Consider the following 135,164-nt stretch of genomic DNA (forward strand, 5'->3'; position numbering starts at 1 on the left):
AAGGCCGGGGCACAAGTGCGGGCTAGGCTTAAGGCCGGGGCACAATTGCGGGCTAGGCTTAAGGCCGGGGCACAAGTGCGGGCTAGGCTTAAGGCCGGGGCACAAGTGCGGGCTAGGCTTAAGGCCGGGGCACAAGTGCGGGCTAGGCTTAAGGCCGGGGCACAAGTGTGGGCTAGGCTTAAGGCCGGGGAACAAGTGAAGACTAGGCTTAAGGCTAGGCTTAAGGCCGGGGCACAAGTGCGGGCTAGGATTAAGGCCGGGGCACAAGTGCGGGCTAGGCTTAAGGCCGGGGCACAAGTGCGGGCTAGGCTTAAGGCCGGGGCACAAGTGCGGGCTAGGCTTAAGGCCGGGGAACAAGTGAAGGCTAGGCTTAAGGCTAGGCTTAAGGCCGGGGCACAAGTGCGGGCTAGGATTAAGGCCGGGGCACAAGTGCGGGCTAGGCTTAAAGCCGGGGCACAAGTGCGGGCTAGGCTTAAGGCCGGGGCACAAGTGCGGGCTAGGCTTAAGGCCGGGGCACAAGTGCGGGCTAGGCTTAAGGCCGGGGCACAAGTGCGGGCTAGGCTTAAGGCCGGGGCACAAGTGCGGGCTAGGCTTAAGGCCGGGGCACAAGTGTGGGCTAGGCTTAAGGCCGGGGAACAAGTGAAGGCTAGGCTTAAGGCTAGGCTTAAGGCCGGGGCACAAGTGCGGGCTAGGATTAAGGCCGGGGCACAAGTGCGGGCTAGGCTTAAAGCCGGGGCACAAGTGCGGGCTAGGCTTAAGGCCGGGGCACAAGTGCGGGCTAGGCTTAAGGCCTGGGCACAAGTGCGGGCTAGGCTTAAGGCCTGGGCACAAGTGCGGGCTAGGCTTAAGGCCTGGGCACAAGTGCGGGCTAGGCTTAAGGCCGGGGCACAAGTGCGGGCTAGGCTTAAGGCCTGGGCACAAGTGCGGGCTAGGCTTAAGGCCTGGGCACAAGTGCGGGCTAGGCTTAAGGCCTGGGCACAAGTGCGGGTTAGGCTTAAGGCCTGGGCACAAGTGCGGGTTAGGCTTAAGGCCTGGGCACAAGTGCGGGCTGGGCTTAAGGCCTGGGCATAAGTGCGGGCTAGGCTTAAGGCCTGGGCACGAGTGCGAGCTAGGCTTAAGGCCTGGGCACATGTGCGGGCTAGGCTTAAGGCCTGGGCACAAGTGCGGGCTAGGCTTAAGGCCTGGGCACATATGCGGGGTAGGCTTAAGGCCAGGGCAGAAGCGCGGGCTAGGCTTAAGGCCGGGGCACAAGTGGGGGCTAGGCTTAAGGCCGGGGCACAAGTGCGGGCTAGGCATAAGGCCGGGGCACAAGTGCGGGCTAGGCTTAAGGCCGGGGCACAAGTGCGGGCTAGGCTTAAGGCCGGGGCACAAGTGCAGGCTAGGCTTAAGGCCGGGGCACAAGTGCAGGCTAGGCTTAAGGCCGGGGCACAAGTGCGGGCTAGGCTTAAGGCCGGGGCACAAGTGCGGGCTAGGCTTAAGGCCGGGACACAAGTGCGGGCTAGGCTTAAGGCCGGGGCACAAGTGCGGGCTAGGCTTAAGGCCGGGGCACAAGTGCAGGCTAGGCTTAAGGCCGGGGCACAAGTGCAGGCTAGGCTTAAGGCCGGGGCACAAGTGCAGGCTAGGCTTAAGGCCGAGGCACAAGTGCGGGCTAGGCTTAAGGCCTGGGCACAAGTGCGGGCTAGGCTTAAGGCCTGGGCACAAGTGCGGGCTAGGCTTAAGTCCTGGGCACAAGTGCGGGCTAGGCTTAAGGCCTGGGCACAAGTGCGGGCTAGGCTTAAGTCCTGGGCACAAGTGCGGGCTAGGCTTAAGGCCTGGGCACAAGTGCGGGCTAGGCTTAAGGCCTGGGCACAAGTGCGGGCTAGGCTTAAGGCCTGGGCACAAGTGCGGGCTAGGCTTAAGGCCTGGGCACAAGTGCGGGCTAGGCTTAAGGCCTGAGCACAAGTGCGGGCTAGGCTTAAGGCCTGGGCACAAGTTCTGGCTAGGCTTAAGGCCTGGGCACAAGTGCGGGCTGAACTTAAGGCCTGGGCACAAGTGCGAGCTAGGCTTAAGGCCTGGGCACAAGTGCGGGCTAGGCTTAAGGCCTGGGCACAAGTGCGGGGTAGGCTTAAGGCCGGGGCAGAAGTTTGGGCTAGGCTAAAAGGCCGGGGCACAAGTGCGGGCTAGGCTTAAGGCCAGGGCACAAGTGCGGGCTAGGTTTAAGGCCTGGGCATAAGTGCGGGCTAGGCTTAAGGCCGGGGTACAAGTGCGGGCTAGGCTTAAGGCCGAGGCACAAGTGCGGGCTAGGCTTAAGGCCGAGGCACAAGTGCGGGCTAGGCTTAAGGCCTGGGCACAAGTGCGGGCTAGGCTTAAGGCCTGGGCACAAGTGCGGGCTAGGCTTAAGGCCTGGGCACAAGTGCGGGCTAGGCTTAAGGCCTGGGCACAAGTGCGGGCTAGGCTTAAGGCCTGGGCACAAGTGCGGGCTAGGCTTAAGGCCTGGGCACAAGTGCGGGCTGAGCTTAAGGCCTGGGCACAAGTGCGAGCTAGGCTTAAGGCCTGGGCACAAGTGCGGGCTAGGCTTAAGGCCTGGGCACAAGTGCGGGGTAGGCTTAAGGCCGGGGCAGAAGTTTGGGCTAGGCTTATTGCCGGTGCACAAGTGCGGGCTAGGCTTAAGGCCTGGGCACAAGTGCAGTGCGGGCTAGGCTTAAGGCCTGGGCACAAGTGCAGTGCTGGCTAGGATCAAGGCAGGGGGCACAAATGCTGGCTAGGCTTAAGGCATGGGCACAAGTGCCAGCTAGGCTTAAGGCCTGGGCACAAGTGCCAGCTAGGCTTAAGGCCTGGGCACAAGTGCATTCTAGGCTTAAGGCCTGAGCAAAAGTGCAGGCTAGGCTTAAGGCCTGGGCACAAGTGCGGGCTAGGCTTAAGGAATGGGCACAAGTGCAGTGCTGGCTAGGATCAAGGCAGGGGGCACAAGTGCTGGCTAGGCATAAGGCAGGGGCACAAGTGCTGGCTAGGCTTTAGGCAGGGGCACAAGCACAAACTAAGCATAAGGCAGAGGCACAAGTGCAAGCTAGGCATAAGGCAGGGGCACCTATGCAGGCTAGGCTTAAGGCAGGGGCACAAGTGATGGCTACACATAAGGCATACGGCTAACTCTTTGCACTCTTTGCATAAAGGGATAGGCACCCTTAGAGGTGAAGAGCTAGCTTTCACCCCTCTACTCTGTACTTTGTTGTACAGTGCGGAGCCACTCCATAACCCCCATGCTCCAAGCGACCAGGCACATCTTGTCTGTCCTCCGTAAATGGGTAATGCCTTCGTCCCCAATTACAGTCGTGCATGTGCATTCAGACGGGACAAGAGCGAAGAGCGTAAAGCCTGCCCTGTGTGCATAACCAACATGAAGCTAAAAACAAAAAAACAATAATGCAAGGGGCTCAAAATTGCTGGCTAGGCATAAGGCAGGGGCACAAGTGCTGGCTAGGCATAAGGCAGGGGCACAAGTGCTGGCTAGGCATAAGGCAGGGGCACAAGTGCTGGCTAGGCATAAGGCCGGGGAACAAGTGAAGGCTAGGCTTAAGGCCGGGGAACAAGTGAGGGCTAGGCTTAAGGCCGGGGCACAAGTGCGGGCTAGGATTAAGGCCGGGGCACAAGTGCGGGCTAGGCTTAAGGCCGGGGCACAAGTGCGGGCTAGGCTTAAGGCCGGGGCACAAGTGCGGGCTAGGCTTAAGGCCGGGGCACAATTGCGGGCTAGGCTTAAGGCCGGGGCACAAGTGCGGGCTAGGCTTAAGGCCGGGGCACAAGTGCGGGCTAGGCTTAAGGCCGGGGCACAAGTGCGGGCTAGGCTTAAGGCCGGGGCACAAGTGTGGGCTAGGCTTAAGGCCGGGGAACAAGTGAAGACTAGGCTTAAGGCTAGGATTAAGGCCGGGGCACAAGTGCGGGCTAGGATTAAGGCCGGGGCACAAGTGCGGGCTAGGCTTAAGGCCGGGGCACAAGTGCGGGCTAGGCTTAAGGCCGGGGCACAAGTGTGGGCTAGGCTTAAGGCCGGGGAACAAGTGAAGGCTAGGCTTAAGGCTAGGCTTAAGGCCGGGGCACAAGTGCGGGCTAGGATTAAGGCCGGGGCACAAGTGCGGGCTAGGCTTAAAGCCGGGGCACAAGTGCGGGCTAGGCTTAAGGCCGGGGCACAAGTGCGGGCTAGGCTTAAGGCCGGGGCACAAGTGCGGGCTAGGCTTAAGGCCGGGGCACAAGTGCGGGCTAGGCTTAAGGCCGGGGCACAAGTGTGGGCTAGGCTTAAGGCCGGGGAACAAGTGAAGGCTAGGCTTAAGGCTAGGCTTAAGGCCGGGGCACAAGTGCGGGCTAGGATTAAGGCCGGGGCACAAGTGCGGGCTAGGCTTAAAGCCGGGGCACAAGTGCGGGCTAGGCTTAAGGCCGGGGCACAAGTGCGGGCTAGGCTTAAGGCCTGGGCACAAGTGCGGGCTAGGCTTAAGGCCTGGGCACAAGTGCGGGCTAGGCTTAAGGCCTGGGCACAAGTGCGGGCTAGGCTTAAGGCCGGGGCACAAGTGCGGGCTAGGCTTAAGGCCTGGGCACAAGTGCGGGCTAGGCTTAAGGCCTGGGCACAAGTGCGGGCTAGGCTTAAGGCCTGGGCACAAGTGCGGGCTAGGTTTAAGGCCTGGGCACAAGTGCGGGCTAGGCTTAAGGCCTGGGCACAAGTGCGGGCTAGGCTTAAGGCCTGGGCACAAGTGCGGGCTAGGCTTAAGGCCTGGGCACAAGTGCGGGCTAGGCTTAAGGCCGGGGCACAAGTGCGGGCTAGGCTTAAGGCCGGGGCACAAGTGCGGGCTAGGCTTAAGGCCGGGGCACAAGTGCGGGCTAGGCTTAAGGCCGGGGCACAAGTGCGGGCTAGGCTTAAGGCCGGGGCACAAGTGCGGGCTAGGCTTAAGGCCAGGGCAGAAGTGCGGGCTAGGCTTAAGGCCGGGGCACAAGTGCGGGCTAGGCTAAAAGGCCGGGGCACAAGTGCGGGCTAGGCTTAAGGCCAGGGCACAAGTGCGGGCTAGGTTTAAGGCCTGGGCACAAGTGCGGGCTAGGCTTAAGGCCGGGGTACAAGTGCGGGCTAGGCTTAAGGCCGAGGCACAAGTGGGGGCTAGGCTTAAGGCCGAGGCACAAGTGCGGGCTAGGCTTAAGGCCTGGGCACAAGTGCGGGCTAGGCTTAAGGCCTGGGCACAAGTGCGGGCTAGGCTTAAGGCCTGGGCACAAGTGCGGGCTAGGCTTAAGGCCTGGGCACAAGTGCGGGCTAGGCTTAAGGCCTGGGCACAAGTGCGGGCTAGGCTTAAGGCCTGGGCACAAGTGCGGGCTAGGCTTAAGGCCTGGGCACAAGTGCGGGCTAGGCTTAAGGCCTGGGCACAAGTGCGGGCTAGGCTTAAGGCCTGGGCACAAGTGCGGGCTAGGCTTAAGGCCTGGGCACAAGTGCGGGCTAGGCTTAAGGCCTGGGCACAAGTGCAGGCTAGGCTTAAGGCCGGGGCACAAGTGCGGGCTAGGCTTAAGGCCGGGGCACAAGTGCGGGCTAGGCTTAAGGCCGGGGCACAAGTGCGGGCTAGGCTTAAGGCCGGGGCACAAGTGCGGGCTAGGCTTAAGGCCGGGGCACAAGTGCGGGCTAGGCTTAAGGCCGGGGCACAAGTGCGGGCTAGGCTTAAGGCCGGGGCACAAGTGCGGGCTAGGCTTAAGGCCGGGGCACAAGTGCGGGCTAGGCTTAAGGCCGGGGCACAAGTGCGGGCTAGGCTTAAGGCCGGGGCACAAGTGCGGGCTAGGCTTAAGGCCAGGGCAGAAGTGCGGGCTAGGCTTAAGGCCGGGCAAAAGTGCGGGCTAGGCTTAAGGCCGGGGCACAAGTGCGGGCTAGGCTAAAAGGCCGGGGCACAAGTGCGGGCTAGGCTTAAGGCCAGGGCACAAGTGCGGGCTAGGTTTAAGGCCTGGGCACAAGTGCGGGCTAGGCTTAAGGCCGGGGTACAAGTGTGGGCTAGGCTTAAGGCCGAGGCACAAGTGCGGGCTAGGCTTAAGGCCGAGGCACAAGTGCGGGCTAGGCTTAAGGCCTGGGCACAAGTGCGGGCTAGGCTTAAGGCCTGGGCACAAGTGCGGGCTAGGCTTAAGGCCTGGGCACAAGTGCGGGCTAGGCTTAAGGCCTGGGCACAAGTGCGGGCTAGGCTTAAGGCCTGGGCACAAGTGCGGGCTAGGCTTAAGGCCTGGGCACAAGTGCGGGCTAGGCTTAAGGCCTGGGCACAAGTGCGGGCTAGGCTTAAGGCCGGGGCACAAGTGCGGGCTAGGCTTAAGGCCTGGGCACAAGTGCGGGCTAGGCTTAAGGCCTGGGCACAAGTGCGGGCTAGGCTTAAGGCCTGGGCACAAGTGCGGGCTAGGCTTAAGGCCTGGGCACAAGTGCGGGTTAGGCTTAAGGCCTGGGCACAAGTGCGGGCTAGGCTTAAGGCCTGGGCATAAGTGCGGGCTAGGCTTAAGGCCTGGGCACAAGTGCGGGCTGAGCTTAAGGCCTGGGCACAAGTGCGAGCTAGGCTTAAGGCCTGGGCACAAGTGCGGGCTAGGCTTAAGGCCTGGGCACAAGTGCGGGCTAGGCTTAAGGCCTGGGCACAAGTGCGGGGTAGGCTTAAGGCCTGGGCACAAGTGCGGGGTAGGCTTAAGGCCGGGGCACAAGTGCGGGCTAGGCTTAAGGAATGGGCACAAGTGCAGTGCTGGCTAGGATCAAGGCAGGGGGCACAAGTGCTGGCTAGGCATAAGGCAGGGGCACAAGTGCTGGCTAGGCATAAGGCAGGGGCACAAGTGCTGGCTAGGCTTTAGGCAGGGGCACAAGCACAAACTAAGCATAAGGCAGAGGCACAAGTGCAAGCTAGGCATAAGGCAGGGGCACCTATGCAGGCTAGGCTTAAGGCAGGAGCACAAGTGATGGCTACACATAAGGCATACGGCTAACTCTTTGCACTCTTTGCATAAAGGGATAGGCACCCTTAGAGGTGAAGAGCTAGCTTTCACCCCTCTACTCTGTACTTTGTTGTACAGTGCGGAGCCACTCCATAACCCCCATGCTCCAAGCGACCAGGCACATCTTGTCTGTCCTTTCGTAAATGGGTAATGCCTTCGTCCCCAATTACAGTCGTGCATGTGCATTCAGACGGGACAAGAGCGAAGAGCGTAAAGCCTGCCCTGTGTGCATAACCAACATGAAGCTAAAAACAAAAAAAACAATAATGCAAGGGGCTCAAAATTGCTGGCTAGGCATAAGGCAGCGGCAAAAGTGCTGGCTAGGCATAAGGCAGGGGCACAAGTGCTGGCTAGGCATAAGGCAGGGGCACAAGTGCTGGCTAGGCATAAGGCAGGGGCACAAGTGCTGGCTAGGCATAAGGCAGGGGCACAAGTGCTGGCTAGGCATAGGGCAGGGGCACAAGTGCTGGCTAGGCATAAGGCAGGGGCACAAGTGCTGGCTAGGCATAAGGCAGGGGCACAAGTGCTGGCTAGGCATAAGGCAGGGGCACAAGTGCTGGCTAGGCATAAGGCCGGGGCACAAGTGCGGGCTAGGCTTAAGGCCGGGGCACAAGTGCGGGCTAGGCTTAAGGCCGGGGCACAAGTGCGGGCTAGGCTTAAGGCCGGGGCACAAGTGCGGGCTAGGCTTAAGGCCGGGGCACAAGTGCGGGCTAGGCTTAAGGCCGGGGCACAAGTGCGGGCTAGGCTTAAGGCGGGGCACAAGTGCGGGCTAGGCTTAAGGAATGGGCACAAGTGCAGTGCTGGCTAGGATCAAGGCAGGGGGCACAAGTGCTGGCTAGGCATAAGGCAGGGGCACAAGTGCTGGCTAGGCTTTAGGCAGGGGCACAAGCACAAACTAAGCATAAGGCAGAGGCACAAGTGCAAGCTAGGCATAAGGCAGGGGCACCTATGCAGGCTAGGCTTAAGGAAGGAGCACAAGTGATGGCTACACATAAGGCATACGGCTAACTCTTTGCACTCTTTGCATAAAGGGATAGGCACCCTTAGAGGTGAAGAGCTAGCTTTCACCCCTCTACTCTGTACTTTGTTGTACAGTGCGGAGCCACTCCATAACCCCCATGCTCCAAGCGACCAGGCACATCTTGTCTGTCCTTTCGTAAATGGGTAATGCCTTCGTCCCCAATTACAGTCGTGCATGTGCATTCAGACGGGACAAGAGCGAAGAGCGTAAAGCCTGCCCTGTGTGCATAACCAACATGAAGCTAAAAACAAAAAAAACAATAATGCAAGGGGCTCAAAATTGCTGGCTAGGCATAAGGCAGTGGCAAAAGTGCTGGCTAGGCATAAGGCAGGGGCACAAGTGCTGGCTAGGCATAAGGCAGGGGCACAAGTGCTGGCTAGGCATAAGGCAGGGGCACAAGTGCTGGCTAGGCATAGGGCAGGGGCACAAGTGCTGGCTAGGCATAGGGCAGGGGCACAAGTGCTGGCTAGGCATAAGGCAGGGGCACAAGTGCTGGCTAGGCATAAGGCAGGGGCACAAGTGCTGGCTAGGCATAAGGCAGGGGCACAAGTGCTGGCTAGGCATAAGGCCGGGGCACAAGTGCGGGCTAGGCTTAAGGCCGGGGCACAAGTGCGGGCTAGGCTTAAGGCCGGGGCACAAGTGCGGGCTAGGCTTAAGGCCGGGGCACAAGTGCGGGCTAGGCTTAAGGCCGGGGCACAAGTGCGGGCTAGGCTTAAGGCGGGGCACAAGTGCGGGCTAGGCTTAAGGCCGGGGCACAAGTGCGGGCTAGGCTTAAGGCCGGGGCACAAGTGCGGGCTAGGCTTAAGGCCGGGGCACAAGTGCGGGCTAGGCTTAAGGCCGGGGCACAAGTGCGGGCTAGGCTTAAGGCCGGGGCACAAGTGCGGGCTAGGCTTAAGGCCGGGGCACAAGTGCGGGCTAGGCTTAAGGCCGGGGCACAAGTGCGGGCTAGGCTTAAGGCCGGGGCACAAGTGCGGGCTAGGCTTAAGGCCGGGGCACAAGTGCGGGCTAGGCTTAAGGCCGGGGCACAAGTGCGGGCTAGGCTTAAGGCCGGGGCACAAGTGCGGGCTAGGCTTAAGGCCGGGGCACAAGTGCGGGCTAGGCTTAAGGCCGGGGCACAATTGCGGGCTAGGCTTAAGGCCGGGGCACAATTGCGGGCTAGGCTTAAGGCCGGGGCACAATTGCGGGCTAGGCTTAAGGCCGGGGCACAAGTGCGGGCTAGGCTTAAGGCCGGGGCACAAGTGCGGGCTAGGCTTAAGGCCGGGGCACAAGTGCGGGCTAGGCTTAAGGCCGGGGCACAAGTGCGGGCTAGGCTTAAGGCCGGGGCACAAGTGCGGGCTAGGCTTAAGGCCGGGGAACAAGTGAAGGCTAGGCTTAAGGCCGGGGCACAAGTGCGGGCTAGGCTTAAGGCCAGGGCACAAGTGCGGGCTAGGATTAAGGCCGGGGCACAAGTGCGGGCTAGGCTTAAGGCCGGGGCACAAGTGCGGGCTAGGCTTAAGGCCGGGGCACAAGTGCGGGCTAGGCTTAAGGCCGGGGCACAAGTGCGGGCTAGGCTTAAGGCCGGGGCACAAGTGCGGGCTAGGCTTAAGGCCGGGGCACAAGTGCGGGCTAGGCTTAAGGCCAGGGCAGAAGTGCGGGCTAGGCTTAAGGCCGGGCAAAAGTGCGGGCTAGGCTTAAGGCCGGGGCACAAGTGCGGGCTAGGCTAAAAGGCCGGGGCACAAGTGCGGGCTAGGCTTAAGGCCAGGGCACAAGTGCAGGCTAGGTTTAAGGCCTGGGCACAAGTGCGGGCTAGGCTTAAGGCCGGGGTACAAGTGCGGGCTAGGCTTAAGGCCGAGGCACAAGTGCGGGCTAGGCTTAAGGCCGAGGCACAAGTGCGGGCTAGGCTTAAGGCCTGGGCACAAGTGCGGGCTAGGCTTAAGGCCTGGGCACAAGTGCGGGCTAGGCTTAAGGCCTGGGCACAAGTGCGGGCTAGGCTTAAGGCCTGGGCACAAGTGCGGGCTAGGCTTAAGGCCTGGGCACAAGTGCGGGCTAGGCTTAAGGCCTGGGCACAAGTGCGGGCTAGGCTTAAGGCCTGGGCACAAGTGCGGGCTAGGCTTAAGGCCGGGGCACAAGTGCGGGCTAGGCTTAAGGCCTGGGCACAAGTGCGGGCTAGGCTTAAGGCCTGGGCACAAGTGCGGGCTAGGCTTAAGGCCTGGGCACAAGTGCGGGTTAGGCTTAAGGCCTGGGCACAAGTGCGGGCTAGGCTTAAGGCCTGGGCACAAGTGCGGGTTAGGCTTAAGGCCTGGGCACAAGTGCGGGCTAGGCTTAAGGCCTGGGCATAAGTGCGGGCTAGGATTAAGGCCTGGGCACAAGTGCGGGCTGAGCTTAAGGCCTGGGCACAAGTGCGAGCTAGGCTTAAGGCCTGGGCACAAGTGCGGGCTAGGCTTAAGGCCTGGGCACAAGTGCGGGCTAGGCTTAAGGCCTGGGCACAAGTGCGGGGTAGGCTTAAGGCCTGGGCACAAGTGCGGGGTAGGCTTAAGGCCGGGGCACAAGTGCGGGCTAGGCTTAAGGAATGGGCACAAGTGCAGTGCTGGCTAGGATCAAGGCAGGGGGCACAAGTGCTGGCTAGGCATAAGGCAGGGGCACAAGTGCTGGCTAGGCATAAGGCAGGGGCACAAGTGCTGGCTAGGCTTTAGGCAGGGGCACAAGCACAAACTAAGCATAAGGCAGAGGCACAAGTGCAAGCTAGGTATAAGGCAGGGGCACCTATGCAGGCTAGGCTTAAGGCAGGAGCACAAGTGATGGCTACACATAAGGCATACGGCTAACTCTTTGCACTCTTTGCATAAAGGGATAGGCACCCTTAGAGGTGAAGAGCTAGCTTTCACCCCTCTACTCTGTACTTTGTTGTACAGTGCGGAGCCACTCCATAACCCCCATGCTCCAAGCGACCAGGCACATCTTGTCTGTCCTTTCGTAAATGGGTAATGCCTTCGTCCCCAATTACAGTCGTGCATGTGCATTCAGACGGGACAAGAGCGAAGAGCGTAAAGCCTGCCCTGTGTGCATAACCAACATGAAGCTAAAAGCAAAAAAAACAATAATGCAAGGGGCTCAAAATTGCTGGCTAGGCATAAGGCAGCGGCAAAAGTGCTGGCTAGGCATAAGGCAGGGGCACAAGTGCTGGCTAGGCATAAGGCAGGGGCACAAGTGCTGGCTAGGCATAAGGCAGGGGCACAAGTGCTGGCTAGGCATAAGGCAGGGGCACAAGTGCTGGCTAGGCATAGGGCAGGGGCACAAGTGCTGGCTAGGCATAAGGCAGGGGCACAAGTGCTGGCTAGGCATAAGGCAGGGGCACAAGTGCTGGCTAGGCATAAGGCAGGGGCACAAGTGCTGGCTAGGCATAAGGCCGGGGCACAAGTGCGGGCTAGGCTTAAGGCCGGGGCACAAGTGCGGGCTAGGCTTAAGGCCGGGGCACAAGTGCGGGCTAGGCTTAAGGCCGGGGCACAAGTGCGGGCTAGGCTTAAGGCCGGGGCACAAGTGCGGGCTAGGCTTAAGGCCGAGGCACAAGTGCGGGCTAGGCTTAAGGCGGGGCACAAGTGCGGGCTAGGCTTAAGGAATGGGCACAAGTGCAGTGCTGGCTAGGATCAAGGCAGGGGGCACAAGTGCTTGCTAGGCATAAGGCAGGGGCACAAGTGCTGGCTAGGCTTTAGGCAGGGGCACAAGCACAAACTAAGCATAAGGCAGAGGCACAAGTGCAAGCTAGGCATAAGGCAGGGGCACCTATGCAGGCTAGGCTTAAGGAAGGAGCACAAGTGATGGCTACACATAAGGCATACGGCTAACTCTTTGCACTCTTTGCATAAAGGGATAGGCACCCTTAGAGGTGAAGAGCTAGCTTTCACCCCTCTACTCTGTACTTTGTTGTACAGTGCGGAGCCACTCCATAACCCCCATGCTCCAAGCGACCAGGCACATCTTGTCTGTCCTTTCGTAAATGGGTAATGCCTTCGTCCCCAATTACAGTCGTGCATGTGCATTCAGACGGGACAAGAGCGAAGAGCGTAAAGCCTGCCCTGTGTGCATAACCAACATGAAGCTAAAAACAAAAAAAACAATAATGCAAGGGGCTCAAAATTGCTGGCTAGGCATAAGGCAGCGGCAAAAGTGCTGGCTAGGCATAAGGCAGGGGCACAAGTGCTGGCTAGGCATAAGGCAGGGGCACAAGTGCTGGCTAGGCATAAGGCAGGGGCACAAGTGCTGGCTAGGCATAGGGCAGGGGCACAAGTGCTGGCTAGGCATAGGGCAGGGGCACAAGTGCTGGCTAGGCATAAGGCAGGGGCACAAGTGCTGGCTAGGCATAAGGCAGGGGCACAAGTGCTGGCTAGGCATAAGGCAGGGGCACAAGTGCTGGCTAGGCATAAGGCAGGGGCACAAGTGCTGGCTAGGCATAAGGCCGGGGCACAAGTGCGGGCTAGGCTTAAGGCCGGGGCACAAGTGCGGGCTAGGCTTAAGGCCGGGGCACAAGTGCGGGCTAGGCTTAAGGCCGGGGCACAAGTGCGGGCTAGGCTTAAGGCGGGGCACAAGTGCGGGCTAGGCTTAAGGGCGGGGCACAAGTGCGGGCTAGGCTTAAGGCCGGGGCACAAGTGCGGGCTAGGCTTAAGGCCGGGGCACAAGTGCGGGCTAGGCTTAAGGCCGGGGCACAAGTGCGGGCTAGGCTTAAGGCCGGGGCACAAGTGCGGGCTAGGCTTAAGGCCGGGGCACAATTGCGGGCTAGGCTTAAGGCCGGGGCACAAGTGCGGGCTAGGCTTAAGGCCGGGGCACAAGTGCGGGCTAGGCTTAAGGCCGGGGCACAAGTGCGGGCTAGGCTTAAGGCCGGGGCACAAGTGCGGGCTAGGCTTAAGGCCGGGGCACAAGTGCGGGCTAGGCTTAAGGCCGGGGCACAAGTGCGGGCTAGGCTTAAGGCCGGGGCACAATTGCGGGCTAGGCTTAAGGCCGGGGCACAATTGCGGGCTAGGCTTAAGGCCGGGGCACAATTGCGGGCTAGGCTTAAGGCCGGGGCACAATTGCGGGCTAGGCTTAAGGCCGGGGCACAAGTGCGGGCTAGGCTTAAGGCCGGGGCACAAGTGCGGGCTAGGCTTAAGGCCGGGGCACAAGTGCGGGCTAGGCTTAAGGCCGGGGCACAAGTGCGGGCTAGGCTTAAGGCCGGGGCACAAGTGCGGGCTAGGCTTAAGGCCGGGGAACAAGTGAAGGCTAGGCTTAAGGCCGGGGCACAAGTGCGGGCTAGGCTTAAGGCCAGGGCACAAGTGCGGGCTAGGATTAAGGCCGGGGCACAAGTGCGGGCTAGGCTTAAAGCCGGGGCACAAGTGCGGGCTAGGCTTAAGGCCGGGGCACAAGTGCGGGCTAGGCTTAAGGCCGGGGCACAAGTGCGGGCTAGGCTTAATGCCGGGGCACAAGTGCGGGCTAGGCTTAAGGCCGGGGCACAAGTGCGGGCTAGGCTTAAGGCCGGGGCACAATTGCGGGCTAGGCTTAAGGCCGGGGCACAAGTGCGGGCTAGGCTTAAGGCCGGGGCACAAGTGCGGGCTAGGCTTAAGGCCGGGGCACAAGTGCGGGCTAGGCTTAAGGCCGGGGCACAAGTGCGGGCTAGGCTTAAGGCCGGGGCACAAGTGCGGGCTAGGCTTAAGGCCTGGGCACAAGTGCGGGGTAGGCTTAAGGCCGGGGCAGAAGTTTGGGCTAGGCTTATTGCCGGGGCAAAAGTGCGGGCTAGGCTTAAGGCCGGGGCACAAGTGCGGGCTAGGCTTATTGCCGGGGCAAAAGTGCGGGCTAGGCTTAAGGCCGGGGCACAAGTGCGGGCTAGGCTTATTGCCGGGGCAAAAGTGCGGGCTAGGCTTATTGCCGGGGCAAAAGTGCGGGCTAGGCTTAAGGCCGGGGCACAAGTGCGGCCTAGGCTAAAGGCCGGGGCAAAAGTGCGGGCTAGGCTAAAGGCCGGGGCAAAAGTGCGGGCTAGGCTTAAGGCCTGGGGCAAAAGTGCGGGCTAGGCTTAAGGCCTGGGCACAAGTGCGGGCTAGGCTTAAGGCCTGGGCACAAGTGCGGGCTAGGCTTAAGGCCTGGGCACAAGTGCGGGCTAGGCTTAAGGCCTGGGCACAAGTGCGGGCTAGGCTTAAGGCCTGGGCACAAGTGCGGGCTAGGCTTAAGGCCTGGGCACAAGTGTGGGCTAGGCTTAAGGCCTGGGCACAAGTGCAGTGCGGGCTAGGCTTAAGGCCTGGGCACAAGTGCAGTGCTGGCTAGGATCAAGGCAGGGGCACAAGTGCTGGCTAGGCATAAGGCAGGGGCACAAGTGCTGGCTAGGCATAAGGCAGGGGCACAAGTGCTGGCTAGGCTTTAGGCAGGGGCACAAGCACAAACTAAGCATAAGGCAGAGGCACAAGTGCAAGCTAGGCATAAGGCAGGGGCACCTATGCAGGCTAGGCTTAAGGCAGGGGCACAAGTGATGGCTACACATAAGGCATACGGCTAACTCTTTGCACTCTTTGCATAAAGGGATAGGCACCCTTGGAGGTGAAGAGCTAGCTTTCACCCCTCTACTCTGTACTTTGTTGTACAGTGCGGAGCCACTCCATAACCCCCATGCTCCAAGCGACCAGGCACATCTTGTCTGTCCTCCGTAAATGGGTAATGCCTTCGTCCCCAATTACAGTCGTGCATGTGCATTCAGACGGGACAAGAGCGAAGAGCGTAAAGCCTGCCCTGTGTGCATAACCAACATGAAGCTAAAAACAAAAAAACAATAATGCAAGGGGCTCAAAATTGCTGGCTAGGCATAAGGCAGGGGCAAAAGTGCTGGCTAGGCATAAGGCAGGGGCACAAGTGCTGGCTAGGCATAAGGCAGGGGCACAAGTGCTGGCTAGGCATAAGGCCGGGGCACAAGTGCGGGCTAGGCTTAAGGCCGGGGCACAAGTGCGGGCTAGGCTTAAGGCCGGGGCACAAGTGCGGGCTAGGCTTAAGGCCGGGGCACAAGTGCGGGCTAGGCTTAAGGCCGGGGCACAAGTTCGGGCTAGGCTTAAGGCCGGGGAACAAGTGCGGGCTAGGCTTAAGGCCGGGGCACAAGTGCGGGCTAGGCTTAAGGCCGGGGCACAAGTGCGGGCTAGGCTTAAGGCCGGGGCACAAGTGCGGGCTAGGCTTAAGGCAGGGGCACAAGTGCGGGCTAGGCTTAAGGCAGGGGCACAAGTGCGGGCTAGGCTTAAGGCAGGGGCACAAGTGCGGGCTAGGCATAAGGCAGGGGCACAAGTGCTGGCTAGGCTTAAGGCCAGGGCACAAGTGCGGGCTAGGCTTAAGGCCGGGGCACAAGTGCGGGCTAGGCTTAAGCCCGGGGCACAAGTGCGGGCTAGGCTTAAGGCCGGGGCACAAGTGCGGGCTAGGCTTAAGGCCGGGGCACAAGTGCGGGCTAGGCTTAAGGCCGGGGCACAAGTGCGGGCTAGGCTTAAGGCCGGGGCACAAGTGAAGGCTAGGCTTAAGGCCGGGGCACAAGTGCGGGCTAGGATTAAGGCCGGGGCACAAGTGCGGGCTAGGCTTAAAGCCGGGGCACAAGTGCGGGCTAGGCTTAAGGCCTGGGCACAAGTGCGGGCTAGGCTTAAGGCCTGGGCACAAGTGCGGGCTAGGCTTAAGGCCTGGGCACAAGTGCGGGCTAGGCTTAAGGCCTGGGCACAAGTGCGGGCTAGGCTTAAGGCCTGGGCACAAGTGCGGGCTAGGCTTAAGGCCTGGGCACAAGTGCGGGCTAGGCTTAAGGCCTGGGCACAAGTGCGGGCTAGGCTTAAGGCCTGGGCACAAAAGCGGGCTAGGCTTAAGGCCTGGGCACAAGTGCGGGCTAGGCTTAAGGCCTGGGCACAAGTGCGGGCTAGGCTTAAGGCCTGGGCACAAGTGCGGGTTAGGCTTAAGGCCTGGGCACAAGTGCAGTGCGGGCTAGGCTTAAGGCCTGGGCACAAGTGCAGTGCTGGCTAGGATCAAGGCAGGGGGCACAAATGCTGGCTAGGCTTAAGGCATGGGCACAAGTGCCAGCTAGGCTTAAGGCCTGGGCACAAGTGCCAGCTAGGCTTAAGGCCTGGGCACAAGTGCATTCTAGGCTTAAGGCCTGAGCAAAAGTGCAGGCTAGGCTTAAGGCCTGGGCACAAGTGCGGGCTAGGCTTAAGGAATGGGCACAAGTGCAGTGCTGGCTAGGATCAAGGCAGGGGGCACAAGTGCTGGCTAGGCATAAGGCAGGGGCACAAGTGCTGGCTAGGCTTTAGGCAGGGGCACAAGCACAAACTAAGCATAAGGCAGAGGCACAAGTGCAAGCTAGGCATAAGGCAGGGGCACCTATGCAGGCTAGGCTTAAGGCAGGGGCACAAGTGATGGCTACACATAAGGCATACGGCTAACTCTTTGCACTCTTTGCATAAAGGGATAGGCACCCTTAGAGGTGAAGAGCTAGCTTTCACCCCTCTACTCTGTACTTTGTTGTACAGTGCGGAGCCACTCCATAACCCCCATGCTCCAAGCGACCAGGCACATCTTGTCTGTCCTCCATAAATGGGTAATGCCTTCGTCCCCAATTACAGTCGTGCATGTGCATTCAGACGGGACAAGAGCGAAGAGCGTAAAGCCTGCCCTGTGTGCATAACCAACATGAAGCTAAAAACAAAAAAACAATAATGCAAGGGGCTCAAAATTGCTGGCTAGGCATAAGGCAGGGGCAAAAGTGCTGGCTAGGCATAAGACAGGGGCACAAGTGCTGGCTAGGCATAAGGCAGGGGCACAAGTGCTGGCTAGGCATAAGGCAGGGGCACAAGTGCTGGCTAGGCATAGGGCAGGGGCACAAGTGCTGGCTAGGCATAAGGCAGGGGCACAAGTGCTGGCTAGGCATAAGGCCGGGGCACAAGTGCGGGCTAGGCTTAAGGCCGGGGCACAAGTGCGGGCTAGGCTTAAGGCCGGGGCACAAGTGCGGGCTAGGCTTAAGGCCGGGGCACAAGTGCGGGCTAGGCTTAAGGCCGGGGCACAAGTGCGGGCTAGGCTTAAGGCCGGGGCACAAGTGCGGGCTAGGCTTAAGGCCGGGGCACAAGTGCGGGCTAGGCTTAAGGCGGGGCACAAGTGCGGGCTAGGCTTAAGGCCGGGGCACAAGTGCTGGCTAGGCTTAAGGCCGGGGCACAAGTGCTGGCTAGGCTTAAGGCCGGGGCACAAGTGCGGGCTAGGCTTAAGGCCTGGGCACAAGTGCGGGCTAGGCTTAAGGCCGGGGCACAAGTGCGGGCTAGGCTTAAGGCCTGGGCACAAGTGCGGGCTAGGCTTAAGGCCTGGGCACAAGTGCGGGCTAGGCTTAAGGCCTGGACACAAGTGCGGGCTAGGCTTAAGGCCTGGGCACAAGTGCGGGCTAGGCTTAAGGCCTGGGCACAAGTGCGGGCTAGGCTTAAGGCCTGGGCACAAGTGCGGGCTAGGCTTAAGGCCTGGGCACAAGTGCGGGCTAGGCTTAAGGCCTGGGCACAAGTGCGGGCTAGGCTTAAGGCCGGGGCACAAGTGCGGGCTAGGCTTAAGGCCGGGGCACAAGTGCGGGCTAGGCTTAAGGCCGGGGCACAAGTGCGGGCTAGGCTTAAGGCCGGGGCACAAGTGCGGGCTAGGCTTAAGGCCGGGGCACAAGTGCGGGCTAGGCTTAAGGCCGGGGCACAAGTGCGGGCTAGGCTTAAGGCCGGGGCACAAGTGCGGGCTAGGCTTAAGGCCGGGGCACAAGTGCGGGCTAGGCTTAAGGCCGGGGCACAAGTGCGGGCTAGGCTTAAGGCCGGGGCACAAGTGCGGGCTAGGCTTAAGGCCGGGGCACAAGTGCGGGCTAGGCTTAAGGCCGGGGCACAAGTGCGGGCTAGGCTTAAGGCCGGGGCACAAGTGCGGGCTAGGCTTAAGGCCGGGGCAGAAGTGCGGGCTAGGCTTAAGGCCGGGCAAAAGTGCGGGCTAGGCTTAAGGCCGGGGCACAAGTGCGGGCTAGGCTAAAAGGCCGGGGCACAAGTGCGGGCTAGGCTTAAGGCCAGGGCACAAGTGCGGGCTAGGTTTAAGGCCTGGGCACAAGTGCGGGCTAGGCTTAAGGCCGAAGTACAAGTGCGGGCTAGGCTTAAGGCCGAGGCACAAGTGCGGGCTAGGCTTAAGGCCGAGGCACAAGTGCGGGCTAGGCTTAAGGCCTGGGCACAAGTGCGGGCTAGGCTTAAGGCCTGGGCACAAGTGCGGGCTAGGCTTAAGGCCTGGGCACAAGTGCGGGCTAGGCTTAAGGCCTGGGCACAAGTGCGGGCTAGGCTTAAGGCCTGGGCACAAGTGCGGGCTAGGCTTAAGGCCTGGGCACAAGTGCGGGCTAGGCTTAAGGCCGGGGCACAAGTGCGGGCTAGGCTTAAGGCCTGGGCACAAGTGCGGGCTAGGCTTAAGGCCTGGGCACAAGTGCGGGCTAGGCTTAAGGCCGAAGTACAAGTGCGGGCTAGGCTTAAGGCCGAGGCACAAGTGCGGGCTAGGCTTAAGGCCGAGGCACAAGTGCGGGCTAGGCTTAAGGCCTGGGCACAAGTGCGGGCTAGGCTTAAGGCCTGGGCACAAGTGCGGGCTAGGCTTAAGGCCTGGGCACAAGTGCGGGCTAGGCTTAAGGCCTGGGCACAAGTGCGGGCTAGGCTTAAGGCCTGGGCACAAGTGCGGGCTAGGCTTAAGGCCTGGGCACAAGTGCGGGCTAGGCTTAAGGCCGGGGCACAAGTGCGGGCTAGGCTTAAGGCCTGGGCACAAGTGCGGGCTAGGCTTAAGGCCTGGGCACAAGTGCGGGCTAGGCTTAAGGCCTGGGCACAAGTGCGGGCTAGGCTTAAGGCCTGGGCACAAGTGCGGGCTAGGCTTAAGGCCTGGGCACAAGTGCGGGCTAGGCTTAAGGCCTGGGCACAAGTGCGAGCTAGGCTTAAGGCCTGGGCACAAGTGCGGGCTGAGCTTAAGGCCTGGGCACAAGTGCGAGCTAGGCTTAAGGCCTGGGCACAAGTGCGAGCTAGGCTTAAGGCCTGGGCACAAGTGCGGGCTAGGCTTAAGGCCTGGGCACAAGTGCGGGGTAGGCTTAAGGCCGGGGCAGAAGTTTGGGCTAGGCTTATTGCCGGGGCAAAAGTGCGGGCTAGGCTTAAGGCCTGGGCACAAGTGCGGGCTAGGCTTAAGGCCTGGGCACAAGTGCGGGCTGAGCTTAAGACCTGGGCACAAGTGCGAGCTAGGCTTAAGGCCTGGGCACAAGTGCGGGCTAGGCTTAAGGCCTGGGCACAAGTGCGGGGTAGGCTTAAGGCCGGGGCAGAAGTTTGGGCTAGGCTTATTGCCGGGGCACAAGTGCGGGCTAGGCTTAAGGCCTGGGCACAAGTGCAGTGCGGGCTAGGCTTAAGGCCTGGGCACAAGTGCAGTGCTGGCTAGGATCAAGGCAGGGGGCACAAATGCTGGCTAGGCTTAAGGCATGGGCACAAGTGCCAGCTAGGCTTAAGGCCTGGGCACAAGTGCCAGCTAGGCTTAAGGCCTGGGCACAAGTGCATTCTAGGCTTAAGGCCTGAGCAAAAGTGCAGGCTAGGCTTAAGGCCTGGGCACAAGTGCGGGCTAGGCTTAAGGAATGGGCACAAGTGCAGTGCTGGCTAGGATCAAGGCAGGGGGCACAAGTGCTGGCTAGGCATAAGGCAGGGGCACAAGTGCTGGCTAGGCTTTAGGCAGGGGCACAAGCACAAACTAAGCATAAGGCAGAGGCACAAGTGCAAGCTAGGCATAAGGCCGGGGCACAAGTGCGGGCTAGGCTTAAGGCCGGGGCACAAGTGCGGGCTAGGCTTAAGGCCGGGGCACAAGTGCGGGCTAGGCTTAAGGCCTGGGCACAAGTGCGGGCTAGGCTTAAGGCCGGGGTACAAGTGCGGGCTAGGCTTAAGGCCGAGGCACAAGTGCGGGCTAGGCTTAAGGCCGAGGCACAAGTGCGGGCTAGGCTTAAGGCCGAGGCACAAGTGCGGGCTAGGCTTAAGGCCTGGGAACAAGTGCGGGCTAGGCTTAAGGCCTGGGCACAAGTGCGGGCTAGGCTTAAGGCCTGGGCACAAGTGCGGGCTAGGCTTAAGGCCTGGGCACAAGTGCGGGCTAGGCTTAAGGCCTGGGCACAAGTGCGGGCTAGGCTTAAGGCCTGGGCACAAGTGCGGGCTAGGCTTAAGGCCTGGGCACAAGTGCGGGCTAGGCTTAAGGCCTGGGCACAAGTGCGGGCTAGGCTTAAGGCCGGGGCACAAGTGCGGGCTAGGCTTAAGGCCGGGGCACAAGTGCGGGCTAGGCTTAAGGCCTGGGCACAAGTGCGGGCTAGGCTTAAGGCCTGGGCACAAGTGCGGGCTAGGCTTAAGGCCTGGGCACAAGTGCGGACTAGGATTAAGGCCTGGGCACAAGTGCGGGCTAGGCTTAAGGCCTGGGCACAAGTGCGGGCTAGGCTTAAGGCCTGGGCACAAGTGCGGGCTAGGCTTAAGGCCTGGGCACAAGTGCGGGCTAGGCTTAAGGCCTGGGCACAAGTGCGGGCTAGGCTTAAGGCCGGGGCACAAGTGCGGGCTAGGCTTAAGGCCGGGGCACAAGTGCGGGTTAGGCTTAAGGCCGGGGCACAAGTGCGGGCTAGGCTTAAGGCCGGGGCACAAGTGCGGGCTAGGCTTAAGGCCGGGGCACAAGTGCGGGCTAGGCTTAAGGCCGGGGCACAAGTGCGGGCTAGGCTTAAGGCCGGGGCACAAGTGCGGGCTAGGCTAAAAGGCCGGGGCACAAGTGCGGGCTAGGCTTAAGGCCAGGGCACAAGTGCGGGCTAGGTTTAAGGCCTGGGCACAAGTGCGGGCTAGGCTTAAGGCCGGGGTACAAGTGTGGGCTAGGCTTAAGGCCGAGGCACAAGTGCGGGCTAGGCTTAAGGCCGAGGCACAAGTGCGGGCTAGGCTTAAGGCCTGGGCACAAGTGCGGGCTAGGCTTAAGGCCTGGGCACAAGTGCGGGCTAGGCTTAAGGCCTGGGCACAAGTGCAGGCTAGGCTTAAGGCCGGGGCACAAGTGCGGGCTAGGCTTAAGGCCGGGGCACAAGTGCGGGCTAGGCTTAAGGCCGGGGCACAAGTGCGGGCTAGGCTTAAGGCCGGGGCACAAGTGCGGGCTAGGCTTAAGGCCGGGGCACAAGTGCGGGCTAGGCTTAAGGCCGGGGCACAAGTGCGGGCTAGGCTTAAGGCCGGGGCACAAGTGCGGGCTAGGCTTAAGGCCGGGGCACAAGTGCGGGCTAGGCTTAAGGCCGGGGCACAAGTGCGGGCTAGGCTTAAGGCCGGGGCACAAGTGCGGGCTAGGCTTAAGGCCAGGGCAGAAGTGCGGGCTAGGCTTAAGGCCGGGCAAAAGTGCGGGCTAGGCTTAAGGCCGGGGCACAAGTGCGGGCTAGGCTAAAAGGCCGGGGCACAAGTGCGGGCTAGGCTTAAGGCCAGGGCACAAGTGCGGGCTAGGTTTAAGGCCTGGGCACAAGTGCGGGCTAGGCTTAAGGCCGGGGTACAAGTGTGGGCTAGGCTTAAGGCCGAGGCACAAGTGCGGGCTAGGCTTAAGGCCGAGGCACAAGTGCGGGCTAGGCTTAAGGCCTGGGCACAAGTGCGGGCTAGGCTTAAGGCCTGGGCACAAGTGCGGGCTAGGCTTAAGGCCTGGGCACAAGTGCGGGCTAGGCTTAAGGCCTGGGCACAAGTGCGGGCTAGGCTTAAGGCCTGGGCACAAGTGCGGGCTAGGCTTAAGGCCTGGGCACAAGTGCGGGCTAGGCTTAAGGCCTGGGCACAAGTGCGGGCTAGGCTTAAGGCCGGGGCACAAGTGCGGGCTAGGCTTAAGGCCTGGGCACAAGTGCGGGCTAGGCTTAAGGCCTGGGCACAAGTGCGGGCTAGGCTTAAGGCCTGGGCACAAGTGCGGGCTAGGCTTAAGGCCTGGGCACAAGTGCGGGTTAGGCTTAAGGCCTGGGCACAAGTGCGGGCTAGGCTTAAGGCCTGGGCATAAGTGCGGGCTAGGCTTAAGGCCTGGGCACAAGTGCGGGCTGAGCTTAAGGCCTGGGCACAAGTGCGAGCTAGGCTTAAGGCCTGGGCACAAGTGCGGGCTAGGCTTAAGGCCTGGGCACAAGTGCGGGCTAGGCTTAAGGCCTGGGCACAAGTGCGGGGTAGGCTTAAGGCCTGGGCACAAGTGCGGGGTAGGCTTAAGGCCGGGGCACAAGTGCGGGCTAGGCTTAAGGAATGGGCACAAGTGCAGTGCTGGCTAGGATCAAGGCAGGGGGCACAAGTGCTGGCTAGGCATAAGGCAGGGGCACAAGTGCTGGCTAGGCATAAGGCAGGGGCACAAGTGCTGGCTAGGCTTTAGGCAGGGGCACAAGCACAAACTAAGCATAAGGCAGAGGCACAAGTGCAAGCTAGGCATAAGGCAGGGGCACCTATGCAGGCTAGGCTTAAGGCAGGAGCACAAGTGATGGCTACACATAAGGCATACGGCTAACTCTTTGCACTCTTTGCATAAAGGGATAGGCACCCTTAGAGGTGAAGAGCTAGCTTTCACCCCTCTACTCTGTACTTTGTTGTACAGTGCGGAGCCACTCCATAACCCCCATGCTCCAAGCGACCAGGCACATCTTGTCTGTCCTTTCGTAAATGGGTAATGCCTTCGTCCCCAATTACAGTCGTGCATGTGCATTCAGACGGGACAAGAGCGAAGAGCGTAAAGCCTGCCCTGTGTGCATAACCAACATGAAGCTAAAAACAAAAAAAACAATAATGCAAGGGGCTCAAAATTGCTGGCTAGGCATAAGGCAGCGGCAAAAGTGCTGGCTAGGCATAAGGCAGGGGCACAAGTGCTGGCTAGGCATAAGGCAGGGGCACAAGTGCTGGCTAGGCATAAGGCAGGGGCACAAGTGCTGGCTAGGCATAAGGCAGGGGCACAAGTGCTGGCTAGGCATAGGGCAGGGGCACAAGTGCTGGCTAGGCATAAGGCAGGGGCACAAGTGCTGGCTAGGCATAAGGCAGGGGCACAAGTGCTGGCTAGGCATAAGGCAGGGGCACAAGTGCTGGCTAGGCATAAGGCCGGGGCACAAGTGCGGGCTAGGCTTAAGGCCGGGGCACAAGTGCGGGCTAGGCTTAAGGCCGGGGCACAAGTGCGGGCTAGGCTTAAGGCCGGGGCACAAGTGCGGGCTAGGCTTAAGGCCGGGGCACAAGTGCGGGCTAGGCTTAAGGCCGGGGCACAAGTGCGGGCTAGGCTTAAGGCGGGGCACAAGTGCGGGCTAGGCTTAAGGAATGGGCACAAGTGCAGTGCTGGCTAGGATCAAGGCAGGGGGCACAAGTGCTGGCTAGGCATAAGGCAGGGGCACAAGTGCTGGCTAGGCTTTAGGCAGGGGCACAAGCACAAACTAAGCATAAGGCAGAGGCACAAGTGCAAGCTAGGCATAAGGCAGGGGCACCTATGCAGGCTAGGCTTAAGGAAGGAGCACAAGTGATGGCTACACATAAGGCATACGGCTAACTCTTTGCACTCTTTGCATAAAGGGATAGGCACCCTTAGAGGTGAAGAGCTAGCTTTCACCCCTCTACTCTGTACTTTGTTGTACAGTGCGGAGCCACTCCATAACCCCCATGCTCCAAGCGACCAGGCACATCTTGTCTGTCCTTTCGTAAATGGGTAATGCCTTCGTCCCCAATTACAGTCGTGCATGTGCATTCAGACGGGACAAGAGCGAAGAGCGTAAAGCCTGCCCTGTGTGCATAACCAACATGAAGCTAAAAACAAAAAAAACAATAATGCAAGGGGCTCAAAATTGCTGGCTAGGCATAAGGCAGTGGCAAAAGTGCTGGCTAGGCATAAGGCAGGGGCACAAGTGCTGGCTAGGCATAAGGCAGGGGCACAAGTGCTGGCTAGGCATAAGGCAGGGGCACAAGTGCTGGCTAGGCATAGGGCAGGGGCACAAGTGCTGGCTAGGCATAGGGCAGGGGCACAAGTGCTGGCTAGGCATAAGGCAGGGGCACAAGTGCTGGCTAGGCATAAGGCAGGGGCACAAGTGCTGGCTAGGCATAAGGCAGGGGCACAAGTGCTGGCTAGGCATAAGGCCGGGGCACAAGTGCGGGCTAGGCTTAAGGCCGGGGCACAAGTGCGGGCTAGGCTTAAGGCCGGGGCACAAGTGCGGGCTAGGCTTAAGGCCGGGGCACAAGTGCGGGCTAGGCTTAAGGCCGGGGCACAAGTGCGGGCTAGGCTTAAGGCGGGGCACAAGTGCGGGCTAGGCTTAAGGCCGGGGCACAAGTGCGGGCTAGGCTTAAGGCCGGGGCACAAGTGCGGGCTAGGCTTAAGGCCGGGGCACAAGTGCGGGCTAGGCTTAAGGCCGGGGCACAAGTGCGGGCTAGGCTTAAGGCCGGGGCACAAGTGCGGGCTAGGCTTAAGGCCGGGGCACAAGTGCGGGCTAGGCTTAAGGCCGGGGCACAAGTGCGGGCTAGGCTTAAGGCCGGGGCACAAGTGCGGGCTAGGCTTAAGGCCGGGGCACAAGTGCGGGCTAGGCTTAAGGCCGGGGCACAAGTGCGGGCTAGGCTTAAGGCCGGGGCACAAGTGCGGGCTAGGCTTAAGGCCGGGGCACAAGTGCGGGCTAGGCTTAAGGCCGGGGCACAATTGCGGGCTAGGCTTAAGGCCGGGGCACAATTGCGGGCTAGGCTTAAGGCCGGGGCACAATTGCGGGCTAGGCTTAAGGCCGGGGCACAAGTGCGGGCTAGGCTTAAGGCCGGGGCACAAGTGCGGGCTAGGCTTAAGGCCGGGGCACAAGTGCGGGCTAGGCTTAAGGCCGGGGCACAAGTGCGGGCTAGGCTTAAGGCCGGGGCACAAGTGCGGGCTAGGCTTAAGGCCGGGGAACAAGTGAAGGCTAGGCTTAAGGCCGGGGCACAAGTGCGGGCTAGGCTTAAGGCCAGGGCACAAGTGCGGGCTAGGATTAAGGCCGGGGCACAAGTGCGGGCTAGGCTTAAGGCCGGGGCACAAGTGCGGGCTAGGCTTAAGGCCGGGGCACAAGTGCGGGCTAGGCTTAAGGCCGGGGCACAAGTGCGGGCTAGGCTTAAGGCCGGGGCACAAGTGCGGGCTAGGCTTAAGGCCGGGGCACAAGTGCGGGCTAGGCTTAAGGCCAGGGCAGAAGTGCGGGCTAGGCTTAAGGCCGGGCAAAAGTGCGGGCTAGGCTTAAGGCCGGGGCACAAGTGCGGGCTAGGCTAAAAGGCCGGGGCACAAGTGCGGGCTAGGCTTAAGGCCAGGGCACAAGTGCAGGCTAGGTTTAAGGCCTGGGCACAAGTGCGGGCTAGGCTTAAGGCCGGGGTACAAGTGCGGGCTAGGCTTAAGGCCGAGGCACAAGTGCGGGCTAGGCTTAAGGCCGAGGCACAAGTGCGGGCTAGGCTTAAGGCCTGGGCACAAGTGCGGGCTAGGCTTAAGGCCTGGGCACAAGTGCGGGCTAGGCTTAAGGCCTGGGCACAAGTGCGGGCTAGGCTTAAGGCCTGGGCACAAGTGCGGGCTAGGCTTAAGGCCTGGGCACAAGTGCGGGCTAGGCTTAAGGCCTGGGCACAAGTGCGGGCTAGGCTTAAGGCCTGGGCACAAGTGCGGGCTAGGCTTAAGGCCGGGGCACAAGTGCGGGCTAGGCTTAAGGCCTGGGCACAAGTGCGGGCTAGGCTTAAGGCCTGGGCACAAGTGCGGGCTAGGCTTAAGGCCTGGGCACAAGTGCGGGTTAGGCTTAAGGCCTGGGCACAAGTGCGGGCTAGGCTTAAGGCCTGGGCACAAGTGCGGGTTAGGCTTAAGGCCTGGGCACAAGTGCGGGCTAGGCTTAAGGCCTGGGCATAAGTGCGGGCTAGGATTAAGGCCTGGGCACAAGTGCGGGCTGAGCTTAAGGCCTGGGCACAAGTGCGAGCTAGGCTTAAGGCCTGGGCACAAGTGCGGGCTAGGCTTAAGGCCTGGGCACAAGTGCGGGCTAGGCTTAAGGCCTGGGCACAAGTGCGGGGTAGGCTTAAGGCCTGGGCACAAGTGCGGGGTAGGCTTAAGGCCGGGGCACAAGTGCGGGCTAGGCTTAAGGAATGGGCACAAGTGCAGTGCTGGCTAGGATCAAGGCAGGGGGCACAAGTGCTGGCTAGGCATAAGGCAGGGGCACAAGTGCTGGCTAGGCATAAGGCAGGGGCACAAGTGCTGGCTAGGCTTTAGGCAGGGGCACAAGCACAAACTAAGCATAAGGCAGAGGCACAAGTGCAAGCTAGGTATAAGGCAGGGGCACCTATGCAGGCTAGGCTTAAGGCAGGAGCACAAGTGATGGCTACACATAAGGCATACGGCTAACTCTTTGCACTCTTTGCATAAAGGGATAGGCACCCTTAGAGGTGAAGAGCTAGCTTTCACCCCTCTACTCTGTACTTTGTTGTACAGTGCGGAGCCACTCCATAACCCCCATGCTCCAAGCGACCAGGCACATCTTGTCTGTCCTTTCGTAAATGGGTAATGCCTTCGTCCCCAATTACAGTCGTGCATGTGCATTCAGACGGGACAAGAGCGAAGAGCGTAAAGCCTGCCCTGTGTGCATAACCAACATGAAGCTAAAAGCAAAAAAAACAATAATGCAAGGGGCTCAAAATTGCTGGCTAGGCATAAGGCAGCGGCAAAAGTGCTGGCTAGGCATAAGGCAGGGGCACAAGTGCTGGCTAGGCATAAGGCAGGGGCACAAGTGCTGGCTAGGCATAAGGCAGGGGCACAAGTGCTGGCTAGGCATAAGGCAGGGGCACAAGTGCTGGCTAGGCATAGGGCAGGGGCACAAGTGCTGGCTAGGCATAAGGCAGGGGCACAAGTGCTGGCTAGGCATAAGGCAGGGGCACAAGTGCTGGCTAGGCATAAGGCAGGGGCACAAGTGCTGGCTAGGCATAAGGCCGGGGCACAAGTGCGGGCTAGGCTTAAGGCCGGGGCACAAGTGCGGGCTAGGCTTAAGGCCGGGGCACAAGTGCGGGCTAGGCTTAAGGCCGGGGCACAAGTGCGGGCTAGGCTTAAGGCCGGGGCACAAGTGCGGGCTAGGCTTAAGGCCGAGGCACAAGTGCGGGCTAGGCTTAAGGCGGGGCACAAGTGCGGGCTAGGCTTAAGGAATGGGCACAAGTGCAGTGCTGGCTAGGATCAAGGCAGGGGGCACAAGTGCTTGCTAGGCATAAGGCAGGGGCACAAGTGCTGGCTAGGCTTTAGGCAGGGGCACAAGCACAAACTAAGCATAAGGCAGAGGCACAAGTGCAAGCTAGGCATAAGGCAGGGGCACCTATGCAGGCTAGGCTTAAGGAAGGAGCACAAGTGATGGCTACACATAAGGCATACGGCTAACTCTTTGCACTCTTTGCATAAAGGGATAGGCACCCTTAGAGGTGAAGAGCTAGCTTTCACCCCTCTACTCTGTACTTTGTTGTACAGTGCGGAGCCACTCCATAACCCCCATGCTCCAAGCGACCAGGCACATCTTGTCTGTCCTTTCGTAAATGGGTAATGCCTTCGTCCCCAATTACAGTCGTGCATGTGCATTCAGACGGGACAAGAGCGAAGAGCGTAAAGCCTGCCCTGTGTGCATAACCAACATGAAGCTAAAAACAAAAAAAACAATAATGCAAGGGGCTCAAAATTGCTGGCTAGGCATAAGGCAGCGGCAAAAGTGCTGGCTAGGCATAAGGCAGGGGCACAAGTGCTGGCTAGGCATAAGGCAGGGGCACAAGTGCTGGCTAGGCATAAGGCAGGGGCACAAGTGCTGGCTAGGCATAGGGCAGGGGCACAAGTGCTGGCTAGGCATAGGGCAGGGGCACAAGTGCTGGCTAGGCATAAGGCAGGGGCACAAGTGCTGGCTAGGCATAAGGCAGGGGCACAAGTGCTGGCTAGGCATAAGGCAGGGGCACAAGTGCTGGCTAGGCATAAGGCAGGGGCACAAGTGCTGGCTAGGCATAAGGCCGGGGCACAAGTGCGGGCTAGGCTTAAGGCCGGGGCACAAGTGCGGGCTAGGCTTAAGGCCGGGGCACAAGTGCGGGCTAGGCTTAAGGCCGGGGCACAAGTGCGGGCTAGGCTTAAGGCGGGGCACAAGTGCGGGCTAGGCTTAAGGGCGGGGCACAAGTGCGGGCTAGGCTTAAGGCCGGGGCACAAGTGCGGGCTAGGCTTAAGGCCGGGGCACAAGTGCGGGCTAGGCTTAAGGCCGGGGCACAAGTGCGGGCTAGGCTTAAGGCCGGGGCACAAGTGCGGGCTAGGCTTAAGGCCGGGGCACAAGTGCGGGCTAGGCTTAAGGCCTGGGCACAAGTGCGGGGTAGGCTTAAGGCCTGGGCACAAGTGCGGGGTAGGCTTAAGGCCGGGGCACAAGTGCGGGCTAGGCTTAAGGAATGGGCACAAGTGCAGTGCTGGCTAGGATCAAGGCAGGGGGCACAAGTGCTGGCTAGGCATAAGGCAGGGGCACAAGTGCTGGCTAGGCATAAGGCAGGGGCACAAGTGCTGGCTAGGCTTTAGGCAGGGGCACAAGCACAAACTAAGCATAAGGCAGAGGCACAAGTGCAAGCTAGGTATAAGGCAGGGGCACCTATGCAGGCTAGGCTTAAGGCAGGAGCACAAGTGATGGCTACACATAAGGCATACGGCTAACTCTTTGCACTCTTTGCATAAAGGGATAGGCACCCTTAGAGGTGAAGAGCTAGCTTTCACCCCTCTACTCTGTACTTTGTTGTACAGTGCGGAGCCACTCCATAACCCCCATGCTCCAAGCGACCAGGCACATCTTGTCTGTCCTTTCGTAAATGGGTAATGCCTTCGTCCCCAATTACAGTCGTGCATGTGCATTCAGACGGGACAAGAGCGAAGAGCGTAAAGCCTGCCCTGTGTGCATAACCAACATGAAGCTAAAAGCAAAAAAAACAATAATGCAAGGGGCTCAAAATTGCTGGCTAGGCATAAGGCAGCGGCAAAAGTGCTGGCTAGGCATAAGGCAGGGGCACAAGTGCTGGCTAGGCATAAGGCAGGGGCACAAGTGCTGGCTAGGCATAAGGCAGGGGCACAAGTGCTGGCTAGGCATAAGGCAGGGGCACAAGTGCTGGCTAGGCATAGGGCAGGGGCACAAGTGCTGGCTAGGCATAAGGCAGGGGCACAAGTGCTGGCTAGGCATAAGGCAGGGGCACAAGTGCTGGCTAGGCATAAGGCAGGGGCACAAGTGCTGGCTAGGCATAAGGCCGGGGCACAAGTGCGGGCTAGGCTTAAGGCCGGGGCACAAGTGCGGGCTAGGCTTAAGGCCGGGGCACAAGTGCGGGCTAGGCTTAAGGCCGGGGCACAAGTGCGGGCTAGGCTTAAGGCCGGGGCACAAGTGCGGGCTAGGCTTAAGGCCGAGGCACAAGTGCGGGCTAGGCTTAAGGCGGGGCACAAGTGCGGGCTAGGCTTAAGGAATGGGCACAAGTGCAGTGCTGGCTAGGATCAAGGCAGGGGGCACAAGTGCTTGCTAGGCATAAGGCAGGGGCACAAGTGCTGGCTAGGCTTTAGGCAGGGGCACAAGCACAAACTAAGCATAAGGCAGAGGCACAAGTGCAAGCTAGGCATAAGGCAGGGGCACCTATGCAGGCTAGGCTTAAGGAAGGAGCACAAGTGATGGCTACACATAAGGCATACGGCTAACTCTTTGCACTCTTTGCATAAAGGGATAGGCACCCTTAGAGGTGAAGAGCTAGCTTTCACCCCTCTACTCTGTACTTTGTTGTACAGTGCGGAGCCACTCCATAACCCCCATGCTCCAAGCGACCAGGCACATCTTGTCTGTCCTTTCGTAAATGGGTAATGCCTTCGTCCCCAATTACAGTCGTGCATGTGCATTCAGACGGGACAAGAGCGAAGAGCGTAAAGCCTGCCCTGTGTGCATAACCAACATGAAGCTAAAAACAAAAAAAACAATAATGCAAGGGGCTCAAAATTGCTGGCTAGGCATAAGGCAGCGGCAAAAGTGCTGGCTAGGCATAAGGCAGGGGCACAAGTGCTGGCTAGGCATAAGGCAGGGGCACAAGTGCTGGCTAGGCATAAGGCAGGGGCACAAGTGCTGGCTAGGCATAGGGCAGGGGCACAAGTGCTGGCTAGGCATAGGGCAGGGGCACAAGTGCTGGCTAGGCATAAGGCAGGGGCACAAGTGCTGGCTAGGCATAAGGCAGGGGCACAAGTGCTGGCTAGGCATAAGGCAGGGGCACAAGTGCTGGCTAGGCATAAGGCAGGGGCACAAGTGCTGGCTAGGCATAAGGCCGGGGCACAAGTGCGGGCTAGGCTTAAGGCCGGGGCACAAGTGCGGGCTAGGCTTAAGGCCGGGGCACAAGTGCGGGCTAGGCTTAAGGCCGGGGCACAAGTGCGGGCTAGGCTTAAGGCGGGGCACAAGTGCGGGCTAGGCTTAAGGGCGGGGCACAAGTGCGGGCTAGGCTTAAGGCCGGGGCACAAGTGCGGGCTAGGCTTAAGGCCGGGGCACAAGTGCGGGCTAGGCTTAAGGCCGGGGCACAAGTGCGGGCTAGGCTTAAGGCCGGGGCACAAGTGCGGGCTAGGCTTAAGGCCGGGGCACAAGTGCGGGCTAGGCTTAAGGCCGGGGCACAATTGCGGGCTAGGCTTAAGGCCGGGGCACAAGTGCGGGCTAGGCTTAAGGCCGGGGCACAAGTGCGGGCTAGGCTTAAGGCCGGGGCACAAGTGCGGGCTAAGCTTAAGGCCGGGGCACAAGTGCGGGCTAGGCTTAAGGCCGGGGCACAAGTGCGGGCTAGGCTTAAGGCCGGGGCACAAGTGCGGGCTAGGCTTAAGGCCGGGGCACAATTGCGGGCTAGGCTTAAGGCCGGGGCACAATTGCGGGCTAGGCTTAAGGCCGGGGCACAATTGCGGGCTAGGCTTAAGGCCGGGGCACAATTGCGGGCTAGGCTTAAGGCCGGGGCACAAGTGCGGGCTAGGCTTAAGGCCGGGGCACAAGTGCGGGCTAGGCTTAAGGCCGGGGCACAAGTGCGGGCTAGGCTTAAGGCCGGGGCACAAGTGCGGGCTAGGCTTAAGGCCGGGGCACAAGTGCGGGCTAGGCTTAAGGCCGGGGAACAAGTGAAGGCTAGGCTTAAGGCCGGGGCACAAGTGCGGGCTAGGCTTAAGGCCAGGGCACAAGTGCGGGCTAGGATTAAGGCCGGGGCACAAGTGCGGGCTAGGCTTAAAGCCGGGGCACAAGTGCGGGCTAGGCTTAAGGCCGGGGCACAAGTGCGGGCTAGGCTTAAGGCCGGGGCACAAGTGCGGGCTAGGCTTAATGCCGGGGCACAAGTGCGGGCTAGGCTTAAGGCCGGGGCACAAGTGCGGGCTAGGCTTAAGGCCGGGGCACAATTGCGGGCTAGGCTTAAGGCCGGGGCACAAGTGCGGGCTAGGCTTAAGGCCGGGGCACAAGTGCGGGCTAGGCTTAAGGCCGGGGCACAAGTGCGGGCTAGGCTTAAGGCCGGGGCACAAGTGCGGGCTAGGCTTAAGGCCGGGGCACAAGTGCGGGCTAGGCTTAAGGCCGGGGCACAAGTGCGGGCTAGGCTTAAGGCCTGGGCACAAGTGCGGGGTAGGCTTAAGGCCGGGGCAGAAGTTTGGGCTAGGCTTATTGCCGGGGCAAAAGTGCGGGCTAGGCTTAAGGCCGGGGCACAAGTGCGGGCTAGGCTTATTGCCGGGGCAAAAGTGCGGGCTAGGCTTAAGGCCGGGGCACAAGTGCGGGCTAGGCTTATTGCCGGGGCAAAAGTGCGGGCTAGGCTTATTGCCGGGGCAAAAGTGCGGGCTAGGCTTAAGGCCGGGGCACAAGTGCGGCCTAGGCTAAAGGCCGGGGCAAAAGTGCGGGCTAGGCTAAAGGCCGGGGCAAAAGTGCGGGCTAGGCTTAAGGCCTGGGGCAAAAGTGCGGGCTAGGCTTAAGGCCTGGGCACAAGTGCGGGCTAGGCTTAAGGCCTGGGCACAAGTGCGGGCTAGGCTTAAGGCCTGGGCACAAGTGCGGGCTAGGCTTAAGGCCTGGGCACAAGTGCGGGCTAGGCTTAAGGCCTGGGCACAAGTGCGGGCTAGGCTTAAGGCCTGGGCACAAGTGTGGGCTAGGCTTAAGGCCTGGGCACAAGTGCAGTGCGGGCTAGGCTTAAGGCCTGGGCACAAGTGCAGTGCTGGCTAGGATCAAGGCAGGGGCACAAGTGCTGGCTAGGCATAAGGCAGGGGCACAAGTGCTGGCTAGGCATAAGGCAGGGGCACAAGTGCTGGCTAGGCTTTAGGCAGGGGCACAAGCACAAACTAAGCATAAGGCAGAGGCACAAGTGCAAGCTAGGCATAAGGCAGGGGCACCTATGCAGGCTAGGCTTAAGGCAGGGGCACAAGTGATGGCTACACATAAGGCATACGGCTAACTCTTTGCACTCTTTGCATAAAGGGATAGGCACCCTTGGAGGTGAAGAGCTAGCTTTCACCCCTCTACTCTGTACTTTGTTGTACAGTGCGGAGCCACTCCATAACCCCCATGCTCCAAGCGACCAGGCACATCTTGTCTGTCCTCCGTAAATGGGTAATGCCTTCGTCCCCAATTACAGTCGTGCATGTGCATTCAGACGGGACAAGAGCGAAGAGCGTAAAGCCTGCCCTGTGTGCATAACCAACATGAAGCTAAAAACAAAAAAACAATAATGCAAGGGGCTCAAAATTGCTGGCTAGGCATAAGGCAGGGGCAAAAGTGCTGGCTAGGCATAAGGCAGGGGCACAAGTGCTGGCTAGGCATAAGGCAGGGGCACAAGTGCTGGCTAGGCATAAGGCCGGGGCACAAGTGCGGGCTAGGCTTAAGGCCGGGGCACAAGTGCGGGCTAGGCTTAAGGCCGGGGCACAAGTGCGGGCTAGGCTTAAGGCCGGGGCACAAGTGCGGGCTAGGCTTAAGGCCGGGGCACAAGTTCGGGCTAGGCTTAAGGCCGGGGAACAAGTGCGGGCTAGGCTTAAGGCCGGGGCACAAGTGCGGGCTAGGCTTAAGGCCGGGGCACAAGTGCGGGCTAGGCTTAAGGCCGGGGCACAAGTGCGGGCTAGGCTTAAGGCAGGGGCACAAGTGCGGGCTAGGCTTAAGGCAGGGGCACAAGTGCGGGCTAGGCTTAAGGCAGGGGCACAAGTGCGGGCTAGGCATAAGGCAGGGGCACAAGTGCTGGCTAGGCTTAAGGCCAGGGCACAAGTGCGGGCTAGGCTTAAGGCCGGGGCACAAGTGCGGGCTAGGCTTAAGCCCGGGGCACAAGTGCGGGCTAGGCTTAAGGCCGGGGCACAAGTGCGGGCTAGGCTTAAGGCCGGGGCACAAGTGCGGGCTAGGCTTAAGGCCGGGGCACAAGTGCGGGCTAGGCTTAAGGCCGGGGCACAAGTGAAGGCTAGGCTTAAGGCCGGGGCACAAGTGCGGGCTAGGATTAAGGCCGGGGCACAAGTGCGGGCTAGGCTTAAAGCCGGGGCACAAGTGCGGGCTAGGCTTAAGGCCTGGGCACAAGTGCGGGCTAGGCTTAAGGCCTGGGCACAAGTGCGGGCTAGGCTTAAGGCCTGGGCACAAGTGCGGGCTAGGCTTAAGGCCTGGGCACAAGTGCGGGCTAGGCTTAAGGCCTGGGCACAAGTGCGGGCTAGGCTTAAGGCCTGGGCACAAGTGCGGGCTAGGCTTAAGGCCTGGGCACAAGTGCGGGCTAGGCTTAAGGCCTGGGCACAAAAGCGGGCTAGGCTTAAGGCCTGGGCACAAGTGCGGGCTAGGCTTAAGGCCTGGGCACAAGTGCGGGCTAGGCTTAAGGCCTGGGCACAAGTGCGGGTTAGGCTTAAGGCCTGGGCACAAGTGCAGTGCGGGCTAGGCTTAAGGCCTGGGCACAAGTGCAGTGCTGGCTAGGATCAAGGCAGGGGGCACAAATGCTGGCTAGGCTTAAGGCATGGGCACAAGTGCCAGCTAGGCTTAAGGCCTGGGCACAAGTGCCAGCTAGGCTTAAGGCCTGGGCACAAGTGCATTCTAGGCTTAAGGCCTGAGCAAAAGTGCAGGCTAGGCTTAAGGCCTGGGCACAAGTGCGGGCTAGGCTTAAGGAATGGGCACAAGTGCAGTGCTGGCTAGGATCAAGGCAGGGGGCACAAGTGCTGGCTAGGCATAAGGCAGGGGCACAAGTGCTGGCTAGGCTTTAGGCAGGGGCACAAGCACAAACTAAGCATAAGGCAGAGGCACAAGTGCAAGCTAGGCATAAGGCAGGGGCACCTATGCAGGCTAGGCTTAAGGCAGGGGCACAAGTGATGGCTACACATAAGGCATACGGCTAACTCTTTGCACTCTTTGCATAAAGGGATAGGCACCCTTAGAGGTGAAGAGCTAGCTTTCACCCCTCTACTCTGTACTTTGTTGTACAGTGCGGAGCCACTCCATAACCCCCATGCTCCAAGCGACCAGGCACATCTTGTCTGTCCTCCATAAATGGGTAATGCCTTCGTCCCCAATTACAGTCGTGCATGTGCATTCAGACGGGACAAGAGCGAAGAGCGTAAAGCCTGCCCTGTGTGCATAACCAACATGAAGCTAAAAACAAAAAAACAATAATGCAAGGGGCTCAAAATTGCTGGCTAGGCATAAGGCAGGGGCAAAAGTGCTGGCTAGGCATAAGACAGGGGCACAAGTGCTGGCTAGGCATAAGGCAGGGGCACAAGTGCTGGCTAGGCATAAGGCAGGGGCACAAGTGCTGGCTAGGCATAGGGCAGGGGCACAAGTGCTGGCTAGGCATAAGGCAGGGGCACAAGTGCTGGCTAGGCATAAGGCCGGGGCACAAGTGCGGGCTAGGCTTAAGGCCGGGGCACAAGTGCGGGCTAGGCTTAAGGCCGGGGCACAAGTGCGGGCTAGGCTTAAGGCCGGGGCACAAGTGCGGGCTAGGCTTAAGGCCGGGGCACAAGTGCGGGCTAGGCTTAAGGCCGGGGCACAAGTGCGGGCTAGGCTTAAGGCCGGGGCACAAGTGCGGGCTAGGCTTAAGGCGGGGCACAAGTGCGGGCTAGGCTTAAGGCCGGGGCACAAGTGCTGGCTAGGCTTAAGGCCGGGGCACAAGTGCTGGCTAGGCTTAAGGCCGGGGCACAAGTGCGGGCTAGGCTTAAGGCCTGGGCACAAGTGCGGGCTAGGCTTAAGGCCGGGGCACAAGTGCGGGCTAGGCTTAAGGCCTGGGCACAAGTGCGGGCTAGGCTTAAGGCCTGGGCACAAGTGCGGGCTAGGCTTAAGGCCTGGACACAAGTGCGGGCTAGGCTTAAGGCCTGGGCACAAGTGCGGGCTAGGCTTAAGGCCTGGGCACAAGTGCGGGCTAGGCTTAAGGCCTGGGCACAAGTGCGGGCTAGGCTTAAGGCCTGGGCACAAGTGCGGGCTAGGCTTAAGGCCTGGGCACAAGTGCGGGCTAGGCTTAAGGCCGGGGCACAAGTGCGGGCTAGGCTTAAGGCCAGGGCACAAGTGCGGGCTAGGCTTAAGGCCGGGGCACAAGTGCGGGCTAGGCTTAAGGCCGGGGCACAAGTGCGGGCTAGGCTTAAGGCCGGGGCACAAGTGCGGGCTAGGCTTAAGGCCGGGGCACAAGTGCGGGCTAGGCTTAAGGCCGGGGCACAAGTGCGGGCTAGGCTTAAGGCCGGGGCACAAGTGCGGGCTAGGCTTAAGGCCGGGGCACAAGTGCGGGCTAGGCTTAAGGCCGGGGCACAAGTGCGGGCTAGGCTTAAGGCCGGGGCACAAGTGCGGGCTAGGCTTAAGGCCGGGGCACAAGTGCGGGCTAGGCTTAAGGCCGGGGCACAAGTGCGGGCTAGGCTTAAGGCCGGGGCAGAAGTGCGGGCTAGGCTTAAGGCCGGGCAAAAGTGCGGGCTAGGCTTAAGGCCGGGGCACAAGTGCGGGCTAGGCTAAAAGGCCGGGGCACAAGTGCGGGCTAGGCTTAAGGCCAGGGCACAAGTGCGGGCTAGGTTTAAGGCCTGGGCACAAGTGCGGGCTAGGCTTAAGGCCGAAGTACAAGTGCGGGCTAGGCTTAAGGCCGAGGCACAAGTGCGGGCTAGGCTTAAGGCCTGGGCACAAGTGCGGGCTAGGCTTAAGGCCGGGGCACAAGTGCGGGCTAGGCTTAAGGCCTGGGCACAAGTGCGGGCTAGGCTTAAGGCCTGGGCACAAGTGCGGGCTAGGCTTAAGGCCGAAGTACAAGTGCGGGCTAGGCTTAAGGCCGAGGCACAAGTGCGGGCTAGGCTTAAGGCCGAGGCACAAGTGCGGGCTAGGCTTAAGGCCTGGGCACAAGTGCGGGCTAGGCTTAAGGCCTGGGCACAAGTGCGGGCTAGGCTTAAGGCCTGGGCACAAGTGCGGGCTAGGCTTAAGGCCTGGGCACAAGTGCGGGCTAGGCTTAAGGCCTGGGCACAAGTGCGGGCTAGGCTTAAGGCCTGGGCACAAGTGCGGGCTAGGCTTAAGGCCGGGGCACAAGTGCGGGCTAGGCTTAAGGCCTGGGCACAAGTGCGGGCTAGGCTTAAGGCCTGGGCACAAGTGCGGGCTAGGCTTAAGGCCTGGGCACAAGTGCGGGCTAGGCTTAAGGCCTGGGCACAAGTGCGGGCTAGGCTTAAGGCCTGGGCACAAGTGCGGGCTAGGCTTAAGGCCTGGGCACAAGTGCGAGCTAGGCTTAAGGCCTGGGCACAAGTGCGGGCTGAGCTTAAGGCCTGGGCACAAGTGCGAGCTAGGCTTAAGGCCTGGGCACAAGTGCGAGCTAGGCTTAAGGCCTGGGCACAAGTGCGGGCTAGGCTTAAGGCCTGGGCACAAGTGCGGGGTAGGCTTAAGGCCGGGGCAGAAGTTTGGGCTAGGCTTATTGCCGGGGCAAAAGTGCGGGCTAGGCTTAAGGCCTGGGCACAAGTGCGGGCTAGGCTTAAGGCCTGGGCACAAGTGCGGGCTGAGCTTAAGACCTGGGCACAAGTGCGAGCTAGGCTTAAGGCCTGGGCACAAGTGCGGGCTAGGCTTAAGGCCTGGGCACAAGTGCGGGGTAGGCTTAAGGCCGGGGCAGAAGTTTGGGCTAGGCTTATTGCCGGGGCACAAGTGCGGGCTAGGCTTAAGGCCTGGGCACAAGTGCAGTGCGGGCTAGGCTTAAGGCCTGGGCACAAGTGCAGTGCTGGCTAGGATCAAGGCAGGGGGCACAAATGCTGGCTAGGCTTAAGGCATGGGCACAAGTGCCAGCTAGGCTTAAGGCCTGGGCACAAGTGCCAGCTAGGCTTAAGGCCTGGGCACAAGTGCATTCTAGGCTTAAGGCCTGAGCAAAAGTGCAGGCTAGGCTTAAGGCCTGGGCACAAGTGCGGGCTAGGCTTAAGGAATGGGCACAAGTGCAGTGCTGGCTAGGATCAAGGCAGGGGGCACAAGTGCTGGCTAGGCATAAGGCAGGGGCACAAGTGCTGGCTAGGCTTTAGGCAGGGGCACAAGCACAAACTAAGCATAAGGCAGAGGCACAAGTGCAAGCTAGGCATAAGGCCGGGGCACAAGTGCGGGCTAGGCTTAAGGCCGGGGCACAAGTGCGGGCTAGGCTTAAGGCCGGGGCACAAGTGCGGGCTAGGCTTAAGGCCTGGGCACAAGTGCGGGCTAGGCTTAAGGCCGGGGTACAAGTGCGGGCTAGGCTTAAGGCCGAGGCACAAGTGCGGGCTAGGCTTAAGGCCGAGGCACAAGTGCGGGCTAGGCTTAAGGCCGAGGCACAAGTGCGGGCTAGGCTTAAGGCCTGGGAACAAGTGCGGGCTAGGCTTAAGGCCTGGGCACAAGTGCGGGCTAGGCTTAAGGCCTGGGCACAAGTGCGGGCTAGGCTTAAGGCCTGGGCACAAGTGCGGGCTAGGCTTAAGGCCTGGGCACAAGTGCGGGCTAGGCTTAAGGCCTGGGCACAAGTGCGGGCTAGGCTTAAGGCCTGGGCACAAGTGCGGGCTAGGCTTAAGGCCTGGGCACAAGTGCGGGCTAGGCTTAAGGCCTGGGCACAAGTGCGGGCTAGGCTTAAGGCCGGGGCACAAGTGCGGGCTAGGCTTAAGGCCGGGGCACAAGTGCGGGCTAGGCTTAAGGCCTGGGCACAAGTGCGGGCTAGGCTTAAGGCCTGGGCACAAGTGCGGGCTAGGCTTAAGGCCTGGGCACAAGTGCGGACTAGGATTAAGGCCTGGGCACAAGTGCGGGCTAGGCTTAAGGCCTGGGCACAAGTGCGGGCTAGGCTTAAGGCCTGGGCACAAGTGCGGGCTAGGCTTAAGGCCTGGGCACAAGTGCGGGCTAGGCTTAAGGCCTGGGCACAAGTGCGGGCTAGGCTTAAGGCCGGGGCACAAGTGCGGGCTAGGCTTAAGGCCGGGGCACAAGTGCGGGTTAGGCTTAAGGCCGGGGCACAAGTGCGGGCTAGGCTTAAGGCCGGGGCACAAGTGCGGGCTAGGCTTAAGGCCGGGGCACAAGTGCGGGCTAGGCTTAAGGCCGGGGCACAAGTGCGGGCTAGGCTTAAGGCCGGGGCACAAGTGCGGGCTAGGCTTAAGGCCGAGGCACAAGTGCGGGCTAGGCTTAAGGCCTGGGCACAAGTGCGGGCTAGGCTTAAGGCCTGGGCACAAGTGCGGGCTAGGCTTAAGGCCTGGGCACAAGTGCGGGCTAGGCTTAAGGCCTGGGCACAAGTGCGGGCTAGGCTTAAGGCCTGGGCACAAGTGCGGGCTAGGCTTAAGGCCTGGGCACAAGTGCGGGCTAGGCTTAAGGCCTGGGCACAAGTGCGGGCTAGGCTTAAGGCCTGGGCACAAGTGCGGGCTAGGCTTAAGGCCTGGGCACAAGTGCGGGCTAGGCTTAAGGCCTGGGCACAAGTGCGGGCTAGGCTTAAGGCCTGGGCACAAGTGCGGGCTGAGCTTAAGGCCTGGGCACAAGTGCGAGCTAGGCTTAAGGCCTGGGCACAAGTGCGGGCTAGGCTTAAGGCCTGGGCACAAGTGCGGGGTAGGCTTAAGGCCGGGGCACAAGTGCGGGCTAGGCTTAAGGCCTGGACACAAGTGCGGGCTAGGCTTAAGGCCGGGGCACAAGTGCGGGCTAGGCTTAAGGCCAGGGCACAAGTGCGGGCTAGGCTTAAGGCCTGGACACAAGTGCGGGCTAGGCTTAAGGCCGGGGCACAAGTGCGGGCTAGGCTTAAGGCCTGGGCACAAGTGCGGGCTAGGCTTAAGGCCTGGACACAAGTGCGGGCTAGGCTTAAGGCCGGGGCACAAGTGCGGGCTAGGCTTAAGGCCAGGGCACAAGTGCGGGCTAGGCTTAAGGCCGGGGCACAAGTGCGGGCTAGGCTTAAGGCCGGGGCACAAGTGCGGGCTAGGCTTAAGGACGGGGAACAAGTGAAGGCTAGGCTTAAGGCCGGGGCACAAGTGCGGGCTAGGCTTAAGGCCGGGGCACAAGTGCGGGCTAGGATTAAGGCCGGGGCACAAGTGCGGGCTAGGATTAAGGCCGGGGCACAAGTGCGGGCTAGGCTTAAAGCCGGGGCACAAGTGCTGGCTAGGCTTAAGGCCGGGGCACAAGTGCGGGCTAGGCTTAAGGCCAGGGCACAAGTGCGGGCTAGGCTTAAGGCCGGGGCACAAGTGCGGGCTAGGCTTAAGGCCTGGGCACAAGTGCGGGCTAGGCTTAAGGCCGGGGCACAAGTGCGGGCTAGGCTTAAGGCCGGGGCACAAGTGCGGGCTAGGCTTAAGGCCGGGGCACAAGTGCGGGCTAGGCTTAAGGCCTGGGCACAAGTGCGGGCTAGGCTTAAGGCCGGGGCACAAGTGCGGGCTAGGCTTAAGGCCGGGGCACAAGTGCGGGCTAGGCTTAAGGCCGGGGCACAAGTGCGGGCTAGGCTTAAGGCCGGGGCACAAGTGCGGGCTAGGCTTAAGGCCTGGGCACAAGTGCGGGCTAGGCTTAAGGCCTGGGCACAAGTGCGGGCTAGGCTTAAGGCCTGGGCACAAGTGCGGGCTAGGCTTAAGGCCTGGGCACAAGTGCGGGCTAGGCTTAAGGCCGGGGCACAAGTGCGGGCTAGGCTTAAGGCCGGGGCACAAGTGCGGGCTAGGCTTAAGGCCTGGACACAAGTGCGGGCTAGGCTTAAGGCCTGGGCACAAGTGCGGGCTAGGCTTAAGGCCTGGGCACAAGTGCGGGCTAGGCTTAAGGCCTGGGCACAAGTGCGGGCTAGGCTTAAGGCCGGGGCACAAGTGCGGGCTAGGCTTAAGGCCGGGGCACAAGTGCGGGCTAGGCTTAAGGCCGGGGCACAAGTGCGGGCTAGGCTTAAGGCCGGGGCACAAGTGCGGGCTAGGTTTAAGGCCTGGGCACAAGTGCGGGCTAGGCTTAAGGCCGGGGTACAAGTGCGGGCTAGGCTTAAGGCTGAGGCACAAGTGCGGGCTAGGCTTAAGGCCGAGGCACAAGTGCGGGCTAGGCTTAAGGCCTGGGCACAAGTGCGGGCTAGGCTTAAGGCCTGGGCACAAGTGCGGGCTAGGCTTAAGGCCTGGGCACAAGTGCGGGCTAGGCTTAAGGCCTGGGCACAAGTGCGGGCTAGGCTTAAGGCCTGGGCACAAGTGCGGGCTAGGCTTAAGGCCTGGGCACAAGTGCGGGCTAGGCTTAAGGCCTGGGCACAAGTGCGGGCTAGGCTTAAGGCCGGGGCACAAGTGCGGGCTAGGCTTAAGGCCTGGGCACAAGTGCGGGCTAGGCTTAAGGCCTGGGCACAAGTGCGGGCTAGGCTTAAGGCCTGGGCACAAGTGCGGGTTAGGCTTAAGGCCTGGGCACAAGTGCGGGCTAGGCTTAAGGCCTGGGCACAAGTGTGGGTTAGGCTTAAGGCCTGGGCACAAGTGCGGGCTAGGCTTAAGGCCTGGGCATAAGTGCGGGCTAGGCTTAAGGCCTGGGCACAAGTGCGGGCTGAGCTTAAGGCCTGGGCACAAGTGCGAGCTAGGCTTAAGGCCTGGGCACAAGTGCGGGCTAGGCTTAAGGCCTGGGCACAAGTGCGGGCTAGGCTTAAGGCCTGGGCACAAGTGCGGGGTAGGCTTAAGGCCTGGGCACAAGTGCGGGGTAGGCTTAAGGCCGGGGCACAAGTGCGGGCTAGGCTTAAGGAATGGGCACAAGTGCAGTGCTGGCTAGGATCAAGGCAGGGGGCACAAGTGCTGGCTAGGCATAAGGCAGGGGCACAAGTGCTGGCTAGGCATAAGGCAGGGGCACAAGTGCTGGCTAGGCTTTAGGCAGGGGCACAAGCACAAACTAAGCATAAGGCAGAGGCACAAGTGCAAGCTAGGCATAAGGCAGGGGCACCTATGCAGGCTAGGCTTAAGGCAGGAGCACAAGTGATGGCTACACATAAGGCATACGGCTAACTCTTTGCACTCTTTGCATAAAGGGATAGGCACCCTTAGAGGTGAAGAGCTAGCTTTCACCCCTCTACTCTGTACTTTGTTGTACAGTGCGGAGCCACTCCATAACCCCCATGCTCCAAGCGACCAGGCACATCTTGTCTGTCCTTTCGTAAATGGGTAATGCCTTCGTCCCCAATTACAGTCGTGCATGTGCATTCAGACGGGACAAGAGCGAAGAGCGTAAAGCCTGCCCTGTGTGCATAACCAACATGAAGCTAAAAACAAAAAAAACAATAATGCAAGGGGCTCAAAATTGCTGGCTAGGCATAAGGCAGCGGCAAAAGTGCTGGCTAGGCATAAGGCAGGGGCACAAGTGCTGGCTAGGCATAAGGCAGGGGCACAAGTGCTGGCTAGGCATAAGGCAGGGGCACAAGTGCTGGCTAGGCATAAGGCAGGGGCACAAGTGCTGGCTAGGCATAGGGCAGGGGCACAAGTGCTGGCTAGGCATAAGGCAGGGGCACAAGTGCTGGCTAGGCATAAGGCAGGGGCACAAGTGCTGGCTAGGCATAAGGCAGGGGCACAAGTGCTGGCTAGGCATAAGGCCGGGGCACAAGTGCGGGCTAGGCTTAAGGCCGGGGCACAAGTGCGGGCTAGGCTTAAGGCCGGGGCACAAGTGCGGGCTAGGCTTAAGGCCGGGGCACAAGTGCGGGCTAGGCTTAAGGCTGGGGCACAAGTGCGGGCTAGGCTTAAGGCCGGGGCACAAGTGCGGGCTAGGCTTAAGGCGGGGCACAAGTGCGGGCTAGGCTTAAGGAATGGGCACAAGTGCGGTGCTGGCTAGGATCAAGGCAGGGGGCACAAGTGCTTGCTAGGCATAAGGCAGGGGCACAAGTGCTGGCTAGGCTTTAGGCAGGGGCACAAGCACAAACTAAGCATAAGGCAGAGGCACAAGTGCAAGCTAGGCATAAGGCAGGGGCACCTATGCAGGCTAGGCTTAAGGAAGGAGCACAAGTGATGGCTACACATAAGGCATACGGCTAACTCTTTGCACTCTTTGCATAAAGGGATAGGCACCCTTAGAGGTGAAGAGCTAGCTTTCACCCCTCTACTCTGTACTTTGTTGTACAGTGCGGAGCCACTCCATAACCCCCATGCTCCAAGCGACCAGGCACATCTTGTCTGTCCTTTCGTAAATGGGTAATGCCTTCGTCCCCAATTACAGTCGTGCATGTGCATTCAGACGGGACAAGAGCGAAGAGCGTAAAGCCTGCCCTGTGTGCATAACCAACATGAAGCTAAAAACAAAAAAACAATAATGCAAGGGGCTCAAAATTGCTGGCTAGGCATAAGGCAGTGGCAAAAGTGCTGGCTAGGCATAAGGCAGGGGCACAAGTGCTGGCTAGGCACAAGGCAGGGGCACAAGTGCTGGCTAGGCATAAGGCAGGGGCACAAGTGCTGGCTAGGCATAGGGCAGGGGCACAAGTGCTGGCTAGGCATAGGGCAGGGGCACAAGTGCTGGCTAGGCATAAGGCAGGGGCACAAGTGCTGGCTAGGCATAAGGCAGGGGCACAAGTGCTGGCTAGGCATAAGGCAGGGGCACAAGTGCTGGCTAGGCATAAGGCCGGGGCACAAGTGCGGGCTAGGCTTAAGGCCGGGGCACAAGTGCGGGCTAGGCTTAAGGCCGGGGCACAAGTGCGGGCTAGGCTTAAGGCCGGGGCACAAGTGCGGGCTAGGCTTAAGGCGGGGCACAAGTGCGGGCTAGGCTTAAGGGCGGGGCACAAGTGCGGGCTAGGCTTAAGGCCGGGGCACAAGTGCGGGCTAGGCTTAAGGCCGGGGCACAAGTGCGGGCTAGGCTTAAGGCCGGGGCACAAGTGCGGGCTAGGCTTAAGGCCGGGGCACAAGTGCGGGCTAGGCTTAAGGCCGGGGCACAATTGCGGGCTAGGCTTAAGGCCGGGGCACAAGTGCGGGCTAGGCTTAAGGCCGGGGCACAAGTGCGGGCTAGGCTTAAGGCCGGGGCACAAGTGCGGGCTAGGCTTAAGGCCGGGGCACAAGTGCGGGCTAGGCTTAAGGCCGGGGCACAAGTGCGGGCTAGGCTTAAGGCCGGGGCACAAGTGCGGGCTAGGCTTAAGGCCGGGGCACAATTGCGGGCTAGGCTTAAGGCCGGGGCACAATTGCGGGCTAGGCTTAAGGCCGGGGCACAATTGCGGGCTAGGCTTAAGGCCGGGGCACAATTGCGGGCTAGGCTTAAGGCCGGGGCACAAGTGCGGGCTAGGCTTAAGGCCGGGGCACAAGTGCGGGCTAGGCTTAAGGCCGGGGCACAAGTGCGGGCTAGGCTTAAGGCCGGGGCACAAGTGCGGGCTAGGCTTAAGGCCGGGGCACAAGTGCGGGCTAGGCTTAAGGCCGGGGAACAAGTGAAGGCTAGGCTTAAGGCCGGGGCACAAGTGCGGGCTAGGCTTAAGGCCAGGGCACAAGTGCGGGCTAGGATTAAGGCCGGGGCACAAGTGCGGGCTAGGCTTAAAGCCGGGGCACAAGTGCGGGCTAGGCTTAAGGCCGGGGCACAAGTGCGGGCTAGGCTTAAGGCCGGGGCACAAGTGCGGGCTAGGCTTAATGCCGGGGCACAAGTGCGGGCTAGGCTTAAGGCCGGGGCACAAGTGCGGGCTAGGCTTAAGGCCGGGGCACAAGTGCGGGCTAGGCTTAAGGCCGGGGCACAATTGCGGGCTAGGCTTAAGGCCGGGGCACAAGTGCGGGCTAGGCTTAAGGCCGGGGCACAAGTGCGGGCTAGGCTTAAGGCCGGGGCACAAGTGCGGGCTAGGCTTAAGGCCGGGGCACAAGTGCGGGCTAGGCTTAAGGCCGGGGCACAAGTGCGGGCTAGGCTTAAGGCCTGGGCACAAGTGCGGGGTAGGCTTAAGGCCGGGGCAGAAGTTTGGGCTAGGCTTATTGCCGGGGCAAAAGTGCGGGCTAGGCTTAAGGCCGGGGCACAAGTGCGGGCTAGGCTTATTGCCGGGGCAAAAGTGCGGGCTAGGCTTAAGGCCGGGGCACAAGTGCGGGCTAGGCTTATTGCCGGGGCAAAAGTGCGGGCTAGGCTTATTGCCGGGGCAAAAGTGCGGGCTAGGCTTAAGGCCGGGGCACAAGTGCGGCCTAGGCTAAAGGCCGGGGCAAAAGTGCGGGCTAGGCTAAAGGCCGGGGCAAAAGTGCGGGCTAGGCTTAAGGCCTGGGGCAAAAGTGCGGGCTAGGCTTAAGGCCTGGGCACAAGTGCGGGCTAGGCTTAAGGCCTGGGCACAAGTGCGGGCTAGGCTTAAGGCCTGGGCACAAGTGCGGGCTAGGCTTAAGGCCTGGGCACAAGTGCGGGCTAGGCTTAAGGCCTGGGCACAAGTGTGGGCTAGGCTTAAGGCCTGGGCACAAGTGCAGTGCGGGCTAGGCTTAAGGCCTGGGCACAAGTGCAGTGCTGGCTAGGATCAAGGCAGGGGCACAAGTGCTGGCTAGGCATAAGGCAGGGGCACAAGTGCTGGCTAGGCATAAGGCAGGGGCACAAGTGCTGGCTAGGCTTTAGGCAGGGGCACAAGCACAAACTAAGCATAAGGCAGAGGCACAAGTGCAAGCTAGGCATAAGGCAGGGGCACCTATGCAGGCTAGGCTTAAGGCAGGGGCACAAGTGATGGCTACACATAAGGCATACGGCTAACTCTTTGCACTCTTTGCATAAAGGGATAGGCACCCTTGGAGGTGAAGAGCTAGCTTTCACCCCTCTACTCTGTACTTTGTTGTACAGTGCGGAGCCACTCCATAACCCCCATGCTCCAAGCGACCAGGCACATCTTGTCTGTCCTCCGTAAATGGGTAATGCCTTCGTCCCCAATTACAGTCGTGCATGTGCATTCAGACGGGACAAGAGCGAAGAGCGTAAAGCCTGCCCTGTGTGCATAACCAACATGAAGCTAAAAACAAAAAAACAATAATGCAAGGGGCTCAAAATTGCTGGCTAGGCATAAGGCAGGGGCAAAAGTGCTGGCTAGGCATAAGGCAGGGGCACAAGTGCTGGCTAGGCATAAGGCCGGGGCACAAGTGCTGGCTAGGCATAAGGCCGGGGCACAAGTGCGGGCTAGGCTTAAGGCCGGGGCACAAGTGCGGGCTAGGCTTAAGGCCGGGGCACAAGTGCGGGCTAGGCTTAAGGCCGGGGCACAAGTGCGGGCTAGGCTTAAGGCCGGGGCACAAGTTCGGGCTAGGCTTAAGGCCGGGGAACAAGTGCAGGCTAGGCTTAAGGCCGGGGCACAAGTGCGGGCTAGGCTTAAGGCCGGGGCACAAGTGCGGGCTAGGCTTAAGGCCGGGGCACAAGTGCGGGCTAGGCTTAAGGCAGGGGCACAAGTGCGGGCTAGGCTTAAGGCAGGGGCACAAGTGCGGGCTAGGCTTAAGGCAGGGGCACAAGTGCGGGCTAGGCATAAGGCAGGGGCACAAGTGCTGGCTAGGCTTAAGGCCAGGGCACAAGTGCTGGCTAGGCTTAAGGCCGGGGCACAAGTGCGGGCTAGGCTTAAGCCCGGGGCACAAGTGCGGGCTAGGCTTAAGGCCGGGGCACAAGTGCGGGCTAGGCTTAAGGCCGGGGCACAAGTGCGGGCTAGGCTTAAGGCCGGGGCACAAGTGCGGGCTAGGCTTAAGGCCGGGGCACAAGTGAAGGCTAGGCTTAAGGCCGGGGCACAAGTGCGGGCTAGGATTAAGGCCGGGGCACAAGTGCGGGCTAGGCTTAAAGCCGGGGCACAAGTGCGGGCTAGGCTTAAGGCCTGGGCACAAGTGCGGGCTAGGCTTAAGGCCTGGGCACAAGTGCGGGCTAGGCTTAAGGCCTGGGCACAAGTGCGGGCTAGGCTTAAGGCCTGGGCACAAGTGCGGGCTAGGCTTAAGGCCTGGGCACAAGTGCGGGCTAGGCTTAAGGCCTGGGCACAAGTGCGGGCTAGGCTTAAGGCCTGGGCACAAGTGCGGGCTAGGCTTAAGGCCTGGGCACAAAAGCGGGCTAGGCTTAAGGCCTGGGCACAAGTGCGGGCTAGGCATAAGGCCTGGGCACAAGTGCGGGCTAGGCTTAAGGCCTGGGCACAAGTGCGGGTTAGGCTTAAGGCCTGGGCACAAGTGCAGTGCGGGCTAGGCTTAAGGCCTGGGCACAAGTGCAGTGCTGGCTAGGATCAAGGCAGGGGGCACAAATGCTGGCTAGGCTTAAGGCATGGGCACAAGTGCCAGCTAGGCTTAAGGCCTGGGCACAAGTGCCAGCTAGGCTTAAGGCCTGGGCACAAGTGCATTCTAGGCTTAAGGCCTGAGCAAAAGTGCAGGCTAGGCTTAAGGCCTGGGCACAAGTGCGGGCTAGGCTTAAGGAATGGGCACAAGTGCAGTGCTGGCTAGGATCAAGGCAGGGGGCACAAGTGCTGGCTAGGCATAAGGCAGGGGCACAAGTGCTGGCTAGGCTTTAGGCAGGGGCACAAGCACAAACTAAGCATAAGGCAGAGGCACAAGTGCAAGCTAGGCATAAGGCAGGGGCACCTATGCAGGCTAGGCTTAAGGCAGGGGCACAAGTGATGGCTACACATAAGGCATACGGCTAACTCTTTGCACTCTTTGCATAAAGGGATAGGCACCCTTAGAGGTGAAGAGCTAGCTTTCACCCCTCTACTCTGTACTTTGTTGTACAGTGCGGAGCCACTCCATAACCCCCATGCTCCAAGCGACCAGGCACATCTTGTCTGTCCTCCATAAATGGGTAATGCCTTCGTCCCCAATTACAGTCGTGCATGTGCATTCAGACGGGACAAGAGCGAAGAGCGTAAAGCCTGCCCTGTGTGCATAACCAACATGAAGCTAAAAACAAAAAAACAATAATGCAAGGGGCTCAAAATTGCTGGCTAGGCATAAGGCAGGGGCAAAAGTGCTGGCTAGGCATAAGACAGGGGCACAAGTGCTGGCTAGGCATAAGGCAGGGGCACAAGTGCTGGCTAGGCATAAGGCAGGGGCACAAGTGCTGGCTAGGCATAGGGCAGGGGCACAAGTGCTGGCTAGGCATAAGGCAGGGGCACAAGTGCTGGCTAGGCATAAGGCCGGGGCACAAGTGCGGGCTAGGCTTAAGGCCGGGGCACAAGTGCGGGCTAGGCTTAAGGCCGGGGCACAAGTGCGGGCTAGGCTTAAGGCCGGGGCACAAGTGCGGGCTAGGCTTAAGGCCGGGGCACAAGTGCGGGCTAGGCTTAAGGCCGGGGCACAAGTGCGGGCTAGGCTTAAGGCCGGGGCACAAGTGCGGGCTAGGCTTAAGGCGGGGCACAAGTGCGGGCTAGGCTTAAGGCCGGGGCACAAGTGCTGGCTAGGCTTAAGGCCGGGGCACAAGTGCTGGCTAGGCTTAAGGCCGGGGCACAAGTGCGGGCTAGGCTTAAGGCCGGGGCACAAGTGCGGGCTAGGCTTAAGGCCGGGGCACAAGTGCGGGCTAGGCTTAAGGCCGGGGCAAAAGTGCGGGCTAGGCTTAATGCCGGGGCACAAGTGCGGGCTAGGCTTAAGGCCGGGGCACAAGTGCGGGCTAGGCTTAAGGCCGGGGCACAAGTGCGGGCTAGGCTTAAGGCCGGGGCACAAGTGCGGGCTAGGCTTAAGGCCTGGGCACAAGTGCGGGCTAGGCTTAAGGCCGGGGCACAAATGCGGGCTAGGCTTAAGGCCGGGGCACAAGTGCGGGCTAGGCTTAAGGCCGGGGCACAAGTGCGGGCTAGGCTTAAGGCCGGGGCACAAGTGCGGGCTAGGCTTAAGGCCTGGGCACAAGTGCGGGCTAGGCTTAAGGCCTGGGCACAAGTGCGGGCTAGGCTTAAGGCCTGGGCACAAGTGCGGGCTAGGCTTAAGGCCTGGGCACAAGTGCGGGCTAGGCTTAAGGCCGGGGCACAAGTGCGGGCTAGGCTTAAGGCCTGGGCACAAGTGCGGGCTAGGCTTAAGGCCTGGGCACAAGTGCGGGCTAGGCTTAAGGCCTGGACACAAGTGCGGGCTAGGCTTAAGGCCTGGGCACAAGTGCGGGCTAGGCTTAAGGCCTGGGCACAAGTGCGGGCTAGGCTTAAGGCCTGGGCACAAGTGCGGGCTAGGCTTAAGGCCTGGGCACAAGTGCGGGCTAGGCTTAAGGCCTGGGCACAAGTGCGGGCTAGGCTTAAGGCCGGGGCACAAGTGCGGGCTAGGCTTAAGGCCGGGGCACAAGTGCGGGCTAGGCTTAAGGCCGGGGCACAAGTGCGGGCTAGGCTTAAGGCCGGGGCACAAGTGCGGGCTAGGCTTAAGGCCGGGGCACAAGTGCGGGCTAGGCTTAAGGCCGGGGCACAAGTGCGGGCTAGGCTTAAGGCCGGGGCACAAGTGCGGGCTAGGCTTAAGGCCGGGGCACAAGTGCGGGCTAGGCTTAAGGCCGGGGCACAAGTGCGGGCTAGGCTTAAGGCCGGGGCACAAGTGCGGGCTAGGCTTAAGGCCGGGGCACAAGTGCGGGCTAGGCTTAAGGCCGGGGCACAAGTGCGGGCTAGGCTTAAGGCCGGGGCACAAGTGCGGGCTAGGCTTAAGGCCGGGGCAGAAGTGCGGGCTAGGCTTAAGGCCGGGCAAAAGTGCGGGCTAGGCTTAAGGCCGGGGCACAAGTGCGGGCTAGGCTAAAAGGCCGGGGCACAAGTGCGGGCTAGGCTTAAGGCCAGGGCACAAGTGCGGGCTAGGTTTAAGGCCTGGGCACAAGTGCGGGCTAGGCTTAAGGCCGAAGTACAAGTGCGGGCTAGGCTTAAGGCCGAGGCACAAGTGCGGGCTAGGCTTAAGGCCGAGGCACAAGTGCGGGCTAGGCTTAAGGCCTGGGCACAAGTGCGGGCTAGGCTTAAGGCCTGGGCACAAGTGCGGGCTAGGCTTAAGGCCTGGGCACAAGTGCGGGCTAGGCTTAAGGCCTGGGCACAAATGCGGGCTAGGCTTAAGGCCTGGGCACAAGTGCGGGCTAGGCTTAAGGCCTGGGCACAAGTGCGGGCTAGGCTTAAGGCCTGGGCACAAGTGCGGGCTAGGCTTAAGGCCGGGGCACAAGTGCGGGCTAGGCTTAAGGCCTGGGCACAAGTGCGGGCTAGGCTTAAGGCCTGGGCACAAGTGCGGGCTAGGCTTAAGGCCTGGGCACAAGTGCGGGCTAGGCTTAAGGCCTGGGCACAAGTGCGAGCTAGGCTTAAGGCCTGGGCACAAGTGCGGGCTGAGCTTAAGGCCTGGGCACAAGTGCGAGCTAGGCTTAAGGCCTGGGCACAAGTGCGAGCTAGGCTTAAGGCCTGGGCACAAGTGCGGGCTAGGCTTAAGGCCTGGGCACAAGTGCGGGGTAGGCTTAAGGCCGGGGCAGAAGTTTGGGCTAGGCTTATTGCCGGGGCAAAAGTGCGGGCTAGGCTTATTGCCGGGGCAAAAGTGCGGGCTAGGCTTAAGGCCTGGGCACAAGTGCAGGCTAGGCTTAAGGCCTGGGCACAAGTGCGGGCTGAGCTTAAGACCTGGGCACAAGTGCGAGCTAGGCTTAAGGCCTGGGCACAAGTGCGGGCTAGGCTTAAGGCCTGGGCACAAGTGCGGGGTAGGCTTAAGGCCGGGGCAGAAGTTTGGGCTAGGCTTATTGCCGGGGCACAAGTGCGGGCTAGGCTTAAGGCCTGGGCACAAGTGCAGTGCGGGCTAGGCTTAAGGCCTGGGCACAAGTGCAGTGCTGGCTAGGATCAAGGCAGGGGGCACAAATGCTGGCTAGGCTTAAGGCATGGGCACAAGTGCCAGCTAGGCTTAAGGCCTGGGCACAAGTGCCAGCTAGGCTTAAGGCCTGGGCACAAGTGCATTCTAGGCTTAAGGCCTGAGCAAAAGTGCAGGCTAGGCTTAAGGCCTGGGCACAAGTGCGGGCTAGGCTTAAGGAATGGGCACAAGTGCAGTGCTGGCTAGGATCAAGGCAGGGGGCACAAGTGCTGGCTAGGCATAAGGCAGGGGCACAAGTGCTGGCTAGGCTTTAGGCAGGGGCACAAGCCCAAACTAAGCATAAGGCAGAGGCACAAGTGCAAGCTAGGCATAAGGCCGGGGCACAAGTGCGGGCTAGGCTTAAGGCCGGGGCACAAGTGCGGGCTAGGCTTAAGGCCGGGGCACAAGTGCGGGCTAGGCTTAAGGCCTGGGCACAAGTGCGGGCTAGGCTTAAGGCCGGGGTACAAGTGCGGGCTAGGCTTAAGGCCGAGGCACAAGTGCGGGCTAGGCTTAAGGCCGAGGCACAAGTGCGGGCTAGGCTTAAGGCCGAGGCACAAGTGCGGGCTAGGCTTAAGGCCGAGGCACAAGTGCGGGCTAGGCTTAAGGCCTGGGAACAAGTGCGGGCTAGGCTTAAGGCCTGGGCACAAGTGCGGGCTAGGCTTAAGGCCTGGGCACAAGTGCGGGCTAGGCTTAAGGCCTGGGCACAAGTGCGGGCTAGGCTTAAGGCCTGGGCACAAGTGCGGGCTAGGCTTAAGGCCTGGGCACAAGTGCGGGCTAGGCTTAAGGCCTGGGCACAAGTGCGGGCTAGGCTTAAGGCCTGGGCACAAGTGCGGGCTAGGCTTAAGGCCTGGGCACAAGTGCGGGCTAGGCTTAAGGCCTGGGCACAAGTGCGGGCTAGGCTTAAGGCCTGGGCACAAGTGCGGGCTAGGCTTAAGGCCTGGGCACAAGTGCGGGCTAGGCTTAAGGCCTGGGCACAAGTGCGGGCTAGGCTTAAGGCCTGGGCACAAGTGCGGGCTAGGCTTAAGGCCTGGGCACAAGTGCGGGCTAGGCTTAAGGCCTGGGCACAAGTGCGGGCTGAGCTTAAGGCCTGGGCACAAGTGCGAGCTAGGCTTAAGGCCTGGGCACAAGTGCGGGCTAGGCTTAAGGCCTGGGCACAAGTGCGGGGTAGGCTTAAGGCCGGGGCACAAGTGCGGGCTAGGCTTAAGGCCTGGACACAAGTGCGGGCTAGGCTTAAGGCCGGGGCACAAGTGCGGGCTAGGCTTAAGGCCGGGGCACAAGTGCGGGCTAGGCTTAAGGCCTGGACACAAGTGCGGGCTAGGCTTAAGGCCGGGGCACAAGTGCGGGCTAGGCTTAAGGCCTGGGCACAAGTGCGGGCTAGGCTTAAGGCCGGGGCACAAGTGCGGGCTAGGCTTAAGGCCGGGGCACAAGTGCGGGCTAGGCTTAAGGCCGGGGCACAAGTGCGGGCTAGGCTTAAGGCCGGGGCACAAGTGCGGGCTAGGCTTAAGGACGGGGAACAAGTGAAGGCTAGGCTTAAGGCCGGGGCACAAGTGCGGGCTAGGCTTAAGGCCGGGGCACAAGTGCGGGCTAGGCTTAAAGCCGGGGCACAAGTGCTGGCTAGGCTTAAGGCCGGGGCACAAGTGCGGGCTAGGCTTAAGGCCGGGGCACAAGTGCGGGCTAGGCTTAAGGCCGGGGCACAAGTGCGGGCTAGGCTTAAGGCCGGGGCACAAGTGCGGGCTAGGCTTAAGGCCGGGGCACAATTGCGGGCTAGGCTTAAGGCCGGGGCACAATTGCGGGCTAGGCTTAAGCCCGGGGCACAAGTGCGGGCTAGGCTTAAGGCCGGGGCACAAGTGCGGGCTAGGCTTAAGGCCGGGGCACAAGTGCGGGCTAGGCTTAAGGCCGGGGCACAAGTGCGGGCTAGGCTTAAGGCCGGGGCACAAGTGAAGGCTAGGCTTAAGGCCGGGGCACAAGTGCGGGCTAGGATTAAGGCCGGGGCACAAGTGCGGGCTAGGCTTAAAGCCGGGGCACAAGTGCGGGCTAGGCTTAAGGCCTGGGCACAAGTGCGGGCTAGGCTTAAGGCCTGGGCACAAGTGCGGGCTAGGCTTAAGGCCTGGGCACAAGTGCGGGCTAGGCTTAAGGCCTGGGCACAAGTGCGGGCTAGGCTTAAGGCCTGGGCACAAGTGCGGGCTAGGCTTAAGGCCTGGGCACAAGTGCGGGCTAGGCTTAAGGCCTGGGCACAAGTGCGGGCTAGGCTTAAGGCCTGGGCACAAAAGCGGGCTAGGCTTAAGGCCTGGGCACAAGTGCGGGCTAGGCATAAGGCCTGGGCACAAGTGCGGGCTAGGCTTAAGGCCTGGGCACAAGTGCGGGTTAGGCTTAAGGCCTGGGCACAAGTGCAGTGCGGGCTAGGCTTAAGGCCTGGGCACAAGTGCAGTGCTGGCTAGGATCAAGGCAGGGGGCACAAATGCTGGCTAGGCTTAAGGCATGGGCACAAGTGCCAGCTAGGCTTAAGGCCTGGGCACAAGTGCCAGCTAGGCTTAAGGCCTGGGCACAAGTGCATTCTAGGCTTAAGGCCTGAGCAAAAGTGCAGGCTAGGCTTAAGGCCTGGGCACAAGTGCGGGCTAGGCTTAAGGAATGGGCACAAGTGCAGTGCTGGCTAGGATCAAGGCAGGGGGCACAAGTGCTGGCTAGGCATAAGGCAGGGGCACAAGTGCTGGCTAGGCTTTAGGCAGGGGCACAAGCACAAACTAAGCATAAGGCAGAGGCACAAGTGCAAGCTAGGCATAAGGCAGGGGCACCTATGCAGGCTAGGCTTAAGGCAGGGGCACAAGTGATGGCTACACATAAGGCATACGGCTAACTCTTTGCACTCTTTGCATAAAGGGATAGGCACCCTTAGAGGTGAAGAGCTAGCTTTCACCCCTCTACTCTGTACTTTGTTGTACAGTGCGGAGCCACTCCATAACCCCCATGCTCCAAGCGACCAGGCACATCTTGTCTGTCCTCCATAAATGGGTAATGCCTTCGTCCCCAATTACAGTCGTGCATGTGCATTCAGACGGGACAAGAGCGAAGAGCGTAAAGCCTGCCCTGTGTGCATAACCAACATGAAGCTAAAAACAAAAAAACAATAATGCAAGGGGCTCAAAATTGCTGGCTAGGCATAAGGCAGGGGCAAAAGTGCTGGCTAGGCATAAGACAGGGGCACAAGTGCTGGCTAGGCATAAGGCAGGGGCACAAGTGCTGGCTAGGCATAAGGCAGGGGCACAAGTGCTGGCTAGGCATAGGGCAGGGGCACAAGTGCTGGCTAGGCATAAGGCAGGGGCACAAGTGCTGGCTAGGCATAAGGCCGGGGCACAAGTGCGGGCTAGGCTTAAGGCCGGGGCACAAGTGCGGGCTAGGCTTAAGGCCGGGGCACAAGTGCGGGCTAGGCTTAAGGCCGGGGCACAAGTGCGGGCTAGGCTTAAGGCCGGGGCACAAGTGCGGGCTAGGCTTAAGGCCGGGGCACAAGTGCGGGCTAGGCTTAAGGCCGGGGCACAAGTGCGGGCTAGGCTTAAGGCGGGGCACAAGTGCGGGCTAGGCTTAAGGCCGGGGCACAAGTGCTGGCTAGGCTTAAGGCCGGGGCACAAGTGCTGGCTAGGCTTAAGGCCGGGGCACAAGTGCGGGCTAGGCTTAAGGCCGGGGCACAAGTGCGGGCTAGGCTTAAGGCCGGGGCACAAGTGCGGGCTAGGCTTAAGGCCGGGGCAAAAGTGCGGGCTAGGCTTAATGCCGGGGCACAAGTGCGGGCTAGGCTTAAGGCCGGGGCACAAGTGCGGGCTAGGCTTAAGGCCGGGGCACAAGTGCGGGCTAGGCTTAAGGCCGGGGCACAAGTGCGGGCTAGGCTTAAGGCCTGGGCACAAGTGCGGGCTAGGCTTAAGGCCGGGGCACAAATGCGGGCTAGGCTTAAGGCCGGGGCACAAGTGCGGGCTAGGCTTAAGGCCGGGGCACAAGTGCGGGCTAGGCTTAAGGCCGGGGCACAAGTGCGGGCTAGGCTTAAGGCCTGGGCACAAGTGCGGGCTAGGCTTAAGGCCTGGGCACAAGTGCGGGCTAGGCTTAAGGCCTGGGCACAAGTGCGGGCTAGGCTTAAGGCCTGGGCACAAGTGCGGGCTAGGCTTAAGGCCGGGGCACAAGTGCGGGCTAGGCTTAAGGCCTGGGCACAAGTGCGGGCTAGGCTTAAGGCCTGGGCACAAGTGCGGGCTAGGCTTAAGGCCTGGACACAAGTGCGGGCTAGGCTTAAGGCCTGGGCACAAGTGCGGGCTAGGCTTAAGGCCTGGGCACAAGTGCGGGCTAGGCTTAAGGCCTGGGCACAAGTGCGGGCTAGGCTTAAGGCCTGGGCACAAGTGCGGGCTAGGCTTAAGGCCTGGGCACAAGTGCGGGCTAGGCTTAAGGCCGGGGCACAAGTGCGGGCTAGGCTTAAGGCCGGGGCACAAGTGCGGGCTAGGCTTAAGGCCGGGGCACAAGTGCGGGCTAGGCTTAAGGCCGGGGCACAAGTGCGGGCTAGGCTTAAGGCCGGGGCACAAGTGCGGGCTAGGCTTAAGGCCGGGGCACAAGTGCGGGCTAGGCTTAAGGCCGGGGCACAAGTGCGGGCTAGGCTTAAGGCCGGGGCACAAGTGCGGGCTAGGCTTAAGGCCGGGGCACAAGTGCGGGCTAGGCTTAAGGCCGGGGCACAAGTGCGGGCTAGGCTTAAGGCCGGGGCACAAGTGCGGGCTAGGCTTAAGGCCGGGGCACAAGTGCGGGCTAGGCTTAAGGCCGGGGCACAAGTGCGGGCTAGGCTTAAGGCCGGGGCAGAAGTGCGGGCTAGGCTTAAGGCCGGGCAAAAGTGCGGGCTAGGCTTAAGGCCGGGGCACAAGTGCGGGCTAGGCTAAAAGGCCGGGGCACAAGTGCGGGCTAGGCTTAAGGCCAGGGCACAAGTGCGGGCTAGGTTTAAGGCCTGGGCACAAGTGCGGGCTAGGCTTAAGGCCGAAGTACAAGTGCGGGCTAGGCTTAAGGCCGAGGCACAAGTGCGGGCTAGGCTTAAGGCCGAGGCACAAGTGCGGGCTAGGCTTAAGGCCTGGGCACAAGTGCGGGCTAGGCTTAAGGCCTGGGCACAAGTGCGGGCTAGGCTTAAGGCCTGGGCACAAGTGCGGGCTAGGCTTAAGGCCTGGGCACAAATGCGGGCTAGGCTTAAGGCCTGGGCACAAGTGCGGGCTAGGCTTAAGGCCTGGGCACAAGTGCGGGCTAGGCTTAAGGCCTGGGCACAAGTGCGGGCTAGGCTTAAGGCCGGGGCACAAGTGCGGGCTAGGCTTAAGGCCTGGGCACAAGTGCGGGCTAGGCTTAAGGCCTGGGCACAAGTGCGGGCTAGGCTTAAGGCCTGGGCACAAGTGCGGGCTAGGCTTAAGGCCTGGGCACAAGTGCGAGCTAGGCTTAAGGCCTGGGCACAAGTGCGGGCTGAGCTTAAGGCCTGGGCACAAGTGCGAGCTAGGCTTAAGGCCTGGGCACAAGTGCGAGCTAGGCTTAAGGCCTGGGCACAAGTGCGGGCTAGGCTTAAGGCCTGGGCACAAGTGCGGGGTAGGCTTAAGGCCGGGGCAGAAGTTTGGGCTAGGCTTATTGCCGGGGCAAAAGTGCGGGCTAGGCTTAAGGCCTGGGCACAAGTGCAGGCTAGGCTTAAGGCCTGGGCACAAGTGCGGGCTGAGCTTAAGACCTGGGCACAAGTGCGAGCTAGGCTTAAGGCCTGGGCACAAGTGCGGGCTAGGCTTAAGGCCTGGGCACAAGTGCGGGGTAGGCTTAAGGCCGGGGCAGAAGTTTGGGCTAGGCTTATTGCCGGGGCACAAGTGCGGGCTAGGCTTAAGGCCTGGGCACAAGTGCAGTGCGGGCTAGGCTTAAGGCCTGGGCACAAGTGCAGTGCTGGCTAGGATCAAGGCAGGGGGCACAAATGCTGGCTAGGCTTAAGGCATGGGCACAAGTGCCAGCTAGGCTTAAGGCCTGGGCACAAGTGCCAGCTAGGCTTAAGGCCTGGGCACAAGTGCATTCTAGGCTTAAGGCCTGAGCAAAAGTGCAGGCTAGGCTTAAGGCCTGGGCACAAGTGCGGGCTAGGCTTAAGGAATGGGCACAAGTGCAGTGCTGGCTAGGATCAAGGCAGGGGGCACAAGTGCTGGCTAGGCATAAGGCAGGGGCACAAGTGCTGGCTAGGCTTTAGGCAGGGGCACAAGCCCAAACTAAGCATAAGGCAGAGGCACAAGTGCAAGCTAGGCATAAGGCCGGGGCACAAGTGCGGGCTAGGCTTAAGGCCGGGGCACAAGTGCGGGCTAGGCTTAAGGCCGGGGCACAAGTGCGGGCTAGGCTTAAGGCCTGGGCACAAGTGCGGGCTAGGCTTAAGGCCGGGGTACAAGTGCGGGCTAGGCTTAAGGCCGAGGCACAAGTGCGGGCTAGGCTTAAGGCCGAGGCACAAGTGCGGGCTAGGCTTAAGGCCGAGGCACAAGTGCGGGCTAGGCTTAAGGCCGAGGCACAAGTGCGGGCTAGGCTTAAGGCCTGGGAACAAGTGCGGGCTAGGCTTAAGGCCTGGGCACAAGTGCGGGCTAGGCTTAAGGCCTGGGCACAAGTGCGGGCTAGGCTTAAGGCCTGGGCACAAGTGCGGGCTAGGCTTAAGGCCTGGGCACAAGTGCGGGCTAGGCTTAAGGCCTGGGCACAAGTGCGGGCTAGGCTTAAGGCCTGGGCACAAGTGCGGGCTAGGCTTAAGGCCTGGGCACAAGTGCGGGCTAGGCTTAAGGCCTGGGCACAAGTGCGGGCTAGGCTTAAGGCCTGGGCACAAGTGCGGGCTAGGCTTAAGGCCTGGGCACAAGTGCGGGCTAGGCTTAAGGCCTGGGCACAAGTGCGGGCTAGGCTTAAGGCCTGGGCACAAGTGCGGGCTAGGCTTAAGGCCTGGGCACAAGTGCGGGCTGAGCTTAAGGCCTGGGCACAAGTGCGAGCTAGGCTTAAGGCCTGGGCACAAGTGCGGGCTAGGCTTAAGGCCTGGGCACAAGTGCGGGGTAGGCTTAAGGCCGGGGCACAAGTGCGGGCTAGGCTTAAGGCCTGGACACAAGTGCGGGCTAGGCTTAAGGCTGGGGCACAAGTGCGGGCTAGGCTTAAGGCCGGGGCACAAGTGCGGGCTAGGCTTAAGGCCTGGACACAAGTGCGGGCTAGGCTTAAGGCCGGGGCACAAGTGCGGGCTAGGCTTAAGGCCTGGGCACAAGTGCGGGCTAGGCTTAAGGCCGGGGCACAAGTGCGGGCTAGGCTTAAGGCCGGGGCACAAGTGCGGGCTAGGCTTAAGGCCGGGGCACAAGTGCGGGCTAGGCTTAAGGCCGGGGCACAAGTGCGGGCTAGGCTTAAGGACGGGGAACAAGTGAAGGCTAGGCTTAAGGCCGGGGCACAAGTGCGGGCTAGGCTTAAGGCCGGGGCACAAGTGCGGGCTAGGCTTAAAGCCGGGGCACAAGTGCTGGCTAGGCTTAAGGCCGGGGCACAAGTGCGGGCTAGGCTTAAGGCCGGGGCACAAGTGCGGGCTAGGCTTAAGGCCGGGGCACAAGTGCGGGCTAGGCTTAAGGCCGGGGCACAATTGCGGGCTAGGCTTAAGGCCGGGGCACAAGTGCGGGCTAGGCTTAAGGCCGGGGCACAAGTGCGGGCTAGGCTTAAGGCCGGGGCACAAGTGCGGGCTAGGCTTAAGGCCGGGGCACAAGTGCGGGCTAGGCTTAAGGCCGGGGCACAAGTGCGGGCTAGGCTTAAGGCCGGGGCACAAGTGCGGGCTAGGCTTAAGGCCGGGGCACAATTGCGGGCTAGGCTTAAGGCCGGGGCACAATTGCGGGCTAGGCTTAAGGCCGGGGCACAATTGCGGGCTAGGCTTAAGGCCGGGGCACAATTGCGGGCTAGGCTTAAGGCCGGGGCACAAGTGCGGGCTAGGCTTAAGGCCGGGGCACAAGTGCGGGCTAGGCTTAAGGCCGGGGCACAAGTGCGGGCTAGGCTTAAGGCCGGGGCACAAGTGCGGGCTAGGCTTAAGGCCGGGGCACAAGTGCGGGCTAGGCTTAAGGCCGGGGAACAAGTGAAGGCTAGGCTTAAGGCCGGGGCACAAGTGCGGGCTAGGCTTAAGGCCAGGGCACAAGTGCGGGCTAGGATTAAGGCCGGGGCACAAGTGCGGGCTAGGCTTAAAGCCGGGGCACAAGTGCGGGCTAGGCTTAAGGCCGGGGCACAAGTGCGGGCTAGGCTTAAGGCCGGGGCACAAGTGCGGGCTAGGCTTAATGCCGGGGCACAAGTGCGGGCTAGGCTTAAGGCCGGGGCACAAGTGCGGGCTAGGCTTAAGGCCGGGGCACAATTGCGGGCTAGGCTTAAGGCCGGGGCACAAATGCGGGCTAGGCTTAAGGCCGGGGCACAAGTGCGGGCTAGGCTTAAGGCCGGGGCACAAGTGCGGGCTAGGCTTAAGGCCGGGGCACAAGTGCGGGCTAGGCTTAAGGCCGGGGCACAAGTGCGGGCTAGGCTTAAGGCCTGGGCACAAGTGCGGGGTAGGCTTAAGGCCGGGGCAGAAGTTTGGGCTAGGCTTATTGCCGGGGCAAAAGTGCGGGCTAGGCTTAAGGCCGGGGCACAAGTGCGGGCTAGGCTTATTGCCGGGGCAAAAGTGCGGGCTAGGCTTAAGGCCGGGGCACAAGTGCGGGCTAGGCTTATTGCCGGGGCAAAAGTGCGGGCTAGGCTTATTGCCGGGGCAAAAGTGCGGGCTAGGCTTAAGGCCGGGGCACAAGTGCGGCCTAGGCTAAAGGCCGGGGCAAAAGTGCGGGCTAGGCTAAAGGCCGGGGCAAAAGTGCGGGCTAGGCTTAAGGCCTGGGGCAAAAGTGCGGGCTAGGCTTAAGGCCTGGGCACAAGTGCGGGCTAGGCTTAAGGCCTGGGCACAAGTGCGGGCTAGGCTTAAGGCCTGGGCACAAGTGCGGGCTAGGCTTAAGGCCTGGGCACAAGTGCGGGCTAGGCTTAAGGCCTGGGCACAAGTGTGGGCTAGGCTTAAGGCCTGGGCACAAGTGCAGTGCGGGCTAGGCTTAAGGCCTGGGCACAAGTGCAGTGCTGGCTAGGATCAAGGCAGGGGCACAAGTGCTGGCTAGGCATAAGGCAGGGGCACAAGTGCTGGCTAGGCATAAGGCAGGGGCACAAGTGCTGGCTAGGCTTTAGGCAGGGGCACAAGCACAAACTAAGCATAAGGCAGAGGCACAAGTGCAAGCTAGGCATAAGGCAGGGTCACCTATGCAGGCTAGGCTTAAGGCAGGGGCACAAGTGATGGCTACACATAAGGCATACGGCTAACTCTTTGCACTCTTTGCATAAAGGGATAGGCACCCTTGGAGGTGAAGAGCTAGCTTTCACCCCTCTACTCTGTACTTTGTTGTACAGTGCGGAGCCACTCCATAACCCCCATGCTCCAAGCGACCAGGCACATCTTGTCTGTCCTCCGTAAATGGGTAATGCCTTCGTCCCCAATTACAGTCGTGCATGTGCATTCAGACGGGACAAGAGCGAAGAGCGTAAAGCCTGCCCTGTGTGCATAACCAACATGAAGCTAAAAACAAAAAAACAATAATGCAAGGGGCTCAAAATTGCTGGCTAGGCATAAGGCAGGGGCAAAAGTGCTGGCTAGGCATAAGGCAGGGGCACAAGTGCTGGCTAGGCATAAGGCCGGGGCACAAGTGCTGGCTAGGCATAAGGCCGGGGCACAAGTGCGGGCTAGGCTTAAGGCCGGGGCACAAGTGCGGGCTAGGCTTAAGGCCGGGGCACAAGTGCGGGCTAGGCTTAAGGCCGGGGCACAAGTGCGGGCTAGGCTTAAGGCCGGGGCACAAGTTCGGGCTAGGCTTAAGGCCGGGGAACAAGTGCAGGCTAGGCTTAAGGCCGGGGCACAAGTGCGGGCTAGGCTTAAGGCCGGGGCACAAGTGCGGGCTAGGCTTAAGGCCGGGGCACAAGTGCGGGCTAGGCTTAAGGCAGGGGCACAAGTGCGGGCTAGGCTTAAGGCAGGGGCACAAGTGCGGGCTAGGCTTAAGGCAGGGGCACAAGTGCGGGCTAGGCATAAGGCAGGGGCACAAGTGCTGGCTAGGCTTAAGGCCAGGGCACAAGTGCTGGCTAGGCTTAAGGCCAGGGCACAAGTGCTGGCTAGGCTTAAGGCCGGGGCACAAGTGCGGGCTAGGCTTAAGCCCGGGGCACAAGTGCGGGCTAGGCTTAAGGCCGGGGCACAAGTGCGGGCTAGGCTTAAGGCCGGGGCACAAGTGCGGGCTAGGCTTAAGGCCGGGGCACAAGTGCGGGCTAGGCTTAAGGCCGGGGCACAAGTGCGGGCTAGGCTTAAGGCCGGGGCACAAGTGAAGGCTAGGCTTAAGGCCGGGGCACAAGTGCGGGCTAGGATTAAGGCCGGGGCACAAGTGCGGGCTAGGCTTAAAGCCGGGGCACAAGTGCGGGCTAGGCTTAAGGCCTGGGCACAAGTGCGGGCTAGGCTTAAGGCCTGGGCACAAGTGCGGGCTAGGCTTAAGGCCTGGGCACAAGTGCGGGCTAGGCTTAAGGCCTGGGCACAAGTGCGGGCTAGGCTTAAGGCCGAGGCACAAGTGCGGGCTAGGCTTAAGGCCTGGGCACAAGTGCGGGCTAGGCTTAAGGCCTGGGCACAAGTGCGGGCTAGGCTTAAGGCCTGGGCACAAGTGCGGGCTAGGCTTAAGGCCTGGGCACAAATGCGGGCTAGGCTTAAGGCCTGGGCACAAGTGCGGGCTAGGCTTAAGGCCTGGGCACAAGTGCGGGCTAGGCTTAAGGCCTGGGCACAAGTGCGGGCTAGGCTTAAGGCCGGGGCACAAGTGCGGGCTAGGCTTAAGGCCTGGGCACAAGTGCGGGCTAGGCTTAAGGCCTGGGCACAAGTGCGGGCTAGGCTTAAGGCCTGGGCACAAGTGCGGGCTAGGCTTAAGGCCTGGGCACAAGTGCGAGCTAGGCTTAAGGCCTGGGCACAAGTGCGGGCTGAGCTTAAGGCCTGGGCACAAGTGCGAGCTAGGCTTAAGGCCTGGGCACAAGTGCGAGCTAGGCTTAAGGCCTGGGCACAAGTGCGGGCTAGGCTTAAGGCCTGGGCACAAGTGCGGGGTAGGCTTAAGGCCGGGGCAGAAGTTTGGGCTAGGCTTATTGCCGGGGCAAAAGTGCGGGCTAGGCTTATTGCCGGGGCAAAAGTGCGGGCTAGGCTTAAGGCCTGGGCACAAGTGCAGGCTAGGCTTAAGGCCTGGGCACAAGTGCGGGCTGAGCTTAAGACCTGGGCACAAGTGCGAGCTAGGCTTAAGGCCTGGGCACAAGTGCGGGCTAGGCTTAAGGCCTGGGCACAAGTGCGGGGTAGGCTTAAGGCCGGGGCAGAAGTTTGGGCTAGGCTTATTGCCGGGGCACAAGTGCGGGCTAGGCTTAAGGCCTGGGCACAAGTGCAGTGCGGGCTAGGCTTAAGGCCTGGGCACAAGTGCAGTGCTGGCTAGGATCAAGGCAGGGGGCACAAATGCTGGCTAGGCTTAAGGCATGGGCACAAGTGCCAGCTAGGCTTAAGGCCTGGGCACAAGTGCCAGCTAGGCTTAAGGCCTGGGCACAAGTGCATTCTAGGCTTAAGGCCTGAGCAAAAGTGCAGGCTAGGCTTAAGGCCTGGGCACAAGTGCGGGCTAGGCTTAAGGAATGGGCACAAGTGCAGTGCTGGCTAGGATCAAGGCAGGGGGCACAAGTGCTGGCTAGGCATAAGGCAGGGGCACAAGTGCTGGCTAGGCTTTAGGCAGGGGCACAAGCCCAAACTAAGCATAAGGCAGAGGCACAAGTGCAAGCTAGGCATAAGGCCGGGGCACAAGTGCGGGCTAGGCTTAAGGCCGGGGCACAAGTGCGGGCTAGGCTTAAGGCCGGGGCACAAGTGCGGGCTAGGCTTAAGGCCTGGGCACAAGTGCGGGCTAGGCTTAAGGCCGGGGTACAAGTGCGGGCTAGGCTTAAGGCCGAGGCACAAGTGCGGGCTAGGCTTAAGGCCGAGGCACAAGTGCGGGCTAGGCTTAAGGCCGAGGCACAAGTGCGGGCTAGGCTTAAGGCCGAGGCACAAGTGCGGGCTAGGCTTAAGGCCTGGGAACAAGTGCGGGCTAGGCTTAAGGCCTGGGCACAAGTGCGGGCTAGGCTTAAGGCCTGGGCACAAGTGCGGGCTAGGCTTAAGGCCTGGGCACAAGTGCGGGCTAGGCTTAAGGCCTGGGCACAAGTGCGGGCTAGGCTTAAGGCCTGGGCACAAGTGCGGGCTAGGCTTAAGGCCTGGGCACAAGTGCGGGCTAGGCTTAAGGCCTGGGCACAAGTGCGGGCTAGGCTTAAGGCCTGGGCACAAGTGCGGGCTAGGCTTAAGGCCTGGGCACAAGTGCGGGCTAGGCTTAAGGCCTGGGCACAAGTGCGGGCTAGGCTTAAGGCCTGGGCACAAGTGCGGGCTAGGCTTAAGGCCTGGGCACAAGTGCGGGCTAGGCTTAAGGCCTGGGCACAAGTGCGGGCTAGGCTTAAGGCCTGGGCACAAGTGCGGGCTAGGCTTAAGGCCTGGGCACAAGTGCGGGCTGAGCTTAAGGCCTGGGCACAAGTGCGAGCTAGGCTTAAGGCCTGGGCACAAGTGCGGGCTAGGCTTAAGGCCTGGGCACAAGTGCGGGGTAGGCTTAAGGCCGGGGCACAAGTGCGGGCTAGGCTTAAGGCCTGGACACAAGTGCGGGCTAGGCTTAAGGCCGGGGCACAAGTGCGGGCTAGGCTTAAGGCCGGGGCACAAGTGCGGGCTAGGCTTAAGGCCTGGACACAAGTGCGGGCTAGGCTTAAGGCCGGGGCACAAGTGCGGGCTAGGCTTAAGGCCTGGGCACAAGTGCGGGCTAGGCTTAAGGCCGGGGCACAAGTGCGGGCTAGGCTTAAGGCCGGGGCACAAGTGCGGGCTAGGCTTAAGGCCGGGGCACAAGTGCGGGCTAGGCTTAAGGCCGGGGCACAAGTGCGGGCTAGGCTTAAGGACGGGGAACAAGTGAAGGCTAGGCTTAAGGCCGGGGCACAAGTGCGGGCTAGGCTTAAGGCCGGGGCACAAGTGCGGGCTAGGCTTAAAGCCGGGGCACAAGTGCTGGCTAGGCTTAAGGCCGGGGCACAAGTGCGGGCTAGGCTTAAGGCCGGGGCACAAGTGCGGGCTAGGCTTAAGGCCGGGGCACAAGTGCGGGCTAGGCTTAAGGCCGGGGCACAAGTGCGGGCTAGGCTTAAGGCCGGGGCACAATTGCGGGCTAGGCTTAAGGCCGGGGCACAATTGCGGGCTAGGCTTAAGCCCGGGGCACAAGTGCGGGCTAGGCTTAAGGCCGGGGCACAAGTGCGGGCTAGGCTTAAGGCCGGGGCACAAGTGCGGGCTAGGCTTAAGGCCGGGGCACAAGTGCGGGCTAGGCTTAAGGCCGGGGCACAAGTGAAGGCTAGGCTTAAGGCCGGGGCACAAGTGCGGGCTAGGATTAAGGCCGGGGCACAAGTGCGGGCTAGGCTTAAAGCCGGGGCACAAGTGCGGGCTAGGCTTAAGGCCTGGGCACAAGTGCGGGCTAGGCTTAAGGCCTGGGCACAAGTGCGGGCTAGGCTTAAGGCCTGGGCACAAGTGCGGGCTAGGCTTAAGGCCTGGGCACAAGTGCGGGCTAGGCTTAAGGCCTGGGCACAAGTGCGGGCTAGGCTTAAGGCCTGGGCACAAGTGCGGGCTAGGCTTAAGGCCTGGGCACAAGTGCGGGCTAGGCTTAAGGCCTGGGCACAAAAGCGGGCTAGGCTTAAGGCCTGGGCACAAGTGCGGGCTAGGCATAAGGCCTGGGCACAAGTGCGGGCTAGGCTTAAGGCCTGGGCACAAGTGCGGGTTAGGCTTAAGGCCTGGGCACAAGTGCAGTGCGGGCTAGGCTTAAGGCCTGGGCACAAGTGCAGTGCTGGCTAGGATCAAGGCAGGGGGCACAAATGCTGGCTAGGCTTAAGGCATGGGCACAAGTGCCAGCTAGGCTTAAGGCCTGGGCACAAGTGCCAGCTAGGCTTAAGGCCTGGGCACAAGTGCATTCTAGGCTTAAGGCCTGAGCAAAAGTGCAGGCTAGGCTTAAGGCCTGGGCACAAGTGCGGGCTAGGCTTAAGGAATGGGCACAAGTGCAGTGCTGGCTAGGATCAAGGCAGGGGGCACAAGTGCTGGCTAGGCATAAGGCAGGGGCACAAGTGCTGGCTAGGCTTTAGGCAGGGGCACAAGCACAAACTAAGCATAAGGCAGAGGCACAAGTGCAAGCTAGGCATAAGGCAGGGGCACCTATGCAGGCTAGGCTTAAGGCAGGGGCACAAGTGATGGCTACACATAAGGCATACGGCTAACTCTTTGCACTCTTTGCATAAAGGGATAGGCACCCTTAGAGGTGAAGAGCTAGCTTTCACCCCTCTACTCTGTACTTTGTTGTACAGTGCGGAGCCACTCCATAACCCCCATGCTCCAAGCGACCAGGCACATCTTGTCTGTCCTCCATAAATGGGTAATGCCTTCGTCCCCAATTACAGTCGTGCATGTGCATTCAGACGGGACAAGAGCGAAGAGCGTAAAGCCTGCCCTGTGTGCATAACCAACATGAAGCTAAAAACAAAAAAACAATAATGCAAGGGGCTCAAAATTGCTGGCTAGGCATAAGGCAGGGGCAAAAGTGCTGGCTAGGCATAAGACAGGGGCACAAGTGCTGGCTAGGCATAAGGCAGGGGCACAAGTGCTGGCTAGGCATAAGGCAGGGGCACAAGTGCTGGCTAGGCATAGGGCAGGGGCACAAGTGCTGGCTAGGCATAAGGCAGGGGCACAAGTGCTGGCTAGGCATAAGGCCGGGGCACAAGTGCGGGCTAGGCTTAAGGCCGGGGCACAAGTGCGGGCTAGGCTTAAGGCCGGGGCACAAGTGCGGGCTAGGCTTAAGGCCGGGGCACAAGTGCGGGCTAGGCTTAAGGCCGGGGCACAAGTGCGGGCTAGGCTTAAGGCCGGGGCACAAGTGCGGGCTAGGCTTAAGGCCGGGGCACAAGTGCGGGCTAGGCTTAAGGCGGGGCACAAGTGCGGGCTAGGCTTAAGGCCGGGGCACAAGTGCTGGCTAGGCTTAAGGCCGGGGCACAAGTGCTGGCTAGGCTTAAGGCCGGGGCACAAGTGCGGGCTAGGCTTAAGGCCGGGGCACAAGTGCGGGCTAGGCTTAAGGCCGGGGCACAAGTGCGGGCTAGGCTTAAGGCCGGGGCAAAAGTGCGGGCTAGGCTTAATGCCGGGGCACAAGTGCGGGCTAGGCTTAAGGCCGGGGCACAAGTGCGGGCTAGGCTTAAGGCCGGGGCACAAGTGCGGGCTAGGCTTAAGGCCGGGGCACAAGTGCGGGCTAGGCTTAAGGCCTGGGCACAAGTGCGGGCTAGGCTTAAGGCCGGGGCACAAATGCGGGCTAGGCTTAAGGCCGGGGCACAAGTGCGGGCTAGGCTTAAGGCCGGGGCACAAGTGCGGGCTAGGCTTAAGGCCGGGGCACAAGTGCGGGCTAGGCTTAAGGCCTGGGCACAAGTGCGGGCTAGGCTTAAGGCCTGGGCACAAGTGCGGGCTAGGCTTAAGGCCTGGGCACAAGTGCGGGCTAGGCTTAAGGCCTGGGCACAAGTGCGGGCTAGGCTTAAGGCCGGGGCACAAGTGCGGGCTAGGCTTAAGGCCTGGGCACAAGTGCGGGCTAGGCTTAAGGCCTGGGCACAAGTGCGGGCTAGGCTTAAGGCCTGGACACAAGTGCGGGCTAGGCTTAAGGCCTGGGCACAAGTGCGGGCTAGGCTTAAGGCCTGGGCACAAGTGCGGGCTAGGCTTAAGGCCTGGGCACAAGTGCGGGCTAGGCTTAAGGCCTGGGCACAAGTGCGGGCTAGGCTTAAGGCCTGGGCACAAGTGCGGGCTAGGCTTAAGGCCGGGGCACAAGTGCGGGCTAGGCTTAAGGCCGGGGCACAAGTGCGGGCTAGGCTTAAGGCCGGGGCACAAGTGCGGGCTAGGCTTAAGGCCGGGGCACAAGTGCGGGCTAGGCTTAAGGCCGGGGCACAAGTGCGGGCTAGGCTTAAGGCCGGGGCACAAGTGCGGGCTAGGCTTAAGGCCGGGGCACAAGTGCGGGCTAGGCTTAAGGCCGGGGCACAAGTGCGGGCTAGGCTTAAGGCCGGGGCACAAGTGCGGGCTAGGCTTAAGGCCGGGGCACAAGTGCGGGCTAGGCTTAAGGCCGGGGCACAAGTGCGGGCTAGGCTTAAGGCCGGGGCACAAGTGCGGGCTAGGCTTAAGGCCGGGGCACAAGTGCGGGCTAGGCTTAAGGCCGGGGCAGAAGTGCGGGCTAGGCTTAAGGCCGGGCAAAAGTGCGGGCTAGGCTTAAGGCCGGGGCACAAGTGCGGGCTAGGCTAAAAGGCCGGGGCACAAGTGCGGGCTAGGCTTAAGGCCAGGGCACAAGTGCGGGCTAGGTTTAAGGCCTGGGCACAAGTGCGGGCTAGGCTTAAGGCCGAAGTACAAGTGCGGGCTAGGCTTAAGGCCGAGGCACAAGTGCGGGCTAGGCTTAAGGCCGAGGCACAAGTGCGGGCTAGGCTTAAGGCCTGGGCACAAGTGCGGGCTAGGCTTAAGGCCTGGGCACAAGTGCGGGCTAGGCTTAAGGCCTGGGCACAAGTGCGGGCTAGGCTTAAGGCCTGGGCACAAATGCGGGCTAGGCTTAAGGCCTGGGCACAAGTGCGGGCTAGGCTTAAGGCCTGGGCACAAGTGCGGGCTAGGCTTAAGGCCTGGGCACAAGTGCGGGCTAGGCTTAAGGCCGGGGCACAAGTGCGGGCTAGGCTTAAGGCCTGGGCACAAGTGCGGGCTAGGCTTAAGGCCTGGGCACAAGTGCGGGCTAGGCTTAAGGCCTGGGCACAAGTGCGGGCTAGGCTTAAGGCCTGGGCACAAGTGCGAGCTAGGCTTAAGGCCTGGGCACAAGTGCGGGCTGAGCTTAAGGCCTGGGCACAAGTGCGAGCTAGGCTTAAGGCCTGGGCACAAGTGCGAGCTAGGCTTAAGGCCTGGGCACAAGTGCGGGCTAGGCTTAAGGCCTGGGCACAAGTGCGGGGTAGGCTTAAGGCCGGGGCAGAAGTTTGGGCTAGGCTTATTGCCGGGGCAAAAGTGCGGGCTAGGCTTAAGGCCTGGGCACAAGTGCAGGCTAGGCTTAAGGCCTGGGCACAAGTGCGGGCTGAGCTTAAGACCTGGGCACAAGTGCGAGCTAGGCTTAAGGCCTGGGCACAAGTGCGGGCTAGGCTTAAGGCCTGGGCACAAGTGCGGGGTAGGCTTAAGGCCGGGGCAGAAGTTTGGGCTAGGCTTATTGCCGGGGCACAAGTGCGGGCTAGGCTTAAGGCCTGGGCACAAGTGCAGTGCGGGCTAGGCTTAAGGCCTGGGCACAAGTGCAGTGCTGGCTAGGATCAAGGCAGGGGGCACAAATGCTGGCTAGGCTTAAGGCATGGGCACAAGTGCCAGCTAGGCTTAAGGCCTGGGCACAAGTGCCAGCTAGGCTTAAGGCCTGGGCACAAGTGCATTCTAGGCTTAAGGCCTGAGCAAAAGTGCAGGCTAGGCTTAAGGCCTGGGCACAAGTGCGGGCTAGGCTTAAGGAATGGGCACAAGTGCAGTGCTGGCTAGGATCAAGGCAGGGGGCACAAGTGCTGGCTAGGCATAAGGCAGGGGCACAAGTGCTGGCTAGGCTTTAGGCAGGGGCACAAGCCCAAACTAAGCATAAGGCAGAGGCACAAGTGCAAGCTAGGCATAAGGCCGGGGCACAAGTGCGGGCTAGGCTTAAGGCCGGGGCACAAGTGCGGGCTAGGCTTAAGGCCGGGGCACAAGTGCGGGCTAGGCTTAAGGCCTGGGCACAAGTGCGGGCTAGGCTTAAGGCCGGGGTACAAGTGCGGGCTAGGCTTAAGGCCGAGGCACAAGTGCGGGCTAGGCTTAAGGCCGAGGCACAAGTGCGGGCTAGGCTTAAGGCCGAGGCACAAGTGCGGGCTAGGCTTAAGGCCGAGGCACAAGTGCGGGCTAGGCTTAAGGCCTGGGAACAAGTGCGGGCTAGGCTTAAGGCCTGGGCACAAGTGCGGGCTAGGCTTAAGGCCTGGGCACAAGTGCGGGCTAGGCTTAAGGCCTGGGCACAAGTGCGGGCTAGGCTTAAGGCCTGGGCACAAGTGCGGGCTAGGCTTAAGGCCTGGGCACAAGTGCGGGCTAGGCTTAAGGCCTGGGCACAAGTGCGGGCTAGGCTTAAGGCCTGGGCACAAGTGCGGGCTAGGCTTAAGGCCTGGGCACAAGTGCGGGCTAGGCTTAAGGCCTGGGCACAAGTGCGGGCTAGGCTTAAGGCCTGGGCACAAGTGCGGGCTAGGCTTAAGGCCTGGGCACAAGTGCGGGCTAGGCTTAAGGCCTGGGCACAAGTGCGGGCTAGGCTTAAGGCCTGGGCACAAGTGCGGGCTGAGCTTAAGGCCTGGGCACAAGTGCGAGCTAGGCTTAAGGCCTGGGCACAAGTGCGGGCTAGGCTTAAGGCCTGGGCACAAGTGCGGGGTAGGCTTAAGGCCGGGGCACAAGTGCGGGCTAGGCTTAAGGCCTGGACACAAGTGCGGGCTAGGCTTAAGGCTGGGGCACAAGTGCGGGCTAGGCTTAAGGCCGGGGCACAAGTGCGGGCTAGGCTTAAGGCCTGGACACAAGTGCGGGCTAGGCTTAAGGCCGGGGCACAAGTGCGGGCTAGGCTTAAGGCCTGGGCACAAGTGCGGGCTAGGCTTAAGGCCGGGGCACAAGTGCGGGCTAGGCTTAAGGCCGGGGCACAAGTGCGGGCTAGGCTTAAGGCCGGGGCACAAGTGCGGGCTAGGCTTAAGGCCGGGGCACAAGTGCGGGCTAGGCTTAAGGACGGGGAACAAGTGAAGGCTAGGCTTAAGGCCGGGGCACAAGTGCGGGCTAGGCTTAAGGCCGGGGCACAAGTGCGGGCTAGGCTTAAAGCCGGGGCACAAGTGCTGGCTAGGCTTAAGGCCGGGGCACAAGTGCGGGCTAGGCTTAAGGCCGGGGCACAAGTGCGGGCTAGGCTTAAGGCCGGGGCACAAGTGCGGGCTAGGCTTAAGGCCGGGGCACAATTGCGGGCTAGGCTTAAGGCCGGGGCACAAGTGCGGGCTAGGCTTAAGGCCGGGGCACAAGTGCGGGCTAGGCTTAAGGCCGGGGCACAAGTGCGGGCTAGGCTTAAGGCCGGGGCACAAGTGCGGGCTAGGCTTAAGGCCGGGGCACAAGTGCGGGCTAGGCTTAAGGCCGGGGCACAAGTGCGGGCTAGGCTTAAGGCCGGGGCACAATTGCGGGCTAGGCTTAAGGCCGGGGCACAATTGCGGGCTAGGCTTAAGGCCGGGGCACAATTGCGGGCTAGGCTTAAGGCCGGGGCACAATTGCGGGCTAGGCTTAAGGCCGGGGCACAAGTGCGGGCTAGGCTTAAGGCCGGGGCACAAGTGCGGGCTAGGCTTAAGGCCGGGGCACAAGTGCGGGCTAGGCTTAAGGCCGGGGCACAAGTGCGGGCTAGGCTTAAGGCCGGGGCACAAGTGCGGGCTAGGCTTAAGGCCGGGGAACAAGTGAAGGCTAGGCTTAAGGCCGGGGCACAAGTGCGGGCTAGGCTTAAGGCCAGGGCACAAGTGCGGGCTAGGATTAAGGCCGGGGCACAAGTGCGGGCTAGGCTTAAAGCCGGGGCACAAGTGCGGGCTAGGCTTAAGGCCGGGGCACAAGTGCGGGCTAGGCTTAAGGCCGGGGCACAAGTGCGGGCTAGGCTTAATGCCGGGGCACAAGTGCGGGCTAGGCTTAAGGCCGGGGCACAAGTGCGGGCTAGGCTTAAGGCCGGGGCACAATTGCGGGCTAGGCTTAAGGCCGGGGCACAAATGCGGGCTAGGCTTAAGGCCGGGGCACAAGTGCGGGCTAGGCTTAAGGCCGGGGCACAAGTGCGGGCTAGGCTTAAGGCCGGGGCACAAGTGCGGGCTAGGCTTAAGGCCGGGGCACAAGTGCGGGCTAGGCTTAAGGCCTGGGCACAAGTGCGGGGTAGGCTTAAGGCCGGGGCAGAAGTTTGGGCTAGGCTTATTGCCGGGGCAAAAGTGCGGGCTAGGCTTAAGGCCGGGGCACAAGTGCGGGCTAGGCTTATTGCCGGGGCAAAAGTGCGGGCTAGGCTTAAGGCCGGGGCACAAGTGCGGGCTAGGCTTATTGCCGGGGCAAAAGTGCGGGCTAGGCTTATTGCCGGGGCAAAAGTGCGGGCTAGGCTTAAGGCCGGGGCACAAGTGCGGCCTAGGCTAAAGGCCGGGGCAAAAGTGCGGGCTAGGCTAAAGGCCGGGGCAAAAGTGCGGGCTAGGCTTAAGGCCTGGGGCAAAAGTGCGGGCTAGGCTTAAGGCCTGGGCACAAGTGCGGGCTAGGCTTAAGGCCTGGGCACAAGTGCGGGCTAGGCTTAAGGCCTGGGCACAAGTGCGGGCTAGGCTTAAGGCCTGGGCACAAGTGCGGGCTAGGCTTAAGGCCTGGGCACAAGTGTGGGCTAGGCTTAAGGCCTGGGCACAAGTGCAGTGCGGGCTAGGCTTAAGGCCTGGGCACAAGTGCAGTGCTGGCTAGGATCAAGGCAGGGGCACAAGTGCTGGCTAGGCATAAGGCAGGGGCACAAGTGCTGGCTAGGCATAAGGCAGGGGCACAAGTGCTGGCTAGGCTTTAGGCAGGGGCACAAGCACAAACTAAGCATAAGGCAGAGGCACAAGTGCAAGCTAGGCATAAGGCAGGGTCACCTATGCAGGCTAGGCTTAAGGCAGGGGCACAAGTGATGGCTACACATAAGGCATACGGCTAACTCTTTGCACTCTTTGCATAAAGGGATAGGCACCCTTGGAGGTGAAGAGCTAGCTTTCACCCCTCTACTCTGTACTTTGTTGTACAGTGCGGAGCCACTCCATAACCCCCATGCTCCAAGCGACCAGGCACATCTTGTCTGTCCTCCGTAAATGGGTAATGCCTTCGTCCCCAATTACAGTCGTGCATGTGCATTCAGACGGGACAAGAGCGAAGAGCGTAAAGCCTGCCCTGTGTGCATAACCAACATGAAGCTAAAAACAAAAAAACAATAATGCAAGGGGCTCAAAATTGCTGGCTAGGCATAAGGCAGGGGCAAAAGTGCTGGCTAGGCATAAGGCAGGGGCACAAGTGCTGGCTAGGCATAAGGCCGGGGCACAAGTGCTGGCTAGGCATAAGGCCGGGGCACAAGTGCGGGCTAGGCTTAAGGCCGGGGCACAAGTGCGGGCTAGGCTTAAGGCCGGGGCACAAGTGCGGGCTAGGCTTAAGGCCGGGGCACAAGTGCGGGCTAGGCTTAAGGCCGGGGCACAAGTTCGGGCTAGGCTTAAGGCCGGGGAACAAGTGCAGGCTAGGCTTAAGGCCGGGGCACAAGTGCGGGCTAGGCTTAAGGCCGGGGCACAAGTGCGGGCTAGGCTTAAGGCCGGGGCACAAGTGCGGGCTAGGCTTAAGGCAGGGGCACAAGTGCGGGCTAGGCTTAAGGCAGGGGCACAAGTGCGGGCTAGGCTTAAGGCAGGGGCACAAGTGCGGGCTAGGCATAAGGCAGGGGCACAAGTGCTGGCTAGGCTTAAGGCCAGGGCACAAGTGCTGGCTAGGCTTAAGGCCAGGGCACAAGTGCTGGCTAGGCTTAAGGCCGGGGCACAAGTGCGGGCTAGGCTTAAGCCCGGGGCACAAGTGCGGGCTAGGCTTAAGGCCGGGGCACAAGTGCGGGCTAGGCTTAAGGCCGGGGCACAAGTGCGGGCTAGGCTTAAGGCCGGGGCACAAGTGCGGGCTAGGCTTAAGGCCGGGGCACAAGTGCGGGCTAGGCTTAAGGCCGGGGCACAAGTGAAGGCTAGGCTTAAGGCCGGGGCACAAGTGCGGGCTAGGATTAAGGCCGGGGCACAAGTGCGGGCTAGGCTTAAAGCCGGGGCACAAGTGCGGGCTAGGCTTAAGGCCTGGGCACAAGTGCGGGCTAGGCTTAAGGCCTGGGCACAAGTGCGGGCTAGGCTTAAGGCCTGGGCACAAGTGCGGGCTAGGCTTAAGGCCTGGGCACAAGTGCGGGCTAGGCTTAAGGCCTGGGCACAAGTGCGGGCTAGGCTTAAGGCCTGGGCACAAGTGCGGGCTAGGCTTAAGGCCTGGGCACAAGTGCGGGCTAGGCTTAAGGCCTGGGCACAAAAGCGGGCTAGGCTTAAGGCCTGGGCACAAGTGCGGGCTAGGCATAAGGCCTGGGCACAAGTGCGGGCTAGGCTTAAGGCCTGGGCACAAGTGCGGGTTAGGCTTAAGGCCTGGGCACAAGTGCAGTGCGGGCTAGGCTTAAGGCCTGGGCACAAGTGCAGTGCTGGCTAGGATCAAGGCAGGGGGCACAAATGCTGGCTAGGCTTAAGGCATGGGCACAAGTGCCAGCTAGGCTTAAGGCCTGGGCACAAGTGCCAGCTAGGCTTAAGGCCTGGGCACAAGTGCATTCTAGGCTTAAGGCCTGAGCAAAAGTGCAGGCTAGGCTTAAGGCCTGGGCACAAGTGCGGGCTAGGCTTAAGGAATGGGCACAAGTGCAGTGCTGGCTAGGATCAAGGCAGGGGGCACAAGTGCTGGCTAGGCATAAGGCAGGGGCACAAGTGCTGGCTAGGCTTTAGGCAGGGGCACAAGCACAAACTAAGCATAAGGCAGAGGCACAAGTGCAAGCTAGGCATAAGGCAGGGGCACCTATGCAGGCTAGGCTTAAGGCAGGGGCACAAGTGATGGCTACACATAAGGCATACGGCTAACTCTTTGCACTCTTTGCATAAAGGGATAGGCACCCTTAGAGGTGAAGAGCTAGCTTTCACCCCTCTACTCTGTACTTTGTTGTACAGTGCGGAGCCACTCCATAACCCCCATGCTCCAAGCGACCAGGCACATCTTGTCTGTCCTCCATAAATGGGTAATGCCTTCGTCCCCAATTACAGTCGTGCATGTGCATTCAGACGGGACAAGAGCGAAGAGCGTAAAGCCTGCCCTGTGTGCATAACCAACATGAAGCTAAAAACAAAAAAACAATAATGCAAGGGGCTCAAAATTGCTGGCTAGGCATAAGGCAGGGGCAAAAGTGCTGGCTAGGCATAAGACAGGGGCACAAGTGCTGGCTAGGCATAAGGCAGGGGCACAAGTGCTGGCTAGGCATAAGGCAGGGGCACAAGTGCTGGCTAGGCATAGGGCAGGGGCACAAGTGCTGGCTAGGCATAAGGCAGGGGCACAAGTGCTGGCTAGGCATAAGGCCGGGGCACAAGTGCGGGCTAGGCTTAAGGCCGGGGCACAAGTGCGGGCTAGGCTTAAGGCCGGGGCACAAGTGCGGGCTAGGCTTAAGGCCGGGGCACAAGTGCGGGCTAGGCTTAAGGCCGGGGCACAAGTGCGGGCTAGGCTTAAGGCCGGGGCACAAGTGCGGGCTAGGCTTAAGGCCGGGGCACAAGTGCGGGCTAGGCTTAAGGCGGGGCACAAGTGCGGGCTAGGCTTAAGGCCGGGGCACAAGTGCTGGCTAGGCTTAAGGCCGGGGCACAAGTGCTGGCTAGGCTTAAGGCCGGGGCACAAGTGCGGGCTAGGCTTAAGGCCGGGGCACAAGTGCGGGCTAGGCTTAAGGCCGGGGCACAAGTGCGGGCTAGGCTTAAGGCCGGGGCAAAAGTGCGGGCTAGGCTTAATGCCGGGGCACAAGTGCGGGCTAGGCTTAAGGCCGGGGCACAAGTGCGGGCTAGGCTTAAGGCCGGGGCACAAGTGCGGGCTAGGCTTAAGGCCGGGGCACAAGTGCGGGCTAGGCTTAAGGCCTGGGCACAAGTGCGGGCTAGGCTTAAGGCCGGGGCACAAATGCGGGCTAGGCTTAAGGCCGGGGCACAAGTGCGGGCTAGGCTTAAGGCCGGGGCACAAGTGCGGGCTAGGCTTAAGGCCGGGGCACAAGTGCGGGCTAGGCTTAAGGCCTGGGCACAAGTGCGGGCTAGGCTTAAGGCCTGGGCACAAGTGCGGGCTAGGCTTAAGGCCTGGGCACAAGTGCGGGCTAGGCTTAAGGCCTGGGCACAAGTGCGGGCTAGGCTTAAGGCCGGGGCACAAGTGCGGGCTAGGCTTAAGGCCTGGGCACAAGTGCGGGCTAGGCTTAAGGCCTGGGCACAAGTGCGGGCTAGGCTTAAGGCCTGGACACAAGTGCGGGCTAGGCTTAAGGCCTGGGCACAAGTGCGGGCTAGGCTTAAGGCCTGGGCACAAGTGCGGGCTAGGCTTAAGGCCTGGGCACAAGTGCGGGCTAGGCTTAAGGCCTGGGCACAAGTGCGGGCTAGGCTTAAGGCCTGGGCACAAGTGCGGGCTAGGCTTAAGGCCGGGGCACAAGTGCGGGCTAGGCTTAAGGCCGGGGCACAAGTGCGGGCTAGGCTTAAGGCCGGGGCACAAGTGCGGGCTAGGCTTAAGGCCGGGGCACAAGTGCGGGCTAGGCTTAAGGCCGGGGCACAAGTGCGGGCTAGGCTTAAGGCCGGGGCACAAGTGCGGGCTAGGCTTAAGGCCGGGGCACAAGTGCGGGCTAGGCTTAAGGCCGGGGCACAAGTGCGGGCTAGGCTTAAGGCCGGGGCACAAGTGCGGGCTAGGCTTAAGGCCGGGGCACAAGTGCGGGCTAGGCTTAAGGCCGGGGCACAAGTGCGGGCTAGGCTTAAGGCCGGGGCACAAGTGCGGGCTAGGCTTAAGGCCGGGGCACAAGTGCGGGCTAGGCTTAAGGCCGGGGCAGAAGTGCGGGCTAGGCTTAAGGCCGGGCAAAAGTGCGGGCTAGGCTTAAGGCCGGGGCACAAGTGCGGGCTAGGCTAAAAGGCCGGGGCACAAGTGCGGGCTAGGCTTAAGGCCAGGGCACAAGTGCGGGCTAGGTTTAAGGCCTGGGCACAAGTGCGGGCTAGGCTTAAGGCCGAAGTACAAGTGCGGGCTAGGCTTAAGGCCGAGGCACAAGTGCGGGCTAGGCTTAAGGCCGAGGCACAAGTGCGGGCTAGGCTTAAGGCCTGGGCACAAGTGCGGGCTAGGCTTAAGGCCTGGGCACAAGTGCGGGCTAGGCTTAAGGCCTGGGCACAAGTGCGGGCTAGGCTTAAGGCCTGGGCACAAATGCGGGCTAGGCTTAAGGCCTGGGCACAAGTGCGGGCTAGGCTTAAGGCCTGGGCACAAGTGCGGGCTAGGCTTAAGGCCTGGGCACAAGTGCGGGCTAGGCTTAAGGCCGGGGCACAAGTGCGGGCTAGGCTTAAGGCCTGGGCACAAGTGCGGGCTAGGCTTAAGGCCTGGGCACAAGTGCGGGCTAGGCTTAAGGCCTGGGCACAAGTGCGGGCTAGGCTTAAGGCCTGGGCACAAGTGCGAGCTAGGCTTAAGGCCTGGGCACAAGTGCGGGCTGAGCTTAAGGCCTGGGCACAAGTGCGAGCTAGGCTTAAGGCCTGGGCACAAGTGCGAGCTAGGCTTAAGGCCTGGGCACAAGTGCGGGCTAGGCTTAAGGCCTGGGCACAAGTGCGGGGTAGGCTTAAGGCCGGGGCAGAAGTTTGGGCTAGGCTTATTGCCGGGGCAAAAGTGCGGGCTAGGCTTAAGGCCTGGGCACAAGTGCAGGCTAGGCTTAAGGCCTGGGCACAAGTGCGGGCTGAGCTTAAGACCTGGGCACAAGTGTGAGCTAGGCTTAAGGCCTGGGCACAAGTGCGGGCTAGGCTTAAGGCCTGGGCACAAGTGCGGGGTAGGCTTAAGGCCGGGGCAGAAGTTTGGGCTAGGCTTATTGCCGGGGCACAAGTGCGGGCTAGGCTTAAGGCCTGGGCACAAGTGCAGTGCGGGCTAGGCTTAAGGCCTGGGCACAAGTGCAGTGCTGGCTAGGATCAAGGCAGGGGGCACAAATGCTGGCTAGGCTTAAGGCATGGGCACAAGTGCCAGCTAGGCTTAAGGCCTGGGCACAAGTGCCAGCTAGGCTTAAGGCCTGGGCACAAGTGCATTCTAGGCTTAAGGCCTGAGCAAAAGTGCAGGCTAGGCTTAAGGCCTGGGCACAAGTGCGGGCTAGGCTTAAGGAATGGGCACAAGTGCAGTGCTGGCTAGGATCAAGGCAGGGGGCACAAGTGCTGGCTAGGCATAAGGCAGGGGCACAAGTGCTGGCTAGGCTTTAGGCAGGGGCACAAGCCCAAACTAAGCATAAGGCAGAGGCACAAGTGCAAGCTAGGCATAAGGCCGGGGCACAAGTGCGGGCTAGGCTTAAGGCCGGGGCACAAGTGCGGGCTAGGCTTAAGGCCGGGGCACAAGTGCGGGCTAGGCTTAAGGCCTGGGCACAAGTGCGGGCTAGGCTTAAGGCCGGGGTACAAGTGCGGGCTAGGCTTAAGGCCGAGGCACAAGTGCGGGCTAGGCTTAAGGCCGAGGCACAAGTGCGGGCTAGGCTTAAGGCCGAGGCACAAGTGCGGGCTAGGCTTAAGGCCGAGGCACAAGTGCGGGCTAGGCTTAAGGCCTGGGAACAAGTGCGGGCTAGGCTTAAGGCCTGGGCACAAGTGCGGGCTAGGCTTAAGGCCTGGGCACAAGTGCGGGCTAGGCTTAAGGCCTGGGCACAAGTGCGGGCTAGGCTTAAGGCCTGGGCACAAGTGCGGGCTAGGCTTAAGGCCTGGGCACAAGTGCGGGCTAGGCTTAAGGCCTGGGCACAAGTGCGGGCTAGGCTTAAGGCCTGGGCACAAGTGCGGGCTAGGCTTAAGGCCTGGGCACAAGTGCGGGCTAGGCTTAAGGCCTGGGCACAAGTGCGGGCTAGGCTTAAGGCCTGGGCACAAGTGCGGGCTAGGCTTAAGGCCTGGGCACAAGTGCGGGCTAGGCTTAAGGCCTGGGCACAAGTGCGGGCTAGGCTTAAGGCCTGGGCACAAGTGCGGGCTAGGCTTAAGGCCTGGGCACAAGTGCGGGCTGAGCTTAAGGCCTGGGCACAAGTGCGAGCTAGGCTTAAGGCCTGGGCACAAGTGCGGGCTAGGCTTAAGGCCTGGGCACAAGTGCGGGGTAGGCTTAAGGCCGGGGCACAAGTGCGGGCTAGGCTTAAGGCCTGGACACAAGTGCGGGCTAGGCTTAAGGCCGGGGCACAAGTGCGGGCTAGGCTTAAGGCCGGGGCACAAGTGCGGGCTAGGCTTAAGGCCTGGACACAAGTGCGGGCTAGGCTTAAGGCCGGGGCACAAGTGCGGGCTAGGCTTAAGGCCTGGGCACAAGTGCGGGCTAGGCTTAAGGCCGGGGCACAAGTGCGGGCTAGGCTTAAGGCCGGGGCACAAGTGCGGGCTAGGCTTAAGGCCGGGGCACAAGTGCGGGCTAGGCTTAAGGCCGGGGCACAAGTGCGGGCTAGGCTTAAGGACGGGGAACAAGTGAAGGCTAGGCTTAAGGCCGGGGCACAAGTGCGGGCTAGGCTTAAGGCCGGGGCACAAGTGCGGGCTAGGCTTAAAGCCGGGGCACAAGTGCTGGCTAGGCTTAAGGCCGGGGCACAAGTGCGGGCTAGGCTTAAGGCCGGGGCACAAGTGCGGGCTAGGCTTAAGGCCGGGGCACAAGTGCGGGCTAGGCTTAAGGCCTGGGCACAAGTGCGGGCTAGGCTTAAGGCCGGGGCACAAGTGCGGGCTAGGCTTAAGGCCGGGGCACAAGTGCGGGCTAGCCTTAAGGCCGGGGCACAAGTGCGGGCTAGGCTTAAGGCCTGGGCACAAGTGCGGGCTAGGCTTAAGGCCGGGGCACAAGTGCGGGCTAGGCTTAAGGCCGGGGCACAAGTGCGGGCTAGGCTTAAGGCCGGGGCACAAGTGCGGGCTAGGCTAAAAGGCCGGGGCACAAGTGCGGGCTAGGCTTAAGGCCAGGGCACAAGTGCGGGCTAGGTTTAAGGCCTGGGCACAAGTGCGGGCTAGGCTTAAGGCCGAAGTACAAGTGCGGGCTAGGCTTAAGGCCGAAGTACAAGTGCGGGCTAGGCTTAAGGCCGAAGTACAAGTGCGGGCTAGGCTTAAGGCCGAGGCACAAGTGCGGGCTAGGCTTAAGGCCTGGGCACAAGTGCGGGGTAGGCTTAAGGCCGGGGCAGAAGTTTGGGCTAGGCTTATTGCCGGGGCAAAAGTGCGGGCTAGGCTTAAGGCCTGGGCACAAGTGCGGGCTAGGCTTAAGGCCTGGGCACAAGTGCGGGCTGAGCTTAAGACCTGGGCACAAGTGCGAGCTAGGCTTAAGGCCTGGGCACAAGTGCGGGCTAGGCTTAAGGCCTGGGCACAAGTGCGGGGTAGGCTTAAGGCCGGGGCAGAAGTTTGGGCTAGGCTTATTGCCGGGGCACAAGTGCGGGCTAGGCTTAAGGCCTGGGCACAAGTGCAGTGCGGGCTAGGCTTAAGGCCTGGGCACAAGTGCAGTGCTGGCTAGGATCAAGGCAGGGGGCACAAATGCTGGCTAGGCTTAAGGCATGGGCACAAGTGCCAGCTAGGCTTAAGGCCTGGGCACAAGTGCCAGCTAGGCTTAAGGCCTGGGCACAAGTGCATTCTAGGCTTAAGGCCTGAGCAAAAGTGCAGGCTAGGCTTAAGGCCTGGGCACAAGTGCGGGCTAGGCTTAAGGAATGGGCACAAGTGCAGTGCTGGCTAGGATCAAGGCAGGGGGCACAAGTGCTGGCTAGGCATAAGGCAGGGGCACAAGTGCTGGCTAGGCTTTAGGCAGGGGCACAAGCACAAACTAAGCATAAGGCAGAGGCACAAGTGCAAGCTAGGCATAAGGCCGGGGCACAAGTGCGGGCTAGGCTTAAGGCCGGGGCACAAGTGCGGGCTAGGCTTAAGGCCGGGGCACAAGTGCGGGCTAGGCTTAAGGCCTGGGCACAAGTGCGGGCTAGGCTTAAGGCCGGGGTACAAGTGCGGGCTAGGCTTAAGGCCGAGGCACAAGTGCGGGCTAGGCTTAAGGCCGAGGCACAAGTGCGGGCTAGGCTTAAGGCCTGGGCACAAGTGCGGGCTAGGCTTAAGGCCTGGGCACAAGTGCGGGCTAGGCTTAAGGCCTGGGCACAAGTGCGGGCTAGGCTTAAGGCCTGGGCACAAGTGCGGGCTAGGCTTAAGGCCTGGGCACAAGTGCGGGCTAGGCTTAAGGCCTGGGCACAAGTGCGGGCTAGGCTTAAGGCCGGGGCACAAGTGCGGGCTAGGCTTAAGGCCTGGGCACAAGTGCGGGCTAGGCTTAAGGCCTGGGCACAAGTGCGGGCTAGGCTTAAGGCCGAAGTACAAGTGCGGGCTAGGCTTAAGGCCGAGGCACAAGTGCGGGCTAGGCTTAAGGCCGAGGCACAAGTGCGGGCTAGGCTTAAGGCCTGGGCACAAGTGCGGGCTAGGCTTAAGGCCTGGGCACAAGTGCGGGCTAGGCTTAAGGCCTGGGCACAAGTGCGGGCTAGGCTTAAGGCCTGGGCACAAGTGCGGGCTAGGCTTAAGGCCTGGGCACAAGTGCGGGCTAGGCTTAAGGCCTGGGCACAAGTGCGGGCTAGGCTTAAGGCCGGGGCACAAGTGCGGGCTAGGCTTAAGGCCTGGGCACAAGTGCGGGCTAGGCTTAAGGCCTGGGCACAAGTGCGGGCTAGGCTTAAGGCCTGGGCACAAGTGCGGGCTAGGCTTAAGGCCTGGGCACAAGTGCGGGCTAGGCTTAAGGCCTGGGCACAAGTGCGGGCTAGGCTTAAGGCCTGGGCACAAGTGCGAGCTAGGCTTAAGGCCTGGGCACAAGTGCGGGCTGAGCTTAAGGCCTGGGCACAAGTGCGAGCTAGGCTTAAGGCCTGGGCACAAGTGCGAGCTAGGCTTAAGGCCTGGGCACAAGTGCGGGCTAGGCTTAAGGCCTGGGCACAAGTGCGGGGTAGGCTTAAGGCCGGGGCAGAAGTTTGGGCTAGGCTTATTGCCGGGGCAAAAGTGCGGGCTAGGCTTAAGGCCTGGGCACAAGTGCGGGCTAGGCTTAAGGCCTGGGCACAAGTGCGGGCTGAGCTTAAGACCTGGGCACAAGTGCGAGCTAGGCTTAAGGCCTGGGCACAAGTGCGGGCTAGGCTTAAGGCCTGGGCACAAGTGCGGGGTAGGCTTAAGGCCGGGGCAGAAGTTTGGGCTAGGCTTATTGCCGGGGCACAAGTGCGGGCTAGGCTTAAGGCCTGGGCACAAGTGCAGTGCGGGCTAGGCTTAAGGCCTGGGCACAAGTGCAGTGCTGGCTAGGATCAAGGCAGGGGGCACAAATGCTGGCTAGGCTTAAGGCATGGGCACAAGTGCCAGCTAGGCTTAAGGCCTGGGCACAAGTGCCAGCTAGGCTTAAGGCCTGGGCACAAGTGCATTCTAGGCTTAAGGCCTGAGCAAAAGTGCAGGCTAGGCTTAAGGCCTGGGCACAAGTGCGGGCTAGGCTTAAGGAATGGGCACAAGTGCAGTGCTGGCTAGGATCAAGGCAGGGGGCACAAGTGCTGGCTAGGCATAAGGCAGGGGCACAAGTGCTGGCTAGGCTTTAGGCAGGGGCACAAGCACAAACTAAGCATAAGGCAGAGGCACAAGTGCAAGCTAGGCATAAGGCCGGGGCACAAGTGCGGGCTAGGCTTAAGGCCGGGGCACAAGTGCGGGCTAGGCTTAAGGCCGGGGCACAAGTGCGGGCTAGGCTTAAGGCCTGGGCACAAGTGCGGGCTAGGCTTAAGGCCGGGGTACAAGTGCGGGCTAGGCTTAAGGCCGAGGCACAAGTGCGGGCTAGGCTTAAGGCCGAGGCACAAGTGCGGGCTAGGCTTAAGGCCGAGGCACAAGTGCGGGCTAGGCTTAAGGCCTGGGAACAAGTGCGGGCTAGGCTTAAGGCCTGGGCACAAGTGCGGGCTAGGCTTAAGGCCTGGGCACAAGTGCGGGCTAGGCTTAAGGCCTGGGCACAAGTGCGGGCTAGGCTTAAGGCCTGGGCACAAGTGCGGGCTAGGCTTAAGGCCTGGGCACAAGTGCGGGCTAGGCTTAAGGCCTGGGCACAAGTGCGGGCTAGGCTTAAGGCCTGGGCACAAGTGCGGGCTAGGCTTAAGGCCGGGGCACAAGTGCGGGCTAGGCTTAAGGCCGGGGCACAAGTGCGGGCTAGGCTTAAGGCCTGGGCACAAGTGCGGGCTAGGCTTAAGGCCTGGGCACAAGTGCGGGCTAGGCTTAAGGCCTGGGCACAAGTGCGGACTAGGATTAAGGCCTGGGCACAAGTGCGGGCTAGGCTTAAGGCCTGGGCACAAGTGCGGGCTAGGCTTAAGGCCTGGGCACAAGTGCGGGCTAGGCTTAAGGCCTGGGCACAAGTGCGGGCTAGGCTTAAGGCCTGGGCACAAGTGCGGGCTAGGCTTAAGGCCGGGGCACAAGTGCGGGCTAGGCTTAAGGCCGGGGCACAAGTGCGGGTTAGGCTTAAGGCCGGGGCACAAGTGCGGGCTAGGCTTAAGGCCGGGGCACAAGTGCGGGCTAGGCTTAAGGCCGGGGCACAAGTGCGGGCTAGGCTTAAGGCCGGGGCACAAGTGCGGGCTAGGCTTAAGGCCGGGGCACAAGTGCGGGCTAGGCTTAAGGCCGAGGCACAAGTGCGGGCTAGGCTTAAGGCCTGGGCACAAGTGCGGGCTAGGCTTAAGGCCTGGGCACAAGTGCGGGCTAGGCTTAAGGCCTGGGCACAAGTGCGGGCTAGGCTTAAGGCCTGGGCACAAGTGCGGGCTAGGCTTAAGGCCTGGGCACAAGTGCGGGCTAGGCTTAAGGCCTGGGCACAAGTGCGGGCTAGGCTTAAGGCCTGGGCACAAGTGCGGGCTAGGCTTAAGGCCTGGGCACAAGTGCGGGCTAGGCTTAAGGCCTGGGCACAAGTGCGGGCTAGGCTTAAGGCCTGGGCACAAGTGCGGGCTAGGCTTAAGGCCTGGGCACAAGTGCGGGCTGAGCTTAAGGCCTGGGCACAAGTGCGAGCTAGGCTTAAGGCCTGGGCACAAGTGCGGGCTAGGCTTAAGGCCTGGGCACAAGTGCGGGGTAGGCTTAAGGCCGGGGCACAAGTGCGGGCTAGGCTTAAGGCCTGGACACAAGTGCGGGCTAGGCTTAAGGCCGGGGCACAAGTGCGGGCTAGGCTTAAGGCCAGGGCACAAGTGCGGGCTAGGCTTAAGGCCTGGACACAAGTGCGGGCTAGGCTTAAGGCCGGGGCACAAGTGCGGGCTAGGCTTAAGGCCTGGGCACAAGTGCGGGCTAGGCTTAAGGCCTGGACACAAGTGCGGGCTAGGCTTAAGGCCGGGGCACAAGTGCGGGCTAGGCTTAAGGCCAGGGCACAAGTGCGGGCTAGGCTTAAGGCCGGGGCACAAGTGCGGGCTAGGCTTAAGGCCGGGGCACAAGTGCGGGCTAGGCTTAAGGACGGGGAACAAGTGAAGGCTAGGCTTAAGGCCGGGGCACAAGTGCGGGCTAGGCTTAAGGCCGGGGCACAAGTGCGGGCTAGGATTAAGGCCGGGGCACAAGTGCGGGCTAGGATTAAGGCCGGGGCACAAGTGCGGGCTAGGCTTAAAGCCGGGGCACAAGTGCTGGCTAGGCTTAAGGCCGGGGCACAAGTGCGGGCTAGGCTTAAGGCCAGGGCACAAGTGCGGGCTAGGCTTAAGGCCGGGGCACAAGTGCGGGCTAGGCTTAAGGCCTGGGCACAAGTGCGGGCTAGGCTTAAGGCCGGGGCACAAGTGCGGGCTAGGCTTAAGGCCGGGGCACAAGTGCGGGCTAGGCTTAAGGCCGGGGCACAAGTGCGGGCTAGGCTTAAGGCCTGGGCACAAGTGTGGGCTAGGCTTAAGGCCGGGGCACAAGTGCGGGCTAGGCTTAAGGCCGGGGCACAAGTGCGGGCTAGGCTTAAGGCCGGGGCACAAGTGCGGGCTAGGCTTAAGGCCGGGGCACAAGTGCGGGCTAGGCTTAAGGCCTGGGCACAAGTGCGGGCTAGGCTTAAGGCCTGGGCACAAGTGCGGGCTAGGCTTAAGGCCTGGGCACAAGTGCGGGCTAGGCTTAAGGCCTGGGCACAAGTGCGGGCTAGGCTTAAGGCCGGGGCACAAGTGCGGGCTAGGCTTAAGGCCGGGGCACAAGTGCGGGCTAGGCTTAAGGCCTGGACACAAGTGCGGGCTAGGCTTAAGGCCTGGGCACAAGTGCGGGCTAGGCTTAAGGCCTGGGCACAAGTGCGGGCTAGGCTTAAGGCCTGGGCACAAGTGCGGGCTAGGCTTAAGGCCGGGGCACAAGTGCGGGCTAGGCTTAAGGCCGGGGCACAAGTGCGGGCTAGGCTTAAGGCCGGGGCACAAGTGCGGGCTAGGCTTAAGGCCGGGGCACAAGTGCGGGCTAGGTTTAAGGCCTGGGCACAAGTGCGGGCTAGGCTTAAGGCCGGGGTACAAGTGCGGGCTAGGCTTAAGGCCGAGGCACAAGTGCGGGCTAGGCTTAAGGCCGAGGCACAAGTGCGGGCTAGGCTTAAGGCCTGGGCACAAGTGCGGGCTAGGCTTAAGGCCTGGGCACAAGTGCGGGCTAGGCTTAAGGCCTGGGCACAAGTGCGGGCTAGGCTTAAGGCCTGGGCACAAGTGCGGGCTAGGCTTAAGGCCTGGGCACAAGTGCGGGCTAGGCTTAAGGCCTGGGCACAAGTGCGGGCTAGGCTTAAGGCCTGGGCACAAGTGCGGGCTAGGCTTAAGGCCGGGGCACAAGTGCGGGCTAGGCTTAAGGCCTGGGCACAAGTGCGGGCTAGGCTTAAGGCCTGGGCACAAGTGCGGGCTAGGCTTAAGGCCTGGGCACAAGTGCGGGTTAGGCTTAAGGCCTGGGCACAAGTGCGGGCTAGGCTTAAGGCCTGGGCACAAGTGTGGGTTAGGCTTAAGGCCTGGGCACAAGTGCGGGCTAGGCTTAAGGCCTGGGCATAAGTGCGGGCTAGGCTTAAGGCCTGGGCACAAGTGCGGGCTGAGCTTAAGGCCTGGGCACAAGTGCGAGCTAGGCTTAAGGCCTGGGCACAAGTGCGGGCTAGGCTTAAGGCCTGGGCACAAGTGCGGGCTAGGCTTAAGGCCTGGGCACAAGTGCGGGGTAGGCTTAAGGCCTGGGCACAAGTGCGGGGTAGGCTTAAGGCCGGGGCACAAGTGCGGGCTAGGCTTAAGGAATGGGCACAAGTGCAGTGCTGGCTAGGATCAAGGCAGGGGGCACAAGTGCTGGCTAGGCATAAGGCAGGGGCACAAGTGCTGGCTAGGCATAAGGCAGGGGCACAAGTGCTGGCTAGGCTTTAGGCAGGGGCACAAGCACAAACTAAGCATAAGGCAGAGGCACAAGTGCAAGCTAGGCATAAGGCAGGGGCACCTATGCAGGCTAGGCTTAAGGCAGGAGCACAAGTGATGGCTACACATAAGGCATACGGCTAACTCTTTGCACTCTTTGCATAAAGGGATAGGCACCCTTAGAGGTGAAGAGCTAGCTTTCACCCCTCTACTCTGTACTTTGTTGTACAGTGCGGAGCCACTCCATAACCCCCATGCTCCAAGCGACCAGGCACATCTTGTCTGTCCTTTCGTAAATGGGTAATGCCTTCGTCCCCAATTACAGTCGTGCATGTGCATTCAGACGGGACAAGAGCGAAGAGCGTAAAGCCTGCCCTGTGTGCATAACCAACATGAAGCTAAAAACAAAAAAAACAATAATGCAAGGGGCTCAAAATTGCTGGCTAGGCATAAGGCAGCGGCAAAAGTGCTGGCTAGGCATAAGGCAGGGGCACAAGTGCTGGCTAGGCATAAGGCAGGGGCACAAGTGCTGGCTAGGCATAAGGCAGGGGCACAAGTGCTGGCTAGGCATAAGGCAGGGGCACAAGTGCTGGCTAGGCATAGGGCAGGGGCACAAGTGCTGGCTAGGCATAAGGCAGGGGCACAAGTGCTGGCTAGGCATAAGGCAGGGGCACAAGTGCTGGCTAGGCATAAGGCAGGGGCACAAGTGCTGGCTAGGCATAAGGCCGGGGCACAAGTGCGGGCTAGGCTTAAGGCCGGGGCACAAGTGCGGGCTAGGCTTAAGGCCGGGGCACAAGTGCGGGCTAGGCTTAAGGCCGGGGCACAAGTGCGGGCTAGGCTTAAGGCTGGGGCACAAGTGCGGGCTAGGCTTAAGGCCGGGGCACAAGTGCGGGCTAGGCTTAAGGCGGGGCACAAGTGCGGGCTAGGCTTAAGGAATGGGCACAAGTGCGGTGCTGGCTAGGATCAAGGCAGGGGGCACAAGTGCTTGCTAGGCATAAGGCAGGGGCACAAGTGCTGGCTAGGCTTTAGGCAGGGGCACAAGCACAAACTAAGCATAAGGCAGAGGCACAAGTGCAAGCTAGGCATAAGGCAGGGGCACCTATGCAGGCTAGGCTTAAGGAAGGAGCACAAGTGATGGCTACACATAAGGCATACGGCTAACTCTTTGCACTCTTTGCATAAAGGGATAGGCACCCTTAGAGGTGAAGAGCTAGCTTTCACCCCTCTACTCTGTACTTTGTTGTACAGTGCGGAGCCACTCCATAACCCCCATGCTCCAAGCGACCAGGCACATCTTGTCTGTCCTTTCGTAAATGGGTAATGCCTTCGTCCCCAATTACAGTCGTGCATGTGCATTCAGACGGGACAAGAGCGAAGAGCGTAAAGCCTGCCCTGTGTGCATAACCAACATGAAGCTAAAAACAAAAAAAACAATAATGCAAGGGGCTCAAAATTGCTGGCTAGGCATAAGGCAGTGGCAAAAGTGCTGGCTAGGCATAAGGCAGGGGCACAAGTGCTGGCTAGGCACAAGGCAGGGGCACAAGTGCTGGCTAGGCATAAGGCAGGGGCACAAGTGCTGGCTAGGCATAGGGCAGGGGCACAAGTGCTGGCTAGGCATAGGGCAGGGGCACAAGTGCTGGCTAGGCATAAGGCAGGGGCACAAGTGCTGGCTAGGCATAAGGCAGGGGCACAAGTGCTGGCTAGGCATAAGGCAGGGGCACAAGTGCTGGCTAGGCATAAGGCCGGGGCACAAGTGCGGGCTAGGCTTAAGGCCGGGGCACAAGTGCGGGCTAGGCTTAAGGCCGGGGCACAAGTGCGGGCTAGGCTTAAGGCCGGGGCACAAGTGCGGGCTAGGCTTAAGGCGGGGCACAAGTGCGGGCTAGGCATAAGGGCGGGGCACAAGTGCGGGCTAGGCTTAAGGCCGGGGCACAAGTGCGGGCTAGGCTTAAGGCCGGGGCACAAGTGCGGGCTAGGCTTAAGGCCGGGGCACAAGTGCGGGCTAGGCTTAAGGCCGGGGCACAAGTGCGGGCTAGGCTTAAGGCCGGGGCACAATTGCGGGCTAGGCTTAAGGCCGGGGCACAAGTGCGGGCTAGGCTTAAGGCCGGGGCACAAGTGCGGGCTAGGCTTAAGGCCGGGGCACAAGTGCGGGCTAGGCTTAAGGCCGGGGCACAAGTGCGGGCTAGGCTTAAGGCCGGGGCACAAGTGCGGGCTAGGCTTAAGGCCGGGGCACAAGTGCGGGCTAGGCTTAAGGCCGGGGCACAATTGCGGGCTAGGCTTAAGGCCGGGGCACAATTGCGGGCTAGGCTTAAGGCCGGGGCACAATTGCGGGCTAGGCTTAAGGCCGGGGCACAATTGCGGGCTAGGCTTAAGGCCGGGGCACAAGTGCGGGCTAGGCTTAAGGCCGGGGCACAAGTGCGGGCTAGGCTTAAGGCCGGGGCACAAGTGCGGGCTAGGCTTAAGGCCGGGGCACAAGTGCGGGCTAGGCTTAAGGCCGGGGCACAAGTGCGGGCTAGGCTTAAGGCCGGGGAACAAGTGAAGGCTAGGCTTAAGGCCGGGGCACAAGTGCGGGCTAGGCTTAAGGCCAGGGCACAAGTGCGGGCTAGGATTAAGGCCGGGGCACAAGTGCGGGCTAGGCTTAAAGCCGGGGCACAAGTGCGGGCTAGGCTTAAGGCCGGGGCACAAGTGCGGGCTAGGCTTAAGGCCGGGGCACAAGTGCGGGCTAGGCTTAATGCCGGGGCACAAGTGCGGGCTAGGCTTAAGGCCGGGGCACAAGTGCGGGCTAGGCTTAAGGCCGGGGCACAATTGCGGGCTAGGCTTAAGGCCGGGGCACAAGTGCGGGCTAGGCTTAAGGCCGGGGCACAAGTGCGGGCTAGGCTTAAGGCCGGGGCACAAGTGCGGGCTAGGCTTAAGGCCGGGGCACAAGTGCGGGCTAGGCTTAAGGCCGGGGCACAAGTGCGGGCTAGGCTTAAGGCCTGGGCACAAGTGCGGGGTAGGCTTAAGGCCGGGGCAGAAGTTTGGGCAAGGCTTATTGCCGGGGCAAAAGTGCGGGCTAGGCTTAAGGCCGGGGCACAAGTGCGGGCTAGGCTTATTGCCGGGGCAAAAGTGCGGGCTAGGCTTAAGGCCGGGGCACAAGTGCGGGCTAGGCTTATTGCCGGGGCAAAAGTGCGGGCTAGGCTTATTGCCGGGGCAAAAGTGCGGGCTAGGCTTAAGGCCGGGGCACAAGTGCGGCCTAGGCTAAAGGCCGGGGCAAAAGTGCGGGCTAGGCTAAAGGCCGGGGCAAAAGTGCGGGCTAGGCTAAAGGCCGGGGCAAAAGTGCGGGCTAGGCTTAAGGCCTGGGGCAAAAGTGCGGGCTAGGCTTAAGGCCTGGGCACAAGTGCGGGCTAGGCTTAAGGCCTGGGCACAAGTGCGGGCTAGGCTTAAGGCCTGGGCACAAGTGCGGGCTAGGCTTAAGGCCTGGGCACAAGTGCGGGCTAGGCTTAAGGCCTGGGCACAAGTGTGGGCTAGGCTTAAGGCCTGGGCACAAGTGCAGTGCGGGCTAGGCTTAAGGCCTGGGCACAAGTGCAGTGCTGGCTAGGATCAAGGCAGGGGCACAAGTGCTGGCTAGGCATAAGGCAGGGGCACAAGTGCTGGCTAGGCATAAGGCAGGGGCACAAGTGCTGGCTAGGCTTTAGGCAGGGGCACAAGCACAAACTAAGCATAAGGCAGAGGCACAAGTGCAAGCTAGGCATAAGGCAGGGGCACCTATGCAGGCTAGGCTTAAGGCAGGGGCACAAGTGATGGCTACACATAAGGCATACGGCTAACTCTTTGCACTCTTTGCATAAAGGGATAGGCACCCTTGGAGGTGAAGAGCTAGCTTTCACCCCTCTACTCTGTACTTTGTTGTACAGTGCGGAGCCACTCCATAACCCCCATGCTCCAAGCGACCAGGCACATCTTGTCTGTCCTCCGTAAATGGGTAATGCCTTCGTCCCCAATTACAGTCGTGCATGTGCATTCAGACGGGACAAGAGCGAAGAGCGTAAAGCCTGCCCTGTGTGCATAACCAACATGAAGCTAAAAACAAAAAAACAATAATGCAAGGGGCTCAAAATTGCTGGCTAGGCATAAGGCAGGGGCAAAAGTGCTGGCTAGGCATAAGGCAGGGGCACAAGTGCTGGCTAGGCATAAGGCCGGGGCACAAGTGCTGGCTAGGCATAAGGCCGGGGCACAAGTGCGGGCTAGGCTTAAGGCCGGGGCACAAGTGCGGGCTAGGCTTAAGGCCGGGGCACAAGTGCGGGCTAGGCTTAAGGCCGGGGCACAAGTGCGGGCTAGGCTTAAGGCCGGGGCACAAGTTCGGGCTAGGCTTAAGGCCGGGGAACAAGTGCAGGCTAGGCTTAAGGCCGGGGCACAAGTGCGGGCTAGGCTTAAGGCCGGGGCACAAGTGCGGGCTAGGCTTAAGGCCGGGGCACAAGTGCGGGCTAGGCTTAAGGCAGGGGCACAAGTGCGGGCTAGGCTTAAGGCAGGGGCACAAGTGCGGGCTAGGCTTAAGGCAGGGGCACAAGTGCGGGCTAGGCATAAGGCAGGGGCACAAGTGCTGGCTAGGCTTAAGGCCAGGGCACAAGTGCTGGCTAGGCTTAAGGCCGGGGCACAAGTGCGGGCTAGGCTTAAGCCCGGGGCACAAGTGCGGGCTAGGCTTAAGGCCGGGGCACAAGTGCGGGCTAGGCTTAAGGCCGGGGCACAAGTGCGGGCTAGGCTTAAGGCCGGGGCACAAGTGCGGGCTAGGCTTAAGGCCGGGGCACAAGTGAAGGCTAGGCTTAAGGCCGGGGCACAAGTGCGGGCTAGGATTAAGGCCGGGGCACAAGTGCGGGCTAGGCTTAAAGCCGGGGCACAAGTGCGGGCTAGGCTTAAGGCCTGGGCACAAGTGCGGGCTAGGCTTAAGGCCTGGGCACAAGTGCGGGCTAGGCTTAAGGCCTGGGCACAAGTGCGGGCTAGGCTTAAGGCCTGGGCACAAGTGCGGGCTAGGCTTAAGGCCTGGGCACAAGTGCGGGCTAGGCTTAAGGCCTGGGCACAAGTGCGGGCTAGGCTTAAGGCCTGGGCACAAGTGCGGGCTAGGCTTAAGGCCTGGGCACAAAAGCGGGCTAGGCTTAAGGCCTGGGCACAAGTGCGGGCTAGGCATAAGGCCTGGGCACAAGTGCGGGCTAGGCTTAAGGCCTGGGCACAAGTGCGGGTTAGGCTTAAGGCCTGGGCACAAGTGCAGTGCGGGCTAGGCTTAAGGCCTGGGCACAAGTGCAGTGCTGGCTAGGATCAAGGCAGGGGGCACAAATGCTGGCTAGGCTTAAGGCATGGGCACAAGTGCCAGCTAGGCTTAAGGCCTGGGCACAAGTGCCAGCTAGGCTTAAGGCCTGGGCACAAGTGCATTCTAGGCTTAAGGCCTGAGCAAAAGTGCAGGCTAGGCTTAAGGCCTGGGCACAAGTGCGGGCTAGGCTTAAGGAATGGGCACAAGTGCAGTGCTGGCTAGGATCAAGGCAGGGGGCACAAGTGCTGGCTAGGCATAAGGCAGGGGCACAAGTGCTGGCTAGGCTTTAGGCAGGGGCACAAGCACAAACTAAGCATAAGGCAGAGGCACAAGTGCAAGCTAGGCATAAGGCAGGGGCACCTATGCAGGCTAGGCTTAAGGCAGGGGCACAAGTGATGGCTACACATAAGGCATACGGCTAACTCTTTGCACTCTTTGCATAAAGGGATAGGCACCCTTAGAGGTGAAGAGCTAGCTTTCACCCCTCTACTCTGTACTTTGTTGTACAGTGCGGAGCCACTCCATAACCCCCATGCTCCAAGCGACCAGGCACATCTTGTCTGTCCTCCATAAATGGGTAATGCCTTCGTCCCCAATTACAGTCGTGCATGTGCATTCAGACGGGACAAGAGCGAAGAGCGTAAAGCCTGCCCTGTGTGCATAACCAACATGAAGCTAAAAACAAAAAAACAATAATGCAAGGGGCTCAAAATTGCTGGCTAGGCATAAGGCAGGGGCAAAAGTGCTGGCTAGGCATAAGACAGGGGCACAAGTGCTGGCTAGGCATAAGGCAGGGGCACAAGTGCTGGCTAGGCATAAGGCAGGGGCACAAGTGCTGGCTAGGCATAGGGCAGGGGCACAAGTGCTGGCTAGGCATAAGGCAGGGGCACAAGTGCTGGCTAGGCATAAGGCCGGGGCACAAGTGCGGGCTAGGCTTAAGGCCGGGGCACAAGTGCGGGCTAGGCTTAAGGCCGGGGCACAAGTGCGGGCTAGGCTTAAGGCCGGGGCACAAGTGCGGGCTAGGCTTAAGGCCGGGGCACAAGTGCGGGCTAGGCTTAAGGCCGGGGCACAAGTGCGGGCTAGGCTTAAGGCCGGGGCACAAGTGCGGGCTAGGCTTAAGGCGGGGCACAAGTGCGGGCTAGGCTTAAGGCCGGGGCACAAGTGCTGGCTAGGCTTAAGGCCGGGGCACAAGTGCTGGCTAGGCTTAAGGCCGGGGCACAAGTGCGGGCTAGGCTTAAGGCCGGGGCACAAGTGCGGGCTAGGCTTAAGGCCGGGGCACAAGTGCGGGCTAGGCTTAAGGCCGGGGCAAAAGTGCGGGCTAGGCTTAATGCCGGGGCACAAGTGCGGGCTAGGCTTAAGGCCGGGGCACAAGTGCGGGCTAGGCTTAAGGCCGGGGCACAAGTGCGGGCTAGGCTTAAGGCCGGGGCACAAGTGCGGGCTAGGCTTAAGGCCTGGGCACAAGTGCGGGCTAGGCTTAAGGCCGGGGCACAAATGCGGGCTAGGCTTAAGGCCGGGGCACAAGTGCGGGCTAGGCTTAAGGCCGGGGCACAAGTGCGGGCTAGGCTTAAGGCCGGGGCACAAGTGCGGGCTAGGCTTAAGGCCTGGGCACAAGTGCGGGCTAGGCTTAAGGCCTGGGCACAAGTGCGGGCTAGGCTTAAGGCCTGGGCACAAGTGCGGGCTAGGCTTAAGGCCTGGGCACAAGTGCGGGCTAGGCTTAAGGCCTGGGCACAAGTGCGGGCTAGGCTTAAGGCCGGGGCACAAGTGCGGGCTAGGCTTAAGGCCTGGGCACAAGTGCGGGCTAGGCTTAAGGCCTGGGCACAAGTGCGGGCTAGGCTTAAGGCCTGGACACAAGTGCGGGCTAGGCTTAAGGCCTGGGCACAAGTGCGGGCTAGGCTTAAGGCCTGGGCACAAGTGCGGGCTAGGCTTAAGGCCTGGGCACAAGTGCGGGCTAGGCTTAAGGCCTGGGCACAAGTGCGGGCTAGGCTTAAGGCCTGGGCACAAGTGCGGGCTAGGCTTAAGGCCGGGGCACAAGTGCGGGCTAGGCTTAAGGCCGGGGCACAAGTGCGGGCTAGGCTTAAGGCCGGGGCACAAGTGCGGGCTAGGCTTAAGGCCGGGGCACAAGTGCGGGCTAGGCTTAAGGCCGGGGCACAAGTGCGGGCTAGGCTTAAGGCCGGGGCACAAGTGCGGGCTAGGCTTAAGGCCGGGGCACAAGTGCGGGCTAGGCTTAAGGCCGGGGCACAAGTGCGGGCTAGGCTTAAGGCCGGGGCACAAGTGCGGGCTAGGCTTAAGGCCGGGGCACAAGTGCGGGCTAGGCTTAAGGCCGGGGCACAAGTGCGGGCTAGGCTTAAGGCCGGGGCACAAGTGCGGGCTAGGCTTAAGGCCGGGGCACAAGTGCGGGCTAGGCTTAAGGCCGGGGCACAAGTGCGGGCTAGGCTTAAGGCCGGGGCAGAAGTGCGGGCTAGGCTTAAGGCCGGGCAAAAGTGCGGGCTAGGCTTAAGGCCGGGGCACAAGTGCGGGCTAGGCTAAAAGGCCGGGGCACAAGTGCGGGCTAGGCTTAAGGCCAGGGCACAAGTGCGGGCTAGGTTTAAGGCCTGGGCACAAGTGCGGGCTAGGCTTAAGGCCGAAGTACAAGTGCGGGCTAGGCTTAAGGCCGAGGCACAAGTGCGGGCTAGGCTTAAGGCCGAGGCACAAGTGCGGGCTAGGCTTAAGGCCTGGGCACAAGTGCGGGCTAGGCTTAAGGCCTGGGCACAAGTGCGGGCTAGGCTTAAGGCCTGGGCACAAGTGCGGGCTAGGCTTAAGGCCTGGGCACAAGTGCGGGCTAGGCTTAAGGCCTGGGCACAAGTGCGGGCTAGGCTTAAGGCCTGGGCACAAGTGCGGGCTAGGCTTAAGGCCTGGGCACAAGTGCGGGCTAGGCTTAAGGCCGGGGCACAAGTGCGGGCTAGGCTTAAGGCCTGGGCACAAGTGCGGGCTAGGCTTAAGGCCTGGGCACAAGTGCGGGCTAGGCTTAAGGCCTGGGCACAAGTGCGGGCTAGGCTTAAGGCCTGGGCACAAGTGCGAGCTAGGCTTAAGGCCTGGGCACAAGTGCGGGCTGAGCTTAAGGCCTGGGCACAAGTGCGAGCTAGGCTTAAGGCCTGGGCACAAGTGCGAGCTAGGCTTAAGGCCTGGGCACAAGTGCGGGCTAGGCTTAAGGCCTGGGCACAAGTGCGGGGTAGGCTTAAGGCCGGGGCAGAAGTTTGGGCTAGGCTTATTGCCGGGGCAAAAGTGCGGGCTAGGCTTAAGGCCTGGGCACAAGTGCAGGCTAGGCTTAAGGCCTGGGCACAAGTGCGGGCTGAGCTTAAGACCTGGGCACAAGTGCGAGCTAGGCTTAAGGCCTGGGCACAAGTGCGGGCTAGGCTTAAGGCCTGGGCACAAGTGCGGGGTAGGCTTAAGGCCGGGGCAGAAGTTTGGGCTAGGCTTATTGCCGGGGCACAAGTGCGGGCTAGGCTTAAGGCCTGGGCACAAGTGCAGTGCGGGCTAGGCTTAAGGCCTGGGCACAAGTGCAGTGCTGGCTAGGATCAAGGCAGGGGGCACAAATGCTGGCTAGGCTTAAGGCATGGGCACAAGTGCCAGCTAGGCTTAAGGCCTGGGCACAAGTGCCAGCTAGGCTTAAGGCCTGGGCACAAGTGCATTCTAGGCTTAAGGCCTGAGCAAAAGTGCAGGCTAGGCTTAAGGCCTGGGCACAAGTGCGGGCTAGGCTTAAGGAATGGGCACAAGTGCAGTGCTGGCTAGGATCAAGGCAGGGGGCACAAGTGCTGGCTAGGCATAAGGCAGGGGCACAAGTGCTGGCTAGGCTTTAGGCAGGGGCACAAGCCCAAACTAAGCATAAGGCAGAGGCACAAGTGCAAGCTAGGCATAAGGCCGGGGCACAAGTGCGGGCTAGGCTTAAGGCCGGGGCACAAGTGCGGGCTAGGCTTAAGGCCGGGGCACAAGTGCGGGCTAGGCTTAAGGCCTGGGCACAAGTGCGGGCTAGGCTTAAGGCCGGGGTACAAGTGCGGGCTAGGCTTAAGGCCGAGGCACAAGTGCGGGCTAGGCTTAAGGCCGAGGCACAAGTGCGGGCTAGGCTTAAGGCCGAGGCACAAGTGCGGGCTAGGCTTAAGGCCGAGGCACAAGTGCGGGCTAGGCTTAAGGCCTGGGAACAAGTGCGGGCTAGGCTTAAGGCCTGGGCACAAGTGCGGGCTAGGCTTAAGGCCTGGGCACAAGTGCGGGCTAGGCTTAAGGCCTGGGCACAAGTGCGGGCTAGGCTTAAGGCCTGGGCACAAGTGCGGGCTAGGCTTAAGGCCTGGGCACAAGTGCGGGCTAGGCTTAAGGCCTGGGCACAAGTGCGGGCTAGGCTTAAGGCCTGGGCACAAGTGCGGGCTAGGCTTAAGGCCTGGGCACAAGTGCGGGCTAGGCTTAAGGCCTGGGCACAAGTGCGGGCTAGGCTTAAGGCCTGGGCACAAGTGCGGGCTAGGCTTAAGGCCTGGGCACAAGTGCGGGCTAGGCTTAAGGCCTGGGCACAAGTGCGGGCTAGGCTTAAGGCCTGGGCACAAGTGCGGGCTGAGCTTAAGGCCTGGGCACAAGTGCGAGCTAGGCTTAAGGCCTGGGCACAAGTGCGGGCTAGGCTTAAGGCCTGGGCACAAGTGCGGGGTAGGCTTAAGGCCGGGGCACAAGTGCGGGCTAGGCTTAAGGCCTGGACACAAGTGCGGGCTAGGCTTAAGGCCGGGGCACAAGTGCGGGCTAGGCTTAAGGCCGGGGCACAAGTGCGGGCTAGGCTTAAGGCCTGGACACAAGTGCGGGCTAGGCTTAAGGCCGGGGCACAAGTGCGGGCTAGGCTTAAGGCCTGGGCACAAGTGCGGGCTAGGCTTAAGGCCGGGGCACAAGTGCGGGCTAGGCTTAAGGCCGGGGCACAAGTGCGGGCTAGGCTTAAGGCCGGGGCACAAGTGCGGGCTAGGCTTAAGGCCGGAGCACAAGTGCGGGCTAGGCTTAAGGACGGGGAACAAGTGAAGGCTAGGCTTAAGGCCGGGGCACAAGTGCGGGCTAGGCTTAAGGCCGGGGCACAAGTGCGGGCTAGGCTTAAAGCCGGGGCACAAGTGCTGGCTAGGCTTAAGGCCGGGGCACAAGTGCGGGCTAGGCTTAAGGCCGGGGCACAAGTGCGGGCTAGGCTTAAGGCCGGGGCACAAGTGCGGGCTAGGCTTAAGGCCTGGGCACAAGTGCGGGCTAGGCTTAAGGCCGGGGCACAAGTGCGGGCTAGGCTTAAGGCCGGGGCACAAGTGCGGGCTAGCCTTAAGGCCGGGGCACAAGTGCGGGCTAGGCTTAAGGCCTGGGCACAAGTGCGGGCTAGGCTTAAGGCCGGGGCACAAGTGCGGGCTAGGCTTATTGCCGGGGCAAAAGTGCGGGCTAGGCTTATTGCCGGGGCAAAAGTGCGGGCTAGGCTTAAGGCCGGGGCACAAGTGCGGCCTAGGCTAAAGGCCGGGGCAAAAGTGCGGGCTAGGCTAAAGGCCGGGGCAAAAGTGCGGGCTAGGCTTAAGGCCTGGGGCAAAAGTGCGGGCTAGGCTTAAGGCCTGGGCACAAGTGCGGGCTAGGCTTAAGGCCTGGGCACAAGTGCGGGCTAGGCTTAAGGCCTGGGCACAAGTGCGGGCTAGGCTTAAGGCCTGGGCACAAGTGCGGGCTAGGCTTAAGGCCTGGGCACAAGTGTGGGCTAGGCTTAAGGCCTGGGCACAAGTGCAGTGCGGGCTAGGCTTAAGGCCTGGGCACAAGTGCAGTGCTGGCTAGGATCAAGGCAGGGGCACAAGTGCTGGCTAGGCATAAGGCAGGGGCACAAGTGCTGGCTAGGCATAAGGCAGGGGCACAAGTGCTGGCTAGGCTTTAGGCAGGGGCACAAGCACAAACTAAGCATAAGGCAGAGGCACAAGTGCAAGCTAGGCATAAGGCAGGGGCACCTATGCAGGCTAGGCTTAAGGCAGGGGCACAAGTGATGGCTACACATAAGGCATACGGCTAACTCTTTGCACTCTTTGCATAAAGGGATAGGCACCCTTGGAGGTGAAGAGCTAGCTTTCACCCCTCTACTCTGTACTTTGTTGTACAGTGCGGAGCCACTCCATAACCCCCATGCTCCAAGCGACCAGGCACATCTTGTCTGTCCTCCGTAAATGGGTAATGCCTTCGTCCCCAATTACAGTCGTGCATGTGCATTCAGACGGGACAAGAGCGAAGAGCGTAAAGCCTGCCCTGTGTGCATAACCAACATGAAGCTAAAAACAAAAAAACAATAATGCAAGGGGCTCAAAATTGCTGGCTAGGCATAAGGCAGGGGCACAAGTGCTGGCTAGGCATAAGGCCGGGGCACAAGTGCTGGCTAGGCATAAGGCCGGGGCACAAGTGCGGGCTAGGCTTAAGGCCGGGGCACAAGTGCGGGCTAGGCTTAAGGCCGGGGCACAAGTGCGGGCTAGGCTTAAGGCCGGGGCACAAGTGCGGGCTAGGCTTAAGGCCGGGGCACAAGTTCGGGCTAGGCTTAAGGCCGGGGAACAAGTGCAGGCTAGGCTTAAGGCCGGGGCACAAGTGCGGGCTAGGCTTAAGGCCGGGGCACAAGTGCGGGCTAGGCTTAAGGCCGGGGCACAAGTGCGGGCTAGGCTTAAGGCAGGGGCACAAGTGCGGGCTAGGCTTAAGGCAGGGGCACAAGTGCGGGCTAGGCTTAAGGCAGGGGCACAAGTGCGGGCTAGGCTTAAGGCAGGGGCACAAGTGCGGGCTAGGCATAAGGCAGGGGCACAAGTGCTGGCTAGGCTTAAGGCCAGGGCACAAGTGCTGGCTAGGCTTAAGGCCGGGGCACAAGTGCGGGCTAGGCTTAAGCCCGGGGCACAAGTGCGGGCTAGGCTTAAGGCCGGGGCACAAGTGCGGGCTAGGCTTAAGGCCGGGGCACAAGTGCGGGCTAGGCTTAAGGCCGGGGCACAAGTGCGGGCTAGGCTTAAGGCCGGGGCACAAGTGAAGGCTAGGCTTAAGGCCGGGGCACAAGTGCGGGCTAGGATTAAGGCCGGGGCACAAGTGCGGGCTAGGCTTAAAGCCGGGGCACAAGTGCGGGCTAGGCTTAAGGCCTGGGCACAAGTGCGGGCTAGGCTTAAGGCCTGGGCACAAGTGCGGGCTAGGCTTAAGGCCTGGGCACAAGTGCGGGCTAGGCTTAAGGCCTGGGCACAAGTGCGGGCTAGGCTTAAGGCCTGGGCACAAGTGCGGGCTAGGCTTAAGGCCTGGGCACAAGTGCGGGCTAGGCTTAAGGCCTGGGCACAAGTGCGGGCTAGGCTTAAGGCCTGGGCACAAAAGCGGGCTAGGCTTAAGGCCTGGGCACAAGTGCGGGCTAGGCATAAGGCCTGGGCACAAGTGCGGGCTAGGCTTAAGGCCTGGGCACAAGTGCGGGTTAGGCTTAAGGCCTGGGCACAAGTGCAGTGCGGGCTAGGCTTAAGGCCTGGGCACAAGTGCAGTGCTGGCTAGGATCAAGGCAGGGGGCACAAATGCTGGCTAGGCTTAAGGCATGGGCACAAGTGCCAGCTAGGCTTAAGGCCTGGGCACAAGTGCCAGCTAGGCTTAAGGCCTGGGCACAAGTGCATTCTAGGCTTAAGGCCTGAGCAAAAGTGCAGGCTAGGCTTAAGGCCTGGGCACAAGTGCGGGCTAGGCTTAAGGAATGGGCACAAGTGCAGTGCTGGCTAGGATCAAGGCAGGGGGCACAAGTGCTGGCTAGGCATAAGGCAGGGGCACAAGTGCTGGCTAGGCTTTAGGCAGGGGCACAAGCACAAACTAAGCATAAGGCAGAGGCACAAGTGCAAGCTAGGCATAAGGCAGGGGCACCTATGCAGGCTAGGCTTAAGGCAGGGGCACAAGTGATGGCTACACATAAGGCATACGGCTAACTCTGTGCACTCTTTGCATAAAGGGATAGGCACCCTTAGAGGTGAAGAGCTAGCTTTCACCCCTCTACTCTGTACTTTGTTGTACAGTGCGGAGCCACTCCATAACCCCCATGCTCCAAGCGACCAGGCACATCTTGTCTGTCCTCCATAAATGGGTAATGCCTTCGTCCCCAATTACAGTCGTGCATGTGCATTCAGACGGGACAAGAGCGAAGAGCGTAAAGCCTGCCCTGTGTGCATAACCAACATGAAGCTAAAAACAAAAAAACAATAATGCAAGGGGCTCAAAATTGCTGGCTAGGCATAAGGCAGGGGCAAAAGTGCTGGCTAGGCATAAGACAGGGGCACAAGTGCTGGCTAGGCATAAGGCAGGGGCACAAGTGCTGGCTAGGCATAAGGCAGGGGCACAAGTGCTGGCTAGGCATAGGGCAGGGGCACAAGTGCTGGCTAGGCATAAGGCAGGGGCACAAGTGCTGGCTAGGCATAAGGCCGGGGCACAAGTGCGGGCTAGGCTTAAGGCCGGGGCACAAGTGCGGGCTAGGCTTAAGGCCGGGGCACAAGTGCGGGCTAGGCTTAAGGCCGGGGCACAAGTGCGGGCTAGGCTTAAGGCCGGGGCACAAGTGCGGGCTAGGCTTAAGGCCGGGGCACAAGTGCGGGCTAGGCTTAAGGCCGGGGCACAAGTGCGGGCTAGGCTTAAGGCGGGGCACAAGTGCGGGCTAGGCTTAAGGCCGGGGCACAAGTGCTGGCTAGGCTTAAGGCCGGGGCACAAGTGCTGGCTAGGCTTAAGGCCGGGGCACAAGTGCGGGCTAGGCTTAAGGCCGGGGCACAAGTGCGGGCTAGGCTTAAGGCCGGGGCACAAGTGCGGGCTAGGCTTAAGGCCGGGGCAAAAGTGCGGGCTAGGCTTAATGCCGGGGCACAAGTGCGGGCTAGGCTTAAGGCCGGGGCACAAGTGCGGGCTAGGCTTAAGGCCGGGGCACAAGTGCGGGCTAGGCTTAAGGCCGGGGCACAAGTGCGGGCTAGGCTTAAGGCCTGGGCACAAGTGCGGGCTAGGCTTAAGGCCGGGGCACAAATGCGGGCTAGGCTTAAGGCCGGGGCACAAGTGCGGGCTAGGCTTAAGGCCGGGGCACAAGTGCGGGCTAGGCTTAAGGCCGGGGCACAAGTGCGGGCTAGGCTTAAGGCCTGGGCACAAGTGCGGGCTAGGCTTAAGGCCTGGGCACAAGTGCGGGCTAGGCTTAAGGCCTGGGCACAAGTGCGGGCTAGGCTTAAGGCCTGGGCACAAGTGCGGGCTAGGCTTAAGGCCGGGGCACAAGTGCGGGCTAGGCTTAAGGCCTGGGCACAAGTGCGGGCTAGGCTTAAGGCCTGGGCACAAGTGCGGGCTAGGCTTAAGGCCTGGACACAAGTGCGGGCTAGGCTTAAGGCCTGGGCACAAGTGCGGGCTAGGCTTAAGGCCTGGGCACAAGTGCGGGCTAGGCTTAAGGCCTGGGCACAAGTGCGGGCTAGGCTTAAGGCCTGGGCACAAGTGCGGGCTAGGCTTAAGGCCTGGGCACAAGTGCGGGCTAGGCTTAAGGCCGGGGCACAAGTGCGGGCTAGGCTTAAGGCCGGGGCACAAGTGCGGGCTAGGCTTAAGGCCGGGGCACAAGTGCGGGCTAGGCTTAAGGCCGGGGCACAAGTGCGGGCTAGGCTTAAGGCCGGGGCACACGTGCGGGCTAGGCTTAAGGCCGGGGCACAAGTGCGGGCTAGGCTTAAGGCCGGGGCACAAGTGCGGGCTAGGCTTAAGGCCGGGGCACAAGTGCGGGCTAGGCTTAAGGCCGGGGCACAAGTGCGGGCTAGGCTTAAGGCCGGGGCACAAGTGCGGGCTAGGCTTAAGGCCGGGGCACAAGTGCGGGCTAGGCTTAAGGCCGGGGCACAAGTGCGGGCTAGGCTTAAGGCCGGGGCACAAGTGCGGGCTAGGCTTAAGGCCGGGGCACAAGTGCGGGCTAGGCTTAAGGCCGGGGCAGAAGTGCGGGCTAGGCTTAAGGCCGGGCAAAAGTGCGGGCTAGGCTTAAGGCCGGGGCACAAGTGCGGGCTAGGCTAAAAGGCCGGGGCACAAGTGCGGGCTAGGCTTAAGGCCAGGGCACAAGTGCGGGCTAGGTTTAAGGCCTGGGCACAAGTGCGGGCTAGGCTTAAGGCCGAAGTACAAGTGCGGGCTAGGCTTAAGGCCGAGGCACAAGTGCGGGCTAGGCTTAAGGCCGAGGCACAAGTGCGGGCTAGGCTTAAGGCCTGGGCACAAGTGCGGGCTAGGCTTAAGGCCTGGGCACAAGTGCGGGCTAGGCTTAAGGCCTGGGCACAAGTGCGGGCTAGGCTTAAGGCCTGGGCACAAGTGCGGGCTAGGCTTAAGGCCTGGGCACAAGTGCGGGCTAGGCTTAAGGCCTGGGCACAAGTGCGGGCTAGGCTTAAGGCCTGGGCACAAGTGCGGGCTAGGCTTAAGGCCGGGGCACAAGTGCGGGCTAGGCTTAAGGCCTGGGCACAAGTGCGGGCTAGGCTTAAGGCCTGGGCACAAGTGCGGGCTAGGCTTAAGGCCTGGGCACAAGTGCGGGCTAGGCTTAAGGCCTGGGCACAAGTGCGGGCTAGGCTTAAGGCCTGGGCACAAGTGCGAGCTAGGCTTAAGGCCTGGGCACAAGTGCGGGCTGAGCTTAAGGCCTGGGCACAAGTGCGAGCTAGGCTTAAGGCCTGGGCACAAGTGCGAGCTAGGCTTAAGGCCTGGGCACAAGTGCGGGCTAGGCTTAAGGCCTGGGCACAAGTGCGGGGTAGGCTTAAGGCCGGGGCAGAAGTTTGGGCTAGGCTTATTGCCGGGGCAAAAGTGCGGGCTAGGCTTAAGGCCTGGGCACAAGTGCAGGCTAGGCTTAAGGCCTGGGCACAAGTGCGGGCTGAGCTTAAGACCTGGGCACAAGTGCGAGCTAGGCTTAAGGCCTGGGCACAAGTGCGGGCTAGGCTTAAGGCCTGGGCACAAGTGCGGGGTAGGCTTAAGGCCGGGGCAGAAGTTTGGGCTAGGCTTATTGCCGGGGCACAAGTGCGGGCTAGGCTTAAGGCCTGGGCACAAGTGCAGTGCGGGCTAGGCTTAAGGCCTGGGCACAAGTGCAGTGCTGGCTAGGATCAAGGCAGGGGGCACAAATGCTGGCTAGGCTTAAGGCATGGGCACAAGTGCCAGCTAGGCTTAAGGCCTGGGCACAAGTGCCAGCTAGGCTTAAGGCCTGGGCACAAGTGCATTCTAGGCTTAAGGCCTGAGCAAAAGTGCAGGCTAGGCTTAAGGCCTGGGCACAAGTGCGGGCTAGGCTTAAGGAATGGGCACAAGTGCAGTGCTGGCTAGGATCAAGGCAGGGGGCACAAGTGCTGGCTAGGCATAAGGCAGGGGCACAAGTGCTGGCTAGGCTTTAGGCAGGGGCACAAGCCCAAACTAAGCATAAGGCAGAGGCACAAGTGCAAGCTAGGCATAAGGCCGGGGCACAAGTGCGGGCTAGGCTTAAGGCCGGGGCACAAGTGCGGGCTAGGCTTAAGGCCGGGGCACAAGTGCGGGCTAGGCTTAAGGCCTGGGCACAAGTGCGGGCTAGGCTTAAGGCCGGGGTACAAGTGCGGGCTAGGCTTAAGGCCGAGGCACAAGTGCGGGCTAGGCTTAAGGCCGAGGCACAAGTGCGGGCTAGGCTTAAGGCCGAGGCACAAGTGCGGGCTAGGCTTAAGGCCGAGGCACAAGTGCGGGCTAGGCTTAAGGCCTGGGAACAAGTGCGGGCTAGGCTTAAGGCCTGGGCACAAGTGCGGGCTAGGCTTAAGGCCTGGGCACAAGTGCGGGCTAGGCTTAAGGCCTGGGCACAAGTGCGGGCTAGGCTTAAGGCCTGGGCACAAGTGCGGGCTAGGCTTAAGGCCTGGGCACAAGTGCGGGCTAGGCTTAAGGCCTGGGCACAAGTGCGGGCTAGGCTTAAGGCCTGGGCACAAGTGCGGGCTAGGCTTAAGGCCTGGGCACAAGTGCGGGCTAGGCTTAAGGCCTGGGCACAAGTGCGGGCTAGGCTTAAGGCCTGGGCACAAGTGCGGGCTAGGCTTAAGGCCTGGGCACAAGTGCGGGCTAGGCTTAAGGCCTGGGCACAAGTGCGGGCTAGGCTTAAGGCCTGGGCACAAGTGCGGGCTGAGCTTAAGGCCTGGGCACAAGTGCGAGCTAGGCTTAAGGCCTGGGCACAAGTGCGGGCTAGGCTTAAGGCCTGGGCACAAGTGCGGGGTAGGCTTAAGGCCGGGGCACAAGTGCGGGCTAGGCTTAAGGCCTGGACACAAGTGCGGGCTAGGCTTAAGGCCGGGGCACAAGTGCGGGCTAGGCTTAAGGCCGGGGCACAAGTGCGGGCTAGGCTTAAGGCCTGGACACAAGTGCGGGCTAGGCTTAAGGCCGGGGCACAAGTGCGGGCTAGGCTTAAGGCCTGGGCACAAGTGCGGGCTAGGCTTAAGGCCGGGGCACAAGTGCGGGCTAGGCTTAAGGCCGGGGCACAAGTGCGGGCTAGGCTTAAGGCCGGGGCACAAGTGCGGGCTAGGCTTAAGGCCGGGGCACAAGTGCGGGCTAGGCTTAAGGACGGGGAACAAGTGAAGGCTAGGCTTAAGGCCGGGGCACAAGTGCGGGCTAGGCTTAAGGCCGGGGCACAAGTGCGGGCTAGGCTTAAAGCCGGGGCACAAGTGCTGGCTAGGCTTAAGGCCGGGGCACAAGTGCGGGCTAGGCTTAAGGCCGGGGCACAAGTGCGGGCTAGGCTTAAGGCCGGGGCACAAGTGCGGGCTAGGCTTAAGGCCTGGGCACAAGTGCGGGCTAGGCTTAAGGCCGGGGCACAAGTGCGGGCTAGGCTTAAGGCCGGGGCACAAGTGCGGGCTAGCCTTAAGGCCGGGGCACAAGTGCGGGCTAGGCTTAAGGCCTGGGCACAAGTGCGGGCTAGGCTTAAGGCCGGGGCACAAGTGCGGGCTAGGCTTAAGGCCGGGGCACAAGTGCGGGCTAGGCTTAAGGCCGGGGCACAAGTGCGGGCTAGGCTAAAAGGCCGGGGCACAAGTGCGGGCTAGGCTTAAGGCCAGGGCACAAGTGCGGGCTAGGTTTAAGGCCTGGGCACAAGTGCGGGCTAGGCTTAAGGCCGAAGTACAAGTGCGGGCTAGGCTTAAGGCCGAAGTACAAGTGCGGGCTAGGCTTAAGGCCGAGGCACAAGTGCGGGCTAGGCTTAAGGCCTGGGCACAAGTGCGGGGTAGGCTTAAGGCCGGGGCAGAAGTTTGGGCTAGGCTTATTGCCGGGGCAAAAGTGCGGGCTAGGCTTAAGGCCTGGGCACAAGTGCGGGCTAGGCTTAAGGCCTGGGCACAAGTGCGGGCTGAGCTTAAGACCTGGGCACAAGTGCGAGCTAGGCTTAAGGCCTGGGCACAAGTGCGGGCTAGGCTTAAGGCCTGGGCACAAGTGCGGGGTAGGCTTAAGGCCGGGGCAGAAGTTTGGGCTAGGCTTATTGCCGGGGCACAAGTGCGGGCTAGGCTTAAGGCCTGGGCACAAGTGCAGTGCGGGCTAGGCTTAAGGCCTGGGCACAAGTGCAGTGCTGGCTAGGATCAAGGCAGGGGGCACAAATGCTGGCTAGGCTTAAGGCATGGGCACAAGTGCCAGCTAGGCTTAAGGCCTGGGCACAAGTGCCAGCTAGGCTTAAGGCCTGGGCACAAGTGCATTCTAGGCTTAAGGCCTGAGCAAAAGTGCAGGCTAGGCTTAAGGCCTGGGCACAAGTGCGGGCTAGGCTTAAGGAATGGGCACAAGTGCAGTGCTGGCTAGGATCAAGGCAGGGGGCACAAGTGCTGGCTAGGCATAAGGCAGGGGCACAAGTGCTGGCTAGGCTTTAGGCAGGGGCACAAGCACAAACTAAGCATAAGGCAGAGGCACAAGTGCAAGCTAGGCATAAGGCCGGGGCACAAGTGCGGGCTAGGCTTAAGGCCGGGGCACAAGTGCGGGCTAGGCTTAAGGCCGGGGCACAAGTGCGGGCTAGGCTTAAGGCCTGGGCACAAGTGCGGGCTAGGCTTAAGGCCGGGGTACAAGTGCGGGCTAGGCTTAAGGCCGAGGCACAAGTGCGGGCTAGGCTTAAGGCCGAGGCACAAGTGCGGGCTAGGCTTAAGGCCGAGGCACAAGTGCGGGCTAGGCTTAAGGCCTGGGAACAAGTGCGGGCTAGGCTTAAGGCCTGGGCACAAGTGCGGGCTAGGCTTAAGGCCTGGGCACAAGTGCGGGCTAGGCTTAAGGCCTGGGCACAAGTGCGGGCTAGGCTTAAGGCCTGGGCACAAGTGCGGGCTAGGCTTAAGGCCTGGGCACAAGTGCGGGCTAGGCTTAAGGCCTGGGCACAAGTGCGGGCTAGGCTTAAGGCCTGGGCACAAGTGCGGGCTAGGCTTAAGGCCGGGGCACAAGTGCGGGCTAGGCTTAAGGCCGGGGCACAAGTGCGGGCTAGGCTTAAGGCCTGGGCACAAGTGCGGGCTAGGCTTAAGGCCTGGGCACAAGTGCGGGCTAGGCTTAAGGCCTGGGCACAAGTGCGGACTAGGATTAAGGCCTGGGCACAAGTGCGGGCTAGGCTTAAGGCCTGGGCACAAGTGCGGGCTAGGCTTAAGGCCTGGGCACAAGTGCGGGCTAGGCTTAAGGCCTGGGCACAAGTGCGGGCTAGGCTTAAGGCCTGGGCACAAGTGCGGGCTAGGCTTAAGGCCGGGGCACAAGTGCGGGCTAGGCTTAAGGCCGGGGCACAAGTGCGGGTTAGGCTTAAGGCCGGGGCACAAGTGCGGGCTAGGCTTAAGGCCGGGGCACAAGTGCGGGCTAGGCTTAAGGCCGGGGCACAAGTGCGGGCTAGGCTTAAGGCCGGGGCACAAGTGCGGGCTAGGCTTAAGGCCGGGGCACAAGTGCGGGCTAGGCTTAAGGCCGAGGCACAAGTGCGGGCTAGGCTTAAGGCCGAGGCACAAGTGCGGGCTAGGCTTAAGGCCTGGGCACAAGTGCGGGCTAGGCTTAAGGCCTGGGCACAAGTGCGGGCTAGGCTTAAGGCCTGGGCACAAGTGCGGGCTAGGCTTAAGGCCTGGGCACAAGTGCGGGCTAGGCTTAAGGCCTGGGCACAAGTGCGGGCTAGGCTTAAGGCCTGGGCACAAGTGCGGGCTAGGCTTAAGGCCTGGGCATAAGTGCGGGCTAGGCTTAAGGCCTGGGCACAAGTGCGGGCTAGGCTTAAGGCCTGGGCACAAGTGCGGGCTAGGCTTAAGGCCTGGGCACAAGTGCGGGCTAGGCTTAAGGCCTGGGCACAAGTGCGGGCTAGGCTTAAGGCCTGGGCACAAGTGCGGGCTGAGCTTAAGGCCTGGGCACAAGTGCGAGCTAGGCTTAAGGCCTGGGCACAAGTGCGGGCTAGGCTTAAGGCCTGGGCACAAGTGCGGGGTAGGCTTAAGGCCGGGGCACAAGTGCGGGCTAGGCTTAAGGCCTGGACACAAGTGCGGGCTAGGCTTAAGGCCGGGGCACAAGTGCGGGCTAGGCTTAAGGCCAGGGCACAAGTGCGGGCTAGGCTTAAGGCCTGGACACAAGTGCGGGCTAGGCTTAAGGCCGGGGCACAAGTGCGGGCTAGGCTTAAGGCCTGGGCACAAGTGCGTGCTAGGCTTAAGGCCGGGGCACAAGTGCGGGCTAGGCATAAGGCCAGGGCACAAGTGCGGGCTAGGCTTAAGGCCAGGGCACAAGTGCGGGCTAGGCTTAAGGCCGGGGCACAAGTGCGGGCTAGGCTTAAGGCCGGGGCACAAGTGCGGGCTAGGCTTAAGGACGGGGAACAAGTGAAGGCTAGGCTTAAGGCCGGGGCACAAGTGCGGGCTAGGCTTAAGGCCGGGGCACAAGTGCGGGCTAGGCTTAAAGCCGGGGCACAAGTGCTGGCTAGGCTTAAGGCCGGGGCACAAGTGCGGGCTAGGCTTAAGGCCGGGGCACAAGTGCGGGCTAGGCTTAAGGCCGGGGCACAAGTGCGGGCTAGGCTTAAGGCCTGGGCACAAGTGCGGGCTAGGCTTAAGGCCGGGGCACAAGTGCGGGCTAGGCTTAAGGCCGGGGCACAAGTGCGGGCTAGCCTTAAGGCCGGGGCACAAGTGCGGGCTAGGCTTAAGGCCTGGGCACAAGTGCGGGCTAGGCTTAAGGCCGGGGCACAAGTGCGGGCTAGGCTTAAGGCCGGGGCACAAGTGCGGGCTAGGCTAAAAGGCCGGGGCACAAGTGCGGGCTAGGCTTAAGGCCAGGGCACAAGTGCGGGCTAGGTTTAAGGCCTGGGCACAAGTGCGGGCTAGGCTTAAGGCCGAAGTACAAGTGCGGGCTAGGCTTAAGGCCGAAGTACAAGTGCGGGCTAGGCTTAAGGCCGAGGCACAAGTGCGGGCTAGGCTTAAGGCCTGGGCACAAGTGCGGGGTAGGCTTAAGGCCGGGGCAGAAGTTTGGGCTAGGCTTATTGCCGGGGCAAAAGTGCGGGCTAGGCTTAAGGCCTGGGCACAAGTGCGGGCTAGGCTTAAGGCCTGGGCACAAGTGCGGGCTGAGCTTAAGACCTGGGCACAAGTGCGAGCTAGGCTTAAGGCCTGGGCACAAGTGCGGGCTAGGCTTAAGGCCTGGGCACAAGTGCGGGGTAGGCTTAAGGCCGGGGCAGAAGTTTGGGCTAGGCTTATTGCCGGGGCACAAGTGCGGGCTAGGCTTAAGGCCTGGGCACAAGTGCAGTGCTGGCTAGGATCAAGGCAGGGGGCACAAATGCTGGCTAGGCTTAAGGCATGGGCACAAGTGCCAGCTAGGCTTAAGGCCTGGGCACAAGTGCCAGCTAGGCTTAAGGCCTGGGCACAAGTGCATTCTAGGCTTAAGGCCTGAGCAAAAGTGCAGGCTAGGCTTAAGGCCTGGGCACAAGTGCGGGCTAGGCTTAAGGAATGGGCACAAGTGCAGTGCTGGCTAGGATCAAGGCAGGGGGCACAAGTGCTGGCTAGGCATAAGGCAGGGGCACAAGTGCTGGCTAGGCTTTAGGCAGGGGCACAAGCACAAACTAAGCATAAGGCAGAGGCACAAGTGCAAGCTAGGCATAAGGCCGGGGCACAAGTGCGGGCTAGGCTTAAGGCCGGGGCACAAGTGCGGGCTAGGCTTAAGGCCGGGGCACAAGTGCGGGCTAGGCTTAAGGCCTGGGCACAAGTGCGGGCTAGGCTTAAGGCCGGGGCACAAGTGCGGGCTAGGCTTAAGGCCGGGGCACAAGTGCGGGCTAGGCTTAAGGCCGGGGCACAAGTGCGGGCTAGGCTTAAGGCCTGGGCACAAGTGCGGGCTAGGCTTAAGGCCTGGGCACAAGTGCGGGCTAGGCTTAAGGCCTGGGCACAAGTGCGGGCTAGGCTTAAGGCCTGGGCACAAGTGCGGGCTAGGCTTAAGGCCTGGGCACAAGTGCGGGCTAGGCTTAAGGCCGGGGCACAAGTGCGGGCTAGGCTTAAGGCCGGGGCACAAGTGCGGGCTAGGCTTAAGGCCTGGGCACAAGTGCGGGCTAGGCTTAAGGCCTGGGCACAAGTGCGGGCTAGGCTTAAGGCCTGGGCACAAGTGCGGACTAGGATTAAGGCCTGGGCACAAGTGCGGGCTAGGCTTAAGGCCTGGGCACAAGTGCGGGCTAGGCTTAAGGCCTGGGCACAAGTGCGGGCTAGGCTTAAGGCCTGGGCACAAGTGCGGGCTAGGCTTAAGGCCTGGGCACAAGTGCGGGCTAGGCTTAAGGCCGGGGCACAAGTGCGGGCTAGGCTTAAGGCCGGGGCACAAGTGCGGGTTAGGCTTAAGGCCGGGGCACAAGTGCGGGCTAGGCTTAAGGCCGGGGCACAAGTGCGGGCTAGGCTTAAGGCCGGGGCACAAGTGCGGGCTAGGCTTAAGGCCGGGGCACAAGTGCGGGCTAGGCTTAAGGCCGGGGCACAAGTGCGGGCTAGGCTTAAGGCCGAGGCACAAGTGCGGGCTAGGCTTAAGGCCGAGGCACAAGTGCGGGCTAGGCTTAAGGCCTGGGCACAAGTGCGGGCTAGGCTTAAGGCCTGGGCACAAGTGCGGGCTAGGCTTAAGGCCTGGGCACAAGTGCGGGCTAGGCTTAAGGCCTGGGCACAAGTGCGGGCTAGGCTTAAGGCCTGGGCACAAGTGCGGGCTAGGCTTAAGGCCTGGGCACAAGTGCGGGCTAGGCTTAAGGCCTGGGCACAAGTGCGGGCTAGGCTTAAGGCCTGGGCACAAGTGCGGGCTAGGCTTAAGGCCTGGGCACAAGTGCGGGCTAGGCTTAAGGCCTGGGCACAAGTGCGGGCTAGGCTTAAGGCCTGGGCACAAGTGCGGGCTAGGCTTAAGGCCTGGGCACAAGTGCGGGCTGAGCTTAAGGCCTGGGCACAAGTGCGAGCTAGGCTTAAGGCCTGGGCACAAGTGCGGGCTAGGCTTAAGGCCTGGGCACAAGTGCGGGGTAGGCTTAAGGCCGGGGCACAAGTGCGGGCTAGGCTTAAGGCCTGGACACAAGTGCGGGCTAGGCTTAAGGCCGGGGCACAAGTGCGGGCTAGGCTTAAGGCCAGGGCACAAGTGCGGGCTAGGCTTAAGGCCTGGACACAAGTGCGGGCTAGGCTTAAGGCCGGGGCACAAGTGCGGGCTAGGCTTAAGGCCTGGGCACAAGTGCGGGCTAGGCTTAAGGCCGGGGCACAAGTGCGGGCTAGGCTTAAGGCCAGGGCACAAGTGCGGGCTAGGCTTAAGGCCGGGGCACAAGTGCGGGCTAGGCTTAAGGCCGGGGCACAAGTGCGGGCTAGGCTTAAGGACGGGGAACAAGTGAAGGCTAGGCTTAAGGCCGGGGCACAAGTGCGGGCTAGGCTTAAGGCCGGGGCACAAGTGCGGGCTAGGCTTAAGGCCGGGGCACAAGTGCGGGCTAGGCTTAAAGCCGGGGCACAAGTGCTGGCTAGGCTTAAGGCCGGGGCACAAGTGCGGGCTAGGCTTAAGGCCGGGGCACAAGTGCGGGCTAGGCTTAAGGCCGGGGCACAAGTGCGGGCTAGGCTTAAGGCCTGGGCACAAGTGCGGGCTAGGCTTAAGGCCGGGGCACAAGTGCGGGCTAGGCTTAAGGCCGGGGCACAAGTGCGGGCTAACCTTAAGGCCGGGGCACAAGTGCGGGCTAGGCTTAAGGCCTGGGCACAAGTGCGGGCTAGGCTTAAGGCCGGGGCACAAGTGCGGGCTAGGCTTAAGGCCGGGGCACAAGTGCGGGCTAGGCTTAAGGCCGGGGCACAAGTGCGGGCTAGGCTTAAGGCCGGGGCACAAGTGCGGGCTAGGCTTAAGGCCGGGGCACAAGTGCGGGCTAGGCTTAAGGCCTGGGCACAAGTGCGGGCTAGGCTTAAGGCCTGGGCACAAGTGCGGGCTAGGCTTAAGGCCTGGGCACAAGTGCGGGCTAGGCTTAAGGCCTGGGCACAAGTGCGGGCTAGGCTTAAGGCCGGGGCACAAGTGCGGGCTAGGCTTAAGGCCGGGGCACAAGTGCGGGCTAGGCTTAAGGCCTGGACACAAGTGCGGGCTAGGCTTAAGGCCTGGGCACAAGTGCGGGCTAGGCTTAAGGCCTGGGCACAAGTGCGGGCTAGGCTTAAGGCCGGGGCACAAGTGCGGGCTAGGCTTAAGGCCGGGGCACAAGTGCGGGCTAGGCTTAAGGCCGGGGCACAAGTGCGGGCTAGGCTTAAGGCCGGGGCACAAGTGCGGGCTAGGCTTAAGGCCGGGGCACAAGTGCGGGCTAGGCTTAAGGCCGGGGCAGAAGTGCGGGCTAGGCTTAAGGCCGGGCAAAAGTGCGGGCTAGGCTTAAGGCCGGGGCACAAGTGCGGGCTAGGCTAAAAGGCCGGGGCACAAGTGCGGGCTAGGCTTAAGGCCAGGGCACAAGTGCGGGCTAGGTTTAAGGCCTGGGCACAAGTGCGGGCTAGGCTTAAGGCCGAAGTACAAGTGCGGGCTAGGCTTAAGGCCGAAGTACAAGTGCGGGCTAGGCTTAAGGCCGAGGCACAAGTGCGGGCTAGGCTTAAGGCCGAGGCACAAGTGCGGGCTAGGCTTAAGGCCGAGGCACAAGTGCGGGCTAGGCTTAAGGCCGAGGCACAAGTGCGGGCTAGGCTTAAGGCCTGGGCACAAGTGCGGGCTAGGCTTAAGGCCTGGGCACAAGTGCGGGCTAGGCTTAAGGCCTGGGCACAAGTGCGGGCTAGGCTTAAGGCCTGGGCACAAGTGCGGGCTAGGCTTAAGGCCTGGGCACAAGTGCGGGCTAGGCTTAAGGCCTGGGCACAAGTGCGGGCTAGGCTTAAGGCCGGGGCACAAGTGCGGGCTAGGCTTAAGGCCTGGGCACAAGTGCGGGCTAGGCTTAAGGCCTGGGCACAAGTGCGGGCTAGGCTTAAGGCCTGGGCACAAGTGCGGGCTAGGCTTAAGGCCTGGGCACAAGTGCGAGCTAGGCTTAAGGCCTGGGCACAAGTGCGGGCTGAGCTTAAGGCCTGGGCACAAGTGCGAGCTAGGCTTAAGGCCTGGGCACAAGTGCGGGCTAGGCTTAAGGCCTGGGCACAAGTGCGGGCTAGGCTTAAGGCCTGGGCACAAGTGCGGGCTAGGCTTAAGGCCTGGGCACAAGTGCGGGCTAGCCTTAAGGCCGGGGCACAAGTGCGGGCTAGGCTTAAGGCCTGGGCACAAGTGCGGGCTAGGCTTAAGGCCGGGGCACAAGTGCGGGCTAGGCTTAAGGCCGGGGCACAAGTGCGGGCTAGGCTAAAAGGCCGGGGCACAAGTGCGGGCTAGGCTTAAGGCCAGGGCACAAGTGCGGGCTAGGTTTAAGGCCTGGGCACAAGTGCGGGCTAGGCTTAAGGCCGAAGTACAAGTGCGGGCTAGGCTTAAGGCCGAAGTACAAGTGCGGGCTAGGCTTAAGGCCGAGGCACAAGTGCGGGCTAGGCTTAAGGCCTGGGCACAAGTGCGGGGTAGGCTTAAGGCCGGGGCAGAAGTTTGGGCTAGGCTTATTGCCGGGGCAAAAGTGCGGGCTAGGCTTAAGGCCTGGGCACAAGTGCGGGCTAGGCTTAAGGCCTGGGCACAAGTGCGGGCTGAGCTTAAGACCTGGGCACAAGTGCGAGCTAGGCTTAAGGCCTGGGCACAAGTGCGGGCTAGGCTTAAGGCCTGGGCACAAGTGCGGGGTAGGCTTAAGGCCGGGGCAGAAGTTTGGGCTAGGCTTATTGCCGGGGCACAAGTGCGGGCTAGGCTTAAGGCCTGGGCACAAGTGCAGTGCTGGCTAGGATCAAGGCAGGGGGCACAAATGCTGGCTAGGCTTAAGGCATGGGCACAAGTGCCAGCTAGGCTTAAGGCCTGGGCACAAGTGCCAGCTAGGCTTAAGGCCTGGGCACAAGTGCATTCTAGGCTTAAGGCCTGAGCAAAAGTGCAGGCTAGGCTTAAGGCCTGGGCACAAGTGCGGGCTAGGCTTAAGGAATGGGCACAAGTGCAGTGCTGGCTAGGATCAAGGCAGGGGGCACAAGTGCTGGCTAGGCATAAGGCAGGGGCACAAGTGCTGGCTAGGCTTTAGGCAGGGGCACAAGCACAAACTAAGCATAAGGCAGAGGCACAAGTGCAAGCTAGGCATAAGGCCGGGGCACAAGTGCGGGCTAGGCTTAAGGCCGGGGCACAAGTGCGGGCTAGGCTTAAGGCCGGGGCACAAGTGCGGGCTAGGCTTAAGGCCTGGGCACAAGTGCGGGCTAGGCTTAAGGCCGGGGCACAAGTGCGGGCTAGGCTTAAGGCCGGGGCACAAGTGCGGGCTAGGCTTAAGGCCGGGGCACAAGTGCGGGCTAGGCTTAAGGCCTGGGCACAAGTGCGGGCTAGGCTTAAGGCCTGGGCACAAGTGCGGGCTAGGCTTAAGGCCTGGGCACAAGTGCGGGCTAGGCTTAAGGCCTGGGCACAAGTGCGGGCTAGGCTTAAGGCCTGGGCACAAGTGCGGGCTAGGCTTAAGGCCGGGGCACAAGTGCGGGCTAGGCTTAAGGCCGGGGCACAAGTGCGGGCTAGGCTTAAGGCCTGGGCACAAGTGCGGGCTAGGCTTAAGGCCTGGGCACAAGTGCGGGCTAGGCTTAAGGCCTGGGCACAAGTGCGGACTAGGATTAAGGCCTGGGCACAAGTGCGGGCTAGGCTTAAGGCCTGGGCACAAGTGCGGGCTAGGCTTAAGGCCTGGGCACAAGTGCGGGCTAGGCTTAAGGCCTGGGCACAAGTGCGGGCTAGGCTTAAGGCCTGGGCACAAGTGCGGGCTAGGCTTAAGGCCGGGGCACAAGTGCGGGCTAGGCTTAAGGCCGGGGCACAAGTGCGGGTTAGGCTTAAGGCCGGGGCACAAGTGCGGGCTAGGCTTAAGGCCGGGGCACAAGTGCGGGCTAGGCTTAAGGCCGGGGCACAAGTGCGGGCTAGGCTTAAGGCCGGGGCACAAGTGCGGGCTAGGCTTAAGGCCGGGGCACAAGTGCGGGCTAGGCTTAAGGCCGAGGCACAAGTGCGGGCTAGGCTTAAGGCCGAGGCACAAGTGCGGGCTAGGCTTAAGGCCTGGGCACAAGTGCGGGCTAGGCTTAAGGCCTGGGCACAAGTGCGGGCTAGGCTTAAGGCCTGGGCACAAGTGCGGGCTAGGCTTAAGGCCTGGGCACAAGTGCGGGCTAGGCTTAAGGCCTGGGCACAAGTGCGGGCTAGGCTTAAGGCCTGGGCACAAGTGCGGGCTAGGCTTAAGGCCTGGGCACAAGTGCGGGCTAGGCTTAAGGCCTGGGCACAAGTGCGGGCTAGGCTTAAGGCCTGGGCACAAGTGCGGGCTAGGCTTAAGGCCTGGGCACAAGTGCGGGCTAGGCTTAAGGCCTGGGCACAAGTGCGGGCTAGGCTTAAGGCCTGGGCACAAGTGCGGGCTGAGCTTAAGGCCTGGGCACAAGTGCGAGCTAGGCTTAAGGCCTGGGCACAAGTGCGGGCTAGGCTTAAGGCCTGGGCACAAGTGCGGGGTAGGCTTAAGGCCGGGGCACAAGTGCGGGCTAGGCTTAAGGCCTGGACACAAGTGCGGGCTAGGCTTAAGGCCGGGGCACAAGTGCGGGCTAGGCTTAAGGCCAGGGCACAAGTGCGGGCTAGGCTTAAGGCCTGGACACAAGTGCGGGCTAGGCTTAAGGCCGGGGCACAAGTGCGGGCTAGGCTTAAGGCCTGGGCACAAGTGCGGGCTAGGCTTAAGGCCGGGGCACAAGTGCGGGCTAGGCTTAAGGCCAGGGCACAAGTGCGGGCTAGGCTTAAGGCCGGGGCACAAGTGCGGGCTAGGCTTAAGGCCGGGGCACAAGTGCGGGCTAGGCTTAAGGACGGGGAACAAGTGAAGGCTAGGCTTAAGGCCGGGGCACAAGTGCGGGCTAGGCTTAAGGCCGGGGCACAAGTGCGGGCTAGGCTTAAGGCCGGGGCACAAGTGCGGGCTAGGCTTAAAGCCGGGGCACAAGTGCTGGCTAGGCTTAAGGCCGGGGCACAAGTGCGGGCTAGGCTTAAGGCCGGGGCACAAGTGCGGGCTAGGCTTAAGGCCGGGGCACAAGTGCGGGCTAGGCTTAAGGCCTGGGCACAAGTGCGGGCTAGGCTTAAGGCCGGGGCACAAGTGCGGGCTAGGCTTAAGGCCGGGGCACAAGTGCGGGCTAACCTTAAGGCCGGGGCACAAGTGCGGGCTAGGCTTAAGGCCTGGGCACAAGTGCGGGCTAGGCTTAAGGCCGGGGCACAAGTGCGGGCTAGGCTTAAGGCCGGGGCACAAGTGCGGGCTAGGCTTAAGGCCGGGGCACAAGTGCGGGCTAGGCTTAAGGCCGGGGCACAAGTGCGGGCTAGGCTTAAGGCCGGGGCACAAGTGCGGGCTAGGCTTAAGGCCTGGGCACAAGTGCGGGCTAGGCTTAAGGCCTGGGCACAAGTGCGGGCTAGGCTTAAGGCCTGGGCACAAGTGCGGGCTAGGCTTAAGGCCTGGGCACAAGTGCGGGCTAGGCTTAAGGCCGGGGCACAAGTGCGGGCTAGGCTTAAGGCCGGGGCACAAGTGCGGGCTAGGCTTAAGGCCTGGACACAAGTGCGGGCTAGGCTTAAGGCCTGGGCACAAGTGCGGGCTAGGCTTAAGGCCTGGGCACAAGTGCGGGCTAGGCTTAAGGCCTGGGCACAAGTGCGGGCTAGGCTTAAGGCCGGGGCACAAGTGCGGGCTAGGCTTAAGGCCGGGGCACAAGTGCGGGCTAGGCTTAAGGCCGGGGCACAAGTGCGGGCTAGGCTTAAGGCCGGGGCACAAGTGCGGGCTAGGCTTAAGGCCGGGGCACAAGTGCGGGCTAGGCTTAAGGCCGGGGCACAAGTGCGGGCTAGGCTTAAGGCCGGGGCACAAGTGCGGGCTAGGCTTAAGGCCGGGGCACAAGTGCGGGCTAGGCTTAAGGCCGGGGCACAAGTGCGGGCTAGGCTTAAGGCCGGGGCACAAGTGCGGGCTAGGCTTAAGGCCGGGGCACAAGTGCGGGCTAGGCTTAAGGCCGGGGCACAAGTGCGGGCTAGGCTTAAGGCCGGGGCAGAAGTGCGGGCTAGGCTTAAGGCCGGGCAAAAGTGCGGGCTAGGCTTAAGGCCGGGGCACAAGTGCGGGCTAGGCTAAAAGGCCGGGGCACAAGTGCGGGCTAGGCTTAAGGCCAGGGCACAAGTGCGGGCTAGGTTTAAGGCCTGGGCACAAGTGCGGGCTAGGCTTAAGGCCGAAGTACAAGTGCGGGCTAGGCTTAAGGCCGAAGTACAAGTGCGGGCTAGGCTTAAGGCCGAGGCACAAGTGCGGGCTAGGCTTAAGGCCGAGGCACAAGTGCGGGCTAGGCTTAAGGCCGAGGCACAAGTGCGGGCTAGGCTTAAGGCCGAGGCACAAGTGCGGGCTAGGCTTAAGGCCTGGGCACAAGTGCGGGCTAGGCTTAAGGCCTGGGCACAAGTGCGGGCTAGGCTTAAGGCCTGGGCACAAGTGCGGGCTAGGCTTAAGGCCTGGGCACAAGTGCGGGCTAGGCTTAAGGCCTGGGCACAAGTGCGGGCTAGGCTTAAGGCCTGGGCACAAGTGCGGGCTAGGCTTAAGGCCGGGGCACAAGTGCGGGCTAGGCTTAAGGCCTGGGCACAAGTGCGGGCTAGGCTTAAGGCCTGGGCACAAGTGCGGGCTAGGCTTAAGGCCTGGGCACAAGTGCGGGCTAGGCTTAAGGCCTGGGCACAAGTGCGAGCTAGGCTTAAGGCCTGGGCACAAGTGCGGGCTGAGCTTAAGGCCTGGGCACAAGTGCGAGCTAGGCTTAAGGCCTGGGCACAAGTGCGGGCTAGGCTTAAGGCCTGGGCACAAGTGCGGGCTAGGCTTAAGGCCTGGGCACAAGTGCGGGCTAGGCTTAAGGCCTGGGCACAAGTGCGGGCTAGGCTTAAGGCCGAGGCACAAGTGCGGGCTAGGCTTAAGGCCTGGGAACAAGTGCGGGCTAGGCTTAAGGCCTGGGCACAAGTGCGGGCTAGGCTTAAGGCCTGGGCACAAGTGCGGGCTAGGCTTAAGGCCTGGGCACAAGTGCGGGCTAGGCTTAAGGCCTGGGCACAAGTGCGGGCTAGGCTTAAGGCCTGGGCACAAGTGCGGGCTAGGCTTAAGGCCTGGGCACAAGTGCGGGCTAGGCTTAAGGCCTGGGCACAAGTGCGGGCTAGGCTTAAGGCCTGGGCACAAGTGCGGGCTAGGCTTAAGGCCGGGGCACAAGTGCGGGCTAGGCTTAAGGCCGGGGCACAAGTGCGGGCTAGGCTTAAGGCCGGGGCACAAGTGCGGGCTAGGCTTAAGGCCGGGGCACAAGTGCGGGCTAGGCTTAAGGCCGGGGCACAAGTGCGGGCTAGGCTTAAGGCCGAGGCACAAGTGCGGGCTAGGCTTAAGGCCTGGGCACAAGTGCGGGTTAGGCTTAAGGCCTGGGCACAAGTGCAGTGCGGGCTAGGCTTAAGGCCTGGGCACAAGTGCAGTGCTGGCTAGGATCAAGGCAGGGGGCACAAATGCTGGCTAGGCTTAAGGCATGGGCACAAGTGCCAGCTAGGCTTAAGGCCTGGGCACAAGTGCCAGCTAGGCTGAAGGCCTGGGCACAAGTGCATTCTAGGCTTAAGGCCTGAGCAAAAGTGCAGGCTAGGCTTAAGGCCTGGGCACAAGTGCGGGCTAGGCTTAAGGAATGGGCACAAGTGCAGTGCTGGCTAGGATCAAGGCAGGGGGCACAAGTGCTGGCTAGGCATAAGGCAGGGGCACAAGTGCTGGCTAGGCTTTAGGCAGGGGCACAAGCACAAACTAAGCATAAGGCAGAGGCACAAGTGCAAGCTAGGCATAAGGCAGGGGCACCTATGCAGGCTAGGCTTAAGGCAGGGGCACAAGTGATGGCTACACATAAGGCATACGGCTAACTCTTTGCACTCTTTGCATAAAGGGATAGGCACCCTTAGAGGTGAAGAGCTAGCTTTCACCCCTCTACTCTGTACTTTGTTGTACAGTGCGGAGCCACTCCATAACCCCCATGCTCCAAGCGACCAGGCACATCTTGTCTGTCCTCCATAAATGGGTAATGCCTTCGTCCCCAATTACAGTCGTGCATGTGCATTCAGACGGGACAAGAGCGAAGAGCGTAAAGCCTGCCCTGTGTGCATAACCAACATGAAGCTAAAAACAAAAAAACAATAATGCAAGGGGCTCAAAATTGCTGGCTAGGCATAAGGCAGGGGCAAAAGTGCTGGCTAGGCATAAGACAGGGGCACAAGTGCTGGCTAGGCATAAGGCAGGGGCACAAGTGCTGGCTAGGCATAAGGCAGGGGCACAAGTGCTGGCTAGGCATAGGGCAGGGGCACAAGTGCTGGCTAGGCATAAGGCAGGGGCACAAGTGCTGGCTAGGCATAAGGCCGGGGCACAAGTGCGGGCTAGGCTTAAGGCCGGGGCACAAGTGCGGGCTAGGCTTAAGGCCGGGGCACAAGTGCGGGCTAGGCTTAAGGCCGGGGCACAAGTGCGGGCTAGGCTTAAGGCCGGGGCACAAGTGCGGGCTAGGCTTAAGGCCGGGGCACAAGTGCGGGCTAGGCTTAAGGCCGGGGCACAAGTGCGGGCTAGGCTTAAGGCCTGGGCACAAGTGCGGGCTAGGCTTAAGGCCTGGGCACAAGTGCGGGCTAGGCTTAAGGCCTGGGCACAAGTGCGGGCTAGGCTTAAGGCCTGGGCACAAGTGCGGGCTAGGCTTAAGGCCTGGGCACAAGTGCGGGCTAGGCTTAAGGCCTGGGCACAAGTGCGGGCTGAGCTTAAGGCCTGGGCACAAGTGCGAGCTAGGCTTAAGGCCTGGGCACAAGTGCGGGCTAGGCTTAAGGCCTGGGCACAAGTGCGGGGTAGGCTTAAGGCCGGGGCACAAGTGCGGGCTAGGCTTAAGGCCTGGACACAAGTGCGGGCTAGGCTTAAGGCCGGGGCACAAGTGCGGGCTAGGCTTAAGGCCAGGGCACAAGTGCGGGCTAGGCTTAAGGCCTGGACACAAGTGCGGGCTAGGCTTAAGGCCGGGGCACAAGTGCGGGCTAGGCTTAAGGCCTGGGCACAAGTGCGGGCTAGGCTTAAGGCCTGGGCACAAGTGCGAGCTAGGCTTAAGGCCTGGGCACAAGTGCGGGCTGAGCTTAAGGCCTGGGCACAAGTGCGAGCTAGGCTTAAGGCCTGGGCACAAGTGCGGGCTAGGCTTAAGGCCTGGGCACAAGTGCGGGCTAGGCTTAAGGCCTGGGCACAAGTGCGGGCTAGGCTTAAGGCCTGGGCACAAGTGCGGGCTAGGCTTAAGGCCGAGGCACAAGTGCGGGCTAGGCTTAAGGCCTGGGAACAAGTGCGGGCTAGGCTTAAGGCCTGGGCACAAGTGCGGGCTAGGCTTAAGGCCTGGGCACAAGTGCGGGCTAGGCTTAAGGCCTGGGCACAAGTGCGGGCTAGGCTTAAGGCCTGGGCACAAGTGCGGGCTAGGCTTAAGGCCTGGGCACAAGTGCGGGCTAGGCTTAAGGCCTGGGCACAAGTGCGGGCTAGGCTTAAGGCCTGGGCACAAGTGCGGGCTAGGCTTAAGGCCTGGGCACAAGTGCGGGCTAGGCTTAAGGCCGGGGCACAAGTGCGGGCTAGGCTTAAGGCCGGGGCACAAGTGCGGGCTAGGCTTAAGGCCGGGGCACAAGTGCGGGCTAGGCTTAAGGCCGGGGCACAAGTGCGGGCTAGGCTTAAGGCCGGGGCACAAGTGCGGGCTAGGCTTAAGGCCGAGGCACAAGTGCGGGCTAGGCTTAAGGCCTGGGCACAAGTGCGGGTTAGGCTTAAGGCCTGGGCACAAGTGCAGTGCGGGCTAGGCTTAAGGCCTGGGCACAAGTGCAGTGCTGGCTAGGATCAAGGCAGGGGGCACAAATGCTGGCTAGGCTTAAGGCATGGGCACAAGTGCCAGCTAGGCTTAAGGCCTGGGCACAAGTGCCAGCTAGGCTGAAGGCCTGGGCACAAGTGCATTCTAGGCTTAAGGCCTGAGCAAAAGTGCAGGCTAGGCTTAAGGCCTGGGCACAAGTGCGGGCTAGGCTTAAGGAATGGGCACAAGTGCAGTGCTGGCTAGGATCAAGGCAGGGGGCACAAGTGCTGGCTAGGCATAAGGCAGGGGCACAAGTGCTGGCTAGGCTTTAGGCAGGGGCACAAGCACAAACTAAGCATAAGGCAGAGGCACAAGTGCAAGCTAGGCATAAGGCAGGGGCACCTATGCAGGCTAGGCTTAAGGCAGGGGCACAAGTGATGGCTACACATAAGGCATACGGCTAACTCTTTGCACTCTTTGCATAAAGGGATAGGCACCCTTAGAGGTGAAGAGCTAGCTTTCACCCCTCTACTCTGTACTTTGTTGTACAGTGCGGAGCCACTCCATAACCCCCATGCTCCAAGCGACCAGGCACATCTTGTCTGTCCTCCATAAATGGGTAATGCCTTCGTCCCCAATTACAGTCGTGCATGTGCATTCAGACGGGACAAGAGCGAAGAGCGTAAAGCCTGCCCTGTGTGCATAACCAACATGAAGCTAAAAACAAAAAAACAATAATGCAAGGGGCTCAAAATTGCTGGCTAGGCATAAGGCAGGGGCAAAAGTGCTGGCTAGGCATAAGACAGGGGCACAAGTGCTGGCTAGGCATAAGGCAGGGGCACAAGTGCTGGCTAGGCATAAGGCAGGGGCACAAGTGCTGGCTAGGCATAGGGCAGGGGCACAAGTGCTGGCTAGGCATAAGGCAGGGGCACAAGTGCTGGCTAGGCATAAGGCCGGGGCACAAGTGCGGGCTAGGCTTAAGGCCGGGGCACAAGTGCGGGCTAGGCTTAAGGCCGGGGCACAAGTGCGGGCTAGGCTTAAGGCCGGGGCACAAGTGCGGGCTAGGCTTAAGGCCGGGGCACAAGTGCGGGCTAACCTTAAGGCCGGGGCACAAGTGCGGGCTAGGCTTAAGGCCTGGGCACAAGTGCGGGCTAGGCTTAAGGCCGGGGCACAAGTGCGGGCTAGGCTTAAGGCCGGGGCACAAGTGCGGGCTAGGCTTAAGGCCGGGGCACAAGTGCGGGCTAGGCTTAAGGCCGGGGCACAAGTGCGGGCTAGGCTTAAGGCCGGGGCACAAGTGCGGGCTAGGCTTAAGGCCTGGGCACAAGTGCGGGCTAGGCTTAAGGCCTGGGCACAAGTGCGGGCTAGGCTTAAGGCCTGGGCACAAGTGCGGGCTAGGCTTAAGGCCTGGGCACAAGTGCGGGCTAGGCTTAAGGCCGGGGCACAAGTGCGGGCTAGGCTTAAGGCCGGGGCACAAGTGCGGGCTAGGCTTAAGGCCTGGACACAAGTGCGGGCTAGGCTTAAGGCCTGGGCACAAGTGCGGGCTAGGCTTAAGGCCTGGGCACAAGTGCGGGCTAGGCTTAAGGCCTGGGCACAAGTGCGGGCTAGGCTTAAGGCCGGGGCACAAGTGCGGGCTAGGCTTAAGGCCGGGGCACAAGTGCGGGCTAGGCTTAAGGCCGGGGCACAAGTGCGGGCTAGGCTTAAGGCCGGGGCACAAGTGCGGGCTAGGCTTAAGGCCGGGGCACAAGTGCGGGCTAGGCTTAAGGCCGGGGCACAAGTGCGGGCTAGGCTTAAGGCCGGGGCACAAGTGCGGGCTAGGCTTAAGGCCGGGGCACAAGTGCGGGCTAGGCTTAAGGCCGGGGCACAAGTGCGGGCTAGGCTTAAGGCCGGGGCACAAGTGCGGGCTAGGCTTAAGGCCGGGGCACAAGTGCGGGCTAGGCTTAAGGCCGGGGCACAAGTGCGGGCTAGGCTTAAGGCCGGGGCAGAAGTGCGGGCTAGGCTTAAGGCCGGGCAAAAGTGCGGGCTAGGCTTAAGGCCGGGGCACAAGTGCGGGCTAGGCTAAAAGGCCGGGGCACAAGTGCGGGCTAGGCTTAAGGCCAGGGCACAAGTGCGGGCTAGGTTTAAGGCCTGGGCACAAGTGCGGGCTAGGCTTAAGGCCGAAGTACAAGTGCGGGCTAGGCTTAAGGCCGAAGTACAAGTGCGGGCTAGGCTTAAGGCCGAGGCACAAGTGCGGGCTAGGCTTAAGGCCGAGGCACAAGTGCGGGCTAGGCTTAAGGCCGAGGCACAAGTGCGGGCTAGGCTTAAGGCCGAGGCACAAGTGCGGGCTAGGCTTAAGGCCTGGGCACAAGTGCGGGCTAGGCTTAAGGCCTGGGCACAAGTGCGGGCTAGGCTTAAGGCCTGGGCACAAGTGCGGGCTAGGCTTAAGGCCTGGGCACAAGTGCGGGCTAGGCTTAAGGCCTGGGCACAAGTGCGGGCTAGGCTTAAGGCCTGGGCACAAGTGCGGGCTAGGCTTAAGGCCGGGGCACAAGTGCGGGCTAGGCTTAAGGCCTGGGCACAAGTGCGGGCTAGGCTTAAGGCCTGGGCACAAGTGCGGGCTAGGCTTAAGGCCTGGGCACAAGTGCGGGCTAGGCTTAAGGCCTGGGCACAAGTGCGAGCTAGGCTTAAGGCCTGGGCACAAGTGCGGGCTGAGCTTAAGGCCTGGGCACAAGTGCGAGCTAGGCTTAAGGCCTGGGCACAAGTGCGGGCTAGGCTTAAGGCCTGGGCACAAGTGCGGGCTAGGCTTAAGGCCTGGGCACAAGTGCGGGCTAGGCTTAAGGCCTGGGCACAAGTGCGGGCTAGCCTTAAGGCCGGGGCACAAGTGCGGGCTAGGCTTAAGGCCTGGGCACAAGTGCGAGCTAGGCTTAAGGCCGGGGCACAAGTGCGGGCTAGGCTTAAGGCCGGGGCACAAGTGCGGGCTAGGCTAAAAGGCCGGGGCACAAGTGCGGGCTAGGCTTAAGGCCAGGGCACAAGTGCGGGCTAGGTTTAAGGCCTGGGCACAAGTGCGGGCTAGGCTTAAGGCCGAAGTACAAGTGCGGGCTAGGCTTAAGGCCGAAGTACAAGTGCGGGCTAGGCTTAAGGCCGAGGCACAAGTGCGGGCTAGGCTTAAGGCCTGGGCACAAGTGCGGGGTAGGCTTAAGGCCGGGGCAGAAGTTTGGGCTAGGCTTATTGCCGGGGCAAAAGTGCGGGCTAGGCTTAAGGCCTGGGCACAAGTGCGGGCTAGGCTTAAGGCCTGGGCACAAGTGCGGGCTGAGCTTAAGACCTGGGCACAAGTGCGAGCTAGGCTTAAGGCCTGGGCACAAGTGCGGGCTAGGCTTAAGGCCTGGGCACAAGTGCGGGGTAGGCTTAAGGCCGGGGCAGAAGTTTGGGCTAGGCTTATTGCCGGGGCACAAGTGCGGGCTAGGCTTAAGGCCTGGGCACAAGTGCAGTGCTGGCTAGGATCAAGGCAGGGGGCACAAATGCTGGCTAGGCTTAAGGCATGGGCACAAGTGCCAGCTAGGCTTAAGGCCTGGGCACAAGTGCCAGCTAGGCTTAAGGCCTGGGCACAAGTGCATTCTAGGCTTAAGGCCTGAGCAAAAGTGCAGGCTAGGCTTAAGGCCTGGGCACAAGTGCGGGCTAGGCTTAAGGAATGGGCACAAGTGCAGTGCTGGCTAGGATCAAGGCAGGGGGCACAAGTGCTGGCTAGGCATAAGGCAGGGGCACAAGTGCTGGCTAGGCTTTAGGCAGGGGCACAAGCACAAACTAAGCATAAGGCAGAGGCACAAGTGCAAGCTAGGCATAAGGCCGGGGCACAAGTGCGGGCTAGGCTTAAGGCCGGGGCACAAGTGCGGGCTAGGCTTAAGGCCGGGGCACAAGTGCGGGCTAGGCTTAAGGCCTGGGCACAAGTGCGGGCTAGGCTTAAGGCCGGGGCACAAGTGCGGGCTAGGCTTAAGGCCGGGGCACAAGTGCGGGCTAGGCTTAAGGCCGGGGCACAAGTGCGGGCTAGGCTTAAGGCCTGGGCACAAGTGCGGGCTAGGCTTAAGGCCTGGGCACAAGTGCGGGCTAGGCTTAAGGCCTGGGCACAAGTGCGGGCTAGGCTTAAGGCCTGGGCACAAGTGCGGGCTAGGCTTAAGGCCTGGGCACAAGTGCGGGCTAGGCTTAAGGCCGGGGCACAAGTGCGGGCTAGGCTTAAGGCCGGGGCACAAGTGCGGGCTAGGCTTAAGGCCTGGGCACAAGTGCGGGCTAGGCTTAAGGCCTGGGCACAAGTGCGGGCTAGGCTTAAGGCCTGGGCACAAGTGCGGACTAGGATTAAGGCCTGGGCACAAGTGCGGGCTAGGCTTAAGGCCTGGGCACAAGTGCGGGCTAGGCTTAAGGCCTGGGCACAAGTGCGGGCTAGGCTTAAGGCCTGGGCACAAGTGCGGGCTAGGCTTAAGGCCTGGGCACAAGTGCGGGCTAGGCTTAAGGCCGGGGCACAAGTGCGGGCTAGGCTTAAGGCCGGGGCACAAGTGCGGGTTAGGCTTAAGGCCGGGGCACAAGTGCGGGCTAGGCTTAAGGCCGGGGCACAAGTGCGGGCTAGGCTTAAGGCCGGGGCACAAGTGCGGGCTAGGCTTAAGGCCGGGGCACAAGTGCGGGCTAGGCTTAAGGCCGGGGCACAAGTGCGGGCTAGGCTTAAGGCCGAGGCACAAGTGCGGGCTAGGCTTAAGGCCGAGGCACAAGTGCGGGCTAGGCTTAAGGCCTGGGCACAAGTGCGGGCTAGGCTTAAGGCCTGGGCACAAGTGCGGGCTAGGCTTAAGGCCTGGGCACAAGTGCGGGCTAGGCTTAAGGCCTGGGCACAAGTGCGGGCTAGGCTTAAGGCCTGGGCACAAGTGCGGGCTAGGCTTAAGGCCTGGGCACAAGTGCGGGCTAGGCTTAAGGCCTGGGCACAAGTGCGGGCTAGGCTTAAGGCCTGGGCACAAGTGCGGGCTAGGCTTAAGGCCTGGGCACAAGTGCGGGCTAGGCTTAAGGCCTGGGCACAAGTGCGGGCTAGGCTTAAGGCCTGGGCACAAGTGCGGGCTAGGCTTAAGGCCTGGGCACAAGTGCGGGCTGAGCTTAAGGCCTGGGCACAAGTGCGAGCTAGGCTTAAGGCCTGGGCACAAGTGCGGGCTAGGCTTAAGGCCTGGGCACAAGTGCGGGGTAGGCTTAAGGCCGGGGCACAAGTGCGGGCTAGGCTTAAGGCCTGGACACAAGTGCGGGCTAGGCTTAAGGCCGGGGCACAAGTGCGGGCTAGGCTTAAGGCCAGGGCACAAGTGCGGGCTAGGCTTAAGGCCTGGACACAAGTGCGGGCTAGGCTTAAGGCCGGGGCACAAGTGCGGGCTAGGCTTAAGGCCTGGGCACAAGTGCGGGCTAGGCTTAAGGCCGGGGCACAAGTGCGGGCTAGGCTTAAGGCCAGGGCACAAGTGCGGGCTAGGCTTAAGGCCGGGGCACAAGTGCGGGCTAGGCTTAAGGCCGGGGCACAAGTGCGGGCTAGGCTTAAGGACGGGGAACAAGTGAAGGCTAGGCTTAAGGCCGGGGCACAAGTGCGGGCTAGGCTTAAGGCCGGGGCACAAGTGCGGGCTAGGCTTAAGGCCGGGGCACAAGTGCGGGCTAGGCTTAAAGCCGGGGCACAAGTGCTGGCTAGGCTTAAGGCCGGGGCACAAGTGCGGGCTAGGCTTAAGGCCGGGGCACAAGTGCGGGCTAGGCTTAAGGCCGGGGCACAAGTGCGGGCTAGGCTTAAGGCCTGGGCACAAGTGCGGGCTAGGCTTAAGGCCGGGGCACAAGTGCGGGCTAGGCTTAAGGCCGGGGCACAAGTGCGGGCTAACCTTAAGGCCGGGGCACAAGTGCGGGCTAGGCTTAAGGCCTGGGCACAAGTGCGGGCTAGGCTTAAGGCCGGGGCACAAGTGCGGGCTAGGCTTAAGGCCGGGGCACAAGTGCGGGCTAGGCTTAAGGCCGGGGCACAAGTGCGGGCTAGGCTTAAGGCCGGGGCACAAGTGCGGGCTAGGCTTAAGGCCGGGGCACAAGTGCGGGCTAGGCTTAAGGCCTGGGCACAAGTGCGGGCTAGGCTTAAGGCCTGGGCACAAGTGCGGGCTAGGCTTAAGGCCTGGGCACAAGTGCGGGCTAGGCTTAAGGCCTGGGCACAAGTGCGGGCTAGGCTTAAGGCCGGGGCACAAGTGCGGGCTAGGCTTAAGGCCGGGGCACAAGTGCGGGCTAGGCTTAAGGCCTGGACACAAGTGCGGGCTAGGCTTAAGGCCTGGGCACAAGTGCGGGCTAGGCTTAAGGCCTGGGCACAAGTGCGGGCTAGGCTTAAGGCCTGGGCACAAGTGCGGGCTAGGCTTAAGGCCGGGGCACAAGTGCGGGCTAGGCTTAAGGCCGGGGCACAAGTGCGGGCTAGGCTTAAGGCCGGGGCACAAGTGCGGGCTAGGCTTAAGGCCGGGGCACAAGTGCGGGCTAGGCTTAAGGCCGGGGCACAAGTGCGGGCTAGGCTTAAGGCCGGGGCACAAGTGCGGGCTAGGCTTAAGGCCGGGGCACAAGTGCGGGCTAGGCTTAAGGCCGGGGCACAAGTGCGGGCTAGGCTTAAGGCCGGGGCACAAGTGCGGGCTAGGCTTAAGGCCGGGGCACAAGTGCGGGCTAGGCTTAAGGCCGGGGCACAAGTGCGGGCTAGGCTTAAGGCCGGGGCACAAGTGCGGGCTAGGCTTAAGGCCGGGGCAGAAGTGCGGGCTAGGCTTAAGGCCGGGCAAAAGTGCGGGCTAGGCTTAAGGCCGGGGCACAAGTGCGGGCTAGGCTAAAAGGCCGGGGCACAAGTGCGGGCTAGGCTTAAGGCCAGGGCACAAGTGCGGGCTAGGTTTAAGGCCTGGGCACAAGTGCGGGCTAGGCTTAAGGCCGAAGTACAAGTGCGGGCTAGGCTTAAGGCCGAAGTACAAGTGCGGGCTAGGCTTAAGGCCGAGGCACAAGTGCGGGCTAGGCTTAAGGCCGAGGCACAAGTGCGGGCTAGGCTTAAGGCCGAGGCACAAGTGCGGGCTAGGCTTAAGGCCTGGGCACAAGTGCGGGCTAGGCTTAAGGCCTGGGCACAAGTGCGGGCTAGGCTTAAGGCCTGGGCACAAGTGCGGGCTAGGCTTAAGGCCTGGGCACAAGTGCGGGCTAGGCTTAAGGCCTGGGCACAAGTGCGGGCTAGGCTTAAGGCCTGGGCACAAGTGCGGGCTAGGCTTAAGGCCTGGGCACAAGTGCGGGCTAGGCTTAAGGCCGGGGCACAAGTGCGGGCTAGGCTTAAGGCCTGGGCACAAGTGCGGGCTAGGCTTAAGGCCTGGGCACAAGTGCGGGCTAGGCTTAAGGCCTGGGCACAAGTGCGGGCTAGGCTTAAGGCCTGGGCACAAGTGCGAGCTAGGCTTAAGGCCTGGGCACAAGTGCGGGCTGAGCTTAAGGCCTGGGCACAAGTGCGAGCTAGGCTTAAGGCCTGGGCACAAGTGCGGGCTAGGCTTAAGGCCTGGGCACAAGTGCGGGCTAGGCTTAAGGCCTGGGCACAAGTGCGGGCTAGGCTTAAGGCCTGGGCACAAGTGCGGGCTAGGCTTAAGGCCGAGGCACAAGTGCGGGCTAGGCTTAAGGCCTGGGAACAAGTGCGGGCTAGGCTTAAGGCCTGGGCACAAGTGCGGGCTAGGCTTAAGGCCTGGGCACAAGTGCGGGCTAGGCTTAAGGCCTGGGCACAAGTGCGGGCTAGGCTTAAGGCCTGGGCACAAGTGCGGGCTAGGCTTAAGGCCTGGGCACAAGTGCGGGCTAGGCTTAAGGCCTGGGCACAAGTGCGGGCTAGGCTTAAGGCCTGGGCACAAGTGCGGGCTAGGCTTAAGGCCTGGGCACAAGTGCGGGCTAGGCTTAAGGCCGGGGCACAAGTGCGGGCTAGGCTTAAGGCCGGGGCACAAGTGCGGGCTAGGCTTAAGGCCGGGGCACAAGTGCGGGCTAGGCTTAAGGCCGGGGCACAAGTGCGGGCTAGGCTTAAGGCCGGGGCACAAGTGCGGGCTAGGCTTAAGGCCGAGGCACAAGTGCGGGCTAGGCTTAAGGCCTGGGCACAAGTGCGGGTTAGGCTTAAGGCCTGGGCACAAGTGCAGTGCGGGCTAGGCTTAAGGCCTGGGCACAAGTGCAGTGCTGGGTAGGATCAAGGCAGGGGGCACAAATGCTGGCTAGGCTTAAGGCATGGGCACAAGTGCCAGCTAGGCTTAAGGCCTGGGCACAAGTGCCAGCTAGGCTGAAGGCCTGGGCACAAGTGCATTCTAGGCTTAAGGCCTGAGCAAAAGTGCAGGCTAGGCTTAAGGCCTGGGCACAAGTGCGGGCTAGGCTTAAGGAATGGGCACAAGTGCAGTGCTGGCTAGGATCAAGGCAGGGGGCACAAGTGCTGGCTAGGCATAAGGCAGGGGCACAAGTGCTGGCTAGGCTTTAGGCAGGGGCACAAGCACAAACTAAGCATAAGGCAGAGGCACAAGTGCAAGCTAGGCATAAGGCAGGGGCACCTATGCAGGCTAGGCTTAAGGCAGGGGCACAAGTGATGGCTACACATAAGGCATACGGCTAACTCTTTGCACTCTTTGCATAAAGGGATAGGCACCCTTAGAGGTGAAGAGCTAGCTTTCACCCCTCTACTCTGTACTTTGTTGTACAGTGCGGAGCCACTCCATAACCCCCATGCTCCAAGCGACCAGGCACATCTTGTCTGTCCTCCATAAATGGGTAATGCCTTCGTCCCCAATTACAGTCGTGCATGTGCATTCAGACGGGACAAGAGCGAAGAGCGTAAAGCCTGCCCTGTGTGCATAACCAACATGAAGCTAAAAACAAAAAAACAATAATGCAAGGGGCTCAAAATTGCTGGCTAGGCATAAGGCAGGGGCAAAAGTGCTGGCTAGGCATAAGACAGGGGCACAAGTGCTGGCTAGGCATAAGGCAGGGGCACAAGTGCTGGCTAGGCATAAGGCAGGGGCACAAGTGCTGGCTAGGCATAGGGCAGGGGCACAAGTGCTGGCTAGGCATAAGGCAGGGGCACAAGTGCTGGCTAGGCATAAGGCCGGGGCACAAGTGCGGGCTAGGCTTAAGGCCGGGGCACAAGTGCGGGCTAGGCTTAAGGCCGGGGCACAAGTGCGGGCTAGGCTTAAGGCCGGGGCACAAGTGCGGGCTAGGCTTAAGGCCGGGGCACAAGTGCGGGCTAGGCTTAAGGCCGGGGCACAAGTGCGGGCTAGGCTTAAGGCCGGGGCACAAGTGCGGGCTAGGCTTAAGGCCTGGGCACAAGTGCGGGCTAGGCTTAAGGCCTGGGCACAAGTGCGGGCTAGGCTTAAGGCCTGGGCACAAGTGCGGGCTAGGCTTAAGGCCTGGGCACAAGTGCGGGCTAGGCTTAAGGCCTGGGCACAAGTGCGGGCTAGGCTTAAGGCCTGGGCACAAGTGCGGGCTGAGCTTAAGGCCTGGGCACAAGTGCGAGCTAGGCTTAAGGCCTGGGCACAAGTGCGGGCTAGGCTTAAGGCCTGGGCACAAGTGCGGGGTAGGCTTAAGGCCGGGGCACAAGTGCGGGCTAGGCTTAAGGCCTGGACACAAGTGCGGGCTAGGCTTAAGGCCGGGGCACAAGTGCGGGCTAGGCTTAAGGCCAGGGCACAAGTGCGGGCTAGGCTTAAGGCCTGGACACAAGTGCGGGCTAGGCTTAAGGCCGGGGCACAAGTGCGGGCTAGGCTTAAGGCCTGGGCACAAGTGCGGGCTAGGCTTAAGGCCTGGGCACAAGTGCGAGCTAGGCTTAAGGCCTGGGCACAAGTGCGGGCTGAGCTTAAGGCCTGGGCACAAGTGCGAGCTAGGCTTAAGGCCTGGGCACAAGTGCGGGCTAGGCTTAAGGCCTGGGCACAAGTGCGGGCTAGGCTTAAGGCCTGGGCACAAGTGCGGGCTAGGCTTAAGGCCTGGGCACAAGTGCGGGCTAGGCTTAAGGCCGAGGCACAAGTGCGGGCTAGGCTTAAGGCCTGGGAACAAGTGCGGGCTAGGCTTAAGGCCTGGGCACAAGTGCGGGCTAGGCTTAAGGCCTGGGCACAAGTGCGGGCTAGGCTTAAGGCCTGGGCACAAGTGCGGGCTAGGCTTAAGGCCTGGGCACAAGTGCGGGCTAGGCTTAAGGCCTGGGCACAAGTGCGGGCTAGGCTTAAGGCCTGGGCACAAGTGCGGGCTAGGCTTAAGGCCTGGGCACAAGTGCGGGCTAGGCTTAAGGCCTGGGCACAAGTGCGGGCTAGGCTTAAGGCCGGGGCACAAGTGCGGGCTAGGCTTAAGGCCGGGGCACAAGTGCGGGCTAGGCTTAAGGCCGGGGCACAAGTGCGGGCTAGGCTTAAGGCCGGGGCACAAGTGCGGGCTAGGCTTAAGGCCGGGGCACAAGTGCGGGCTAGGCTTAAGGCCGAGGCACAAGTGCGGGCTAGGCTTAAGGCCTGGGCACAAGTGCGGGTTAGGCTTAAGGCCTGGGCACAAGTGCAGTGCGGGCTAGGCTTAAGGCCTGGGCACAAGTGCAGTGCTGGCTAGGATCAAGGCAGGGGGCACAAATGCTGGCTAGGCTTAAGGCATGGGCACAAGTGCCAGCTAGGCTTAAGGCCTGGGCACAAGTGCCAGCTAGGCTGAAGGCCTGGGCACAAGTGCATTCTAGGCTTAAGGCCTGAGCAAAAGTGCAGGCTAGGCTTAAGGCCTGGGCACAAGTGCGGGCTAGGCTTAAGGAATGGGCACAAGTGCAGTGCTGGCTAGGATCAAGGCAGGGGGCACAAGTGCTGGCTAGGCATAAGGCAGGGGCACAAGTGCTGGCTAGGCTTTAGGCAGGGGCACAAGCACAAACTAAGCATAAGGCAGAGGCACAAGTGCAAGCTAGGCATAAGGCAGGGGCACCTATGCAGGCTAGGCTTAAGGCAGGGGCACAAGTGATGGCTACACATAAGGCATACGGCTAACTCTTTGCACTCTTTGCATAAAGGGATAGGCACCCTTAGAGGTGAAGAGCTAGCTTTCACCCCTCTACTCTGTACTTTGTTGTACAGTGCGGAGCCACTCCATAACCCCCATGCTCCAAGCGACCAGGCACATCTTGTCTGTCCTCCATAAATGGGTAATGCCTTCGTCCCCAATTACAGTCGTGCATGTGCATTCAGACGGGACAAGAGCGAAGAGCGTAAAGCCTGCCCTGTGTGCATAACCAACATGAAGCTAAAAACAAAAAAACAATAATGCAAGGGGCTCAAAATTGCTGGCTAGGCATAAGGCAGGGGCAAAAGTGCTGGCTAGGCATAAGACAGGGGCACAAGTGCTGGCTAGGCATAAGGCAGGGGCACAAGTGCTGGCTAGGCATAAGGCAGGGGCACAAGTGCTGGCTAGGCATAGGGCAGGGGCACAAGTGCTGGCTAGGCATAAGGCAGGGGCACAAGTGCTGGCTAGGCATAAGGCCGGGGCACAAGTGCGGGCTAGGCTTAAGGCCGGGGCACAAGTGCGGGCTAGGCTTAAGGCCGGGGCACAAGTGCGGGCTAGGCTTAAGGCCGGGGCACAAGTGCGGGCTAGGCTTAAGGCCGGGGCACAAGTGCGGGCTAGGCTTAAGGCCGGGGCACAAGTGCGGGCTAGGCTTAAGGCCGGGGCACAAGTGCGGGCTAGGCTTAAGGCCTGGGCACAAGTGCGGGCTAGGCTTAAGGCCTGGGCACAAGTGCGGGCTAGGCTTAAGGCCTGGGCACAAGTGCGGGCTAGGCTTAAGGCCTGGGCACAAGTGCGGGCTAGGCTTAAGGCCTGGGCACAAGTGCGGGCTAGGCTTAAGGCCTGGGCACAAGTGCGGGCTGAGCTTAAGGCCTGGGCACAAGTGCGAGCTAGGCTTAAGGCCTGGGCACAAGTGCGGGCTAGGCTTAAGGCCTGGGCACAAGTGCGGGGTAGGCTTAAGGCCGGGGCACAAGTGCGGGCTAGGCTTAAGGCCTGGACACAAGTGCGGGCTAGGCTTAAGGCCGGGGCACAAGTGCGGGCTAGGCTTAAGGCCAGGGCACAAGTGCGGGCTAGGCTTAAGGCCTGGACACAAGTGCGGGCTAGGCTTAAGGCCGGGGCACAAGTGCGGGCTAGGCTTAAGGCCTGGGCACAAGTGCGGGCTAGGCTTAAGGCCGGGGCACAAGTGCGGGCTAGGCTTAAGGCCAGGGCACAAGTGCGGGCTAGGCTTAAGGCCGGGGCACAAGTGCGGGCTAGGCTTAAGGCCGGGGCACAAGTGCGGGCTAGGCTTAAGGACGGGGAACAAGTGAAGGCTAGGCTTAAGGCCGGGGCACAAGTGCGGGCTAGGCTTAAGGCCGGGGCACAAGTGCGGGCTAGGCTTAAAGCCGGGGCACAAGTGCTGGCTAGGCTTAAGGCCGGGGCACAAGTGCGGGCTAGGCTTAAGGCCGGGGCACAAGTGCGGGCTAGGCTTAAGGCCGGGGCACAAGTGCGGGCTAGGCTTAAGGCCTGGGCACAAGTGCGGGCTAGGCTTAAGGCCGGGGCACAAGTGCGGGCTAGGCTTAAGGCCGGGGCACAAGTGCGGGCTAACCTTAAGGCCGGGGCACAAGTGCGGGCTAGGCTTAAGGCCTGGGCACAAGTGCGGGCTAGGCTTAAGGCCGGGGCACAAGTGCGGGCTAGGCTTAAGGCCGGGGCACAAGTGCGGGCTAGGCTTAAGGCCGGGGCACAAGTGCGGGCTAGGCTTAAGGCCGGGGCACAAGTGCGGGCTAGGCTTAAGGCCTGGGCACAAGTGCGGGCTAGGCTTAAGGCCTGGGCACAAGTGCGGGCTAGGCTTAAGGCCTGGGCACAAGTGCGGGCTAGGCTTAAGGCCTGGGCACAAGTGCGGGCTAGGCTTAAGGCCGGGGCACAAGTGCGGGCTAGGCTTAAGGCCGGGGCACAAGTGCGGGCTAGGCTTAAGGCCGGGGCACAAGTGCGGGCTAGGCTTAAGGCCTGGACACAAGTGCGGGCTAGGCTTAAGGCCTGGGCACAAGTGCGGGCTAGGCTTAAGGCCTGGGCACAAGTGCGGGCTAGGCTTAAGGCCTGGGCACAAGTGCGGGCTAGGCTTAAGGCCGGGGCACAAGTGCGGGCTAGGCTTAAGGCCGGGGCACAAGTGCGGGCTAGGCTTAAGGCCGGGGCACAAGTGCGGGCTAGGCTTAAGGCCGGGGCACAAGTGCGGGCTAGGCTTAAGGCCGGGGCACAAGTGCGGGCTAGGCTTAAGGCCGGGGCACAAGTGCGGGCTAGGCTTAAGGCCGGGGCACAAGTGCGGGCTAGGCTTAAGGCCGGGGCACAAGTGCGGGCTAGGCTTAAGGCCGGGGCACAAGTGCGGGCTAGGCTTAAGGCCGGGGCACAAGTGCGGGCTAGGCTTAAGGCCGGGGCACAAGTGCGGGCTAGGCTTAAGGCCGGGGCACAAGTGCGGGCTAGGCTTAAGGCCGGGGCAGAAGTGCGGGCTAGGCTTAAGGCCGGGCAAAAGTGCGGGCTAGGCTTAAGGCCGGGGCACAAGTGCGGGCTAGGCTAAAAGGCCGGGGCACAAGTGCGGGCTAGGCTTAAGGCCAGGGCACAAGTGCGGGCTAGGTTTAAGGCCTGGGCACAAGTGCGGGCTAGGCTTAAGGCCGAAGTACAAGTGCGGGCTAGGCTTAAGGCCGAAGTACAAGTGCGGGCTAGGCTTAAGGCCGAGGCACAAGTGCGGGCTAGGCTTAAGGCCGAGGCACAAGTGCGGGCTAGGCTTAAGGCCGAGGCACAAGTGCGGGCTAGGCTTAAGGCCGAGGCACAAGTGCGGGCTAGGCTTAAGGCCTGGGCACAAGTGCGGGCTAGGCTTAAGGCCTGGGCACAAGTGCGGGCTAGGCTTAAGGCCTGGGCACAAGTGCGGGCTAGGCTTAAGGCCTGGGCACAAGTGCGGGCTAGGCTTAAGGCCTGGGCACAAGTGCGGGCTAGGCTTAAGGCCTGGGCACAAGTGCGGGCTAGGCTTAAGGCCGGGGCACAAGTGCGGGCTAGGCTTAAGGCCTGGGCACAAGTGCGGGCTAGGCTTAAGGCCTGGGCACAAGTGCGGGCTAGGCTTAAGGCCTGGGCACAAGTGCGGGCTAGGCTTAAGGCCTGGGCACAAGTGCGAGCTAGGCTTAAGGCCTGGGCACAAGTGCGGGCTGAGCTTAAGGCCTGGGCACAAGTGCGAGCTAGGCTTAAGGCCTGGGCACAAGTGCGGGCTAGGCTTAAGGCCTGGGCACAAGTGCGGGCTAGGCTTAAGGCCTGGGCACAAGTGCGGGCTAGGCTTAAGGCCTGGGCACAAGTGCGGGCTAGGCTTAAGGCCGAGGCACAAGTGCGGGCTAGGCTTAAGGCCTGGGAACAAGTGCGGGCTAGGCTTAAGGCCTGGGCACAAGTGCGGGCTAGGCTTAAGGCCTGGGCACAAGTGCGGGCTAGGCTTAAGGCCTGGGCACAAGTGCGGGCTAGGCTTAAGGCCTGGGCACAAGTGCGGGCTAGGCTTAAGGCCTGGGCACAAGTGCGGGCTAGGCTTAAGGCCTGGGCACAAGTGCGGGCTAGGCTTAAGGCCTGGGCACAAGTGCGGGCTAGGCTTAAGGCCTGGGCACAAGTGCGGGCTAGGCTTAAGGCCGGGGCACAAGTGCGGGCTAGGCTTAAGGCCGGGGCACAAGTGCGGGCTAGGCTTAAGGCCGGGGCACAAGTGCGGGCTAGGCTTAAGGCCGGGGCACAAGTGCGGGCTAGGCTTAAGGCCGGGGCACAAGTGCGGGCTAGGCTTAAGGCCGAGGCACAAGTGCGGGCTAGGCTTAAGGCCTGGGCACAAGTGCGGGTTAGGCTTAAGGCCTGGGCACAAGTGCAGTGCGGGCTAGGCTTAAGGCCTGGGCACAAGTGCAGTGCTGGCTAGGATCAAGGCAGGGGGCACAAATGCTGGCTAGGCTTAAGGCATGGGCACAAGTGCCAGCTAGGCTTAAGGCCTGGGCACAAGTGCCAGCTAGGCTGAAGGCCTGGGCACAAGTGCATTCTAGGCTTAAGGCCTGAGCAAAAGTGCAGGCTAGGCTTAAGGCCTGGGCACAAGTGCGGGCTAGGCTTAAGGAATGGGCACAAGTGCAGTGCTGGCTAGGATCAAGGCAGGGGGCACAAGTGCTGGCTAGGCATAAGGCAGGGGCACAAGTGCTGGCTAGGCTTTAGGCAGGGGCACAAGCACAAACTAAGCATAAGGCAGAGGCACAAGTGCAAGCTAGGCATAAGGCAGGGGCACCTATGCAGGCTAGGCTTAAGGCAGGGGCACAAGTGATGGCTAGGCTTAAGGCCGGGGCACAAGTGCGGGCTAGGCTTAAGGCCGGGGCACAAGTGCGGGCTAGGCTTAAGGCCGGGGCACAAGTGCGGGCTAGGCTTAAGGCCGGGGCACAAGTGCGGGCTAGGCTTAAGGCCGGGGCACAAGTGCGGGCTAGGCTTAAGGCCGGGGCAGAAGTGCGGGCTAGGCTTAAGGCCGGGCAAAAGTGCGGGCTAGGCTTAAGGCCGGGGCACAAGTGCGGGCTAGGCTAAAAGGCCGGGGCACAAGTGCGGGCTAGGCTTAAGGCCAGGGCACAAGTGCGGGCTAGGTTTAAGGCCTGGGCACAAGTGCGGGCTAGGCTTAAGGCCGAAGTACAAGTGCGGGCTAGGCTTAAGGCCGAAGTACAAGTGCGGGCTAGGCTTAAGGCCGAGGCACAAGTGCGGGCTAGGCTTAAGGCCGAGGCACAAGTGCGGGCTAGGCTTAAGGCCGAGGCACAAGTGCGGGCTAGGCTTAAGGCCGAGGCACAAGTGCGGGCTAGGCTTAAGGCCTGGGCACAAGTGCGGGCTAGGCTTAAGGCCTGGGCACAAGTGCGGGCTAGGCTTAAGGCCTGGGCACAAGTGCGGGCTAGGCTTAAGGCCTGGGCACAAGTGCGGGCTAGGCTTAAGGCCTGGGCACAAGTGCGGGCTAGGCTTAAGGCCTGGGCACAAGTGCGGGCTAGGCTTAAGGCCGGGGCACAAGTGCGGGCTAGGCTTAAGGCCTGGGCACAAGTGCGGGCTAGGCTTAAGGCCTGGGCACAAGTGCGGGCTAGGCTTAAGGCCTGGGCACAAGTGCGGGCTAGGCTTAAGGCCTGGGCACAAGTGCGAGCTAGGCTTAAGGCCTGGGCACAAGTGCGGGCTGAGCTTAAGGCCTGGGCACAAGTGCGAGCTAGGCTTAAGGCCTGGGCACAAGTGCGGGCTAGGCTTAAGGCCTGGGCACAAGTGCGGGCTAGGCTTAAGGCCTGGGCACAAGTGCGGGCTAGGCTTAAGGCCTGGGCACAAGTGCGGGCTAGGCTTAAGGCCGAGGCACAAGTGCGGGCTAGGCTTAAGGCCTGGGAACAAGTGCGGGCTAGGCTTAAGGCCTGGGCACAAGTGCGGGCTAGGCTTAAGGCCTGGGCACAAGTGCGGGCTAGGCTTAAGGCCTGGGCACAAGTGCGGGCTAGGCTTAAGGCCTGGGCACAAGTGCGGGCTAGGCTTAAGGCCTGGGCACAAGTGCGGGCTAGGCTTAAGGCCTGGGCACAAGTGCGGGCTAGGCTTAAGGCCTGGGCACAAGTGCGGGCTAGGCTTAAGGCCTGGGCACAAGTGCGGGCTAGGCTTAAGGCCGGGGCACAAGTGCGGGCTAGGCTTAAGGCCGGGGCACAAGTGCGGGCTAGGCTTAAGGCCGGGGCACAAGTGCGGGCTAGGCTTAAGGCCGGGGCACAAGTGCGGGCTAGGCTTAAGGCCGGGGCACAAGTGCGGGCTAGGCTTAAGGCCGAGGCACAAGTGCGGGCTAGGCTTAAGGCCTGGGCACAAGTGCGGGTTAGGCTTAAGGCCTGGGCACAAGTGCAGTGCGGGCTAGGCTTAAGGCCTGGGCACAAGTGCAGTGCTGGCTAGGATCAAGGCAGGGGGCACAAATGCTGGCTAGGCTTAAGGCATGGGCACAAGTGCCAGCTAGGCTTAAGGCCTGGGCACAAGTGCCAGCTAGGCTGAAGGCCTGGGCACAAGTGCATTCTAGGCTTAAGGCCTGAGCAAAAGTGCAGGCTAGGCTTAAGGCCTGGGCACAAGTGCGGGCTAGGCTTAAGGAATGGGCACAAGTGCAGTGCTGGCTAGGATCAAGGCAGGGGGCACAAGTGCTGGCTAGGCATAAGGCAGGGGCACAAGTGCTGGCTAGGCTTTAGGCAGGGGCACAAGCACAAACTAAGCATAAGGCAGAGGCACAAGTGCAAGCTAGGCATAAGGCAGGGGCACCTATGCAGGCTAGGCTTAAGGCAGGGGCACAAGTGATGGCTACACATAAGGCATACGGCTAACTCTTTGCACTCTTTGCATAAAGGGATAGGCACCCTTAGAGGTGAAGAGCTAGCTTTCACCCCTCTACTCTGTACTTTGTTGTACAGTGCGGAGCCACTCCATAACCCCCATGCTCCAAGCGACCAGGCACATCTTGTCTGTCCTCCATAAATGGGTAATGCCTTCGTCCCCAATTACAGTCGTGCATGTGCATTCAGACGGGACAAGAGCGAAGAGCGTAAAGCCTGCCCTGTGTGCATAACCAACATGAAGCTAAAAACAAAAAAACAATAATGCAAGGGGCTCAAAATTGCTGGCTAGGCATAAGGCAGGGGCAAAAGTGCTGGCTAGGCATAAGACAGGGGCACAAGTGCTGGCTAGGCATAAGGCAGGGGCACAAGTGCTGGCTAGGCATAAGGCAGGGGCAC

This window comes from Ranitomeya imitator, chromosome 1 (assembly GCF_032444005.1).
Source record: "Ranitomeya imitator isolate aRanImi1 chromosome 1, aRanImi1.pri, whole genome shotgun sequence".
Lineage (NCBI taxonomy): Eukaryota > Metazoa > Chordata > Amphibia > Anura > Dendrobatidae > Ranitomeya > Ranitomeya imitator.